At 35.2% G+C, this 144,179-nt stretch overlaps 1 protein-coding gene across 1 annotated transcript; it reads left to right on the forward strand.

Moving 5' to 3' along the window:
- The first annotated feature begins 16,722 nt into the window (after positions 1–16,722).
- On the forward strand, positions 16,723–95,742 carry EMB3131 (Pentatricopeptide repeat (PPR-like) superfamily protein). The gene is given in 3 exon segments (XM_089804900.1): positions 16,723–19,296; positions 19,298–19,580; positions 94,880–95,742. Coding segments are annotated over 2 exon segments (2,307 nt in total). The 5' UTR covers positions 16,723–17,016; the 3' UTR covers positions 19,325–19,580; positions 94,880–95,742.
- The last annotated feature ends 48,437 nt before the right edge of the window (positions 95,743–144,179 follow it).

Consider the following 144,179-nt stretch of genomic DNA (forward strand, 5'->3'; position numbering starts at 1 on the left):
GAATCTAAAACCTTATAATACGTATATAGAAAGAGAGCAGTACCAGTGAGGGAAGAAGTCTTAGGATCGTATTCAAGTCCTCTCACATATGGTAGTGCATTATGCTGACTGAGAAATTTGATAGCAATTTGACTCCATTACTAATAGTTTTTTGGGGTCAAATAAATCAAATCTACCTCTTCCATGATGGACCTATCAATTGAACTTCCAAAGAATCAAAGAACCCCCCAAAAAAAATGCTTTGGCACTTTATAAGTAGTGCATGTACAATGGTCCACTTGTCAAAACGAACAAAGTGAACTTTCTGATTTTGCTTGTACAACTACTTTTTGAGGCCCAAATCTGTCAGTAAGCATTGTAGCTCAAATGTACAACAATTCTGAAAAGTACTTAAAGCTTTATAATGCAAAAAAGCCCTAGTTCTGAGAGTGAGAATTGTAAGGAAACTCAGGTACGAAAACAACTTCCTACACTAATCTCATCAGGAAAGTATGATGCAAATCCTATTAAAATCTTCTACACTTACAGATTCAATATCATGTAAACAACAATATTGCAGCCAACCATGCATATAGAAAATAGACAGAAAAAGGAACACATAACACAAGGATTTGCCGGTGGGGAAAAACCTTTTGGTAAAACAACCCCACCCCTTCAGAACCTGCACAATGTATTATCTTCAACACAAGGTTACAATACACTTGCAATGCAAGTTCAACATAGACAACAGAAGACTCTAGTAGCTAATCGCAGTACTAGCAATACACCCTTTTCGCATCGCATCTCTTCGCAACCTTAAAAATGCTTATAACATGCGCTTCACTTTAGGGCTACTCCCAAAAGGTAAATCGTATTAAGGTTTTACCATTCTTCGAGAAAATAGGAACCTCAAAAAAAATTTCACACTATTGGGGTAGAGTGTACAGTACTCAAATATCTTAGTTGCCACATGTCTTCACCTGTCATTGAATCTTCCTAACATAGCTCTTACGTGTCATAGGAATCCGTCATAACCATTTTAGTCATGATCTCCTTACACACAATTCAAGATGTTGACACATCAACATTATTTGCAACAAATACATTTTACAAAACAAATAATAAGAATAGGAATTATACAAGGTTGAGACACCTTATTCCTAACAAGAATTTTGTCCACACAACCCTAGAATCTAACTATAGATATGGAAAGTACATGAAAAATAATGCACTTTCAAAAAAAATGGAACCTGAAATGTGACCATATGAGCGCGTACAGAGCGTTTCAAGTTGCAAAATATAGGATTATGCAAGTTCAGTCACCAAAAGATGCAATTTTTAAAAAAATCCTTGCACCAAAACTAGAAAACAACACCACCACTACAAATTTCATGAAATTTTGCTCAATTTCAAAAAAAATTGCACCTGAATTGGAGTCTAGATGTCCAAGTTATGGGCTCGCAAAGTCAGGCTACCAAATTGAAAAGTAATTTGGAGAGGAGTCTGGCAAGAAAATTGCTATCTTAAATTTGACGATCAAATGATCATCATAGTTGTTAGAAAATGTCTAGTTTTGACGGTTAGATGGCTGTCAATTTTAAATAGTGCTTTGATGATGTCAGCAAAAATGACCACCTAGGCTGACGTGGCAGTACGAACTTCTGAATAGGCCTATAGATTTACATGTGGCTGAGCTGTATGAATGACATGGCAGTCCACTATGTCATGCTAATGTGCTAGTCTGTGTGGCAGTCTTTAATGTGTGGCACGTGTCAGCTACATAACTAGCAATGGGCCAGTAGCAAAATGCCATGTGGTGGTGTATGTGGATGGTAGAGTCACTGACTGGACTGACAGTAAGCAGACGTGGAACTGTGTGGTAGCATGTTGGATGTCCACATGTGTCCCATGTGGTAGGAGTCAGTAAGCAGCCAGATGAATAGACCTATGTCGCGTGGCGTTAGGCTGTCACTGATGTGTGCAGGTCGTGGCAAAAAAAAGTTGAGTCTCTATGCCACGTGATCGATTATGGATCACACCATGTGTGCCAATACTAATGTTTTACTGGAAAACTAATGTCGATCGTTGGAGATCTCTTAACATGACACTGGGAAGTGCCAATGCATAGGCGGGGAGTCGTTTGATAAATGTCGATGCCAGTATATCCATTGCGAGCCGAAATAAACTCTATGGGCTGCCAAGAACCGTAGTGCGTTGAAAAACCTGTGATGTGGCTAGAAAGAGAAATGCATTTGTCAGAATATCAAATGCATGGGCCACATAAGGGAAAAAGGCAGGCGAGGTTTTAAGGGTTTAATCCCACATGGATCATAGGTTAAACCTCACTGCTGTTTATATGAAGTGGGCTGCGAATAATAAAATAAAGAACCTACTGGTGGGAATTTGGTTGTGCTTAATCCATAGTGGGAGGTATGTAGGCCATTGGTTGTGCTTGTACTAGTTGGAAATTACTATTTAACAGTCTGGTCTAGTTGGAATATTCCCACTTGTATGACTTCTACGAAAAAATATACCTCCAAATAGCAGAGTCAGGGTGTCACTACCTAGTTCTGCTAAACAAAATTTCTCTACTGGAATAGATGAAAATGGCAGAGAAAAATGACAGATCCGAATTAAAATTAAATTAAAAATCTACAAAATAACCATACCCGAACTGCAAATCAAGGCCTCCGGGTTTTGATATGCAAAATTTTTTTTGCCTCACTGTTAACTTTGGGCCAAGGTAGCCAAGTTTATAGTCAATCTTCACTGAATCAACGTTTCAGACACAATGGCAAGGTTAGATCTGGCTCTAGATGCTCCCAATTTCTGTAGTACTCTAAATTTGGGCTGAGGTACTGAAGAAACAATGGTCTCGAACGACTATGTGATGAGAAAATCTCCAAGAGCTTTGATACCATGTAAGAATTTTCCTTAGGGAAAAATTCGTGCAGGAACTAAGAACTCAAACACAAGCACAATTGTAGACCAAAAATAGATATGATCAATTAATCAAAGTATGTCCTAATACATTGCTTTGTTCAATATATAATGAATGCACACACTAGGAGTGCCTGTATATAAAGGCCTCTCAGTAAGCACCTAGAATGTCTTTAGAAAGAACTAAGAGATAAGATAAGCACATGCCTTATCCATCATTCTAGATGAGTGGATAAGAGTGACAAGGTTGTAGACACCATGTGCTTAATTAGTGTGCTAACTCCTGTGTTGTCAACATGACAACTCACAAGAGTATGCATACTTCTAGGTGGCTAATAAAAAATATGCATTAACCTAAGTAAACTTAAGTGTAAATAGTGAATAATTATTTACACCAAAACTATTATCAAAATTGAATGAATAAATTACAAAGAGATCAATCCTTATAAATAGAGATCAAAACCCTCACAGAGTAAAACTTAGGTTGCATGATAATAATTAATAACATAATTAATTATTATATGCCTAAAGTATAGCTTAAGTAAACCAGAGATAATAAGTGACTTAATAATTAAATCAAAATGATTTAATTAATAAGGCAATATCTTATTACTTTAACACCCCCCTAAGATAAATTTAGGGAGTGGCTAAAAACCTAGAAACTACTGCTGAAAGCAAATTTGGGTCCCGAAAACAAGGCTTGATGAGGTACCCAAGCACAACCAAATCTCTGTGAAGAGGAGAAATAGAGAAAACCACATGGAAAAAACACTACTCCAAAAAGAGATGGAAAGAATGTTCCAGAAGATAGGAACAAAAGATGATCATGAAGAACACCACTGAAGCATGAAGCTGCAAACATTGCCAAACTATTGATTTGAAGAAATTCCACTGTATAGAACATGACCAGGTAGAGAAGACTAAATTTGAAGAGTAGATCAATCAAAGATGGAAGCTATCTTCATGGCCTCCAAAAATCGAAATGAAAGAATGCCTATATGGTAAATGATCCATCTCATCGAAATGCATAGGTATCCAACCACTACAATCGCCTAGTACATAGGATCAAATACCAAATACATAGCTCACTCCATCAAACCAAGAAAGCAATAGAACCAACATAACCCCCCTATAATGTTGAGAGGTAAGACATGAACACTAAAACTAAATGCAATATCTCCTAAAAAAAGAAGAACTGAGAACATCAAGAGTGCAAAAGAAGTACAAACACCTATAATGACATGTGCCATTGACACATCATGAGGCTAATGTTGTGGAAGGAACACTCACTTGAAAAAAGAAGATGACAAATATGGCCAACATAAAAACCCCCAAGACACTTTATAATGTAGTGTGAGTACAACAAAAACACAAAGATGTGCAAGATCCTAAAATGTAATAGAATGACACTTTATCTCAGTGTGTTTGAAAAAAATACTACAAAAGGATGTCAAAAAATGTCAAAAGAGACATAATGTTGATACAATAGATAGTACAACCCATGAAGAATCATATAAAACAATAAAATCAATCCCCATACTTGAAACAACCAAGTATCCATCAGAATACAGAAAAGCAAAAAAATGAATGGGATGTGTCTGGAGCAGAATTTGGAAAATAGAATGTCTTAAAATATGTCTCTTGGAGTGCAAAATAGAACTTCTAACTTTGACAACCAAAATAAACCACCAAACAGTATAAAAAATTCAAATAAACTACACAATTATGATGGGCTTGGAATCATCTTTTTTACTCTTCTTTCATATCAAAAAATGGAGTTAGGATGAGCAAGTTATGGACAAAAAACCACATGTAGGTCAAAAAAGTGTTGGAAAAGCAAAAAATTGCCTCAGGATCTATGCCAAAATGTCTCAAAAAGTGTGTCCACCAGTACCAAAAATTACCTCAAGAAGCATATCAGTTCCTTACGAAAACTATCTTGATTTGCATGCCCCAAAATCTTTAATTTTTGTGCCAAAAATCACAAAACACCACCTCAAGAAACGTGCCAAAAATCTCAATTGCATCCCTTAATATCTCAATTTTTGTGCAAAAAAGCTCATTTTTGTGCCAAAAATCACAACATCGCGCCTCAAAAAATTTGCCAAAATTTTCAATTTTCAAAAATTTTGATTTGCACACAAAATTTTAAAAATCACCACCTCAGGAAACGTGCCAAAAATCTCAACTGTCGAACAAAAAATATCAGTTTGCATGCCAAAAAATATTAAATTTTTGACATCGAGAAATGTGCCAAAAATGAGAAAAACATTGCCTTAGGGAAACTTGTCCAATTTGGGAGCAAAATTTTTAGCCTCAAATTCCAACTATGTCCAAATTGGACAAATTTTATATGAAAATAGGGGTTTTTGGGTGCTCTAAGCTCAACAGTGAAGTTAATTTGGGCTCAAAGTGCACCGAAAAATGGTGACCCCTCGAGATTCAATACAAAAAAACTCTGAAAAATGAAACCCTTTGAGCAAAAAAGAACAGATATGAAAGCCAAGACAAATTTGTCATAAACAGAACAGGGGCATGAAGATTTGGAACTCTGATACCATATTGAAGTTGATGAAAGATCAACCCTATAGCTCCCAAGAATCACCTACATGCAAACACATATTACAAAAAGAGAGAAGCAAAAAGCTATGGAGGTTGGAATTGCCAGATCCATAGATGAGACATTCTTGATGAGCAAAAAAGAGAAATTGCTATTGTCAAAATTGAATGAATAAATTACAAAGAGATCAATCCTTATAAAAGGAGATAAAAACCCTAATAGGGTAAAACCTAGGTTGCATGATAATAATCAATAAAATAATTAATTATTATATACACAAGTGCTCATCATCGAATCACTCAATGTGATGTCGTCATAGAGTCTGTCAACATGATGTCCACCAAGGCTACTCTTATGCGTAGAAAGATAAACATCTCTCAAGGGCTTTCACCTGATACTTATGCATATCAAAGAAATATGGATTAAAGAGTAACATCTCTCAAATGATTTCACCTCATATTTCTTCATCTCATAGAAATATGGATTAAAGGGAAACATAACTCAAGGGCTTTCACCCCATATTTCTTCATCTTAGAGAAATATACATTAAAGAGCAATATAGTTGAGACTCTGAGCAAGGGAAATATTATCACACTAGAATGACAGAGAGCTTCACATAGCTTTGGTTATTACAATAAATTGTAGTTGGCTCCAATGTTTGATCAAACAAGGAGAGTTCGAAGACACACTACTTCTTGAGCTTATTGATCCTCTACAAAGGATATGACACTTCCCATTTTCCACTCAAGTTCCCTCTTAATCTTCTTGAGTCTAAAGAAATTGTCAGCTCATGCTCTCCCTTTATGTACAATTAATACTATTCTCCAGTCTTTACTTCATCATATTCTTGAGTGCACTAGCCCTTAGATAGGTTGTTGTGATGGCCTCTGGTCCAAATCTCTTCCTCTAACCACACACAAATTAGATGGCTATGAATAGATTCAAATTTTAGTGAATCTCTAACCCGATATGAAGTACGAGTCACTGCAAAGCATTTGCACACTTGAGCTGGACAATATGTTGGGCATACTTTTCCCAAATTAAAGAACATACCCAATACTTGTCACATCTAGATACAAGCCCACCGTGTGTAAAATTTTGCCTATAAATCAATGAATATTCAGTACTTTTTTGATAAGATATAACTCACATCTTCAATAATTGATACAATAATAAAAACAACACAAATGCCCAATGTGATGACTCTGTTGATTCTTTCAAGATTTCCTTAATAATGTCAACTCTAAAGTTTGAAATTATACCATTGTACATTGTCTATGTATGCATATAATTTCCAATTATCAACATTAGAAAGTCTGGTGAATAAATATTAAAAAATCAAGCCTAATAATAGAAGGCATCTACCATTAGAGCATCAAATAATATGAATAATGACAATCACATATCATCTCATAACTTCACAATGAGAATTATTGACATACAACAATTGTAATATTTTATACTTTTTTCAAATATCTTGTGGGTACTAATAAACTCACATAATTACAGATCCATCCACATACATATAATAAATATTTTTTCTCAATTTAAAATATTAACTCTTCAAGGAGTCATAGTAGTAGATTTGATAATAGGACTTATTTGCAAATTACCTCAGATTGTATAGTTCTAGAAGACTTCTTCTAAAATGAATGATTCCAAACCACAAGACTTTATTGCAACCCACTCATGCCACATAACCATCAATGATCTTGTCATGCTATAGGCTCTATGGATTGGCTGTGAATGATTTATTATTTCTCTTTCTTATTATATGTTTGCACATGTAAAAAATTAATTTGTGGAAGATCTAGTTTGCTGGTCATATCAATTTGAATGCCTTTAGTCACACTTACATACTCCAAGACTGTAGGAGTCACACTTGGCCTAGTGTCTTCATCTTGCCATTGTTAATAGACCTAAATTGTAACACCTTGCCTTGTGACCCATAAGAAGTTAACCTAAACTTTTACTAAGTTTGACGAACACTTTTTTTTAAAAAGGTAACATACACAATAGTAATAGAATAGTGTAAGCAATAACATACACTCATACATCAACAACACATAAACAAGTTACAACTCTTAAGGGTCCCATGAAGATGAATCACATTTAATTTTAATTAACACTAAATCCAATATAATATAAATCCACATCAAATAATAATATACAAGTATGATTCTATTTAAATAATATACAGTTATCTCAAATGTCACTTGGCAATAATCATAATGCACCATCATCCACTGTACAGGTCATAGGGTATGAAGGGCTGAAATAATATACATCATGAAATAGATTACATCATCTCGTAAGATCCATGAAATCAAATACAATACACTTATAGCATAACCATCCATCGTAGAAATACAAGATTAGATAAAAAGGAACATCTGCATAAACACATCCAGCAACAACATCTGACAATCGAATCTCAATGGTATAAGAAAAAGCACTGCTAGTCGACCTCATAGAACCCAAAAAGGCCCACTCCCACCATGCTGAGGAGATAAAATCACATCCCAAACAAGATAACAAACTCAAAAGTCAAAACCAACATCTAGGTTCAAGGAATCACCTAAAGGCAAACTATCTCAAAGGGTACCAAGACACAAGTATCAACTAATCCCATATGCAACACAGACATGTTGGAAATCTATTATGCAAGCGGGCAAGTGTCATCGCATGAGCCAACTCTAAGGTTACTTTAGCAACCTCTCTAGACTTTGGCCCCCAATGTCTCTATGTGGCACTAATATCCTTTCGTATAGACAAGACATACTAACAAGTTGACTCTAAGATTACCTTGGTAGTCTCTTAGGACTTTGACCCCCTAGTGACTTTTTGTAGTACCAATATCTTGTTAATTCATTTTAAACCCATTTAATGAAATGTTATCACTTATTAAATAACCTATAATGGGTTACCCGTCAACCTCTTTAGGGCCTCCACCTGCATTGCAAGCCACTTCCCAATATGACATATAGATAACCTACCCTAAGCTCAGTAAAATCAAAAAGATCTCAAAAGACCACATACCATACATCAGTTCTTAAACAAGCAACTGGCAAGCATTTAAATATCATTGGTCAAAATGCAAGCATCACTAAAACGATCATCCTAACAGGACTGATCCAAGAAAGTACACATAAACTAATCCATGTCATAATATGACATCACCAAGAACAAATCATACCAACACCTCAATCCTATATAAGTGGCTGGAAAGAAATCCAAATACAACTGATCAAAGACTCACAGGTTATATCAGAAAGGTCACACCTTACACCTTAGTTTCACACAAGAACACTGGAAAGCAATAACAATCAATAGATCAAAACATCTGATAGAGCATACAAGACACATTACCATGATTGAGTATAAAAGATTGTGATCAAAACATCATCATGACAATACAAAATAGAACTCCCAAGCCTCTCGTAAACATCCTGATTTGGTCAAAGTACTAAGTCAACCCTACACCCAACAATAAAATCACACATCATAAAAAGAGTACATACAAAAGTAACTTTTCATAATACATTAGATTTTGGAAAACACACATATTTAATTTTCACTATAGGTTTCCAAGTTTCAATTTTCATTTTCAAGGCTTGCAGTTCATAATGTTTTCAATCTCAATCAGGGTTCATTTTCCATTTCTTTAGTTGTCGGATTCACTATTGTTTCCGAGTTCACTAGAATCCCAGATAATTCAACAATTCATATAAAGTTTTTAAAAAATTGTTTCATAGTTCAATTCATATTGAAAACATAAGAGTTTAATGAACATGCACATCACAATTTTCGTCTTTCTAAAGTATGTTAATTACTAAGATTTTCGAATAAGAAAATTTCCCTAGCAATATAAATCATTTTCATATAAAATTGAATCATCGAGCACAACCCAAGTTTACTAAAGATAACCATTCATTCTCCCAATTAATTTCTTTGATTTTCAATTTACTTTAGAATTATATCTAAATAATAAAGTAATAAATCAAAATTTCAAATAATTATATTTCAAATTTTAATAATACTTATTAAAATTAATAATAATTATTATTATTATCAATTATTACCATAATAATTTTAAATTTATTAAACTTTGGAAAAAAAATTCCCAAAAAGGAAACCTGCTAAAAATAGAAACTTGCTAAAAATAAAAACTTTCCAAAATGAGAACCTACTAAAAATAGAAACTTTTAAAAAATAGAAACCAACTAAAAATAGAAACTTTCAAAAAATTTAACATACTAAAAACGTAAACTTTCCAAAAAAATAGAAACCTGCTAAAAATAGGAACTTTCCAAAATGGGAACCTAGTAAAAATAGAAACTTGCTAAAATATAAACTTTCCAAAATGGAAACTTACTAAAAATGAAAAATTTCCAAAAATGGGAAATTACTAAAAATGAAAACTTTCTAAAAATAGAAACTTACTAAAAACAAAAAATTTCCAAAAAATAAAAACTTACTAAAAATGGAAAGTGGAAACTTTCCAAACCTATCTCGAAAACACAGATTTCTTAATTGATTCAAACTATGAATTATCAAATTAATCAAACAACGGTTTCTAAATTCACCATACTCATATATAGATGATCTCAGAACAAAGATCAATTATAATATATGACAAGGGTTTCAATTTCATTAATTCGTTCATGGACGTAATCAAGAATATAAAACAATAAATTTCAATCACAAGGGTTTCAAACAAGTCTAAAAGTTCTGAAAACATATTTAACTAGACACGAATAAGACAAGAAAATTGAAGAATGGAAATCTACTGCGCAAATTAACCATGAGATTCTACCTGAAACTGATGCTAATTTGACAACACATGAAGCACACAAGAATTTCCCTTTCTTTTTGAAAACCTCCTTCTCCGAAATTGCTTCTCCAAAATATGATTCTCTAAAAATCTTCTTTCCTGAAAATTGCTCCTCCAAAACCTGTATGATTGCAAAATGAGCTCTAGATCTCTGATAAAGAGTTCTCCCTTAATTTGGGGCTCTGATTGTGCAATCACGTGATCTCTAATAAAGAGTTCTCCATTTATTTGGGGCTCTGATTGTGTAATCACGAGAGGGAACTTGTTGATCAATTATTGTTTATTTTTTAGTACCTTTTTACCTTTTCATACGCAACTCTTTTAGATATTTAATTACAAAATATCTTAATTTAAATACTTAGCTCTCTCTTTATTTAATTTATTATATTTTAATTTCATGCATATGCTTTACACAATTTAATTAAAATAAACCTTATTAAATGATTGCTTACTCTCTCTTATTAAATCACAAGACATTTTTAATATAATATTTATTAATTCAACTAATAATATTATTTAGAGTTTATTATTAAAATAAAACTTCTAAATAATAATTATTAAATTAAATAAATATAAATACGCCTAAATTAGAACTTTAATAAAATCTTTAAATTTAATCCCTTTATTTAATTAATTCATGAGACGTTTTTAATAATATATTTATTAACTTAATTAATAACATTATTTAGAAGTTTATCGATCAAAAAAATTTTATTTAGACTTCATTAATAAAATAAAACTCCTAAATAATTATCATTAAATTAAATAAATATAAATACGTAAAAAATGGAACTTTAATAAAATCTTTTAAATTTAATTATTTTATTTTATTAATTTCTCAATTAATTAAATATAATTAAATATTGAATTTTCTTTACTAAATTTCCATTAAATTATCTTTTAATTTGATTTAATTAAAATAGAAAATCATCACAGATCGACAAGACTAAATACGAAAATCCATCATAAAGCACAGAATACCAAAACAAACTCTAGGGTAAAAATCACAAATTCACATCACTTGACGAATTCAGAAAGGTGAAACTAACTCAAATACTTGTCATACTTTCTAGAACAATTGGCTTAGGTTAGGATTTGGACTCAAGAGTTATCTCTCCACTTATACCATTGAAATACTACAATAGGATACACTCATCCTGGCAATTCAGGGAAGTCAATACCTGGTACCTGCAATCTGCATAAAAATCCACACATGCACAAACACATATATTCTAAACTAAACAAGCAATGGTAGGAAGTGGTGTATCATGTAGATCCTGACTAGCAGGTGACTATGACTCCTTTCCTCGACCACATTAGAAACATCAAATATAAAGAAAACATACACGCACACCATACAGATGCAAGTATGGGCTAAGTATCCATAGAAACACATAAAAATCATTCATCTAACTAACATCATGAAATAATTGAATTCACTGTATGAACATACATCTATCATCGAACAATCATGAGATAATTGAAATAAATAAGTAGCTCATCACATAATTCAATTTGAGTATGAAATGACATCTAATCAAATCTGGTAAATAAGTATCAATAATCATAAAACAAAATCACAAAACTAACCTAAAAGAATTCAACACTACAACAGAAAAAGTCAAGTAGGGGTAGGCATTACATAGATGACCATGTTTATATCAATTTAAATTAATTTTTGCCTAGCGTTTGCATGTTTGAGTTTGATCTGCACGGGTAGGTTTTTATCAGAAATACTAGCATGCATACCTCTTGGTTGGTTATGAGTGCAAAATGGTTGCCACGTCCATGAGAAAGTACATGTTGGTTGGTGAAACACCTCATTTTACATAGAAATCAAAGTGGTGCAACCAATTAAGGAATAGTTCATTCATCATCCATGCATGTGGTTAGTTTATCATGCAAGCACATAATTCATATTTCACCATATAATTTAGCATGTGATTCTTGCCTCTAAACAAGTAGAAGTCCATAATCATTAACACAAAAAATAAGGTTAATCCATTTACAATTCTTAGGAAGGATGTATGAAATGTTCCAACTTCCTCTTCTCTCAAGAAACCTCTTAGCCCCATTTCTGCCTGCCTACATACATGTTTCATCACTATTCCACATGTGAGTAATTCCATATGGATTTGCAGTATTTTTTTTTGACGAATTTTTATAGAAAACACATATAACGACTAGTCTCATATTGACTACAGTATCTTTGTAGAGCCCTTATGTTGTTTGCAATGTCAATTTACAATGGTGGGCCTTAAATATTTATCATCAATACTTCATGTTGGTGTGAATAAGTATTTACTATTTACACTTACTTAAGTTTACTTAGGTTAATGTATTATTTCAATATTTATTTATTTGGTCACCTAGGAGTATGCGCACTCTTGTGTGTTGTCATGTTGACAACAAGGAGTTCACACCTCTTTTATGCACATGGTGTCTACAACACAAGAGTTAGCACACTAATTAAGCACATGGTGTCTGCAACATCTCCACTTGAGATACACCTTGTCATTCTTATCCTTTCATCTAGAATGATGGATAAGACATGTGCTTAGTTGTCATGCTTATCTTATCTGTTGACTCTTTCTAGAGACATTCTAGGTGCTTCATGAGAGGCCTTTATATACAGGCACTCCTAGTGTGTACATTTATCACATATAATACAGAGCAATGTATGAGGACATACTTTGATATATTTATCATACTCCTTTTTGGTCTACAGTTGTGCTTGTGTTCGAGTTCTACGATCTTGGGTGAATCTTGCCCTTAGACAAATTCTTACATGGTATTAGAGCTATACCAAATTCTTACACTTCCATAAACTAAGATCATTGAAAGGGTTGGCTCTTCTCTCATATATATAAGCAACATGTTCCCTCAAGTTCACAATTTCCATCTCATGAACCACTACAAACATCTCTTAGCACTACTCAACAATTTTCTCTTCTTCTTCAAGGGTGAGGATAGTTTGGGGACCTTTCTTGGAGGTTTCTGTGAGACCACCCAACCATTTTGATATCATGATTATTGAAATGTCCCATTTCTTTGATACTGCATGGACATGCTAGTCTCCTCAATATCATTGAGCACCCCTTGCACGTGGAATGTAGAACATAACTTCTATGGAATTGTAACTTTATGTGCTCTCACTTATATAATATCTTCACATGTCAGTGTTAGATGCCATTCATTGTTTGTTTAAACATGTTGCATATTGCTTTCATTAAGTTACTGATTTGTCACAATGAGAGGGGGGAAGATGATGCCTCTTTTATGGGTGGTCAACCTAGTTGATGCTCGTTTCTTTTGTGCAAAATCCCTCAAATGATCTAACTTCATCATCTATAGTCAATACTAATAATAAAACAATGATAAATTAAAAATTAAGTGCTATGAGAATTAAAAATAAGAATAAAGCTGTACACTTTACAACATGTCAAAATGGAATGGAATAAAAAAAGCTCTCCATTATGTAGGTTGAAGCTTGTGGATCAATTCTAGTGGTGATGCTTAAATGATAAACCAATGTGCATTTTTTGATTGTTGGATATTATAGTGTAATATGAAAGTGATGTTTCAATAAAGGAGGTACGAATTCCTAATAGTAAAAGTGTACACAAAAATATAGAATGAGAAACAAGAACAATTGTAGAAATGTGACAATTACAATAGTGCTAATTTATGGTCAAAACCTTTTGGGTCAACTAGATGAGGTGGTGTAATTGGGTTGGGTTCTTTACACATAGTTTTTTGAGTGTAGACACGATAAGGCATATAGGAAATAAAGCAATTTGAGTTTTAATAGAGACCTCGGTATAAACCCAAAATGGGATATGGTTGGAGATCATACTTTTAAGAGTTTGTTTCCATGAAAGAGTCTTTGAGCATTCTCTAAGTTGTGGACCATAGTTTTGCAAAAAATAAAATGTTTAGATAGTTGGTTGTCTATGATTCAAGAATAACCTTGAAAAAATTGGGATATGGAGTGTAAAAGGATTGGTCTATAAGATGATAATAACCCATAATCCATTCTTGTTGCTCTCCAATTCATGGATATAGGATGCCCACTACCCATTGTGTGTGGGGATTTGGTTTATGGGGTGTAGGGGAAGATTTACAAATATATGCTATGATGTCTTCATTAGCATCAATTGTAGAGTAGACTACAATAGTATTTAGAGTACTCAGTATGCGGTGAAACTTGTAGTAGTTATCCCTATCATATTCATTACTCTTGATAATTTGATACTATTGATCTTGTTTACTAGTGTCGACATTGAGTTGTGTCCATGTCATTATTTGGATTGGATCATGGTCTCCTTGTAAGTTGTCCATAATCATCAACATAATGCTTTAAATTAACAAGAAGGCACTGTAGCAAGGATAATGTAAAGAGAATAGAAAAGTGATAGTTCCTAAAATGTTGAGCAATCCAAACAAACAATGAAGATGTTGAAAAGGTAGTAAGAGTGAAAAGAATTGAAAAATGAAGTGAACATAAGGGAAATAATACAAAAAATAGTAAGTTAAATTTGCAAAGATGTAATTGTGGAATATAAATGAACAAGATACTTAGGAATGAATTGAGCAACAATGGTACTATAAAGAGAATAAAAGCTAGAGTGAAAATGAATTCAATTTCAAAAACACTAAACAAACTATGAGAATGTCAAACAACCAGTAAGGTTATAGATAATAGATCATGCACACGAAGGAAATAATACAAAAGTTTTTATTGTGGCATGTTATTACTTCTGGTACTTTCTTAGCACATTCTGAACTTGAATAGTGTTCAAAATGTTTCATTATGGAGAACATCTACATAAGTTCTACATTGTGAGGTCCACCTCTAGTAATACATGTGTAATATGTACAACCCGTGACCAATTTGATGATGGAGAACATATATCAACTATTTTGATCTATAGATTGTAGTCACCTATGATTTTTGTTTCCAATGAAAACAAATAGGTTAAGATTTAGGGAAGAGTTCACATTTTCAAACTAAAAAGCTTTTTTATTACTATTTCAATCAACCATAACAAATTAATCTATTTGAGTTGAATATGTGGAAATGAATTGAAGAACAATAAGAAAATGAAAGTGAAATGAATGTCAAGGAGTCCAAACAGACAAATAATAGTAGGTTAAGTATGCAAGATGTGAAATAAAAATGAGCAAGAAGGAAACATTAACTTGAAAATGAATTCAACAACCATGATAATAGATAAATTATAAAGGATTGAAAGTATAAAAAGTTGTAAATTAAATAAAATGAAACGCGAAGGAAGTATTATTACCATAAAAAATAGAAAGTGAAATAGACAATACGTGTATAGAAAATTGAAAATGAAATGAAAACAACACACAAAGTATGTATGTAATATTAAAAACATAACTTATTCAAAAAACTTGAATTCTTCATGCTTTGTGTCTTGTATTTGCCTCATGTTCTTCAATGGATGTTGAATAACAAGAATTGGAATAAACATTTGTTTCAAGTCTACTCGTATGAAACAAGTTTGCTATGTTGGCGTGATGTATTTAATTTGCATCCTCTTTTAAATTTGAATTTTGAATTCCTAGCTTTAGTTGCAAGAAATCATTCGATTGCTTTAAAATTAGACTTGATGGCATTTGAATGTGAATTTGTGAACTTACAATTTTTTTTATTAGCGAATGCAAGTGGTTTAATGCTAAAATGACTTCAAGGTGTGTACTGAGGTGGAATGAAGCAACATCATGGTTGGAATGATTTTACATGACTATGCCAATAGTTTTAGGATGGTCACATCTTAGTAGGCAATAGTGGTTTTATTGTTTACATTCTAACAACAATATGCAACTTCTTTTGGGTTTGCACTTGTCTACCTGATAATATTTAGTTATTACTATGGGTTAGCCTTAGTTGGCGAGCCTCATGTACATCTAACTATTTGACACGTGATCTTTTGGCTTTGGGTTTATTTAAAACCAGTTTGAGTGTGATTTTGTTGTGAATGACTCACTAGGCTGCATGTTAGAACTTGGAAGTATGTCAGACATGTTGAATTTAAGACAAGACAAGCATCTTTTTGTTTATAAATGGACACAAAATATAAAATATATGTTCACCATCAATGATACATTTTGTAGGCTATTATTTTTTGTGTGAATTTGTTTATTTTCTACTTTTTACCTATCATGTAATTGCCATCAATACAAGTTTGAGGCCCAACATCACCACTAATATATTGTGTGCACATGTTCCTACTCTTCTCCCCCAATGTTTTTTTTAAAATAATACTATTCAAAATTCATATATCATATATAATATAAATTAATAACAACAGTAAATTCATATTATATAAACCCCCTTCGTTCCTCCAACTGTGAATCCACAATAAAGAGATGATTTTTCGTTTTATCCTTCACATACTGTGTCGGAGGTACCATTAACATTCATTCATCCCACTGCCCGTGTAAAACCGCCGGCATTTTTACCTGGCAGCGAAGTGGCATTTCCGGACTCATAAGTGAGCGGCTGCGATCGATGATTCTGCTCGAGATGAACTGAGCACAGGAGCGGGTGTTTGTCATTGTAAATCAACGTCAAGAACCTTTCCTTCCGTATTTCGTTGGTTCAATGACAACACTCTGAAATACAATATTAAATGGTAACACCGTCGAACGTAATAGACGCGTTGTAGCTACGAGGATGACAAAGCACAGGAAAATCATTTGCATTTTTCGAAACCCCCTGCTGTTCTCTTCAAGAATGCAGCATCGGGTCTTCAATGGCGTCGTCATAGATCTCCTTCAGCACCATTCTCGCAGTGTGTTTTCCACACAACCTCCACAACCTTCAAATCCTAACTTTACACCGCAACACAACAAATACTACATATACCACGGGCAAAGAACACAATCGATAAAGAGGCCTACCGTTAAAGGATGCATCTTCACCCGCACGAGATCAAACCCATGGGCGCATTCAGTTCCTAGAAAACCCGAACTAAAACCCTTCCGAACAGACCTCTGGGATCCTCAAACCTTTAACCCTAAACTAAATCGCACTCCGCTAACTGGCGATGAAATAAATTTTAAAATAGGCCGGGGATTGTCCGCCATAGCTCGCTATGTATGTGAAAGCTTAAACAAACATAAAAAATGGGGGCCTGAAATTCTTGAAGATTTAAAAAAATTGCACCGGGTGACACCCAATGTGGTTACGGAGGTCTTGAAGGTGATGACAGATGCTAAACTGGCTGCCAAATTTTTTCACTGGGCACATAGACAGAAAGGGTTTAGGCACAATTTTTCTGCTTATAATGCTTTTGCTTATTGTTTGAATAGGGCTGGTCAATACAAAGCAGCAGACCAGGTCGTGGAATTGATGTACGCGCATGGAAAGCAGCCCAGTATGAAGCAGTTTGAAATAATGATCAGAATGCATGCTGATGCAGGTAGGGGTTTGAGAGTCTACTTTGTTTTTGAGAAGATGAAGAAGTTTGAGGTTAAGCCTAGCGTTTTTTTGTACAACAGAATTCTCGATGCACTGGTTAGGACAGATCATCTGGATTTGGCTCTTCGGGTTTATGAGGATTTTAAGAAGGATGGGCTAGAGCCTGAGAACATAACTTTTATGATTTTGATTAAGGGTCTTTGTAAGGAGGGTAAGTTGGACAGGGTTTTTGAATTTCTGGATGAGATGAAAAGCAAGTGTTGCAGGCCCGATGTGTTTGCGTACACTGCTATGATTCGGTCGTTGGTTGGCGTGGGGAATTTGGAGGGCGCTTGGAGAGTTTGGAAGGAAATGGCTCGGGCTTCTGTTAAGGCCGATGCTATGTCATATACAACGTTGATCACAGGACTCTGTAAGGCGAATGAGGACGAAAGGGCACTTGTTCTTTTTAGAGAAATGAAGGATAGAGGATTCCTTATTGATCGCACCGTCTATGGGTCGCTTATAGCAATGTATGCTTCAAACAAGAGGGTGGGGTTTGCTTACAATCTTTTGAAGGAGATGGTGAAATCTGGATACAAGGCTGATCTTGCGATATATGAATCACTAATTGAAGCTTTTTGCGGTGAGAAGATACTTGACAAGGCTTACAAGCTCCTGCAAATTCTGATTCAGGATGGTGTTAGCCACAATTATTCTACATTTATGCCTCTATTTTGGGCTTATGCTGAGACAAACAGCATTCATGATGTGTTCAAGTTGCTTGAGCAAATGACCCAGTTAGGTCGCCCTGTCAAGGAGGACGTTGTTAAATTCTTTGTTTTTATGGTTTGTAAAGAAGGAAAAGTAATAAAAGCAGCTGATCTGTTCGAAGAATTGAAGGAAAGAGGATATTACAGTGTCTCAATTTTTAATGTGCTAATCAATGGTTTGCACAAGGCTGGGGATGTTGTCAAGGCTCTTGCTCTTTTTGAAGAAATGGAAGAATTAAAGTGCGAGCCTGATGTGTTTACATATAATTACGTTATCCCTTGTCTAGTTGTTTCTGGAAAACTACAAGAGGCCTGTAATCTATTTGGCCATATGAAGGAGAGATCTTGGGTACCTAATGTTACAGTGTACACTTCTCTAGTCAGTAGTCTTTGCAAGGTTGGTGAGATTGATGCAGCCCTTTTGCTTGTGCGAGACTGTCTAGGATCTGTTACAAGTGGACCTCGAATCTTCAAGTATACTCTAACAATTCTCCATGCTTGTCAGTCGGGGAAGGCAGAACATGTATTAGAGGTTTTTACTGAAATGATGCAGGAATCAATTCCTCCCGAAGATGTCATATTTTGTGCAGTCATTAATGGGCTTTGTAGACACGGGAATGTAGAGGAAGTTCGCAAAGTATTCAGGAATCTCAGAAATGAAAAATACATCACAGAGTCTATTGTGGCGGAGTATGATGAGTTGATTATTGATCATTTGCAGAAGACCACTTCAAAATTACTGCGTTACAGTCTTAAATTTCACGGTTTGGAATCTTTATTAGATCACAAATAACACAGAGGGGAAGTAATCTTCATGGCAAGATGTATGGTCACTCAATGTCTTAGTGACCTGTAGGTGGTTAAAGTCAGCTCGAAGCAGAAGGGACGTTAGTTGTGCATCTCTGGTAATGCTTCTGAAGTTAGTAATATCTTCCCTTTGTGACATGGCCTGGCGGCCACAACTTTGTCTGGAACACACATTTAACAGTGGCTACAGGAAAATCATGAGAATGGAACAGGTTCAGGTTCTGATTTATTTATTCCTGGCATCTCTTTCCCATAGAGGTATAGTGTAATTATACGATGTTGTAAATTGTTACTTCTTTTATTACAAAGTAGTCTAGATTATTTTCTTAATTGTGTATCACTGCTTAGGATCTTACACGAATGGTTACTTCCAAATGTACTAAAATTAGTACATGTTTTTGAGCAAGAAAAGTTGCAATATTGCCCTACTGCAATTGTATGCCATCATCCTCTGCGTTTTAAGATATCAGGGTTTAGCCTCTATGTTTTTGCTACTTATTTAATGAAAATCTGTTGAAGTTTGAAGAAGATATCATTTTATTTTTCATTCAACATATTTAGCATTCTTGAAAATCTTCATATAAAGAGATTTTTTTTCTCTGTGTACTTCTGTTAAATAATATATTTTTTAAGATGGGAAAGCAACATCAATGAAATTAACCATGATTTCATAGAATTTCATTTTTTTGTTGACCAGAACAGTCAGTGCAAACAACGGACCAAGGTGAAGCTTTTGATAATTATATGGGGCATTTTCACCAATAAAGCTTCATAGTGATAGTATAGTATGGGTATATGCATTCCAATCATAGTTTCTGGACTAACCAGGACTGGCCGAGTCTTGGTGAGTTCAGAGTCCGAGTGACCCTGGCTGAGTCCTAGTGGTCTGAGACTTCCTCAAGGCAAAACTCCCTCAAAAGCTGGTTTTGCCCTGTCCTGCTGAGTCTTGTCATGTTTTTGATGAGTCCTGAGTATATAACCAAGATAACATACCAAGATAACATATCTGAGTCCTGTTAAGTATATAACCAAGATAACATACAGGTCTGAAAGTGCAGACCACCCTTGATCTTCTTATCCTATATAGTACATATGACTTTATTGTATCTTTCCTCTTGTGAGACGGCGACTTTCTAGAAGGCTATATACTATTAAAACTAATTTAATACACTATGTGTTAGTAATTAAATGATAACCAATCATGTAAGTTGCCGATCTATGGAAGAGGCACATTGGGCCGACTTAGGCAAGAGACATGCCCATTCAAATATAATGTTCTTTAGTCGGGTATATAGGAAGGTTAGTATTGCAGAAATATTTAATATGGTATTAGGGCCGAGTACCTTTGAGAAAAGCTTTACCGCTTAAAGGAAGATATCTGGGATTATGGACATATTAAATAAGTGGCAAATGTTGAGGACATCGTTCATTCATAGTTTTTGTATAGAGCAATCAAAATCCATGCAGACAAAAGCCATGGACATGCAAGGAGCAATGTTGAACTTAGGACCAGCCACAAATGGATCAGGGATATCATTATAGTTGAAGATGTCAGAAATGGCATAGACATTACAGTCAGAGATACTGCTCATGCACAAAAGAATAAATTGATGAAAAGTGCATCAAGAGCTGTCAAATGGCATTTTGAAGATTCATATTACAGAGCACTGCACAATGCAATAGCCTCACATTTTGCCAATTTACGGGAGAAAGATTTGGCGGCACTTAACTCGGGCAAATTGTAGGAGATAAGTCCGGATACAACTCTCAACTCCTCATATGATCATTCTACTATTGTCTGTGAGAACACTGCGAAAAGGATTTTTCTTGTGTGAAGGGTACCTTGACATGGCAGAAGAGCAACATTATGCTTATATAGAGTCCACGAGAGTTTTGGTTCCGCTGCGAAAAGCATGGCAGATGCTTGAGGTGTACATGGGAGCTAAATTATGGAGCATACTGTCATACTGTAGAGTGGCCTCCATGGAAATGAGATGTGGATTCAACCAGTTTCATGAAGACATGGAAAGTGGGATAGCGGTGGGAGTGTTTCTTCCTCATGAAATCATTGGAGAAGCACTTCAATCTATTAAATGTCTAGTGCAGAGATGCATACAAATTAAGGCAATGACTCCAGACAAATTAGAACAAATGTAGAATCGGGAATATATCACCAAAATCTATATATGAACTGAGTTCCTCGACATTCCAGACCCTTATTTTATTGCAAATATATATATATATATATATATATATATATATATATATATATATGTATGTATGTATATGTATGTATGTAACTAGCAATGAAAAGGAGGATAGAATAATCTCTGGCAGATTGGCTACGTAGAAAAATATAAGGATAATCGCTGAGCACAGACAAGAGGAATACTTCAGATATAGATCTTTAGTGATCACCGAAAAATAGTAATTAGAAGAAATTGATTAGCCACAGTTCACTATGAAAAGATATATAATTAATGCTTAAGGAAGAAGTATAGGCTGAGTTAGCGGGAAAAACTAAATCATATTGAAGAAGTATGATTATTACTTGTTCCCAAATGCTCTTAGATAACCGGTAATTGTTTGGAGACCATTCTATGGTGCAATGACCACTGACTTTGCTTCTCAAAATCCATGCGATTTGTTTTCATCCAAAAAGTATCAATAAATAAGATGAGGAAAATTAAGGTAAAAAAAAAAAAAAATCAACTTCATATTAGGTGGTCATCCTATGAAATACATGAGCTTATGATAAGCATCATCGAGTATGAAAGGATGATTGCAGAAATTTGGATGGCGAACATTGTCTGCTATGGTGACTGGAAATAATGACAATCCTAATGATTACTCTGTGAACAGAGACTTTCTTATGAGGAGCAAAATCAGTTAGCGGCCAAGATATGAGGATGCAAACCTCTATTAATTCATAAATTAATTCAAAACTGCTTAACTTCCGTATGAAGATCTGTTCCATGGGTCTTAGATGAAATGGTGAAAAGTTTTCAAAAGTAAATAGCAAAACCAACAAAACATAACCAGATTAAGAGGATGATTGAAGATAAGTGGTATGATGTACCGGGTTGATTGATGAATTCCATTCTGTGATCAGTAGTATATGGAATTGTTTGTCAGTTCCTGGTAATTGCTTACGTGTTCTTCTAGAAGGGGAGATGGCATCAAGTTAGAAAGCTTTCTTGGCACCTATCAAGACTCAGAATCAGAGAGAGTCTATTTTTTAATCATAAGATATGGAGACATTTGGAGAATTTACAACAAGTAAGCCGAATGCCGCTCCACTGAAAGGAAACTTCCATTCAGAATAAGTTTGATCCACTATAAAAGGGAACCTTGGAATAAGAACCAATGATTCTATCATCTTAGACAAACTCGATTATTTTGTTTGAGAGGGAGTTCATCATTGAAGATAACTCGTGGATAGAATCACTGATGAGATGCACATGGATAAAGATTACATCATGAGACTACAGAACATTTTACTCAAGACATTTCTAATCTTCCCTCAAGTCCAAAACGGAGTGTTAATGATTGTGGACTTAGAAAAGATGCATTCTATATAATCTTATGACTATTCAGATTATGCTTCTCTTAGAAAGGAGGGAATAAAGTGACATCATTTTGTGACACTAAGATCATGGATATTAGCATGGTATGCCTTCCTGACAAAAGGAGAAGCTAAATGATCTGCAATGGTAAATCTTGACTCAAGGGAGTAGACCATGCTTTATTGATTCCCAAATAATAAAGAATTTGTCTAGCAGAGAATCATAAGTGTCATCTTATAAGAAGGTTATATGTCAGAGAGAGTACCTAGAAGATCGAGTTGACTCCCCAGGATCTAGGTCTTACAAACTCAGACTTAGTGTACCATGTCAAGATGGTGTATACTCATAAAATACAAAAGCTTTCATCAAGGTTATGATGGAAAGATAAGTATCTATTGTACTTGAGCTCTTCTTTTACCTTATGTCTATAATATCTTTCATTTGTATTTTTTATAAGAAGAGTACATGCGTTGATTTTTTTTTCTGAAGAATGTTCTTGTAGGACAAAATTTTGGATTCAGAGGGAGTCTGGCATCTCATCAAGGCAACCTTGAATAAGGAGCTCGGAAGATTTGATATCTAGTAAGAGTTTGGAAAATCTAAAGTGAGCAACCATCTGATGGGCCTACCTTTATAAACATCGTGGTGTGGAAGCATTTCTCAGCAAACAATCTTGCAGCATCAGTTTTTAGTAATAGAAAACAATCCTCCAGTATGAATTTGTAGTAATAGCAAATGATCTTATGGTGTTTTAAATTAGTAGAGGACTACTGGCAAATCTTGAATAGATTCAAGATTGTGTTATGAAAGAGACATTTTGATGTCTATGAATCACAACTTGGATAAAGAGAGAATTTTATTATTCTCTAGACTTTATCCTTAAGTACTAGAAATTAGAAAGTAGGTATTCTTATCAAACCTCTTTGAGATTGATCATCTCAGGAAAGATTCAGGTATGATTGAATTGTTTTTATGATAATTTATATTATTGTCAGGATATTGACTGTTATGGGGCTTCACCATTTGTGTTTGTTATTTAAGAGGTGACGCTCTATAAAGACATTATAAGAGGTGACGATCTCTGAGATAATGTTCTGACTAGTAGAGAACTATTGGTAAATTTGGATGAATTTAAGATCATGTTGCGATGGGGGCATTTCTATGTCTATGAATCACAACTTTGATAAAGGAAGAATTTAATTATTCTTCGGATTTTATCCAGTGTACTAGTAGATCTTAATTTAGGATCATGTTGTGTGCCTATGAGTCACAACTTGGATAAAGGAAGAATTTAATTATTCTCCGGATTTTATCTTGTGTAAGGCATTCTAGTAATGGATTGCTGGTAGAATCTAGATCTTGGACGAAATCAAGATCATGTTGTGACAGTGATATTTTTTAAAACTCCAGACGTCACAACTTGGGTAAAGGCAGAATTTAATTATTCTCTAGTCTTTATCCTAAGTATTGCATTCTATGCAATACTGTTATCACAAGTTTGGATAATACTTCATATCATAAGCCTTATCAAACACTCTATGTTACAAGCCTAGGTGATTTGATAGTTTGTATTATGAATGATGCTTAGTGATTTGATTACAAGGTCCGGTGATAACTTATATTACTAGATTTGTAATATGATGTGTTTTTAGGTATCATTTGTCTAATGATACATCATGCTTGAAATTCAAAAAGGTATAGAGTGTATATCTATGCTTAGTCATCTCTATTGATGTTGCTAGATATGTTTCTATCACTTATCTTATCAAGTTAAGAGGGAGTGTTAATTCCTTGTAACTTTGACAAGACAAATGTTTTGATTTTCAGATCAGCTTGATTTGGATGCATGAGTTCCCTTAAGTATTGGTCACCAGAACATATTGTCCCCTCTAGACCGATCGACATTTTCCTTGTGGCTTTTATAAGCCTTCTTATTTACTAATGTGGTTAGTTAGTTACTAGCCATTAGTAACTCTCGGAAGGGCACCAATCTTGAGAAAACAATTATGTTGTTAAGTAGGCCAACCTAGAGAGAGACATGTCCATTCAATGAACATGGTAGATCTTAAACTCAGGATCATGTTGAAATATAGAAATACCAGGTTCTATGATTCACAACTTGGATAAATGAAGAAATTAATTCAATGAACATGCCCCTTGAGTTAGGTATAAGGGAGGGCTAGACCTTCTGGTAGATTTTAAACTCAGGATCATGTTGAAATATAGAAATACCAGGTTCTATGATTCACAACTTGGATAAATGAAGAAATTAAATTACTCTTCAGATTTATCCTATAAATTATCACTAGTAGCAGTGATTTGTCATATCACAGGTTTAGTAATATGACACTGTATCATGTGTTCTATGATACAACATACTAAGAAGATTCAGACAAATATAGAGTATCAATTCTTGCTTATTCATCTGTATTGATGTTGCTAGATATGATATCTCTCTGTATGATTATCAGGCTAAGAGGGAGTGTTAAGTATATAACCAAGATAACATATAGGTTTGAAAGTGCAGACCACACTTGACCTTCTTATCCTATATACTACATATGACTTTATTGTATCTTTCCTCTCGTGAGACGGCGACTTCCTAGAAGGTTATATGCTATTAAAACTAATTTAATACACTATGTTTTAGTTAGTAATTAAATGATAACCAATCATGTAAGTTGCCGATTTATGGAAGAGGCACATTGGGCCGACTTAGGCAAGAGACATGCCCATTCAAATATAATGTTCTTTAGTCGGGTATATAGGAAGGTTAGTATTGCAGAAATATTTAATAAGTTGGTTTAGACTTGCTGAATCTGGCTTGAGTCCGAGTTTTGTTTCTATAATTGCAATGTTTTGTGAGAATTTTGCTTTCCATGGCTAGTTATAATCTTTTAACTTTAAGGTTCAGCTTTGTTGAAGATTCATATCAGAAATGAAGATAAACAGCAAACACAACAAATGAACAAAAGACACAACAAATTATCCAGGTAAAACCCTCCAACATGAGTGAGAAAACCCAGCCACAAATATATCACTTATATATTAATGAAAGAGCAGAAGACTGTTTTACAATGCCCAAAACTAGGCCAAAACTGAAGCAATGATCATCACTCTTCTTCAGACCATAAATGAAATATCCATTTGATACAATCACTCAACAAAGATTATTGAACGAGAAGCTTGAGTTCTTCTACATCTAGATCACAATAAAACGAGGAATATCAATCTTTATATATATATATATATAAAATTGCCCCTACTCCTCATTGTCTTGCACTTACAAAGTGAAGACCCTTCATTGTCTTGACTCTTCAATGTCTCGTCCCTTCAAAGTGAGGATCCTTTGTTGAGTTTAATAAAAAACAGATTATTTATATATTTCAAATTTAGGAAAGAAAGATAGCTCCCAACAGTATAACATCAACACTCCCTCTTTGTTAGAGAGGTATTTTTCTTGATATCCCTATCATGGAGTCTCTCAACATGACACTCGCAATGGCTACACCCATAGATGGAAAACTTGCCTATTTTCCTTGCAACTCGGTAGGGGCAACACTTGCTGAGTTTTGGTAAAACACTCACTCGTGCAGCGAAATCAGATGTCAAATGCCCAAAAATGTCATCTTTTATACCAGTTTGCATTTGCAGCATTGTTAAGTCATTTTTGTAGCTTAGGGGCAGGAGGGTTTGTACAAATATTGTCAGGATGTTTGAGATAGGTTTCAGCTTCATAGGAGTTAAATGTAGATTCTAGATATTGAGGGTTTTCAAAAAATTTCCACACTTAGCCAAATTTCAGGATTTAGCATGCCTTCAGTAGTGTTATCCGCCACAACCTGCCCTAGCTATTTGAGGTCTGATTGAAGCTGGAACAATGATTTTTCTAATGATTCTAACTCATTTTTTTACAAATCATTTGGTTTCAATTCTATATTCTTGAGTCCTGACATACTTAGCTCAACCACTTGCTCACACCCAAGACAAGCATTACTTTCTAGTAGGCCAAAATTGCTCATGCTCAGACTATTTTGCTATGATTTATTTACTTCTAATTTTAAAGAAACTATTTACTATAATGTATTTACTTCTAGTTTTATAGAAACTAACTACATTGATGCATTTAGTTGTAATTTTATAGAAACTATATACTAGTTTGCTTCCCGCCATCAGCATTCTGCATGAGAATCTGATTTTGTACCCACTTTGCATTTATACATATCTAAACTCTGCGTGTTTCTTCTGTGTTCTCATTAATTAACTCATTGGATGCATCTTATTGATTTTATTTTTAAAATGCACTTTTAATTAAATTTAAGTTATTTTTTAGGTTCCCGAGTTTTTCTCATGTTTTTTTTTAAAAACTTGTTGAATTTTTCCCCAATTTTTTTTTCTTGGGGCTTGGCGAGTTTTTGCCGAGTGATAGTTTTCAAACTATGGCTACACCTATTTGTGAAATAGAGTTTATCATGAAATCTCTCAATATGATAACATCACAGAGTCACTGGACATGACATGTAGAATGACTACACCCATTTGTGGAAAATGTTAATGATTGTAGGTTCGATCGGATGATTCCAATCAATGAATTCAAATGTTTGAATGACCTATTGTCCTTAAACATTTGATATCTATCCTTCACTATTATTATCATGGAGCATTGTTATTATTGATAATAAAATTACTAAGTAGATGTGTATCTATATCTATACCTATATATGTATATTATGTGAGATATTTTATACATATATATTATCTATATGTATGCATATCATATATATATATGTGTATATGAGATATATGCATATTATATATATATGTGTATATGAGATATATTATACATATATATTATTTATATATATAAATTATTGTCATATATTATAGCCATGATAATACATTGAGCAAATATCATTTGTGATATATGTTAAAACAATAACTAATATGAGTTAAGATATTAACAAGAGACATGTCTCTTTATATCATATACATATACATTGAAAGAATAACTTGAAATGTACAGAAATCAATAAGTGCAAAGTAAATTTACAGCAGTCAAATATAACATATTTTAGCAACATTAAAATTCGACAATATATAAATCTGGTTAAAGTTAATATCGTATCAGAGCAGGTTCCCTACCAGGCTTGAAAAGTCTTAGAAATATTTCAGGGTCTGGTGATCATAAGGGACCATTTTGTGTGACCTGCAAAAACTTACGTGTCTTGTATTGACTCCTTGCCGTAGAAATTGCAGCCGTAAAAGCCTCTCCTCTTCGTGTTTCTTTGGTATTGAGGTTGGAAAATCTCATGAATTTTATAGTATTGTCTGAGAACTGAGACAAGATAATCCTTTCGCCATCGTTAAGAACTTCTCACTTATGCAGAATTAAATGACAATAAGATGGGAGTTTGAAGGGACTTTTTGGCCTATGGGATTTCTAGAGTTCATATTGTAGATCATGTGAGACAGTAAAGATGGTGCCGAGCAATACAAAGTGGAATTGAAGAGGCTTTTGATTAAGATTGCTGGTTTGATCTATAGACATCCAAATGAATCGACAAAGATTTAATATAGGATTATTGCTTCTCAATGAATTGGCATTGTATCAGTTTACACACCTCCACAAAGATTGTTGTTCAGGAGTTATCAAGTGCCATGACGCAGGGGATGCCTTTAATGTGTTGGCACCTTGATTCCCTCTATAACACAATACTTCCTATGTCAATTCCATCTCCCCTATATTAGGAAGTATGAAGCTCACCGCAATGGCTATAACACTTGCTAAATAAACAAATTAAGAACGGAGAACATATTTGAAGTCCAGAAGCATAATATGGTAAGCAATCATGTACCATGCCTAAACACGGGTTTCTAGTGTTGATAGCTATTGAAATGTAAAGGTTGAATATCTAATCCCAGTTAATAAACACAGAATTAAGCGTACGAAGGAACACATGTTGGTCGGCAGAAAGCCTTGACAATCATTGATGGTGATGTGTGACAAACTATAGAAGATAACTTCCCTGCCGAAGGTTATCTATCATATGAGTGAATATGTCGAATGATAATGAATAATGAAGATCAAATGTGCAAGTAGCAACAAACATGTGAAGTTTAATATTCTTCCATTTATCTAATAGTGTTACTAGAAGCATTTGTAAAATCTCGGATGTTGCCCAGTGAAGGCGAGGCAAAGTTTTCCCAGCAAAGGCCCAAATAAGCAATAGTAGGACCCATACAACAAGAAAATGAATGTCAGTTTGGCAACATATGTCAGATATGAATCAAGGTTCAATCTGTTATTGCTGACTGGAAGGTGTACATAGTCATGAGTAACATTTGTCAACTTCTATTCACTTTTTAAATTATTTAAAATGTCTCTTGTATGAATGAATTAAGAGGTAGTAATACATATCATTCAGTTTGATTGGTTAAAGAACCAAGAATTGCAACCAAATTTGGTTGAAGCAATTTACACTTATTTATGTTTTTGTATATTTGAAAGTTGTGGGAGTGAATGGGCATATCAAATGTCTGATATATACCAAAGGAATTATAGAAGATACCAATATTTTGAGACTCGATTCCTTATAAAGAAAAATGACAATTAGTGTGTCAAGTGCACTACTAAGAAGAGATTGTTTGAAAGAATCAGTATAATTTCGAAGCACTTCACAAAATGGTGGCGAGATTGAAGATAGTTGTGACCACCATAATTGTAGAAGTTCGAAGAGAATCAATCAATCTACTGGCATAATGAATCTTATTGGAAACTCTTAGTTATGTTTGGATTGCATCCATTGTCTGAATAAGATGGCATGATATATCTCATATGCTTGAGAGGACTTGGTTTGAATCCTTATTTTATGGGCCCTATTGATCCTTTGATGTTTTGAGCTATCAATTTGAAATCAAGGGTAGGCATAATTGAAGTTGGGCAATGTATTAAATATTTGCACCTTTGTCATGTATTTTGGTGTAATTGTTGCAAAAACCCTTGCAAAGTAGAAGAGCTCATTGTTTATGCGTTGTAATTATCACGACTCTACCTTTTGAAAGATTGTAGTTATATGAAAATCCTTCCTAAAGGATCATCTTTCTGGTTTGATATCCTTAGCACAAATAACTTTTGTCATTCCCTCTTGATCTACTCATGTGTGCAGTAATAAGGCTTTAGCTTTCGACAAGTCCTATCTCAACTCCTTTTTAGTTAACAAAATAAGAGATCACTAATTTGTGACTCACTCTATCTTTGGAAGAATTTATAGTGATCAAAGAGAATCCATGATTTAAATGATATAGTTGGCAAACTATATACTTTGGTGAATATAATCATATAGACAACGATCATGATTAAAGACTATTCAGTTTGCTATGAAGAAGACCACTTTGGAAGGATTTCTCATTGTTTATGAAGAGATTCAAAGGGGAGGTGTCTCTCATACAATCTGAGAGTGTGTTTGCTTCACAAATGAAAGGTTTTAGAAACCCTTGTAATGACATGTGAGAGCATAGAGGATGTACTCAAATTGTTTAAAAAATGCTCATATGGAGGTGTTTTTTGATTTGATGCATATGGATGGTCTATTGCTTTGGTGTTCATATCTCTTACATAATATTAATTGAGTAGTGTGCAACTACAATGAGTTATATTATTGAGATATGTCATGGTTGATTTTATGAGATGTAACATCCATGGATATGCCATGAACGAACATCTTCTTTGGTAGACATCATGGGACGTGATGTCAGTGCACATGCCTATAAAAGATGAGTATGGTGAATATCGTATGGTTGATATTCTTAGGCATATCCATGGATGTGAGTGCACATACCCAGAAAAGATATTCCTGATGTTACCGTAAGGTAACAATAGTGCACTGTGTTGTTTATTTGAATAGAGATCATCCTCCCTAGTTAAGAGGGAGTGTTACTAATTGTAGCTTCGGTTGGATGATTCCAATCGATGAAATCAAATGTTTGAATGTCCTATCGACCTTGAACATTTAATATTTATCCTTCATTATTATTATCATGGAGCATTATTATTATTGATAATAAAATTACCAAATATATATCTATCTATCTATATAATATATAATATGTATATTATGTTAAATTTATAACAGTGATATCATATTGGTTTGAGAGTGCAGACCGCACCTTAATCTTCTCCCCTTGCATACCATATAAAGCATTATATATTTTACACTTGGCAAAAGGACGAGCAGTGATCCTTGGGAAATATTCATGTTTGTACTAATTATAACTAAATAGTTATGTTAGTTAATATTTGTATTATCTCTATTTGGACGCTGATTTCTGTAAGTGTAGTATGGGCCAACCTAGAGAGGGTCATGTCCCTTTGAGGGACATGCCCGTTGGTCATGGTATAATAGGTGGGTGTTATTGTAGTTTGAGGACACACAAATAACATAAGTCTGCTCCTTCAAGCAATACTGCCTGTATGAATTTATTGTAGAGATAAAACAAATTCAGAACAACATTTAAATTCTGATAACTTCTCCTACATTCAGAAGAATAAGAAGATCATCTACAACAACACTAAGGGTATTATCAAAGTTTGATAATAACAAAATTTTTAGAAACTTTACATGGTATCAGAGCTCTGGTAGTTGAACCTAGGCTTTGCAAATTAATTAATCAGACTTGATATATATCTAGCATCATTCTCCTATCTTCAATGGCATACACAATTAGACCCGAGGACAAGTATGATGGGAAAGAACACTTTGATGCTTGGAAATTTAGAATCATGATGATTCTTGAAGAAAATGATGTAAAACAATTTGTTGATTTAGCATCCAAACAACCTAATGTTGAACCTTATAAAACTATCAGGAGTAAAGGAAATAGAAAAACCATTTAGATCATATTAGATGGAGTGAAAAATGATATTGTAACTATGCTAACAAAACATCAGACAACATTTGATATGATGAATGCATTACTAAATGCATATGAGGTCAACAATGCAACTAGAGTTATCGCATTAAAAAGGAAACTAAATCACATACAAATAAAGAAAGGAGAATCGATGAATTCTTTCTTCCTAAGGGCTGCCAGTCTAAGAGATGAACTTGCAAGTATAGGAACCATCATTGGTGACACGAAACTAACACTAATGGCTATAAACTGATTACCAGATTCACGGGAAACATTCGCACAAAGAGTAAGTGCCAGAGACAAACTTCTTGACTTCAATAGACTTAAAGGAGATTGCCTTCAGGAAGAATCCAGAAAACTTAAGAAAGGAGGAAAACTAAAAACAAAAGATGAAGAACTTCATATTCTTAATACTAATTCCTATAAAGGTAAAAAGAAGCATTTCAAGAAGAAAAAGGGTAATAAAAAAAATGACAAACCTAAGAAAGATCTATCCAAAATAAAATGTTTCAGATGTGAAAATTTTGGACACTACAAATCAAATTGCCCTGAGAATTCTAAACAACAAGTAAACTGTACAAACATCACTAAGGACGAAGATAATTATGATCTTGAGAATCGTGTATTGTATTTGACACTATCAAATGAAGTCTCAAATAAAGCATGGGTGATTGGTAGTTGATCTTTTCGACATATTATAGGATACAAAGAAGCACTAGACTCTATGTCAGAAAAAGTTAATGGTGAAGTCACCATCGGTGATAGTTCAACACATTCCGTCAAAGGAATTGGAAATTGCACCTTGAAACTAAAGTCAGGTAGTTCTCTACTTTTTAAAGGAGTACTCTATGTACCAAAAATAAAAAGAATCTAATCTCGGTTACGACACTTGAAGATGATGGACATAATGTTGCATTCATGGATGGTAAAGTCATAACATGGGCTAAAAACTCCTTAATTAAGAAAGCAAAATTGATTGGTTAGAGAAAAGGGTATTTGTATGAATTAGACTCAGAACCCAGTCAACCTATTCAAGCCTTAATTCATGAAGCTGTGGATATAAATGAAATATGACACAGAAGGTTAGGACATCTAAATTTCAAAACTTTATTGACTATGGAGAAGATGGTTACTGGTTTACCTAAACTGAATAAAGATCACTCAAGCATATGCAAAGGATGCGCTCTGAGTAAGGACATCAAAAGTCCATTTCATGATAACACTAGAAAAACTAACAATGTTTTGGAATTAATCCACTCAGATTTATGTGGACCTATGTCTGTTCCTTCTCTTGGAGGATTTTGGTACTATATTCTGTTCATAGATGACTTCTCTAGGAAAACTTGGATTTACTTTTTAAAATGCAAAGAATCAGAACAAATCCTAAAGAGATTTAAAGAATTTAAAATCTTAACTAAAAACTTATGATCCTAACATTTTTGTTTGGAGGCTCAAGAAAGTTCTCTATGGGCTTAAACAGGCTCCAAGGGCTTGGTTTGAAAAAATTGATAAGTATCTCACTAGCTTAGGATTCTTCAAAAATGAAGCCCATCCAAATCTATATTATAAAAGGGATAAAGATGATATGGTAATTCTTGTACTGTATGTCGATGATTTACTAATAGCAGGTGATGATCATGTCATAGATCAATGCAAGAAAGACCTAATTAGAGAATTCGAGATGAAAGACTTGGGACTCCTTCATTACTTCCTAGGACTGGAAGTATGGCAAAATTCTGACAACATTATACTTAATCAAGGGAAGTATACATTAGATATTTTGAAGAGAACTCCTTCATTACTTCCTAGGACTGGAAGTACAACAGAATTTTGACAACATTATACTTAATCAAGGGAAGTATACATTAGATATTTTGAAGAGTTTTGGAATGTGGAATTGCAAGTCTATGTCTTCTCCAATGGAGACTAATCTACATAAACTAAAAGAAGCAGTAGCTGAATCACCTTCCATATATTATACTCTCTACAAAAAGATGATTGGGTCCCTAATGTACTTGGTAAATAGAAGACCTGATATTTGCTATGCTGTGCCTTAAGTCAGTTTATGTGTGAGCCAAAGGAGATCCACCTAGTTGCAGTCAAACACATTATGAGATACTTACAAGGCACTCTTAATCTTGGGCTCAAATATGAGAAAGTTGATTTAGATTTATATGGATTCATTGACTCAGATTGGGGTGGAAGTGTTAAAGATAGAAAAAGTACTTTAGGATGCTGTTTTAGTTTAGGATCAGCTATGATATTTTGGATATGCAGAAAACAGTCTTCAGTAACACAAAGTTCCATAGAAGCTGAATACATTGCAGCAGCGATGGCCTCTCGGGAAGCAGTTTGGCTTAGAAAGTTACTTGTGGGATTATTTGGGCAAGCCATGAATCCTACGATTATTCATTGTGATAATCAAAGTTCCATCAAGCTTTCGATGAATCCAGTTTTTCATGACAGGTCTAAGCATATCAAAATTCCTTACTATTATGTAAGAGATATGGTAGACAAGAATACTGTAAAATTAGAATACATTTGCACTGCAAATCGGACAACAGATATTGGTGTACGAGCACCTAAAGTACAAGAACACGATAAGGTTAAGATTCCTTATTTGATATATTTAAATTCATTTGAGTCATTTATGTTGTATTTGGGTCAAGATGTAAAGGCTATGAAGCCATTTTGTCATAAATTGTAAATGTTGTCAATTTGCCCTAGTTGTCTTAGTAAGGTCATGAATTAGTCAACAGGTCAAAATTTGTTTGTAAACCCAAGGAAGGGTAAAAATATTGTAAATGGTGATTAATATTCCATCATGACATGTTTGTAAGGTTGGAACAAAGTTGTGAGATCAAAATTTCTAAAATGTAAAAGTTGCTTAAATGTTGCAACTTTAAAACTTTGCAAAAAACGCAACAAAGGGTTAAAGAATGTAACAAGTTGGTTGGGAAGTTCTCAACTATCAAACATCCTATAAAAGAATTGTAATGGTCATTCCAAATAAATTAATGAGAATAAGGAGAAGAAATAATCATTTTGGAGGATTTTTGGTGTTCTCAACTATTGCTATTTTGATTGATTTTTTTGGATTCATGTTGGTTCCAGGTCTTGTACGACCATGTACGGTCTGGAAACTTTGTGTAATCTGTATATTTGGATAGTGTTATGAATTATCTTTCTTCTCTCTTTTGTTTGGACTAATTTTATTTAGTTTTGAGGAAGTTATGATCATTTTGGTGAAAGTTACTGTTTTCAGATTTGAGAACTCTTGCAAACAGTCATGTTGCAGCATTTGGTATGAACACATATGGATGGTTAAAGAACTCTAAATGGATTCATTGGAAAGATATGTGAACTAGCTTTCATTTCCAATTAGTTTGAGTTGTTTTCATTCAGATTTGTGTAAGTTATGGATATTTGAGTGAATACTGGTTTTCAATGATCTCCATTGAAGGTGCAGGCAAAGATTTGATCTTATAAAAAGATTTATGAATTGGAAGAATTAATGGCTTACAGATTATGAAACTATATTTATATAGGATCAATGTGAAATTGGTTTGTTTTCATTTGGATTCATTTTTAGAAAGTTATTTGATGCCCTAGGTAGGGTTACTAGTTTTGCTCCTGATTTATGACAGAAAATATGGGTCTTTGTTCAGAGCACATAATTTGTAATTTGTTTATTGGATTGGTCTCAGCTTTGGATATGTTTTAAAATAGATAATTTGGAACAAATCCTCCAAAGGGTTTTTCAAGAAGAATTTTATAATAGAAGTTATGAATAAAGGAATCAGATATATAAATCAGGATATGTAAATGGAGAAGAGTTGATGTTTTTGTATTAAAACATGTTGTGTTTTACCTCATAAGATGCCTCTACATTATGGAATTATTGAATTGATGATGAAAGGCTCAGTAAGGATCCTATTGTTTGTTTGATTTGTAGGATGCTGTGCATCAAATTGGTACCAGAGCTTGAAGATCTTGAGTGTGTGGGTAGAGCGTCGAAGGAGGCAATCCACACCAGGACTTTCAAGATTTGGTTTTGATTTGTTGATGAGATTTTGGTTGCAAGTGCTCATCCATCTTGTTGTAAAAGGAAGATTTTATGTTGTGCTGACAGATATGGAAATTCTGTCAAGGGCCATGGGAAGGTCTAGTGGATACCAAGAGACTAGGGAGAGAGGCAAAGAGAAGGACTCTTAGGTGAGGCACATGGAGAGTTGGTTTTGGTGAGTTTGAAGTAGCATGGTAAAGGTGGATCTTTGACTGATAAGGCACCATAGAATTTGCAGCCATTAATGCTCCACTGATGGGAGTATTTGAGAAGTTGATTTTGAGGGTAGTCCTGTGTCCTTAAAGGAAGACATTATGGTGATAGAGGTATGAAGAGGAAAATAAGTTGAGTGAAGAAAAAGATGAAGATTTTTGTTCTAATTTTTTTGTAGGTTATTGGTTCCGTGTTTCCAAGAGACTTGGAAACTTTTCAAGGTTGGGAGTATGGTGCAGGAGCACCTAAAGTAAAAGAACATGATAAGGTTAAGATTCCTTATGTGATATATTTAAATCCATTTGAATCATTTATGTTGTATTTGGGTCAAGATGTAAAGGCTATGAAGCCATTTTGTCATAAATTGTAAATGTTGTCAATTTGCCCTAGTTCTAGTAACGTCATGAATTGGTCAAGAGGTCAAAATTTGTTTGTAAACCCAAGAAAGGGTAAAAAATTGTAAATGGTGATTAATATTCCATCATGACATGTTTGTAAGGTTGGAACAAAGTTGTGAGGCCAAAATTTCTAAAATGTAAAAGTTGCTTAAATGTTGCAACTTTAAAACTTTGCAAAAAATGCAAAAAAAGGGTTAAAGAATGTAACAAGTTGGTTCAAAGTTGATTGGGAAGTTCTCAACTATCAAAAATCTTATAAAAGAATTGTAATGGTCATTTCAAATAAATTAATGAGAATAAGGAGAAGAAAGAATTATTTTGGAGAATTTTTGGTGTTTTCAACTATTGCTAGTTTGATTGGTTTTTTTGGATTCATGTTGGTTTCAAGTTTTGTATGGCCATGTACAGCCTGGAAACCTTGTATAATCTATATATTTGGATAGTGGTATGAATTCAGTTTTGAGGAAGTTATGATCATTTTGGTGAAAGTTACTGTTTTTAGATTTGAGAACTCTTGCAAACAGTCATGTTGCAACATTTGGTATGGACACATGTGGATGGTTAAAGAACTCTAAATGGATTCATTGGAAAGATATGTGAACTAGCTTTCATTTCCAATTAGTTTGAGTTGTTTTCATTCAGATTTGTGTAAGTTATGGATGTTTGAGTGAAGATTGGTTTTTAAGGATCTCAATTGAAGGTGCAGGCAAAGATTTGATCTTATAAAAAGATTTATGAATTGGAAGAATTAATGGCTTACAAATTATGAAACTATATTTATATAAGATCAATATGAAATTGGTTTGGTTTCATTTTGAGAAAGTTATTTAATGCCCTAGGTAGGGTTACCGGTTTTGCTCCTGATTTATGATAGAAAATATGGGTCTTGGTTCAGAGCACATAATTTGTAATTTGTTTATTGGATTGGTCTCAGCTTTGGATATGTTTTAAAATAGATAATTTGGAACAAATCTTCCAAAGGGTTTTGAAAGAAAATGTCAGGATTGAAAGTTATGAATAATGTACTCGGGAATAGAAGTTAGACCATGGGAATAGTGAAGTATTGTAAACTAGTGTTGGAAAGAGTTTTGTTTTGCCTCATGAGATGTCTAAGAATGAAATTTATGTCATGGATTTTGAAGGGATCAACATGTATCCCACTAATTGGTTGATTTTTTTAAGATGCTCTGCATCAGATATTCTCACCAAATCTCTCTCTAGAGTGAAGATAGATCACTTCAGGAAAAGACTTGGTATGGTTGAATTGTAATTGATTTGTATTCTTTAAATTATTAATAAAATAATTTTATTGTCAGACAATTGACTGTTATGGGCTCCACCATTTGTATTCATTATTTTAGAGGTGACAATCTTTGAGGTAATGAATACTTGTATAAAAGACATAATGAGAGATGACGATCTCTTAGATAATGTATTGAACAATATAGAACTATTGTTAGATCTAGGTGAATTCAAGATCATTTGTGACATAAGCATTTCTATGCCTATGAATCACAACTTGGATAAAGGAAGAATTTATTCTTCAGACTTTATCTTGTTTTTTGGTAGATCTTAACTCAAAATCAAGTTGTGATATAGAATTACCAGTTCCTATGAGTCACAACCTGGATAAATGAAGAATTTAATCATTCTTTGGATTTTATCCTGTGTGTATTGCATTACATGCAATACTGACATCACTAGTATAAGTGATAAGTCATATCACAAGATGGTTATATGACTCAATATCATGTGTTCCATGATGCCATTTTCTTAGAAGATTTAGATAGATATAGAGTATCGATCTATGCTTATTCATCGTAATTGATAATGCTAGATATGTTATCTCTCAGTATGATTATCAAGTTAAGAGGGAGTGTTAAATTTATAACAGTGATCTCATACTGGTCTGAGAGTGTAGACCGCACCTTAATCTTCTCCCCTTGCATACCATTTAAAGCATTATATACTTTACACTTGGCAAAAGGATGGGCGGTGATCGTTGGGAAATATTCATGTTTGTACTAATTATAACTAAACAGTTATGTTAGTTAATATTTGTATTATCTCTATTTTGGATGCCGATTTCTGTAAGTGTAGTATGGGCCGACCTAGATAGGGTCATTTCCCTTTGAGGGACATGCCCTTTGGTCATGGTATAATAGGTGGGTGTTATTGTAGTTTGAGGACACACAAATAACATAAGTCTACTCCTTCAAGCAATATTGTCTATACAAATTTATTGCAGAGATAAAACAAATTCAGAACAACATTTAAATTCTGATAACTCGTCTACAGAAACACTAAGGGTATTATCAAAGTCTGATTTAATAATAGAATTTGCAGAAACTTTACATATTATATATATATATATATATATTTGTTTAGACTGCAGGAATCGGGTGCAGCACAACCCCCCCTATAAACTGCAGTGCGCCGAGTAAACTTTTTAACGTGATCGGTAGCGCTGGCGTGACACACCCACCGGTACCACAGGGATAGGGGAGACTAGAACCCGTGACCAACCCCCTGCAACAGGGAAGATTTAGCCAACCGAGCTAGGGTCCCTGCCCTGAAGAGTGCGCCGGGTAAACTTTTTAACGTGACCGATAGCACTGGTGCGACACGCCCACCGGTACCACGGGGACGAGGGAGACTAGAACCCGTGACCAACCCCCTGCAACAGGGAAGATTTAGCCAACCGAGCTAGGGCCCCCGCCCTAACTTTACATATTATATGAGGATATTATACATATATATTATTTATATATATAAACTATTATCATATATTATAATCATGATGATGCATTGAGGAAATATCATTTGTGATATATGTTAAAACAATAACTCAAATGAGTGAAGGTATTAACAAGAGACATGTCTCTTTATATCAAATACATATTCATTGAATGCGCAACTTGAAATGTACAGAAATAAATATGTGCAAAGTAAAGTTACAATAGTCAAATATAACATATTTTTGCAACATTAAAATTCGAAAATATATAAATTTGGTCAAAGTTAACAGAGGAGTTTTAGCACAAAATCTCTCAATGTGATTAACATCATGGAGTCACTCAACATTATATCCACCATGACTACTTCCATGTGTGGAAGAAACATATACACAAGTGCTCATCACGGAATCACTCAACGCAATATCGTCATGGAGTCTCTCAACATGATATCCACCAAGGCTACTCCCATGTGTGGAAAGAGCAACATCTCTCAAGGGCTTTCGCCTCATACTTATCCATCTCAGAGAAGTATGCATTGAGGAACAACATCTCTCAAAGGATTTCACCTCATATTTCTTCATCTCAGAGAATATGTGTTAAAGAATAATATAACTCAAGGGCTTTCACCCCATATTTCTTCATCTCAGAGAAATATGCATTAAAGAGCAACATAGCTGAGACTCTGAGCAAGGGCAATATTCTCACACTGCAATGACAGAGAGCTTTGCATAGCTTTGATTATTACAATAAATTATAGTTGGCTCCAATGTTTGATCAAACAAGGAGAGTTCGAAGCCACACTATTTCTCGAGCTTGCTGATCCTCTGCAAAGGACATGACACTTTCCATCTGCCACTCAAACTCCCTCTGAATCATCTTCAGTTTAAAGAAATCGTCAGCTCATGCTGTCCCTTTATGTAATTAATAGTATTCTCCAGTCTTGACTTCATTATATTCTCCAGTGCACTAGCCCTTTGATAAGTTGCTGTGATGGCCTCTGGCTCAAATCTCTTCCTCTGACCACATGTGGATAAGATGGTTACGAATAGATTCAAATGTTAGTGAATCTCTAACCTGATATGAAGCAAGAGTCACTGCAGAGTATTTGCACACCGGAAACCAATTTGCTGGACATGCTTTGCCCAATGCAAAGAAAGAACCCAAAGATTTCAATCACATCTAGATACAAGCCCACTGTGTTTAATTTCTTCCTAGAACTCATGCAAGATGAATATTCAGTACCTCTGTTGATTAGATATGACTTCCATCTTCAGCAGCTGATACAGTAATAAACACAAATGCCCAATGTGATGACTCTCTTGATTCTGCCAAGGTTTCCTTAATAATGCCGACTCTATAAGTTTGGAATTAGTATGCATATAATTTCCAATTGTCAACATTACAAAGTCTGGGCAATAAATCTTAAAACCTCAAGCCTAATAATAGAAGGCATCTACCATTAGAATAACTGGGCAACACATCAAATAGTATGGAATCATGACAATCACAGATCATCTCATTACTTCACAATGATAATTATTGACCTACGACAGCTGTAGTGTTTTATACTTCTTTCAAATATCCCGTGGGTCATAATAAACTCACATAATCACAGATCTATCCACATACATATAGTAAATAAAATATCTCAATTTAAAATATAAACTCTCCAAGCAGTAACAATATTAGATTTGATAATAGGACTTAGCTGCAAATTTGTCCAGACCATATAGTTCTAGAAGACTTCCTCTGAATTGAGTGATTCCAAACTGCAAGACTTCAGTGCAACCTGCTCATGCCACATGCCATCAACGATATTGCAATGCTGTGCTGCAGACTCTACAGACTGGCTGTGAATGATATATGATTTTTCCGTCTTAATAATATGTTTGCACATGTGCAAAATCAATTTGTGGAAGATCCAGTTTGCTGATCATATCAATTTGAATGCCTCTGGTCGCACTCATGTACTCCAAGACTGTAGGAGTCGCACTTGGCCTAGTGTCCTCGTCTTGCCATTGTGAATACACCCAGATATAATGCCCCAGGCAATGATTGTCCAAGAAATATAATGGCTTGATAAATACTTTCAATGTCCTGTACTCCTTCCTTTGTAATTGCGTAGAGAATTTTGCAGACTTCAACTGAAATTCCCTGTCAACAAGACCGTAAAATGATGCTTTTCTTCCCAGTGGCGAGTTGCAACATTAATGAATGTTTTAAGAAACTCTTGCCAATGTTGAAATTTTGAATTCTCAGATATTTATAGCGACTGTGGTAAGGTCCTCACTACAACAGGACAAGGAATAGAATCTGCTCCTATACACATTCTGAGGCTTTCATAAATTGATTCTCTGTTAATAATATCACTTGTACTTCCTTGTTCGATGTTGTGATTTCCCATCAAGTATGCACAGAACACTGGGTCTATGAAACACAATTGTCCCTATTGTCTGAAAGCCCACCGAAGTCAGTCTGTATAGCACCCAGAGTGTTTACAACAAACTTGGACTGGTGGCACCTCCATCAAAGCAAATATAACTTGAACCCTTCTGTCTGTAGTCTGTAAACTTATGTAGTCCAGCTTTACTCATTTTTTCTTCTTCTCAAACATCGACTTCCAGTGTGGCGTATAAACAAATACTAGGAAAGATTTGAAGCTCGATACTCCATATGAATGCTCAACATAACTTCAAACTTACACCCAGTCTGAAATGTTGAATTCATGGCAACAAGAAATGCTTGATATTTCGAACTCAGACTATAGAGGAAGAATCTTTCCACGGCAAATACTGCCCTTTGAAAACCCTATTCCTCCCTTCAATTATTTCATAAGAATCGATACAAATATCGCCTGATAATCTTGTTATGACCTTTGTCTGACAAAGATAATTTCCAGGGTGATAGAAATAGTGTAATCAACAGGAGAATTAAATTCAAGCTTCAACTATAGTCACTGCTTCAGATTTGATTTCTGTATTCGTATTGCAAGCTCAACATAAATGATAGAAAATAGTGAAATAGCAGTCGGTAGACTATATTGATTGGGACCCACTTGAAATATCCTTAGTTACCCAGTTCTCCTCTTGGCCCTTCAAACTAGGTGAATTTTGAACTGGTTTTTGGTCCTGGTCCTGTTTCCCTTTTGGGTTTTACTTGGGTTCAAACCCAAGCAGGTTGGTTCCTACAGGTTGAAACTAGGTCAAACCAAGGCAGACCTAGGTCGATTGAGTGCGAAGTAGGTACAGTTCCATTGGGGACATTCTATAATTTAGTGCAGAAAACAATTTTGACAGAATTTGAATAAAGATTAATAACATTACAAAACAGAACTTGCTGAAGTTTGAATATTTATTACATCAAATTAAACTAGCCCTCAAGATTTGTTCCAGTGAATTTTTTATATCCAATTGCTGATAATGACCCCTGTCTGAATAATTGGAAGCTCTGTATAATGATAAATCATATTTGAAACATTAAATAACATCTTTAATAGGTGAAGGGAGTCGCAAGTTACTTGTATAACATTTTTCAAGTAGGATGTTAATTACAATCAGACCAGCTCTTTGTACAATGAAAAAGTAATAAGCGTTGGACAACTTGGCAAGCAGTAATGTTATTAGTGCAGTTGATCCCAATAACATTGATAATGTTTGTGAACAAACTAATGCCTTTGATGAAGAAGAAGAAGACGAGGATTTATATAATCCATTAGATGATTGAAACTAAGCATAAAGTTCTAATTGTTGAAAGTCTAAACAATGATACTTGAACTCAATATTATTTTAATAGTTTTGTGTTGATAATAGATATGATGCTAAGATTACATGTTTATAGTGTTTTTGTTATTTTTATGATACTATGTAGCATTCTTATCTTAATTCATTTTTCTAGGCTGCATACATATGTATGTGTGTGTGTGTGTATAAATTTTTTACCCGTTTTGTACTAACGAACCCAAATGAACCCACACCCCTTTTCAAGATTTTTCCGTACCAGCAAACCTGTTCTTTGAACCCAAACTTGAAGCCGAACTCGAACTAGTAACTTAGGAAATATCTAAGCAATGGAAAAACCAAAGCCTTTGATGAACTAAATGTGCACTGCTTTAGTTTTTCACAATAGAATTTTCAGAAAAGGAACCATGACATTGTTATTTTCTGAACAAATATTTTCATGGCTAGAGTTTCCACTTCGCTTAAAATCCACGGCAATAATATTTAATCAAATACATAAATGTATCGAATTACTTGACTCTATTCACAGATAACAGAATCATAAATCCTTTCCTCCAAATATGATATAAAATACCTCATTCAGCAAATATTTTTATTTCCTGCAGATTCATCTTTATGAGAGACAATTCTTTTTTTTAAAAATTCAACTCAAGTGTCATTCTTATATTCATGAAACTTCACTGGCTGGTAGGAGAACCCACTTTGCTACCATGTTGAAGATTCATAGCAAAAATGAAGACAAACAGAAAACAAAATAACTGAACAAAAGACACAGCAAACTATCCTGGGAAAACCCTCCAACTTAAGGTAGAAAAACCCAGCCACAGATATGTCACTTATATATTAATGAAAGAGCAGAAGACTGCTTTACATTGCCCAAAACTAGGCCAAAACTGAAGCAATGATCATCACAAGTTGTCTCAAGGCAATTATATTTGATGCAAAACAAATCCTAGCAACCTGTAACAAAAATTAGAGTCGAAAAAATACAACTATTAGATACATACCTAAAAAAAATACACATTACACAAACAAAATAAAAAATTGTAAGATAATAATTTTTTGAAAATTAAATTACTAACTTGAGTTCAATTTCACTTACCGTTAGGAGCTCCAAATGTGAGAAATTTCTGAATATTCCTTGAGCCATGTGGTGGTTTGTGATGAACATCTGGATGTCCTCAGCATGTGCATACACCTCTTTGATCCGCCCAATTTTGTTCCCAATCTTTTGTAGCACAAGACTGAGTGAATGGACAGCACAAGGTGTCCAAAAGATATGTTGGTATCACTCTTCAACCAACAAACTAGCATCTCTACAATTCTTTGAGTAGTCTGTTATGACTTAGACAATGTTTCTAGCACCCACTTTTTCAATTTTTCAATGACAGAGATGAGAATATCAGCAATAAATGACCCATCTTTTACTTGCCCCTTACAATCCATGAATTTCTAACACATTGCGTCCTTAGGGTACACCGCGAAGACATTGATCAAGGGACGATTTCTTGCATCTTTCCACCTATCTGAAACAATTGAAACCCCTGTCTCAATCCATGAATCTTTTATGGATTTCAATTGATCATCAATCCTCTTGCCCTCTTGATCCAACAAGGTGGTCCATAGTCTCTCATAACCGGGGCCCTTATACCCTCTTAGAGCTTCATTGGCACTTTTCAACATCTTCCAATATGGAGAGTGAACAACACTAAAAGGCAACCCATGTGCAGTCAAACATCATGCCACATCAATGTCGGCAATTCCCCAACTCTGATTTTGAAATGCAGTTTCTATTGATCCCTTTCTTTTGTGCATAAGGTGTGGTTCACATTTAGTATCAGACCTAGCTGAGGTAGTATAAAAGTGGTGGTCTTCTATCACAACATTTGTAGAGGGGGGTTACATTCCCTTTCCTTTTGTTTTTACTTTTACTGCCCATGGTTGTATTTTTCCTACATTCTAACTCTTCTGATACCTTGTGCTTTGTAATATATTTTAATACTGTTGCATTTGGTATAGGTGCGTATTTTTTTCCAAGGCATTTGTTTGGCCCGCCACACAAAAATATGAACTATTCCTTTCTACATCACAACCCCAACATTTTCAATAGAATGCACCACCTCCTGGAAGGGGTCTTATAGTATCGACATTCTTCCACTAGTGACAAAGGAGACTCATAATGGAGTTGCTTTCTTTGTTTTGTATTGCCTATTGACGAGGAGGTAGATGCCATTGTAGTTCCTTTTCCTATGGCAAGAAATTGTATACATATTCGATACAAAAGTAAGAGAATAAATTATTCTAGGAAACAATTGGTAGATCTTATGGATAATGAAAGAGAAATGAACAAAATAAAGAACTTAAGCAAAAACGAAATGCAGATAGAACAAGAACTTACCTCTTCCACTCATTATAAGCTTGCAAAGGTGTAGGAATGAGGCACAAACACTTGAAGTTCCACAAATCAATATTCCAACTCCTTGCGCAACCAAACTCTTCCTCAGCCACCTATTTGCTCTTGCTCAAGACAAAATTACCTATTTGCATACCACAAATAAGAATGAGAAGTCAACATAAGCCTTTCAAATCCACTTTTTAGGGTTGTGGATGCCAAAATAGTAAAAAAATTACAAAAAAACAAGTAAAGCAGTGTCTGTGGGCCCTAGTTCTCTCCAATTCGAGTTTGGTTTGATGCTGAATGTTTGGTCAGCCTGGTTTCCATTCTCCTATTCCATGGTTAGAAATTGGTAGTTGTGGATTGAAACCTATGGGGACCCACAAAGGGACTGGGCTAGGACCACAACCCAGTTCGGACTTGGTCTGGTCTGGGGAACCAAACAGCTGAATTGGACATCCTAGTATAAATGCATATATATTCCTAATTATATCAATCTATTTAAATAAGTCATTTTAGAAGTCAAGATCAATCACATCATTCCACAATCAACCATAATAGGGTTGGAGAGGAGGCATGTTAGGGTGCCCTAAATTCACCACAATTATACCCAAGAGCAAAAAGTATCCAAACTCTACCTCTTGGCCTCAAGTGGCAGGAACTCTTGTCCATCCAGCATAAGGCGGGCTAGTTAAAAGGGGAGTATGCACCCGCTTCCTATTATTTGCTTTACACACCATTGTCCCATTGCAAATGGTGACCCTTAATTGCGTTTCAGTTGTAGATTGTAGCCGTCTTAGGGAGTCTAGGAAGCAGTAATCTTCAAGTCCTAGGGGCCCTTAGTTGAGGTCGTTTTGAGGCTGAGGTGCCTTCAATGTGTAAAGTCAGTCATAGCAGTAAAGGAGAGATTTTGGGAGAGCTGGAGGACTAAATCTGGAATGTTATATATCTTGAAGATCCAGTCTTAAACACGCTCTCATTTTCCCCTTCCAACCAAGCTTTTAAGGCTTAACATGACAAGGACCTCGCAGATTTGAATGCGGTAATGTGTAAGAGGGGTAGATCTGAAAGTTTCAGCACTTAGAAAGTTTTCTGTAAATGGCAGAAATGCCCAAGATGGGTCGAATTCCAACCCTCTTTCAGCATTAATGCCAAACATTGTCCACAATCAACCCTCATCCTTTGTTAAAATCCTTTGCAGCAAGGCAAATTGATGGAAACTTGGCAAAGTAAATTAAATAAAAACAACTTGAAAAGCTGGAATTTTTTGTGGAATTGACTGAGTTTTTGACTGAGAATTGCCCAAAATAGGTCGAAATCTGAACCTCTTTGGGCATTAATTCCCAACTTAAGCAAAATTCTGCCTGACGTTTTTGGTGAATTCCTCGGCATCAATTGAGAAATCATGAAAACTTGGTGAAATTTGAAAGAGGAGTCATCAAACAAACTAGAGTCTTAAAGAAAAATGATTCGAGTTAAATGGAGATTGTCCAAGATGGGTTAGAATATGATTCTCTTTGGGCAATTTTTGTCCAAACTTTGATGATTTCTGCCCACTATTTTAGTCCAACATGTTGATGCAACTTGGAATCATGAGGACTTAGTGAGATTATGGAGTGAAGGTGATCAGGGGGCTGAAAATTTGATGGAATTAATTAAATTTGAAAGCAAATTCCCCAACTAGTCTATGGATATGACTTCTATTGGGAATATTATTCCCATCAGCGTGTGATTTCTGTGCTAGGTTGGGAATAATTTCCCATGTCTGACCTCTTTTGGGAGAATTTCTTATCTTCATCAAATTTTTGACTTGAGGTTTTGCAAGAGCTATGAAGCATGATCAAATTAGGAAGGCGACTTGTAGTTCAAAGCAAGATGGGTGCGAGTTGATCTAATGAGAATGCCCCAAGTAGGGGGAATCCAACCCTTCTTAGGAAATTTATGCCAATTTTTTGGGAAATTCTGACCCCTTATTTGGGCCAAATTCCATTATCAAATTCACTTTCATTGCTGAAGTGAGGTGGTGTGGTGAGGTTTGTTTGCAGTTTGGACATTTTTGGTGCCAAGATTATTAGATTAATGAATGTCTTGAAAGATATTGCCCAAAACAGGGTGCTCTCATGGGCAGTTTTTTCCAAGAATTGTCCATCTCCTGCCCAGCAAGGCCAGTTGGCCTTAAAGAAGAAAATTCAAAATTTAAACAAAAATAAAATGAAACCTCCATATGCAGGTTGGCCCATTCAGGGGCGATGAATTAAATTCAAACCAAGTTTTATTTGCTACAAGAAGCCAGGTCCGCCTTTCTTATCTTCGTGCCTTTTCACATCCTAAGTCAGCTATATAAGAAGTCTCGGATCATTTCATTTTAACACTATTCACAAACAAAATTATCTCTGCTACTGCTAGCAAATGTATCCCTGTATATGCAGCGAATTCCATAATAATTAGACAGCGATTTTCCTTGATTGGCAGGGATAACTGTCTCACATTTAGGCAGCGATTCCTTTTAAAATTCCCAGCGAGTTATCCCTGAACAAGAGCAGATTCCTATTCAAAATAAGAAGTGAAAGGAGGTGAGATTTCAAATCTGCAAATGTTATGCATAAAAAAACTTAGTTAACTCCAGATTTCAACTGAATTCATACCAAGCGACAAGATTACGATTGTTTTATTTAGAAATGAATTCAGAACTGAAGGTTTGCAAAAGTGGATGAATTTACCTCCAAGATTGAGATAATCTATGATTAAATCCATTCTTATTAGGTACTGGTGTAGTTTCCCTTCATAAAAATCTAGTTTTTCATGAAAATTTAAGATTCCTTAAAAGTTGCTGCTTATCATCCTATGAGCTTAAGGCAATCTCTTTTTTTGTTTTGCAAGGTGAAGGAGTTAGAAGACAAAGTGATGGTTGAGACCTCAGGATTGTGTTATGCCCTACATACCTGTCCCTACTTTTTGTGAGCAAAAAGTTGAGTCCCCTCTTTTTGCTTTTGTCTTGTCTCTGTGGAGGCAAGCCTTTTTTTTTGTCCTCAAATTTTGGATCTCGAGTGTTTGAGTCACATGTTTGGGGCCGGTGTCTTGTAGATAGGAAGACGTGAGAGTGTCTGGTCTCGAGGGGTGTCCTTAACAACATAAATAACGGCAGTTGGCCTTTGAACCTCAGATAACCCCTTCTCCTTGTGTCTTTTGCAGCGGGAAACATTTTTGTGGTTTGAGCAATGACATGTGGCAGGTTCTTAAAAGGAGGGTAAAGTACAATCAATGCCCATTAATTAGCATGGTTACTAGGCTATTTAAGTCAGTGAAAGGACTGAAATGTTGCTTTATTCTACATTTTGTCTGCGTTGCAAGGAAAGGCCTTTTCACCACCTTGTTTGTGTGCAGTTGTTTGTTTGCAACCCCACACCAAGTCGCAGTAGTCCTGGTTTGTGTTTGGAGACGTGTTCAAGCACAAAAGTGTCATGTTCAAGTTTCAGGTTGGTGGTCACCTCTCTCTCTCTTCCTTGCAGCTCTTGATTGTTTGCTTTGCTTTCCTTTTCCTTTTCTTTGTTGGGATGGTTGGCCTTGTTTTTCGTGTTCGCTTCGTTTTTTGTTAAGTCTGGTTTGCTTGCTTGGCTTTTTCTTTTGTTTTGTTGTTTGTCGTTTTTGTAAGGGCAGGACCTTTCGGTTCCACCCTCATCTTGTGAAGCAAATAGGGGCTTTGTCTTGTGCAATGGTCCCAGTATCATGAAGATTAGGTGGTCGTTTTGACTGAAATTCACGGTACGGGTGACATTTTGCAGGAGGGAGTGTCTTTTCATTTTGCTGGTTTTCTTTTGCTTTGTTGGGTGGTGTGAGTTCGTCTTTTTGTTTTTCTGGGCATTGGCCTTGTTGGGAGGGTTGACTCACACCCTGTTTGATGACAATGTCTTGGGGTTTTTTTGAGCTTTAGTTGGTGCTTGTTTTTGCTCGTTGGTTTTGCGTGGGTTAGTGTCTCACAGGTCGAGTTTGCCTTCTCAACTTGCCTAGGAGGTCGTAGGCATGCCTTTATGGGTGCCTTGTTTTGGTGTTGTCGGTTCTTGGATCGAATTGTAGGATAAGGTATCCTCGCTCTGTTTCTACGTATGGTCTTAGCTTTGGCTAGGTGGTGGTGGCCTATTGGCGTTGCGGTAATAGTGCTGTCGTGTCTTTGGTAGCTGAAAGTGGTGTTTTCTACTGTTGGCTGCTTTCCAAAAAATGCCACCCACTCTCTGGTTGGACACCTTGCATCATTTGCAACAAATATTCTCGTATTTTGTATTGAAACGACTGTTAGATCACAAGTACGTAGCATTGATGGATCCCATGTGTCCCACGAGTTAATATTGAATAATAGTCTTGTCAATAACATTAGGACACGTAATCCACTTTGCCATAACTTTTGTCCGAAAAATGCAAATTGGGTTTTTGGCAAGTATGAAATATAAATATATTTTTGAGTGTAAAGTTACATTTTGTGCTTAATATTGATCTAATATTGTAGGTTTTCGAATTCCAAAAATCTTGCCTTCTCTTTCTGAGAAAGGTATTTTTCACACTTGCAAGGTATGGTCTTCCCAAGCACCATTCAATGCCTTCGCTAGTACATGCTTTATTTTGATTTTTGGGTTTTGGGTTTTGAGGTCTTTCCCCATATGATGATTCACTTGGTCAATGGGATGGAAGAATGCAAAGCCCTGAGTCCAAAGTAACACTGACACTTGGTAAAGGTTATTAAAATATCCTTTAAGTACTAACGTATTCTAGTCCTTGTTGGCATTCATACGATCATCCAACAAATTTGCACATGTTCGGGACATGGTCTTCATGGGAAGGATTGAGGTTGATGATGGGTTCGGAGGATCGACAATGTCCCTCAGATACCAAGATAAAGGTAGGGCTTGGCGCACTGCTGAAGCTAAAATATTCCCCTGGGGAAGAACCAATACAAACGCCAGGAGGTGGACAATGTTTGATGAAATAGGACCCTCAGATGAAGAATGGAGGACAGTTGTCCAGCGATTCCAATTCAACTAGGTTCCGAGGTCCTAAGGATAGAGAATTCAGTCGCAACTATAGGAAAAGGAATGTCCAGAAATATTAAAGCAGAATGGTGGTCACTTTATAAACAAAGGGGTGTTAAAAAACTCAGAAAATCTTGTGAGGGAGTTCGAAACATTTATCGCTTGGCCTCGAGAAGGTTTCCTTTTACACATTTTGCGCCTCTTGTGTAGTGGCGAGGATTGCCGCGCTTGAGAAACTATGTTACGAGCAAGATTTTCAGTGTTGAGGGGTCTTCTGGGTCCGAATAGATATCTGCTTAAAGGGAGATCGAGCTGCCTCGAATATCGCCACAACTCTACAAAGTAGGACATCAAATATGGGATTCTTCCTTCTCATGGTCTGATCAGGCAAGTTCACATTCTGTAGTAGAAGGTATCTAGAACACCAGACTTGGAATCGTATTTGCTAATCCACATGCTCTCTCATGGTGGAAAGTGTTAGACTTGCTAAACGATACACATGGGCAATAAATGATAACATAAAAACCTCATTTCACCTATACATTCCCTACGTGCCCACAATGCATTTAAGATTGTTAGAAGGATGAAATGCTCTCATCATCTAGTTGGCGTCCCAAGGAGATAACTGACTGATTATGACAGATGAAGCGTGTGAAAATTGCTATTGGCATTGGATTTCTCTCGGGAGTTCCCCTATTTCTTTTTCCATCTATTCCTGTCCCTTTCACATTTGTATTATATTCCGCAAGAGCTCCTACGTGTGAATAATTGTAAATGTTTGTAATTAAAGTGGTAGGTGGGCAAGTTAGTTTTAGGGCTGTCTTCCCACCCTAAAAGTTGTAAATATTTGTCTATAAGTAGGAAGAATGCCGACTTTTTTCAAGGTCGGTGAAATTGATGATTTTCTTTCTTGTTCTTTGTTTTCTTGTTCCCCTAGTTCCCTTTGAGATATTTACCTTACCATGTTCAGTGACCCAATGCTGAACCAAGCACAAGTGGAAGCTTATAATTGATACACTGCCTTATTATAAATCAATCTTCTTCTCATCCAACCTTGCCTATCCTTGCATGGCTGTGGCTCTATTTACAGGAGCTTGGGAGCAAAAAGTTGTTCTCCACTCTTTTAGGCGATGTTGGTCGAACATCGAGTGTCTAGTGACAATTGTTACTTTGCTGGTAGGACATGAAACAAAGTCCCATCAACAAAGAAACGGTGCTAGAAGGAGGGCTTGACACCTTCAAACACTTCTCTTGTGCTATATGTTAGTCCTTGTGTTGTTTGGTCATGTGTTGTGTGAAATTGGCACAAGAAAGTTTGAGTTCATCAACTTGGCCACCCTTTGGTTTTGCACTGGAGGACCCTAAATATTCTCCATTCGAATGATCGTTTGGTGAATATCTTAGCCAACAGGCTATGCGTTGACTCGACTCCTCTGCGACTCGCCTCCGACAGCTACATTCATGTGCCGTTCACACTGAGTTCGAAGAGCGTGGATCTTTGATCTAACCTAAGAAGAATAAACAAAAGAACAAAGGTCAGACCTTTGTATCTCAACCTAACACTACTTAGAGCGTGCTTGTGTCCCAACCTCCAATCGGGACAATAGCCAATCCACTCACTTTTCTTGGAGTACAATGATCATCAATGGTGCCTTTCGCGACAACGCATAACATGCCAGCTCACCCTAAGAAATTATGCCTGAAGTTTGAGCATTTGGGTCCTTGGACAACGAAAGAACACATCCAGGCATTCAAGGATGCCTTAGTTAGAAATGTTGTCAAACAAGAGGATGTGGCTTGTTGCTTGTTTCCAATGACCCTTGGTTTTAATGAACTCAATTGGTATCTAAATCTTCCCACTAACTCCATATCTGGATGGAGTGACATGGAGAAGACATTCTTGTCAGCATTCAAATCCCAAGAGGATCCCGCATTATGCCATCGCTAGTTCATTGGAATTGAGAAAGAACTAAATGAGCTGCTGCCTGCCTTCAATAATTGTTTCCAGCATGCCCTCAGATGGTGTTCAAATGAGTTTTCACTAGCACCAAACCTTGCCCTTCAAACTTATTTGAATGCATTGGACCAAGTTGTTTCAATGTTCATTATACAGACAATACTTGCACACCACCAGGATACCCTGGCATTGGAAATTTCCAGTGAACTTACACGTCAAACAATGAGGGTGTTACCTGCAAATTAGTCCTGCAAATTAGTCCGATGCTTAGTAGAGTGCAGGACCTAGTCATTTTGTACACCTAGCAGAATTCTGCTCCTTGACTAATTGGTGCCAGCTGCACGATGTCGACTCACACTCAGAGGCCACATGTGCCAATCTAGAGAAGCTAATCCAGATCTTTCACTTGGATCAACAAGCTTGGTCTGAGCAAATGCCTCTAGAACCTTCGGCGGAGCCTCATAACTGTACCTTTGTATGCAAAACTGTTCTTTTTGGAGAGGACAAAGAAGATGAGGAAGAGCATGTTCTCCAGGGGCTCTTCGATGATTCCATCTCATCTTTTAAGGCTAATGCCTTTATTAGCTCACGGGCTCCTTACAATACAAGGGGCCAGTCAATTAAAGGCCCCTTTACCACATCGATTTCACCAAAAAACAAAGTCATTCCTCTCGATCCCCACGCTACCGTGAGCCCACTCCCCTCGAGGGAGCAAACAAAACCTCACAAATCCACGATGAAAGGCACAGGATCCACAAGAGTGAAGTTTGACATGCGAAGGGTAATGGAGAATACCAACACCACCATGTCCTTGATGGACGTGTTGAGCTACCTTGAACAATAGATGGCCCTCCTACAACTACTGAAGGCCCCAGAAGCGCATCTCGCCATCACAAGGAATATAAGTTTCAATGATGCTAATGCCACCATGTCCTAGGGAAACACTGTGGACCCTCCCTTCTTGCTTAGCTTGAAAATCTACGGGAAGAATTTGCACAACTGCCTAGTCAATTCTGAAGCTTCTGGCAACGTCACGCCTTTATCTATTTGTCAGAAGTTCGAGTTGGTCCCTAGCCATCTAGAGGTGCAGTAGTCCAACTTCATAAAATTGCCGTCAAGATGGTGGGTGAGTTAAAAACCATTTACATTTAGCTCATCCAAAAACCTCGAGTGTCTAGTCTCATTGACATCCAAGTGGTGGACATACCGAAACTTACGAGATGTTATTATGTCAACATTAGTCAAGGACCCTTAACAGGTACATTTCTACGGACTTTTCCCACTTGTGGCTTCCCTGGTGTGGGGAGGCAAACCAAATAAAGGTTGATAGTGAACCCTGAATGACACAGGCTCTCACCGATTATGGTCAGGTGAGTGAAGTGGCCTATGCCTAACTTGAACCAAACCTTTATCAGATCATGGAGACTCTAACATTGGATTTCATCCCAGTCAGGACATTCCTTGATGAGGACTTGATCGTTACACAAAGGATTCAAAACCTTACTACTAGGATGAAATATGATATCATCCTTCAGTGTGACTGTGCCTCCTTATCTAGTCTCCTATCCGATGGTTGGTGTAGGATTCATTGTGAGGGGCATTCTGAATTGGAATGCCAACCTTATTTCGATCTAGCTTTTGCCTATCTTCCGGGCAACATCGAGAAAGAACGTCAAGAAGAAATTCCTACACCAAGCAGTCCACCAATGATCATATTTGAAGGGTTGATTGTCGAGCAACTCATCGTGGCGTCGCCTTTGGAGGTAACCTTGGTCCGGGTGTCCCATCTCGAAAGACTGGTCGGAATCTCCTCCACCCCAAAAGGTCTTACCCTCTATCTCGCTTCCAAAGTCCTCGCCTACAAATATTGGCCTATGGACCTTGAAGTTTGATGGATTCTTGGCCAAAACTGGGTCTGGAGCTGGAGTAGAATTAATTAACCTAGGAGGAAGGTCTTTCCTTGCTTCCTATCAATTGTAGTTTGAGTGCATACATAATGTAGCTAAATATGAAGCCATAGTTTTGGGCCTCCTATTTGCTCTACGAAAGGCAATCACTTGCCTTCGGACTTTATGCGACTTGAAGCTCATTGTTAGACAAGTTTGGAGTCAATACATGTGCCATGATAAATGATTGGTGGCCTACCACAATCAAGTTTGGAGCCTAATTGAGGATTTCGATGCTTTTGGAATCGAAGTCATTCCCCAGAAATGTAATTATGTTTTGGATGCCCTTGCTTTGTCTGTCAACACTCTTGAGCCTATGATAGGTTCTCACCTTCGCTATTTGGTCGAAATGGTATGAACCCCCTCTATCCTTGATAATATAAAGCACTTCCAGGTCTTTGAAGATGATAGACACATCCTGGCCGTTTTGGCCAACACCAGTGTATTGGAGACTAGATTGTGGAAGAGGAAGAGTGATGACGTGGGACAAGGAGAGGATGATGTGGGAGAGATCTTGGATCTCCCCACCAACACTATTCCAAAGGGAATGATAGCCCTTGAGCACATCTTAGATTCGGATCCTTGGATCAAGGATAAACTTCCCTCTTCTACGGGGGGGAATACGAAAAGGTGAACCTCGGAACAAATACTGAGGAGAAAAGTGTTTTAATCCGAATCTCTTGCACTACCAAGGAGAAGATTCTCGTTGTTCCCTGAGAATACATTTATGTCATTGCATGGTGGTATGAAGATTTGAAAACTAATGATACATTCATAATGATCCACACCATAACCCCCAAGCTGGGTGCTAAACCATTTAGGCAGAAGCAGAGATTGATAAATCCCTTGATCAAACCCTTGATTTATCAGGAGGCTCATGAAGTGCTATTTGGAAGGATAATCTTCTCGGTCCAGCATACCACATGAATAGCCAATCTAGTCTTGGTCTGGAAGAAAAGTGGGGAAATTAGATTGTGTGTGGATTTCCAAAACCTGAATAAGGCTTTGATGAAGGACAACCATCCTTTACCCTCACTAGATGAAGTGCTGCAGATCATGAGTGGCTCACAAATGATGTCCTTCTTGGATGGGTACTCAGGGTATAACAAGATCATGGTTAAATACAAGGACTGACTCAAGAGCACGTTCACCACTAAGTGGGGAATGTTTGCTTATAGACAAATGCCCTTTGGGTTGCTCAATGTCAAGCCCACATTTCAAAAGGCAATGGACATTGCCTTCAAAGGTTTGATTGACAAGTGTAAAATCATTTATATGGATGATTTGACAATTTTTACCTGGGAGAGGCATGATCATCCCGCCCACCTTCTAATGTATGCGAACAATGTTGCCAGTTCGACATCTCCTTAAACCCTAGGAAGTGCATATTCGGTGTCACTGAAGGGAAATTGATAGGACATATTGTCTTTGAGAAGGGTATTGCTATTGACCCTGAGAGAGTACAGGTTTTGTTAAACTTAAAGATGCCCGACAACAAAAAAGAAATGAAGTCTTCCTTCAGAAAGATAAATTTTGTCTGATGTTTCATTACAGGATTCACTGAGGTTGTAAAACCACTTAATGACATGATGAAAAACGACATCGAAATTGAGTGGAGACTAGAGGCAAAACAAGCCTTCACCCAAATAAAATAGGCTATAATAGAAGCTCTGGTCTTAGGAAGTCCTGACTATGATCTCTTGTTCTATAGCTATTCATTCGCCTCTGCGCACTTCGTTGCCATTGTATTAACTCAAAAGGTTGAAGGGGAAGAGACCTATCGCTTTCATGAGCTCCACCTTCAAAGATGCCAAAGTGCGATATTCTACCTTGTAAAAATAGGCATTCGCCCTTGTTCGAGAAGTAGAAAAAACCTGACATTATATTCTCAGGAGCAAGGCACATGTAATTGTGCCATATCAAGCTATCAAGTTATTGCTCATGGAAAGTGAACTTGGTGAGAGATGGGGAAAATGGATGGCTATCATCTAGGAATATGATTTAGAGATGTAACCCATGCGGTTAGTTCGTGGACAAGGACTATTGGAGGCTATGGCCTCTACAAATCAACAAATTGAATGCCACACATACACAGTGGAGTCCCTAACCAAGATCCATGGTATGCCGACCTAGTGTACCTATTGTTGAATAACTGATGCCCGAAGGGACTTCAACTCATAAATTTTGCGCGCTTCGGCGAAAGAGCACTCATTTCATGATCAGGGGCAGAGCCCTATTTTGTTGGAATTTCGAAGGATCTTAGATGCCTTGACCAAGACTAGGCCAAGAAAATAATTGACGAGTTCCATGGGAAATTTGGGACAAGGCATGGCATTGCAGATGCTACTGCCCATCAGATCCTCAAGGCTGGTTACTATTGGCCTTACTTGTTCTGAGATGTCCACCCATGTGAGAAAGTCTCACACATGTCAGACTGCTGCTTCTAGAGAGCAGAATCCCGCAATGCCACTACAACTCGTTTTCGAAGCAGGACCCTTCGCTTGGTGGGCATCTGATTTCATTGGGGAAATAAACCCTAACTCATCTTTCAGCCACCGATATGTGCTAACAGCGACAAATTGCTATACTCGGTAGTTCGAAACCATTCCATGCAAAAACAACATGACAAATGTAGTGATCCAGTTCATTCAGGAGAACATTGCCACAATATTCAGGATGCCTTTTGCTCTCATATGTGAGAACAAAGCAATGTTCGTCTCCACCCAGCTTCTGGAATGGGCTTATGACATAAACGTTACGTTGAAAACTCAAGCAATTATTACCCACAAGGTAATGGGGTAGCAGAATCAACCAATAAAAACCTCCTAGAAGTCACCAAACATCTGCTATAGAGAAATCCTTGGGAGTGGCACCAAAAGCTTAGGATTGCTCCCCGGAGCAAACTGTACTCGAATAAAGGTGGTCTCGGGGACTTCTCTGTTCTACTTGGTCTAGGGCTAGAATCCAGTTTTCCTTGTGAACCTGTAGATTCCAGTCCTGCAATTCATGCAGGAGTTTGATGAAAGGGGCAACATTGTGGAAGTTCATCTCCTCAATCTTGTCAAAGAACAAATGGATGAAGCCCTTGAGCATTTCACAAAACACTATGCAGTGGTCAAACGATGGTTTGACAAAAGAGCTGAATACACTGCCTTTCGGATTTCGAACTTAGTCCGTTGGGACAAAGTTCAAATGGCTTTGGCTTGGACCCTACCAAATCTCGGAGTCTGTGGAGCCAGTACATACCATCTTAGATCACTAATAGGAGAAGTTGTTCCGTTGCCTATCAATGGACAGGTCGTCAAACATTATTTTGAGTAAGGAGACGGGATAAGGGCGTCCACTTTCCTTTTGTTGTACCATATGTATAGTTGCTTGTAAATGTTGTTTTGGTGTACTTTGGGTTCACCTTGTAAATTCTCGTTTTCTTGTTTTCGCTTTGTTGGCCCTTGCAAGGAGTGTGGTTGGGTCTTTTTGTCTGGAATTCTGGTCTAGTTTGCTTTCGGGGATTTTGTTTCCTGCTCCTCTTGGTGGATAGGCATGCTTTGCATGACATCACTTGACTTCGTAGAAAATTTGCCTTATGAATTCTAGCACTCCTCTGTCGATCTTGCAAACTTCCTTTCGTCCTATCTTTATGAGTTGGATTCCAGGACTACAAGTTTAGAGAATGGTCAACCTTCATCGAATTTAGACAACTTCGCTCCGACCATAAGTTAAATTAATGACCAAGTTGGCAAAAAGGGAAGAGAAGAATCACGAAGAGAACCGAACAAATAGATCAATCATGCGCAAACTTGATGGAACTAAAAGCTAAGTGATGTCTTTGGAAGCGAGTGTTTCTTTTCTTTAAAACAAAAATATATGCATAAGGATGGGATAGTCAAAGAAGTACATCCGTAGTAACAAATTAAGTTTGGTGATTCCGGGGAAAGAAGTATTACCTCCCATGCCTTAGAAATATAATGCAAAATGTAACAATCACTTTTTCCCGGGTCTTAACTAACAACTAACATATTAAAGAATTACAGATATTACTTCAATTTCATAGGAAGACAATTATAACAGTCATGTTCATATGAAAGAGATTTACCGTTAAAAAAAATTAAACAAAATTTCTTAACTAAGAACTTAAGACATCATCAATGAATTTACTATAGAAATTAAAAACCACATACCCTGGAATTCAAACCAAGAAATCATTGTAGGGATGCTTCTGCAACCACCCAGGTTAGTCCACATATACCACTATAACAATATCAAATAACAACTACCATCCAATACCGCTATATTGAAATTAAATGACGATTACCGTTAAATACCACTACATAAAATTAGGGCATCACATACCACTGTATCAATTAGGGCATCGATTACCATTGAATCATTTAGGGCTTCAGATGCCACTGTATCACTTTGGACTTCAATTACCATTGGATTATTTAGGGCATCAGATACCACTATATCAATTAGGGCTTCAGATACCACTGTATCATTCTTTTCCTTCTGATTGCTTAACTATGGCAATAACATATGATTAGAAGATATGCTCATATTTATTAGTCATATAAATGGAAAACAATCCATAAATCTATCTCTCGCATCTAAGTGTAAAATAACTGTAACGATGATATAATTCAATTAATCTTACCTTCTTGCATATACATCATAAAAGTGATAATCCCTGTTTCCGACAAACAATTGAATGTATAGCTTATCTTTGTCTGTTGTACATCTGACAACATGGGGAGAGGTGAAACATTGTCAGGCGCTTAACCACCCAACCACGGACCTTAACTTATTCCTCACACAATTGTCAGGCCCTTTTATGTACTCCTCTTCACCATTTCATGGCTACATTGCCGATGAATCCCAGGTGTTGGAAAATTTATGAGCATTCTACTCTTTATATTATTATCATGGATTAAGACTGCATAATTATTGCTATTGCTATCCATAATTTTTGTGATGGTTCATACAACATTATAAGATTCCTACAGTTACCACTCGACTTCTTAATGGTGGTTCAAGATACAATGGTATTATATAAAGAACAAAAAAGGAAAACTCTGAGAAATTCACAGGAGGCCATCAACAAAGCTACATGTAATAATCTCAGTATTAATATTGGATCTCTATGCCTAGCCGGCTATAGGAGAAATTGAAAATAAAACATTGAAAAACAAAATCTGCAATGATAACTCATCTGATAAGAATTCAGAGCTTATTTGAGAATTTTGCAAATTGATTTAAAATCAGTTTCTCTCCAATTGCTTGATGACGTCTCCACGGGAAAATTACTTGTATGACAAAGTATATGAAAAGGGCTGATATAACTTGGGATATGCTTGAATCCCCTACAAATCCAAATTGGAAGTTGTTCCTCTTTGCTGCAGATGTTTCATTGCAAACTTACTCCAAGGTCTGAGTCCTCACGACATAATTCCTATGATAGTTGAGAGCATAATCTGGAAGTTGATAATGTGAACTTCGATTCATGGGATGGGTTCGAATGTTAAAGAAAAATAGAGGGACAAGGATAGCAGCAGGTATTGAAAGGATGATGGTAAAATGATGACAAGAAATGCAGTAGTATGAAGATGGTTGTTATGTACAGAAATACTTTCAAGGTTAAGTCTGAATGCAAAGGTAATCGAGCATAAATAAATGCCGGTCCTCATGCGTGGCTTAAGTTTAAGGAAGGCCGTGCCTTCTTGGCATCCACCATTTTCAAAAGATATAAAACAATTCGAATTCCAAGAATTAAATCGATTATGGAGAGAGAATAATAAAATAAAATAAGAAGTTGGAAAGAAGAATTGGAAGATTATAATTTTCAAATGTTAGAATAATATATATTTATTGGTGCCATTTCATTTTTATATAAATCGAGTGACATCATTAAATTATGCTATTATAATTTATTGGTGCCATTTCATTTTTATTATTATATGTACGTATGTAAGTATTTATTATAATAATATGATTAAGATTGCTTAAAAATCTTTTCAGGTATGTTTTATATTTTAAATTAGATTATTTTATGTTTCTCAAATTATTTAAATAAAATAGCTCATGCGGGTCCCACAAATGTATCCTGTTTTCTAGTTGCTAGGTCCTCAATCTATTTGCCTAGTGATGGTGATGCTCCTGCCTAATGCTTTTCTGATAGTGCTTCCACCCCTTCGACGTGCTTCCTACAAGGAAATTCTCTGCAGTTAAATTATATTATCATAATAAATTATTCCCTCATAAATAATCATAACGGTTAACCATCTTTTCAATTCCATGAATTTGTTATAAATGATGAACTAGCATGTTATATTTACTTGAAATTATAACGACTAACCATCTTACCATTTCGCCAGATTATAACAAATTAAATTACCAACTGACTTCATGTGAACCTCAACAACTATATTTTAAATTAGGTCAAAAAGTGGGATGTAACACAAAAGTTGGAGGAAAGAGAATCCCAATCCCTAGAATTGCACGATAACCAATAAAAGTAAAAGAGGGAGTCTTGAGCGAGCTTGGTTTCTCTATTTTCTTTGGGAGTTGAATGATATACTCCCTTCAAAGCACACCCGTACAACATGGCATGTGCAAGTTCATGGATTATGGTGAGTTAGGATGTCCGAACCTTGAATTCGTGCTTGTTAGAATTTGCTTCATAAAGATAAGGCATTGGTATGTTTCAACGGTAAGCTCTGGAGCTCTCAAATGCAAGGCATTTTGCCTAGCTGAGTCACCATCTGTTATGCTCCGCATACCCGTCACTACTTTTTGTGACCAAAGAGTTGGATCCCCTCTTTTCGCTTTTGTCTTGTCTCTCTAGAGGCAAGCCTTTGTGTTTTTGTCCTTGGATTTCGGGTCTTAGGTGCTCAAGTCCCGTGTCTAGGGGTGGTCTCGTTCGACAGGAAGACGTGAGAATCTCATGTCTCGTGCCAGGTGATGGAACCCTGATTTATAAAATCAGGACTTCCTTTTTGAGTATCACTTTTTCATTTTGCTGTTGGTCTTTGTTGATCAATTTCTGTTGGATAGGGGTTTTCATTTGCACAGGATAATGATTGAATACTACAGTTTGATCAATTAGAACCAGATATGTATTAATGTATCATTTTTTCCAAATTTATTTTGTTGTTATGGGATGTTTTATATCACTGCCAAAATACTATAAGGGACATTCTTCAACTGTATATGCAAAAAAGAAATGCAAATAAGGATACTATGTGCAAGACCCAATTGGTAGTTACAAGAAGTTTTGTGAAGTGTTCATTGTATTTATTTCCTATCCACAATATTAGAGATTTGAACTCCCAGCCTTCATAGGGCCTTTTGGGCCGGAAAATTATATTATCTATTGTGAATCCTTTCCCATAGTAAATCATATTTTCTAGTTTGTGTTTTATTGTAGGCCTGTAAGCATATGAGGAAGAAAAAATATCACAAGATCATCAAAGTAATTCTCAATCCCATGCAAATCATTGAAGAAGTCGTTATTGGACTGGACCGTTTCAAATGGCAATCCAATTTCATGGTTAAATTTGTGGAGGCTCATACTCAGTCCAGCGAATGAAATGGCAAGATGAAATTGGATGGAGTTTGTCTGTACACGCACATGGATCCTGGACACGCCAAACATGGTGTATACACGTTTGAAGGAGAAAAAGTGATGTCGAGAACAACTTTGTTATGCCCACTGCCCAACACTAAATTGGTGGTCTGAGATCCCACATCATTTATGATAATCCAATCTTGGTCTTGAGCGTAGATGAATTTTGAGTGCGTGATTGGCAAACACAGGATAGTTGGTGTCCTTATCCATGTCATGGACAAATTAGAAATTTTGGAATAAGACGCTATAGTCTTACAAAGGGAGAAACGAATGTATTGTGATTGCCATATAATACATCAGAAGGATTGCCAACTGTGGAAAAGATAAAGATGATGCAAAACTCGTGGATTGGGTTAATTGAGTGACTCCTATAATGGAAGTATTAAAGATTCGATGATGGTGACAAGACAAGCTGTCTCTATATAAAAATTGTGCCCAGAAATATGCTATCGCCAAAATCGATATACTCCACCAATCTTCATCAAGTAAATGGGTTCTGTAATTGTAGCAGATAACTACTTTACTGGTGCCTAAGATATATCAAGAAAGACAAATTATTTGAAGAACTAGAAGGTTTACATGCTCTTGTGTTGTGGGAAGGAGGAATGCTTGTTCAGACACGGATATGGATTATGTATGGTGGCAAAGTTCCTGAATTAATTGGTTAATAAACTAATTGTATATTGAGCGGCTCATGAGTTATTCATACCATATAATTAAGGTCATACACCTGGTTAGTTAATAGTTACGAAGAGGCACTTTGTCATTGTGAAAAGCTTTGTACCTCTAATCTTCTATAAGTATCATATGTAAACCAAACAAATGGGACAATTTTCATATTCATGTACAAATTTCTAAAAATTCTACATACTCAAGTTATATGCACTCATGACATATTGTTTCTTCTATTGGTGAAGATTGAATAATTGAGAAAATCTCATGGATTTGGATTACTGGATATAATTTTATGCGATTCTAGGATAAATTTGCAGTGGATGGATCATCCGTAAGGAGTATCTTTGTTGCATTTTTATTTTTGGCACAATCTATAAGCATAATAATTTATTTTAAATTCTAGAGTTGTAATATTATCAAGTTGTGTCCTTTATAATCATCTTTAAATTCTGCAAACAATTTATGTCAGATAAGTGGATGATGTCATCTATGGCATTTTAAACTCCATCATCACAGATATTGTGAAATATTCAATTGTTTTTGAATCTATGTCCAGTCTGTCTCCCTGACCTTAGGAGTTAAAGCACATTCTAGACTAGTTTAAAATTGCGTCTATATTAAATCTGTCGTGTCTTGATTACTAAATTGTTTATGGTTAAAGTGCATAGAATTTTATAAAGTTGCACGTAATAACTTATAATATTTACTCTATTTGTCCTTGAAATTCTGGCACTGGTCTTTATATTATTCATGATTCATAATCCATACACTATCAATTTTTTCACATCTTTTCTTTGAAGAATTAATATTTTCACTTGTTGCAATAATCCATAATAATTATTCTTGATTTAAAACATTCTCACATTTATATAATCCTTGCTATTTGGGAAACTTTCATTGCATTTGTGTTCGAATCGATCTGTTATAGTTATCTTAGACTTGAGTGATTTGTTTAAGATAGGTAAACCCGCCTTGGCCTTGCAGAGCCAGAAGTGCAGAAGACTCGAATCAAATTGATCAATCTTGTCAAGTTAGCCATAATCGGTTGGATATCCTAGCATCAAGTTGGCAAGGCTCGTAGGATTCTAATTTGTGGCTTTAGGAACCAACACTAGGAGTGTTCCTAAGATCGTGAATAACAACATTTGGCTTTCAAACCTCACAGAACTCCTCCTTCTGTCTTTTGCGGCAGGAAAGATTTGTGGTCTGAGGAATGATATGTGGCAGGTTCTGAAAAGGAGGGTAAAGTACAATTAATGCGCATTAATCAATGTGGTTACAGGGCTATTTAAGACAAAAAAAGGACTCATGTTGCCTTATTCTATATTTTCTCTGTGTTTTGCAAGCAAAGATCTTTTCTCCTCCTTGTTCCTGTGTGGTTGTTTGTTTGCACCCCTACACCAAGTCGCACTGGTCTTGGTTTGTGTTCGGAGATGGATGTGTTCAAGCACCAAAGCATTGTTGCATTCAAAGTTTCAGGTTGGTTGTCACCTTTCTCTCTCTCTTCTTTGCAGTTCTTGGTTGTTTGCTTTGCTTTCCTTTTCTTTTTCGTCATCAGGGTGGTTGACCTTGTTTTTTCGTGTTCACTTTATTTTTGGGACTGTTTGGTTTGCTTGCTTGGCTTTTGTTTTCGTTTCGTTGTTCGTTATTTTTGTCAAGGTGGACCCTTTCAGCTCCACCCTCATCTTGCCAAGTAATTAGGGGCTCTGTCATGTGCAATGGCCCCAATATCTTGAAGATTAGGTCGCTGTTGTGACTGAAATTCATGGTATAGGTGACATTTCGCAGGAGGGAGCATCTATTCGTTTTGCTGGTTTTCTTTTGCTTTGTTGGGTGGTGCGAGTTCTTCTTTTCGATTTTCTGGGTGTTGGCCTTGCTTGTAGGGTTGACTTGCACCATGTTCAACAACAATGTCTTGGGTTTTTTCTGAGCTTTTGCTGGTGTCCATGTTTGCTACTTGGTTCTGCGCGGGCTAGGATCCTACGGGTCGAGTTTGCCTTCTCAACTTGGCCAGGAGGTTGTAGGCATGCCTTCATGGGTGCCTTGTTTTGGTGTTGTCGGTTCTTGTGTCGAATTGTGGGATAAGTTGTCACCAGTCTGTTTCTATGTATGGTATTGGCTCGGGCTAGGTGGTGGTGGCCTGTTGGCATTGCGTCGATAGTGCTTTTGTGTCTTTGGTAGTTGAAAGGGGTGGTTTTCTACTGCTGACCGCTTGTCAAAAAACACCACCCACTCTCCGGTTGGGCACCTTACGTCATCTGCAATGAATATGCTTGTATTTCGAATGTAAACGATTGTCACATCACAAGTATGTAGGATTGATGGATCCCGTGTGTCACACAAGTTAATATTGAATAATGATCCTTATAATGACATTAGGACTGATGGAGCCCTAATTTTGAAAATTGGGGCATCCATTTAATCACCCTCCCTCAGTTTTACAGAGTTTCAACAGTATCAAAACTTCCAAAATGGTGTGTGGTTTTCTATATTTTAGGTGTTACTAAGAAGGCATCTGATATAAAAACTTGCGCGCAAGAAATGGACTGTTTCAGTGCTTTTTGTGAGATGATGTAAAGCCTGTACTTCTGATGCTGAGTATGATAAAAATCCATGCGAAGGACCCGCTGCAGCTCCAAAGGAAATAATAGAAGCTGTGGTTTCAGCTTTTCTTTCTTGTGAGACTGGTACTGATAAACTGCCACGTGAAGACATGAGTGAGTGGAGAGATCACATCCAATCTAATTAAGGATTTAAGATATGCGAATTCGAAGGTTCATCCAGAATCAATAAAATCAGTAAACAGAACTCTTGAAGAAGCAAACAAACATATCCAGCGTACTGGAACTGTGAAATTATTTGGGGCGTTAGAAGCTAGTTGGTTTGATTCAAACAAGATTTTGGTGATGACTACTCCAGTTACCATAGGGAATGTTACATCCACGATGGGTCCTCCAGTTCAGAAAAGTAACAAGGATATCTTTCAGCTTTTGAAATATTGTCACAAATAATCAAAACACTCTTGTGCAGACCATATACCATCAGGGGTGTTGATGAACTTATTGTTGAAGACTCATGAATCTAATAAATAAAGTGAATCTAATAAATAAAGTGATATAAAAATTGTACACTACATTGGCTATAGGCAGGTTGTAGACAAAAATACAATCTGTGATTGGTCCATGAAATATAGTGGTACATAAATAAATAAAAGCAGCAATTATTTAAAAGGAAACATTCTTCAAGCAATTGATAATAATAAGGAAGTATTTTCAGGAACGATAAGGAGCCTGATAAAGATATCAAATACTCAGCACACTGACTAAGTCAATCAGCCCGATGAAAGACATAGTTCCGGTAGAAGATAGAACTGTATAAGGGGAACAATTATATACATCAGCATTTGGAAGAAGTTGGAAATATTTTAGGTGGTCAAACATCAATATAACTAATTTGTGAAGTGCAATGATGAGTATGATTGACATTGGAAAGGGTCAATGCCAAATATTTATCAGAGTATCCACGTGGCTCCAGCAGATAATTAATTCCACAAGAAATTTTGTTGTGTATTACTCAAATAAGCCTGGTATGAATAAACAGGTGATGGAAACATAGGACAATCATTCCAAGTAGTTGTGCAGCAGTGATACACATAGCAATACATGAATCCTCAAGAACCCTCGTTCCTGCACAAACACTCATGGTATCTGCTGGAAACTGTTGCCCAACACAGTGAATACATACATTGACGTTATGACTGGATGTGGAAAAACTTAAGTTATGGCAACCAATACAGCAAGAAGAACAAATGCTTTAAACTTGTATGTATGCAGCAACATCAATAATTCATAAAATGAGAATGCAGAAGAAAAGATGTCGTTATTTGCCCATTCTCGTATAATCTGCTGCAACATGGATTAAATCCAATATCTAGGTATAGAGATTGTCGGATGCTGGGAAAAGCCCACCGAGTATAAGGAAGGACAAAGATGTTGGTATCTGGAAAGCTATGTCTTCTTTGACGGCATTGATATGCTGGGATCTCCTTGCCAAAAGGAGTGATGGAATCAACGAAGTGGGTGTTGCAGTTTATCAAGAACCAATTTCTAATCATTGCTATGAGCCTAGAAGGAAGAATGAACCCCCGCTGCATGCAAAAGTTGATGGTCTTTACTCGGCTTGGTATGTTGCTTCGGACAGTTGTATGCATATAGTTCCGACTAATGAGGAGTGGGGAACTAAAGAATGGCCTTGACGGTTTGAGAAGGTTCTGGGTGAACTGTTAGGAGTCTTCTTCGAAAGTAGATGAAAGACATAATTTAGCGATAAACATAATGATATTGCTTAAAATGTTTATAGTTAAACCACTAATTAAGTCATAGTAAAAGCTACAAAAATATTAAAGATTTAAAGAGGTGCACTGGTTGAGGAAATGCCTCTCCATATGCTTATAAATAAGAAATGTTCATTCGGAACAAAGAAGACACATATTCAACAAGAAGAAATATTCATATATATCTATTTGTATGGAGGAATAAGGAGTAAGAAGGATGACTTTGTAATGTAAATTTATTTATTATATTTTAATGATAAATATAAGCCTGTGCTTTTTGTTTATTTAAAACGCATGGAGATTTAAACTGCAATTGATTCGTCCATTATAATGATCTTGAAATTCTGTAAACAATTTAAATGTCAAATAAGTGGACACGGTCATTTAGCATCTTAAATGCGATCATCATAGATATAGTGAAATATGGAATTGTTCCCGTATTTGTGTTCAATTTGTATCCCTACCATAGGAGTTAAATTGCAATCTGGACTAGTTTACAATTGCGTATATATACTTGATCTATTGCATCTTGATTGTTAAATTGTTTATAGTTTAAGTGGATAGAGATTTATAAAGTTGTACATGATAATCTTCATTGTAGTTGACTCTGTTACCCAAATAAGCAAAGGCACTGGTCTTTAAAAGTCATTGAATTGTAGTTATTCAATCTATATTCGAAGTCAAAAATCCATATTATTCCTTCTTGCAAACATCAAATTAATTATTGATAGCATTATGCAAAACATTCAATCATTTCAAGCATTCAACTTTATTTTGATCGAGTACAAGGATTCTGCAACCAACAAGGACAACTTAGCTTTATAATCCATGTTGCCGAAACTTTTCTTCGGAAAACACAATTGGGGTTTCTGTTTAGTACGAAATAAAAGATATTTCTGAGTCTAAAGTTACCTTTTGTGCTTAATAAGTTAATATTGATCTAATAGTGCAGGTTTTCATATTCTAGAGATCTCACCTTACCTTTTCAACAAAGGTAGTTTTCACACTTGCAAGGTACGGTCTTCCTGGGCACCATTCTATGCCTTTGCTAGTACATGCTTTATTTCGATTTTTGGGTTTCGGATTTTTAGGTCTTTCCCCATATGATGATTCACTTGGTGAATGGGATGGGAGGATGCGAAGCCCTAAGTTCGAAGTAACAGTTATTAAAATATTCTCTAAGTACTGACATATTTCTATTCCTTGCAGGTATTCATACGATCATCCAACGAATTTGCCTATGTTTGGGACATGGCATTCTTCATGGGAAGAATTGAGGTTGATGATGGGTTCGGAGGATCAACTATAATCCTCACATATCGAGATAAAGCAAGCGCTTGGCACATTGCTGAAGTAAAAATATTGCCTCTGGGAAGAACCAATACAAATGCCAACAGGTGGATAGTGTCTCACGAAATAGGCACCCACAGATGAACGATGAAGGACAGTTGTCCAACGGTTCCAATTCAACCGAGTTCCGAGGTCCTAAGGATAGAGAAATCAGTCGCAACCTCAAGACGAGGAATGTCTAGAGAAATCAAAGCAAAAAGGCAGTTGGTTTATAAACAAAGGGGTGATTAGAAATTCAGAACATCTTGTGAGGGAGTCTTTAACGTTTATCACTTGGTCTTGGGAATGTTTCCTCTTGCACGTGTTGTACCTCTCACTTAGTGGTGAGTACCAATGTGCTTGAGAAACTACTTTTCAAGCAAGATTTTCAGCATTGAGGGATCTTCCAGGTCCAATCAGTTATCTGCTTAACGGAGATTGAGTTGCCTCCAATATCACCACAACTTTGTAAAGTAGGACATTCGATATGGGATTCCTCCTTCCCATGGTCCGATTAGGCAAGTTCACATGCCATGGTAGCTGGTATCCAAAACTTCAAACTCGGAGTCGTATTTGTTAATCCACTTGTTCTCTCATTATGGAAAGCGTCAAACTTGCTAAACGATACACTTGGTTAGTGAATGAAAACAGAAAAATCTCTTTTCACTTGCACATTTCTCATGCGCCTGCAATGCAATTAAGATTGTTAGAAGGATGAAATGCTTTCATCATCTAGTTGGCATCCCAAGGAGATAACTGACTGATTATGATGGATGAAGTGTGTGAAGATCACCGATGGGATTGAATTTCTCATAGAAGTTACCCTCTTTCTTTTTCTATCTCTTGCTGTCCCTTTCACTATTGCAAGATAACTGTATTATATTCCACATGAGCTCCTGTGTGTGAATAGTTGTAAATATCTGTAATTAAGGTTGTTATGGGATTCATTTACCTTTGAAAACAGTGATCTTTTCTGCTTTGTTATTTTTATCTTCCTTGGCTTAGATAAAGCTGGATAATTTTGATTACTTCGGTACCAGTTTCATTTGCAATACTGATTTGCATACGATTGATTGATTGAACATAGGTTTAAGTAGTCCTATCATTCAAGCGTGCATTGTTGATAATAATGGTAACAAAAGTAGACTATAGGTAGATTAAATCTATAAAACCCTTTAAGCTCTTTGCTTTCTTGTTCTTTGTTTTCTTGTTCTTGAGATATTCATCTTAACATGTTCAGTGACCCAATGCTTAACCAGGCACAAGTGGATCGTATAATTGGCAGGCTGCCTTGTTGTAAATCAGTCACCATCTCATCCAACTGTGCTTATCCCTGCATGATCATGACCCGGTTTACAAGAGCTTGGGAGTTGGAGGTTCTTCTTCTCCAAATTTTTTAGGCGATATTGGCCAAAAATCCAGTGTCCGGTGACAATTGTTACTCTACTGGGAGGACATGAAACAAAGTCCCATCAACAGATTGCAAGAAGATGCAACAGGAAGGAAGGCTCTAGCTCCAATACTCTAAATGAGAAGAGTAGTTCAAGTTCAATGCAAATTCAAGTTCGAGGTCAAGTTCAAGCATTCAACTACATGAGAATGATAAGATGAAGTTGAAATCAGATCAATATACAAACTTACAAATGCAAATTCAAGCCAAACCATAAGAAAAAAAATCAGAAATATGGAGAAAACTTGGAAAGATGAACATTTCAGGAATAGGAGTCATCTCAAATATCCTCAAGGAAGATTTGATCAAACTTAGAAATGTTGAAAGTTACTTTCTGACAATCAAGCAGGACATATGCAATTTTAATAGACATTCTCATAAGCCAAGATTGAAAGAACATGTTTTTAAATAGATCAATAGCATAGGGATGACAAGGTGGCACCTAATTAGAAAATTCTAGAATCAAGCACAGACAATCAAATTAAGCCAAGTGTCCTATTTTCCTTTTGGTTGGAAGCATCATTGTAATTTTCTTATTGGCCCATGATTTGATTTGTCACCCTCATGTAATTGGTTGTAAATTTGGCAACCCTAATTAGGATTATTGGGGATCAATCTCGACCCTTGATCTTTAATCAATATTGGCCCGTCATTGTAATTGGACATCCATACAAGGCCAGGGTCGTCTCATTTGTAAGGGATTAGAGAGGAACGAAAAGGTTAAATTCATGAGATTAGGAGGTTTGATTAGAGAGCTAGAAGTAGAAATAAGCTAGCTAAGGGAGAGACTTGATCAAATTGTTTCTATAATGCTATTTAAGTAATGGATAATTCATTGTTGATTCTTCAAGGTGGATTATTTAATATTGCTTTCAAGTGTTGCATTGTTTTCTCAATCTTTCACTTGGATTAGATTTCTTTTCATATTGAAGTAGTTTAGTTGAATGAAGTAATTATGTATGTTGCTTGCTTGGCTCGAACAAACTTGGGCCACTAGCCACTTACTGATACCAAGAGTGCCTTGTGTGGTTAGTCAATGATTGAAGGTACTCAACTTTAATTGATATTAAATCTTTAGTCTGTGTCTATTTGATGGGATTGAAGAAGAGATATTGATATGAAAACCATTTGAGTTTTCCTTAGAAGCTTGCACTAGGTGAGTGGCGTCATTGATTAAGCTACATCTAGTAGAGTCCAAATGATCCATGATTTCTTGCATTTATACTTAGAAGTAGAAGTCAAAGCAAGTTAAAGTGAAGTTGGAAGATTAAAACTATATTCTAATTGCACATTTTGAAGCCAAACCTTTAGAAGTACAAGTAGTTGATATCTATTAAATGAATAGTGTAAGTACCCTAATAAGTGATAACCATCAAATCACATCATTTCATTGAGTATTCACAATAGAAGGAACCTTGAAGTCATTTCATGATCTTACATTGCAAGCTTAGCATGAAAGACGACCTTGTATCAAGAGAATGTTGAATTTTTGGTGTTTCATTTCGAAACATTTGAGTGTTTGATTTTGCATGTTGCAGTGGACCAAAACTCACAACAACAAAAATTGGTGCCAAGAATGTCGAGGGAAGTTCATTCGTGGAATAGTCAACAAGAGTGAGCTTTCAAGTTGTATTTGAGGTGAGATGATCTCCTTCAAAGGGAAAATATCTTAAAAAAGTGAAAATGATGAAAAATATATAAAAATTCAAAATAAAATAATAATAAAAAGTAGGAAATCCAAAATGAAAAAGGTTTCTCAATATGGGCAGGTAGGTGGATGTTCTTCCAATTTTGTTTGATTTGAACAAATTATTGCATCCATGTGATTTGACTTAGCTTGCAACATTAGGACAATTTAGGATCCATAATAACACAAATCACGAGGAGATGCATTATTTGTTGTTCCTTTTGAGAGTGGACTTGACATTATGAGGAAGGAATTTTTTTCAAGAGTGTGTGAGCTTGTTATACTTGTTAGTTTAGATTCAATGTTCCTCGAGTTCAAGGAAGATAGCAATAGGAAATGAAGAAATGGATATAGAGTAAATACTTTATGCAATTTGTATAGCCTTTCACATTTGTAATTGACTCACCCATCTTGTCATGACACCATTGACTTAATCAATTTCCAAACGGGTTGGTATGGGGGAAGTATCAGCAGGGAGTGGCAAGCATTTCTTCTAGCTTTCAAGTTGGAACTAAAGAATGAAGGCGAAAGTCATCACTCGAGTGGAGAACTAAAGCATGGGGAAGAAGAGGAGTTACAACAAGGTAACGTGTTTGGGCATAGTAATTATGACAAGGGCAATTAAGTGGACGATGAATTTTCATAGATTACATCTCAATTGGAGTTTGTCAAAAGGGAAGTCCAAGAGGCAATATAATTCATCCAAAGAAAGGAAATAGTAGCTAGTGCAGAGAGGCACTTAGAAGCACCTGAGGAACTACAAGAAAGCCATCACAAATTTGAGTAAGGGGTCCTTGATGAAATTCCATCCATGTTACAAGAAGAGATTCTTGGAAGTGGATTGTGGGAAATTTCAAGCACCCTTGGAAAAAAGATAATCAAGTGGACAAGTTGAACAAGGAAAGGTAAGTTGCTATAAATGAATCTAATTATAATGGGCAATTCGATGAAGCACTTAAAGACATCGTGTCTACCATGTCCTTTTGGGGGGAGGGGGATTGAATGATCTTGTGGAGGAAATTCAAATGGACTCCTTGAAACTACATTTCAAGACAAACTAGTTGTCTCATGTGGTGAGGTTCATCATCAATTCCAAACTTCAAAGGAATTGCCACTTGAGATTGAATTGGATGAAATCATGGAGATGTTTGAAATTTTGAATATCTTCCTAGCAATTGCGAGGATGATGTGTTTGATGAGGCTTTACATGAGGAATCACAAGATGTTTTTAAAGAAATTTCTACATGGACCTCATGGGAGAAGAAGGTGAAGAAGAGTATGGATTGATGCCATAGTTAGATATTGCATTGGAACAAATTGGGGAGATATTTGAAGGAGAAATCATTAAGGAATCCTTGATTTTTTAGGATGCACTAAGCGATGTTCACAAAGATGTGTGGTTCATGTTGTACACGGATGAGCCTCTAAAAGCAGTATTCCATGGGCTTGACTTCAAGGCTGATCTCGACATGACCATCGATGAGTTCGCTGTTGATGCCAAAGGAAGAATCCATCAAAAATTGCGATTTCTTAAAGTTGTGAATAATCAATGAAAGTTTGAAGAAAGGACTACCACTTGGATCACACTAGGTTGTATCGTTCCTTTCTTTTTTTCTTGAAAATGTTGAAGGCTTTGATTTTGATTATGGTAGTTTTGGAAGGATCGTTTGTGGATTGACCATGGACCTCATGAATTGCCTCAATTATTGATCTTACATGACATATTTCCTGAATTCAAGTGTGGGGTGACCAATTTTCCTTGAAGTTCAAGGATACAAGCCCTGTTACTAGAACATTTTGAGAAACCCTGTCAGAGCAAGTTTATATACGAGTCTAGTTGATGTCATTTCTTTAGGAGTCATGTACATAGTTAGAGTTGGTTCGTCATGAACCACTTGGTTCAAGAGGGTTATATTAGGTTTCCTTTCCATTGGTTAGAGTAGTTGTAGGATTCTAAATTAATTTTCCTTGAGTCATTTGACCAGAGATCTATTTAGCGGCTTGGTCAATTGTTTAGTTAGTTTTCTTTAGAGAGTCAAATTGTAGGTCTTCCTTAGGTCATTTGATGCAAGGGGCTGTCTTCTTTTGTTGTTTGGTTTTCTTTAGTTTAGGTTTTTTCTTGGTTAGCTTAGTTGGAGGGGTTCAAATTTGTGAGAAAGGCAAGGTGTTAGATAACACATTCGGTATATTTCTTCTAGTGGATTTGTTTGGCTTATTTCCTGGGTATCATTTTTTGAGGTACCTTGAATGGAAGATTGGATTTCTAATAGCCTTCTCTTGCGGAAAGGATTTGTCCTAAATTTGGATTGGACCTTGATTGTGTTTAGTGTACTTGAATCTTTTGATTATGACATTTTATTCCCACTTAATCGTCTGTCTTCTTCGAGAGTTTTGAAAGTGAAATTGGGATTAGCGAAAATTGGACACCTGCTTCAACACCACTGTGGTTGTACACTAAGAAAGTGCACTCTTCTAAACCCTTCTATCCAAGATATCCCATGAATTGGAACACTTGAATGTCGGCTCAGAGCTCCCTATCTATGGAGTGCAAGGGGCATAAAACAAGTATGAAATGAGCACTCAAATTAGCCTTAGAGATGCAACCGTTGCTAGTAAACCATGCAATGAGAGGTTCCTTAGATAAGAACAAGAATGCAAGTGTCCAAAGGAGTTCTCAAGCATGCAATGCAAGAAATGATCCAAACTAGAAATGCACAATGCAACTATGCTAACAATATGATAATGTTCCAAGCCATGCTAATTAAACTAAGTGATATAAGCTATAAGCATGTACATAAACTAGAATGAATGAGAAACACGAAGAATGAAGAATAGAAGATAGAAGAAGAGGAGCTCCATAAGTATGAGATCTTCAATCCTGTAACATAATGTTAGTGAAAGAGTGGAGTTGTGAAGTGAGGAGAGAGCTCTCCCTTTTAAATAGAAATGTGCCATAGAGATCATGAGGCAAGATGCATGTGATCAAGGATGGAGTTTGAAAGTGGGAGTGATCCATGTACACAAGCATTTCCACCAATCGTGATGAAGAGTTGACTTTTGTCCTCCATGTGGGACAAAACTGTCCTTTCTTTTACTTTTAAATAAGGGAAATGCTTTTGTGTGTGAAACTTAGGATAAGAGTTGAGTGGGGAATTATTTACTTAAAAGGGGGACATGTTCTTTTAATTAAATATGAACTTAGGATAAAGCGGTCAAACTATAGGATAAAATCACTTAAATGGATTTTTGGAGATTTGATCAAGGATAAGCGTTAGATAAATTATGCAAAAATGCTAGAAAGGGGGCTTATAGTCTAGATGATCATTTTTGGGTGATTACATTTGCCCCTCTTTCACTAATGTGTGATCGGTCTAGGAACACATTACGTCAAAGAATGAAGAATCCAAGCTGATAGAGAGATTTGTTTGAAGAATGAAGCACAAAGAGATAGCAGATCCTGAATGCATAGTCGATTAGCAACAATATTGAACATTTGGAGAGAGAAGAGACTATATCAGTACTCAAGATAGGCAATGATATGTTGAGAAAAGAAAGTAGATAGATCAAGAGAAAATAGATAGTTGTAGCAGAAAATGATTCGCAACAATGATATAATATTTCTGCCCCCTCAGGATTAAAATCGAAATGAGATAGAGGAGATGCATAAATACGCTAGATTCAAATCAGAACAAAGAAAAGTTCATGATGATAGATAAGAGATTAAGACCAAAGAGTGATCGCCAAGTAATGAAGATATGCCCCAATTTGACTAAGTTTGACCAAGAAAGATAAAGCATAAGAATTAGGTCAAAGAAAGAAGAAAGATGAAATGAAATGAAATAGAAATGAAAGAGAAGTGGAAGAGAGTAGAAATGATGAAGAAATGAAGAAATGATGATTGCCCCAACAAGATTCAAAGATTAAGCCTTGAAAGGTCAGCCAACTACATAGAAGAAGGAAGAAATTTTGACTAGCAAGATGAACCCGAATTTGGATTTCGATCCTAAAAATGGATCTAGGATGTCGAGATTTAGAAAAGATAGGTCAAAAGCATAGATGAGATGGTAAGATAGAAAAGAAGCGAGAAATAGGAAAGAAGAGATAAGATAAGATTGAGAAGAGGCAAGAGAAGGATGAACACAGTTAGTTGACACGTCCATGAAAGATAAAGAAGAGAGCTCTCTCAACATGCAAAATGCAAAGCTAAGCTAGAATGAATCCTAGAATGCAAGCTAGTATGAAAGGTGCAATTGCAAGGGTTACATAAGTAGGTCCTAGTTTTTATCATTGAGCCTTATTAGGGACATCGGAAGATCATACAATCATCACTAGCATAAACTACGAGGATATGAATATGATGACAACTCTCATCTTTCATCTTTCATCTTTCATCTTGACAATGTTGAGCTATCCAATGCTCATGGATAGCTCAACATTGTCAAGATCAAAGATGAAAGATGGAATGGATGGATTATGGAAGAATTAGGCATGACGCCTATTTGCTAAGTTTTCATCGTGGTACTTATCCAAGGTACCACAAGAAGTGGTTTTCACCATAGGACGGATTTATTTCTCTTGACTTTTGCTACCAAGGTGCTTGTTTACCAGGTTTTCACGAAGGCACTTTTTCGTTTTCTTTTTTTGAATTATTCTTTAGATTTTTTAGAAAGAGCTCAAGCTTTTTCAATTTTGATAGTGCTACTATTGGAAGGATAAGCCATGGTAAGCCAAGACCATAGAAAGGTACGCTCAAAGATGCTGATAAGGTGATGGAAAGGAGATGATAGAGAAAAAGATATATGGAGGATATAAGTTCATACCTTGGAAGGCGAGAAGGAGGTTGGATAGTAAATACACGTAGGCTTGAAAAGATTGCATAAGGATAAGTGAGAAAGTAGGGAAGATCAACATTGACACACACCTTGAAGGGTGGTGTAATAACCAAGGAATCATGGATGAAATTGATGCAGGAGCATCTTGGGTTTCTTTGTAATCTTGCACATTAGTTCATTCAGCCTAGTTCCGATTGGGCCGACTTTGCTCACATTTAATTTTGGTATAGTTAATTATATTTGATGAGGGCCGACTTGTGGTTTCTCTATGTTCTAGAATTATCTGTAAGCCATTTTGGCAAGTATAAGTAGGGTGTTTAGGTTTAGGGTTAGGGCAGATTTTTGGGGAGAATTCAAAAGAAAAGAGATATGTGGATTTAAAAAGCTGATTTGGAGATTTGGAAGTTGTACATTTGTAATTGGCCGTAACCCAGAAGGCTTTACAGCTGGGCATGTATGCTGAATATTTGATGAATCAATAAATATATCCTTGTTCTCTCTTTCCTTGGTGTTGTTCCTCGTGTTTGCTTCTGTTGTGTTAACTCTTGCAGGGTGGTTCGGATAGCTGGGTGTGCCTTTGGCCCTAGTTATTCATCCCTTGCCTGCATCAGAAATAGCTTTAGGTTTTGATATATGAGGCGGTAGAAGAGATTTGGAAAAAGGTGGAGTGGAAGGCTTTAGAAGATTTTTAGGAAGATTTTTGGAAGAAGATGGAATAGAAGCCTTTGGAAGCTTATGAGGAAGATGTTTGGAAGAAAATGGAGTGGAAGCCTTTGGAAGCTTGAATGTCAACTTTGATTTATGTTCAAATATATGAGGCGGTAGAAGAGATTTGGAAAAAGGTGGAGTGGAAGGCTTTGGAAGATTTTTAGGAAGGATTTTTGGAAGAAGATGGAATGGAAGCCTTTGGAAGCTTATGAGGAAGATGTTTGTAAGAAAATGGAGTGGGAGCCTTTGGAAGCTTGAATGCCAACTTTGATTTATGTTCAATATTCAAGTCTTTCAAGAGAGACTTGGGAATCCATAAAGCTTTAGATTTTCCTTTGGATACTTTAGAGCACATTTCTTCAATAATGAGTTTAGGAACCCATATTTGCTTTGATTTAGTTCTTTGGTTAGTCCTTTGTGATCTCTTGAATAATTGTTCTTTTTTTGCATTCACATGTCGATTAGATAGGACATAGTGATCTTCATTTGTAAATGGATTCTTGTGTTTGTTCTTAAGTTGATCATCCAAAATTCTTCCAAAAGACTTGGGATTTGTGGATGAATAAGGATGATACAAATGGTTTATATTGATAGATGGATCGAAATTCGTCAAGGATGAGTGTCTTTGTTGATCTTGAGGTATGATAGGAGAGCTAGGGGATGAGATAGGAGCGAAAGTAGGAAATGGAGGAAAATATGGTCCCAATATGGATGGAAGGTTGGAAGGCTTTAGCTTAAATGTCTAGGGACCAAGAATAGATTTGGGAGATGTGAATGGATAGTGATTAGGATATCAACATCTTTAGAGTGAGCAATGTGACCATGGCCATCAATAGACTCATGAGGAGCTTTGATAGGAGCAACATTTTTAGTAGGAGCATTTGAAGCTTGAGCATAGTTTTAAAGTGATAGCATAAGAATATAAGTTTTCTCATGATTTTCAGTAAGCTCAAGGGAAATAGTGGAAGTGTTGTCTTCATCATACTTAGGAGGTGGGTAAGATATATGATATGAAAGAGTGACATCTTGAAGGAGATGAAAGGATTCTTGATCTTGATCTTTCTTGACATTAATAGCTTTAGCTTTTTGAGAGTCCTCTTGACATGGAGACACTTCTAAGGACAAGGGAGAATATGAGGTTTGCATGATAGACTCTTGAAGAGATAATGAAGGACTAGCTGAAGTAGGCATAGTAGGCATAACATTGCATGGAGGTTGAGGATCTTTAGCCTTAGTAGCTTGGAAAAGGTTTGCATCCAAGTGAAGGTTAATTTGAGTTTCTTTTGGAGGTAGCCCTTGAGGATGGACATAGTCAACGTAGAAAGCATTAGGTTCTTTATTTGATGGAGGTAGGTTGGAAAGCTTTGAAGTTTTAAGAGGTTCATGAGTGTTGGAACAAGTAGGGGTGTCAAGGAGACCATCACTAGATATAGGTTCATAAAAATGATCTTTCTCAAGAGAAGTATCCTCATTACATGAGTCATTAGAGGTATCAACAATCCCATCATCAATAAGATCTTGGATTTTATGTTTCATCTCAATGCAATCTAAAGTACTGTGCTCATTATGTCAATGATAAGCACAATAGATATCCAAGAATGGGTTTCCATATGGGCTAGATTTAGGCAATGAGATGAGCTCATTAGCAACAAGCATTTGCAAACTAGCATCATAAGAATCTTTCAATGGAGTGAAATTTCTCTCAAAAGTGTGCCTAGGATCTTTGAGTGTATAGCATGCATCCATGTCTTCATCATAACGGTCAAAGATAGGCATGTCATGAAAGTTTGCCATGGACTCAAAGGAAGTTTACTTGCTAGCTCTCTAAAGAGGTCTTTAGATCTAGTTGATGAAGACAATTGATGTCTTGGAGTAGAGCATGTAGACCTTGAAGAAGAGGGTGACCTTAAATAAGGTGACTTATGCACATATAGAGGACTAGAGAGAGAATTGCATGACGATTTTGTTTGGTTCTCTACCATTTTCTCAAATCTAGAGTATGTTTTTATCATGCCCTTAGTGAGACTAGGGTAAGTGGGGTCACGGGTATCTTCAAGTTTATTGTATTGAGTGTATAGGCATTGCAATTCCCTAAAGAGATCAAGAAACTCAGGATCATCTAGAGTTGGTTGAGATTTGGTAGCGCAAGGTTTAAATTGGATAGTTGTAGACAAGAAGCCAAACATGAAAGAGACTAAGATGACACAAGATATCTTGATGTCCAAGATAGAAAGGTAGACTGCTCACCTGTCGAGATAGGGAGAGAAACTTGTCAGGCAAAGTGTCCAAGCAACTTACGACATTAGCGACCCAAGTCAAGAACTAGGAAAGAAGCCTAATAGCCAAGTAGATAGAGCGAGCAAGATGACAAGTGAATAACTTCCCCAATCAAAGAGTGTAATCAAGAGATCAAGGTGACATTTTCAGCCAAAAAGGTCCTAATATGTTGAAGAAAGTGGAAAAGACCAAGAGAAGCTAGACCAAAGAGCCATTTTAAGCAAGTTCAAATAGTAGAGACATAGAAAAGCAAAGTCAAATGATGAAACTCTTCCTAGTAAGCAACACAAGCAAAAATGTTTAGACTTGGTGTTTTGACTTGGTTGACAAAGTTGATAGCATAGCAAGTTCAATTTTTGAAAGAAAGATGTGACACATGAGTAGTCTTAAAACAATCAAGCAAGGGGCAAAGCAACCTTGCATGATACAAGTATATGTGAGGTCTCAAAAGAAAGCCCTAGAACTATCGTCATGTGTATGTTCAAAAGATTTTCACGGGTCTTTTCACATGCGAAGACACATTACAAGAAAAACAACCTAAGGTCATGGTTCATTACTCAACAACTTGGCCCATGCGTGATGCTCCCTCGCCTCACACAAAGTGGTCTCCCCCAATAAATGTTGGCTTTGTCATGGTCAATAACACAACCAAAGGGACACAAATGTTGAGAGTAAAATCTTGGGGTGATCCGGGTAATCCATGAGGATCGATCTTTGCACCAAGATGTTGAGCAGCAAAAGAGGGTAGCTTCTAATCCTATGGTGTTTAGAAAGGGCTTCCATTCATAGTACTCTTGCTCCCAATACGAGACTCCTTACCTTGCGGCATGTAATGAACCTTGCAGCCACAAGATTACCTTAAGCATTCTTATCTAGTGATTTCCTCATGGTCCCAATCCCACAAGTAATCTCACTAGATGAAGACAAGCACTATGTCTACCAAGGATTTGTGTCCTTGATAGCCTTGAGTTTATAGTGGGTTGGAAGAGTTGGGTTCGCTTGTTCCCCACTTGGGTTGTTCCTCTTGATCTCTCAAGAGAAGGCCTGCTAAAGGATTCTAGACTAAACAAAATGGATCCACTTTTGGAGTTCAAGATTTCTAATTCACCTCAAAGGTGAAGAGCATACTCTCCTATTCCAATTACTTCCCCCAAACACACCAATCAATGTTCATGTACCCCTTACTCCACCTTGGATATCAAACGGGTCAAGATTTCTCATTCACCCAAAGGTGAAGAGCATACTCTCGTACCAAGTGACAAACTTTAGTAAAGTAAGTAATTATGTGCCTAGAAATGAAAAACAACTAATCTAATTCCGCACATAAAAAGAACTAAAGCACAAAAACACTTTTTGGTTTGTTTGTTTATTTGCTTTGGGCAGCCCTGTAAACGAGTGTTAGCAGCCCTTTTTGCAACTTTTATCTTTGACAAGTGTTTTTTTTTTAGCAATGAAATGACACTCTCCCTACAAAACAACCAAGGTTAGGGCGTAATAACCCAGTAAGACCTGCAACACAAATTGATTAGTTACCTCAAAAATTTAAGTTATCTTTTAACCAAGCAAAGAAAGTGCAAGTTAATCACAAATGCTCTCATTTTTACTCTTTGCTTTTGACCTAGTCAACAAGATTGGACTTGTTTGCTATGATTTTGGATTCAAAAACAAAAATGAACAAAAGAGACCCCTGCTAAAAAGCAGAGAGCTTCCAAAAATGCAAGAAATTTAACAATCTTCATTTGTGCCCTAGGGACTCATTTTGTCAAAACAGACCAGATTTTTCAAATCGAGTTATTGAGCCCTAATAAGATTTCCAAATTCAAAACACAAAGAACAAACCCCTTGTAGAATTTAAAGACCTTTCTAGAAATGTAAATTTTTCCGAAAAAAGGCTGATTTGCAACCAGAAATGACTTTTTATGAAAAACAAATAAAAAATTATAACTAATGCAAAACAACTCAAAATGATCTACAAATTGGAATGAGACATTTCGGATGCATCACCAACTTGCAAGTTTTATTTTTAATAACCGAACTCCAAGTGGTTCAGGAGATATGATCAAACCTTTAAAAATCTAGAGTTTTGGCCTTCAAACCAATTTGCACAAGGGTTAGCCTTAAAACCAAAGTGAGAACCCTACAAAACCACTTGATTAAATCCAATCTGCTGCTGTAAAAAACCAGAAATGAGAAATTAAAATAAATGGAGCTAGAAACTTGATTCAAGCCCTACGGTGGGTGCCAAAAATGTGTGTACAAAAAGTGTTACACTTCTATAAACCATTATTCTTGAGAATACCCATGAAAGAGAGCATCTCAAGAGGCAGCTTATATCTCTCTATCTATGATGTGCAAAGGTTCAAAATAATAGTATGGTGGCTCTCAAATGAACCAAGTTATGCAACCTTGCAAGGTACACCATAGAACAAGAGATTCAAAGAGTAGAGGCAATGAGTGCCAATATCCAAGAACCTAGAATGAATGTAATGCAAATGAAAGCTAAACGAGAAAAAGTAGAAAGCAAGCTAAGCTAGAAAATAAGTATTACAACCCCTATTTAGACTAGAGGTTTTAAGCTATAAGCATGGAGAGAAACTAGAATGAATGAGAAACAAGAAGAATGAAGAATAGAAGATAGAAGAAGAGGAGCTCCACAAGTATGAGATCCTCAATCTTGCAACATAACGTTAGTAAAAGAGTGGAGTTGTGAAGTGAGCAGAGAGCTCTCCCTTTTAAAGAAAAATGAACAATAGAGATCACGAGACAAGATGCATGTGATCAAGGGTGGAGTTTGAAAGTGAGAGTGATCCATGTGCACAAGCATTTCCACCAATCGTAATGAAGAGTTGACTTTTGTCCCCCATATGGGACAAAAAATAAGGGAACTGCTTTTGTGTGTGCGACTTAGGATAATAGATGAGTGGGGAATTTTATTTAATTAAAAGGAACATGTTTTTTTAATTAAATATGAACTTAGGATAAAGTGGTCAAACTATAGGATAAAATCAAATAAATGGATTTTTGGAGATTTGATCAAGGATAAGCATTAGATAAATTATGCAAAAATGCTAGAAAGGGGGCTCATAGTCTAGATGACCATTTTTGGGTGATTACAGTGGTCTTCAAAACCCTCTCCAAGCTTCACTACTTGTAAACCAAACAAAAGACTGAAAAGAAAAGAAAAGCAATATCAAAAAGAAAGGAGAAGAAAGAAAGAAAAAAGAAGAATGAAATCAAGGAAAAAGAATCAATTTGGCTTTAGGTGCACAAATACCTTCATTAGTACTACTTAATGAAAACCAATAAATGTAAAGCAATGTTTGCGGTTGACCACAACGACAACTTCATTTGAACAATGGACGCTTGGCTGTTAGTGAGGCTCTATCCAGGATATTTTTGGAGTAAGGATATCTAATTAGCTAGGCCAAATGGATCTAAGAGGTTCCTAAGTCATTGTTGAGTAGGGAATGAATCACTTGCACAAATGTGGGTAATCAAGGATGAAGACTCTTAGCTCATTTCATGGTTTCTTCCATTTTGAGCGCATTTCCTAGTTATTTGATAGGTGAAAGTGGAGTTGATCAAAGGTTCTTGGGTCCAACATGTTTTGTCCTTGAAATGTTTAGAAACATTTTTTTAGGGGGGTGCTAGATGTTGTGTGGTTTACACACCATCACCCTAATGGAGCCTCAAATTTGTGTCTCCATTTGTGAAACAATGTTGAGGTTTTCTGTCATTGGTAATTTTTGCAAGATATAAAAATTAGAAGTACCAATGGATAGAGCAATTTTGAAGTAAATATATGAAAACCTTGTGGACAGATCTATAAAGAGATTATAATCACTGTTGTATCATGGCTGATGTTATGGTTATAACTGATTATATAAGCAGATTTATAGTGCTAGAGGATTGAAGTAGATCTATGCAAACAACTACAGCAGGGAGATATTTTTTTAACTATTTCATCATTATGCTAGATTTAATGAGGGATGAGTATTCAATTTATGAAGGATGCTCCTACTACACATGTAGCTACTTAGATTCTGTTATTACTCAGAATATGTGTTGAACCTTGAAGACAGGACATTTCTAAAACTTGGATAAGCCTTGGTAAAGCATGTGAAGTCTGGAAGTGACTAATGTATTTTCTGGTATATTTATGAGAAAGACACCAGACTATTTGTTCTGCTTGGCATTGATTGGGTATCAGACCATGCATAATTTGCATTTGTTGTATGAAGCCATGTACGAGATGAAGCATTTAAAATACATGGAACAAATGTTAGATCCTTGTTTGTGAATTAGATAGCATTCACAAGTAAGTTGTGCATGAGAGATATATTTCTAGAATTGGAAGGTGTTAATACTTCTTTCACTTTGGAATTCTCCAAGGGATAATTGCAGGGATTTTCTTCATGGCTACAATAGAGGCAAAAGCATGAATGAACAGAGTTAATTCTGAGAGATCCCAGTTAGATATTGTGAGCATCAACAGTAATGGATTCTGGAATGCATATAAGGCACCAGTCATAAACAGGAGTCACCAAGCACACAATATGTTGGGGTGTGGAGAGTAAATACGCACCTTATCAGACGCTACAGCTATCTACAAAAGTACAAAGAGATATTACAGATTCTGATATCTGAAACAAATGTCAAGATAAGAGAGCATGATTCTCGGATATGGGAGTATGGTCTTCCAAGAGATTCTTGGGCGCCCATCACTGAACCACAGGAGTATTTTTATTTTATTTTAATGTCAATCATTGTTGAATAATTTACTTTGCATTTGCTGCAGGTTGAAGCATCACCGTGGAAGCAAAGAGCACACGCGAGAAGAGAAGGAACCACGCTAATGCACAAAGACGTGTCTAGACATATGCGTGTGGCAACATAAATATATTCTAGACAGAGTCTGAATGATGTCTGAGGAATATGTGGGAGAAAGAAAAATCAAATAAATGGTTGGAAAAGCCCATACGGACTAGGAGATTGGATGCTGTGGAGTATGGTATGAGCATTTCTTGAAGGCAGAATGATTGGACCAGCGTGTATTGATCCATATAACTGATGAAGGAATTCGAAGATGATATGTTACCTATGTTATTTGAAAGCATGCCCGTGTTTATATTGTTGCTCCAAAAACATAAGGATGACTACCAAATATTAGATTTTTTTCCTTAAAGTAACACCAAGTTATATTGCAAGTAATTCGAATGCCCACGATACATAACAAATGGTCAGTTATTTGTTATGAAGGGTCACAGTGTTATAAGGAAAGTCTCACACCCTTTCATCATTTATAAATATGAGATGAAAATGTGAAGTAAGACACTTGATATACATATACAATTCCTAAAATTTTACAACTTTGATATATTATTTTCTCATTGGTGGAGATAATGAATTTTTGAACTAAGCTCATGGATTGTGGATTATTGAATATATTCATATGTGATTCTGAGTCAAATTGTATTGGATGGATCATCAATAAGGAGTGTCTCTAGTACAATTTTATTTCCGGCATGATTAGTAAAATTATTTTATTTTATTTTATTTGCATGAAGCTTTAGAGTTAAAATATTATATAGTTTCGTCCTTTATAATTATTATTTTAATTTTATAAATAATTTATATGATAGATAAGTGGACATGATCCATTGTAGCATTTTAAGATTGAGCATCATAGATATTGAGAAATATTTAATTGTTCTCGAATCCATGTCTTGTTTGTCTCCCTACCAAAGGAGTTAAAATACATTCTAGACTATTTTAAAATTGCGTCTGTATATTTGATCTGTCGCGTCTTGATTACTAAATTATTTATAATTGATGTGTGTAAATTTTTATAAAGTTGTATGTTTTAAACTTATAATATTGACTCTATCGCCCTTCGACACTGGTCTTTATATTTTTCATAATTCGCAATCCATATGTTGGCAATTATTTTACATCTTCTCTTTGAAGAATTAATATATTCATTTGTTGCATTAATCTATACTTATTTTGAAAACATTCATACATTCATTTATTATTCTCGATTCATAAATTGCAAGTTTGAGGTTTTCTATAATACTTGCCATTTAGGAAACTTTCAGTGCATTCGCATTCTAATCAATCTGCTATAAGTGTCTTGGATTCAAGTGTTTTGTTCAAGATTAGGTACACCCGCCTTGGTTTTGTAGAGCCAGACGTGCAGGGAACTCAAACTACACTATTCAGTTCCGCCAAGTTGGCCATGACTGGTTGGATATCCCAGCATCAAGTTGGCAAGACTCGTAGGATTCCAATTTGCGGTTTTGGGAACCAACACGCCCGATTGCAAATGGGGACCCTTCATTTTGTTTCAGTTGTTGATCGTAGTCGTCTTAGGGAGTTTAGATAGTAGCAATCTTCAAGTCCTAGGGCCCTTAGTCAAGGTTGTTTTGAGGTGAAGGTACACCCACCTTGGATTTGCAGAGCCAAAAGTGTAGGGAACTCGAACTACACTGTTTAGTTCCGTCAAGTTGGCCATAACCAGTTGGATATCTCGGCATCGAGTTGGCAAGACTCGTAGGATTCCAATCTGTAGTTTTGGGAACCAACACGCCTGATTGCAAATGGGGACCCTTCATTTTGATTCAGTTGTTGATTGTAGTCGTCTTAGGGAGTCTAGATAGTAGCAATCTTCAAGTCCTAGGGCCCTTAGTCGAGGTTGTTTTGAGGTGGAGGTGCCTTGAATGTGGGGAGTTGGTCATAGTGGAAAAGGAGAGTTTTTGGGAGAGCTGAAGGACTAAGTTTGGAATGGTATTTATCTTGAAGATCCAATCCTAAACAAACTCCATCTTCCCCCATCCAACCAAGCTTTTAAAGTTTTAAGGCTTAACTTGATAAGGACCTTGCAAATTTGAATATAGAAATGTGAAAAGGGGCAGTTCTGAAAGCTTCAGCACTTCAATGTTTTTTCTGTAAATGACTGAAATGCCTAAGATGGGAAGGATCCTGACCCTCTTTGGGCACTAATGCCTAAATACTGCACTCGCCTTTTGGAAAAATCCTTTGGGTATCAAGCAAATTGATGGCAACTTGGCAAAGTATTGATAAAACAACTTGAAAAGCTGGAATTTTTGGTCGAAGTGGCTGAGTCTTCGACTAAGAATTGCCCAAGATGGGTTGGAATCTGACCGTCTTTTGGCATTAATGCCCAACTTGAGTGAAATTTCGCCCCACCTTTTTGGCAAATTCCTTGGCATCAATCAAACATCATGGAAAATTTGGTTAGATTTGAAAGTGGAGTCTTTGAACAAACTAGAGTCTTAAAGAAAAAGGATTGAGTTTGATGGAGATTGCCCAAGATAGGGGTCTGACCCTCTTTGGGCATATTTACCCAACCTTCGATAATTTCCACCCCCTCTTCTAGACCAATTTTTTTATGTCAACTTCAAATCTTGAGGGCTTAGTGAGATTATGGAGTGAAGGTGATGCGGGGGGATTGCTGAAAGTTCAATGGAAGTAATTAAGTTTTGGAAGCAAATTTCCCAACTAGTGTAGGGGTCCGATTTTTTTTCCCATCAGCTTGTGATTTCTGCCCTAGCTTGGGGATGATTTTCCATCTGCTAGTGGATCCCAATTTCTTTTGGGAAAATATACCATATTTATCAAACTTCTGAGTTGAGGTTTTGCAGGATATTTGAATCATGATCAAAATAGGAGGCTAGGTGTAGTTCAAAGTAATATGGGAGCAAGTTGATTTAATGAGAATGCCCGAGAAAGGCCAGTATCTGACCCTCGGGAAATTTATGCCCAAGAATCAGGAAATTCCGATCCCTTAATTGGGCCAAATTCCATTATTGAATTCATTTTCATTGCAAAAGTGAGGTGGGGTGGGGAGTTTGTTTGCTGTTTGAACATTTTTGGTTCCAAGATTGATGAATGAGTTTAGAGATACTGGCTATAAGAGAGGGCAGAATCCACCCTCTCCCAGGCATTTTTTCTCTCAAGAACTGCCCATCTCCACCCAGCAATTAAGCATCGACCATTCGGCCTTAAAGAAGAAAATTCAAAATTTAAACAAATGAAAAACAAAACCCGATATGCAGGTTGGCTCATTCAGGGGTAATGAATTAAGTTCAAACCAAGTCTTACTGGCTAAAAGAAGCCAGGTCGGCCTTGCTTATTAGTGTGCCTCTTGACATCCTAAGTCAGCTATATAAGAAGGCTCAAATCATTTCATTTTAACACCATTCAATTGTAAAATTATCTCTGCTACTGCTAGCGAACTGTATCTCTATATATGCAGAAAATTCAAATAACCAGACAGCAATTTTTCTTGATTGGCCGCGATAACAATTCCACATATAGGCAGCAAATTCCTTTTAGAATTGCAAGTCATTTATCCCTGAACAAGAGCAGATTCTTATTCAGAGGTAAATGGGGACAAGAAATTTAAAATTTGGGCATGTTATTCATTAAAAAGCTTTATCTTCCAGATTTTAAGGGAATTCATACCAAGTGACAAGATTAGGATTGGTTTATCAATGAATTTGGAACCGAAGGTTTGCAAAAGTAGATGAATTTAGCTCCAAGTTCGAGATGATCTGTGATTAAATCCTTCCTTATTAGGCACTTGTATAGTTTCGCTTAATGAAAATCTAGTTCCTTTCGTGAAAACTTAAGATTTCTTACAAGTTGTTGCTTATCATCCCATGAGCTTGAGACAGTTTCTTTTCTTGTTTTGCAAGCTGGAGGAGTCAGAAGACAAAGGGATGCTTGAGACCTTAGGATTGCAAGAAGATGCTACAGGTAGGAAGGCTCTAGCTCCAAGACTCTAAATGAGACGAGGAGTTCAAGTCTATTGCAAGTTCGAATTCAAGTTCGAGAGTTCAATTAGATGAAAACAACAACATCAAGTTCAAATCAGATCAAAATATGAGTTTACAAGTGCAAATTCAATCCAAACCATAAGAAAAACTTCAACAAGGATGGATGAAATTCAAAAAGATGAACGATTCAGGAATAGGAGTCATCTCAATTACCATCAATGAAGAGTTTTTCAAAATTAGAAATGTTGAAAGCTACTTTCTAACAATTGAACAGGAAAAAAATTGCAATTTTAACAAACATTTTCACATGCTAAGATTCAAAGAACATGTTCTTAAATAGATCAACGTGATAGGGATAACGAGGTGGTATCTAACTGTCTTATCCAATCATAAATTCCAAATTTAAGTGCAAGCAATCACATTATGCCAAGTGTACTTTTTTTCTTATTGGTTGGAAACATCATTGTAATTTTCTTATTGGCCCTTGATTTCGTGCCCTCATGTAATTGGTTGTAAATTTGGAAACCCTAATTAGGGTTTGTGGGGATCAATCTTGACCCTTCATTCTAATTGGAAATCTATAAAAGGTCAAGGCCTTCTTATTATTAAGGGTTTAGAGAGGAATTAAAAGGTTAGATTCATTAGATTAGGAGGTTGGATTAGAGAGCTATACATAGAAGTAGGCTAGCTAAGAGAGACTTGACCAAATTGTTTTTATGATGCTATCAAAGTATTGGATAATTCATTGTTGGGTCCTCATGGTAGATTACTTAATATCGTTTTGAAGTGTTGCATGGTTTCATCAATCTTTCACTTAGAATATATTTCTTTTCATGCTGAAGTGGTTTAGTTGAATGAAGTAATTGTGGATGTTGCATTCTTGACTCGAACAACTCTAGGCCACTAGCCTCTTGATGGTAAAAGTGCCTTGTGTGGTCAGCCGATAGTTGAATGCACTCAACTTCAATTGTTATTAAATCTTGAGTTTTCATCCATTTGAGTTTTCCTTATAAGATTGCACTAGGTGGGTTGAGATGTTGATTAAGCTACATCTAGTAGAGTCCAATTCAACCACGATTCCTTGCATTCATAGTTAGAAGCTTAGATACCGATTCTCTGCTCCAGCAGCTGGATGCTGAAGCGCAGGTGTTTGGGTGTGGGGAGGCTTTTGGGTTATGCTCGGATGTCCCTAGGAATTACACATTCCGGGCCTGTGGATGCTTGGGGTGCTTGTAGTGCCTCCCAAAGCATCCACAAGCCTGGAATGTGGTTCTTGGGTGCATTTGGACTCAAGATTAGTTTGGCTTACTCTTCTTTGAGAACAATATAGATCATTTGGCTGTCTGATAGTGTATGAGGCCTTTAACATAAAGATCTCATGCCTTCAATTTATTGTTTGATGAGATAATTATCTATTTGGTATGTTATGCCAGTGCATTGGTGTTGTGGTTTCCGTTTGATCCAAAAACTTGGCTACTGATTTAAATCTCACTTCTAGATTACTTCTTTTTTCTAGAATTAGTAATGTCTATTGAAATCTTTTCTAGTCTAATCAATGTTGATGCTTGTGTCATGCTTCTCATTGAAATTTTATATAGGTGATTATGTTTTCTACCAACATTGGCAATTGTTGCCTCTCTAAAATATTGTGCTATTCTTGGTGGGATATCAACATTGGATATAGTGTTGATATCTCTCTCAAGTTGTATTCACCATACATTGTTTATAGAAGGCTTTCTTTGCGCGCACACACATAGATGCTTCCAAATGCATCTAAAATCTGAAAAAAAAATCGCACATCCACACATCCGCTTCTCGCATCTGCATCAACATCAACATCAACATCAACATCAACATCGACAACTTAGGTTAGAAGTAGAAGCAAGTTTAAGTTGAAGTTGAAGTGAAGCTGGAAGATCAAAACTACGTTTTCATTGCACTTTGTGAAGAAGTGGAAGCAATTGATATCCATTGAATGAATAGTGCAAGTCCCATAAGTGATTACCAACAAATCACATCATTTCACTGAGTGAGTATCCACAATAGAAGGAACCTTGAAGTCATTTAATGATCTTACATTGCAAGCTTAGCATTAGAGATGACCTTATATCAAGGGAGGATTGAATGTTTGGTGTTTCATTTTGAAACTTTGAGTGTTGGATTCTGCATGTTGTAGTATAACATAACTCACATCAACACTTCCCTAATCAGATATCCACAATAAGGTATCCTGAATTCACTTCAACTAAGCCTTGAGAGTGTGGAGTATCCAAACTCAACATTTTGGCCTCAAGTGGCATAAGCTCTTATCCATGGTTGGAAAAATTGCCAAGGGCTGGAATAAAAATCAGCCAATTTTTGACAAGGACTCGGAAAAAAACTTAGGAACTTAAAAATTTGCTTAAATTTAATTAGAAATGTATTTTTTGCAAAATTCAAAGATAAGATGCAACCAATGAGTCAATAAATGAGAACATGAAAGCCACAAGTTTAGTTTAGATATATTTAAACACAAAGTGGGTACAAAATCACATTCTCGTGAAGAATGATGGTAGGAAGAAAAATAGTAAATAATTTATGTAAAAGTAAAAGTAGTTACATTATTACAATTCAATCTTCCTCTTCCTAGCTCTAGTAAAAACTAAGAGTAGAACTGGAGGGTCTAGTCCTAGAAGTCTGCATTGGGCATGAGTGTGCCTTCTCAGCCTATATGTCCGACTCAGTCTGTGGCTTGTCCTCCATCTTGGATGTAGCTGCCTCAAATCCGCTTCAAATTGATAGAAATCAGTTTACAAGTGTTTGGAATACAAGTTTTTGGAAGACTATTTTCTCGTCACAGCAAGATACAAGCAAAGAAATGAGAAATGAAATTAATTTTGTTAATGTTTTATAGCTTCAGTTAGATAAAAGATATAGTGTTAACCTAAAGGACATCTCCTTGATTAAATGTTATCACAGATATAACAATATTGATCTATGAAATATATATTAATATATATAGATTGCATAGATACATATATTAACTATTGGTTTCATGCTGATAGGTTGTATTTAATGAGATGTGCCCCTTGGTAAAGGTTATGCTCATATCCCCCTAAAAATATATTTATAGGAGTAAGAACCCGCCTTTGAAACACACATGATATGAAAGTGCTATTACAAAGTGGGGTTCTAAGTGTAAGCTTTTAGTTCGTACAAAAATCTAAATTTATAAATCTAATCAAACTTTAACATGGTATTAGAGCCGGTCTAAGAGATGATACAGATTAGATTTAGTTAATCGATGCACTCAAACATTATTAAACCCTACTTATCAAAATGATAAGCGGAATGAGGATTGAAGATAGACTCGAAGGTGCTTCAAATTTTGAAGCATGGAAATTGCGTATAATGATGATACTAAGAAAACAAAAGTTAACAACGATTGTGGAAAATCCTCCGAAAAATAAGAAGACTAATGAATGGGAAACTGACAACACCAAAGCAATGGAATTATTAATAGATGGAGTAAAAGATCATCTACTACCTATTATCACAAAATTAGACTCTGCATATGATATGTTCAAAGCTCTAGAAGACATGTTTGAGATCAACAACACTAGCATGATTCTCACTTTGTAAAATCAACTCAATAATATAAAAATGAAGAAAGGAGAGTCCATCACATCATACTTAATGAGGATAATAGAGTTTAGAAACTAACTATTAACAATTGGTCACAACTATGATAGCAAAGAGTTAATTATGGTATCTTTAAATGGGCTGCCTTTTTCATTGGAAAACATTAGACAAGGAATAGGTGCTCGTCCTGAACCCCCGAAATTCGATCGACTAAAAGCTGATTGCATTCAAGAAGAGTGTAATCGAAAAACTAGAGGAATTGACACAGAGTCCACAAATGAAGACATTTAGGCTCACCACAAACTTAAAAAGGAAAAAGGGAAAGAATGATAAATAACCATTCAAGAAACAAAAAGATCTTTCTCATGTACAATGTTTTAGATGCGACAAATATGGTCACACTGCAGCAAGATGTCTTTGACAGAATCAAACATTAGGCTTCTTTCGCTGAAATCAGAAATTCAAACTTGGATTCAGAGAATCTTGCATTCTAAAAGAACCTCAAAGATTTTGTAAAATTCTAGATTAAGAGGGAGTTCTTTATTATCTGCACCAAGCCTCTAGCAAAATAAAATTGGATCACTTCCGAAGTAAACTTGGTATGCTGAAATTAATGAGAAGAGTCTCAGGATATTTATTGTACTATTGAATTACTTATTAATAAAAGTTATTTCGTATGGGCCCTATGTACATCATGAGGAAGTGGCGACTTCCAAATGATTATCACTCGTATTTGTAGGAGTTATTGAAAGGTGGCGATCTTGCAATAACTTAATTTTCTATTATGATGGATGTCTTATGATGTCTATGCAGATCATGATAGATTATGGTGAATGTTTATATGGTACGCATTATGAGAATGTGTGTGCACATACCTGATAAACATTTTTGAGTACTTGGTGAATGTTATGCAAATTGATGTTTAGGAGGCCATTACTCATAGTACTTGGTGAATATCTTGCAAACTTGACATTCAGGAGCCCATTACTCAAAGGCACCTAGTGAATGTCAAATGAGTTGACATTCAAATATCAAATGAGTTGATATTCAAAGTCAAATGAGTTGACTTTAAAATGTCAAATGAGTTGGCATTCAATAAATTGGGAAGTCAAATGAGTTGACATTCTAGAAACCATTTTGACATTAAGGTCATATGTTATTCATATTGTGTATGAATTGTGTTCATCCTCCCTAGCTATGAGGGAGTGTTAATGTTTTATAGTGTCAGTCGGATAAAAGATATAGTGTTAACCTAAAGGACATCTCCTTGATTAAATGTTATCATAGATATAACAATATAGATCTATGAAATATATATTAATATATAGATTGCATAGATACATATATTAACTATTGGTTTCATGCTGATAGGTTGTATTTAATGAGATGTGCCCCTTGGTAAAGGTTATGTTCATATCCCCCTTCAAATATATTTATAGGAGTAAGAACCTGCCTTTGAAACACAAATAATATCGAAGTGCTATTACAAAGTGGGGTTCTAAGTGTAAGGTTTTAGTTCATACAAAAATCTAAATTTATAAATCTAATCAAACTTTAACAAATTTGGGCCCTTTTTTGTCCTTTAGGTTTTGTTATAAAACTATAACCGAGTCTTCAACAAAAACTCATTGAGTTTTTGGCAAAAAACTTGGAAAGTACTCGGCGAGCTTTTGTGAAAAATTTGCTGTTTTTACAATTCTGAGAGGAATCTGCCAGTAGTACATCTATGCTCTTATCTATCCAGTATGAGGTAGGCTACTTAAAAGGGGAATACACTCTTGTCCCTATTGGGGTTCTCTCTAATCCTTGCATGGTAGTTTATAGGATATTTCAATAAACAATTGATTAGTAACTATCACTATAATAAAGGATATATATATAGGTCACAAATGCAATCACAAAATATTGATCGATATATGTTTATCATTATCTTGCATAGCATAGATGAATAAGATAGCTATTGTCTGCAATATATATTATAGTTTCTTATCTGATTGATCTATATGCTTTATTGCCGAGGTCTTATAAGCTGATTTGCATTTAATGAGTACTGATTGCTTTTATTGATTGATTCATGTTTAAATGATAAAAATAGACTGAGTTGATTGCTTGTCTGTTTGCTTGATTCCCAATTGATATTTGATGGATAATTGAATAACTTTCATCAATTTGACGATTTGATATATTAGCAAATGATCATTGAATGGATGTGGAATTCATAGAGTGATGAGTGAAGATTTAGTGAGTGCTGATTTGATCTATTGGTGAGTGATAACAGATAAGTGATTTCTTGAATGCTTGGATTGATCTCTCCTTAATTCTTTACTCGTGAAAGGGTCATCAACTTTCATTTGAATTGAATAAGCATTTGTCATTGTTGCCTTTGAGAATAATATATTTTTTGCCAATTTGATCTACTATGGATCCTCCTCAAATGAAGCCTTCTCCCCTTTATATCTTCCAATGTGAGGGGGAAGTCACACCTCTTCATCATGTTTACTTTTGCAAGAGTCACATCCTTTCACAATTGCCACCCTTTGAAAGAGCACAACGCTTCATCATTTCTGTCCTTTGGAAGAGTCGCAACTTTTCACAATTACCACCCTTTGAATAACACAACCCTTAATAACTTTCGCCTTTTGAAGGAGTCACTTCCTTATTTTCTTCTCCACTGATTCTTTCTTGATTCACACTTTCCTCATTTTCCTACTTTTTTCCTCCCTTTCCAATCAAGTTCCCTTCTCCCTTTTATAGCTCATTTTCAAGGGAGTCGACTTGTTATTTCATGCATTTGACCATTCATCAAACTCGACTAGATTTTAAGTATGTAATGTTTAGATTTTATGTTTTTAGAACTTTAATTAAAATTTTACCTTTATTATTTCATATTAAAATTTTATCATTGTTGTTATTTATTAAATTCTATTTCAAAAATGGGACATTACAAGATTTGTGGTGGAATTTTGGGCCATCTCTCTTTATGTTTTTTATTTCATTCAAATTTGTGGTTAAGGTTTGCTGTCATGTTAAGCATTGTCCTAATACTTGTCTGGAATACTCCCAAATGAAATACTGTTTTTATTACATCATTTATATCTTAATCTCATTGTTTTTTCAGATTTTGATGATATTCACAGGAATTCAGATTTATATCACAATCTCAATTTTTTAAGCTTTTGATGATATTCACAGGAATTCAGAAACCTTGAAAGAGAGCTTTTCAGGGTAATTTGGAATATGCTCTTAGTCTGAGACATTGTTTTGGTTTTACTGCAGGTCCAGATTGTGCATAAAGGAGGTAAGCTGGTTTTGGGTTACATTGTTTTGAGATTGATTTCAAATTGCAAACGATTGTCAGGTTTAGTACAAATCAGAAATAGATGGTTTGGTAATATGGTAGACCATGGAATCCATCACAGTCCATGCCATCTTCAATTGCTGGCATAATTGCACCAGTTTGCATGATCAGCAACACACTTTAGAGCACCAGATAACTTGAAGAATGGCATTTTTGGTCTTTCAAATTATCTAAAGCCATTCTCTTGAACTTGCAATAAACGAACAGCTTGTTATCTGACCATGATTAGAGTAACAGCTCAAGGATGTGAAGAATGGAAATTATGATCTGTCAAATTATCTAAGATCAATCTTCTGAACTCATAATAGAGAAATTATTTGGTTTGTGATCAGTTGACCATGATTAGAGCAACAGAACAAGGATATGAAAAGGCTTCTGCCAGTATTTTCTTTATCATTTTAAAAGTCATCATGAGAGCTGAGATAAGAACATCTCAACAAATGTTTTATGTTGCTGACACAGTAACTGATTATATTCTTCCCAGACTTATAGCTAAATTATCCCCTTATTTTGGTCTTTGTGAGTTTAATCCACCACAAATGAAACAATTTTTCAATGTTGTATTGGCAAAATTCCATGTATTGTCAGTGATGTGCATAGAAACCAAAGTTCACACTGTTGAATATGGATGCTCAAATTGAATTCAAGATCAAGAAAAACATTTTCATTAGCATAGGTACCGAATGACATTTCAGGCAGCAGTTCTCGCCACTAGCATCTTCTTGTAAACATGTACATACTTAATGCTTCAAAAAGTATATGAATCGTTATGTGACAATAATGATCATGTCTTGGAAGTTCTAACGTAAAATGCTAACAAGTTCGTTCTTCTTTTCTTTGAAAATATGCCAGGAACAGAACCTTGTAGTTGTACTTTGGAAAAGATGACTTAAAGATGAGAAGAAATACCTTAGAAAGTGAAGAAAGTTGCATGATAGTCACCAATGAATGGATAAGATGCAACGTTCAATAGAATAACACAGCAAACTTAAATAACTACAAACAAAAAAAGTTAAAAACTGTTAGAACTACCTTACCTTTATCTACCTATATAAATTTGTTCAGTTCTATGAATGTTTTGTGGAGAGTCTGCAGCTATAAGCAAAACTATAGCTTTGGTTACAACCGCATATTCCAACACAAAAAGAGTTAATTATGCTACACAAGATCAATTATTCCAAAAAGACCGAGGATAACATGAATGAAATATAATTAAAATAATCATTTATATATTATGCTTCTGGGCAAGCTTTCTTTGCGTGGGGGAGAAGTGTTGGTTGTGGTGGGTTTTATCTATTTGGTTATTGGATGGCACTTACATTTTAAGGTCTTATAGGGTGATTAGAATATACAATTTCAGTAATCTTATAATAATAAGTTTTCTTACTAAGGAATTGACAGGTTAGCGCTTAATCCAAAGCTTAGCTCTTTGCAGGATGATTCTCCCTATAGCCTCTCGGAGTGATGTGCAATGGACTCGTCACCATATTATTTTATGAACTTTTTGGCCCTTAGATCAATATAATGAATGAAATTTGGCACTATGACCCATTCCTCAAAATTTATAGGCTCTATCGAGAGGACAAATATTGCAATCACTTTAGTAGACCATTAGTATTAGAGCACAGATTGGATCTATCAGCGCATTGAATGTCATTGTTTATTTTGTAAAGTACTTGTCTGTTACACAAACATTAATAATTAAAACACAGTTAGGTGAAAGTGCGAGGATCCAAGAGTGTTCCAATAGTTGTGCACCTAATCCGCAATTAGTAATTTTAGAAGAGCCAATAAATGATAACTAAGCCCATTGCGAAGTTTCACATGTACCAATAGCTGATAATTTTTTAGCTTCTTGGCTCATAATTGGCCCATTTATGATTTGTGCACTACTACTAGGATATTTGTCTATGAGTACTGAAAATTTTGAGTTCACTATTATCGGGCCACCTTTCAGTAGGTATGGGTGACACTTCGAAATAATCACTTTTGGCCCTTCCATGCTTGACAAGATCTATATGGGGCTTTGTTAACACTCATAAGCCAAAAATCATTTTTTAAGTAGCTAAGTTTAGGCTCTACAAGTGTGCAAAGTTAGCTATAACTATTGTTGGTATACTTCCCCTATATTTTGTTTTTTTATGTATATAATTATTAAATGCAGAAACTCTTGTTAGGAGGTTTTTTATGTCTACAGAAACAAGAGCTCTTTGACATTGACATCGACAATTTCTACGCACTACTTGATTGCATATTTGGGCAAAAAATACATGTACATGTGGATGCATATATTTTGTATGTATTCATTTAATGGTACACCTATACATATGCATGTAATTCAGTACAAGTACACCTATGTGTGTTTATTTGTGCATGCATATATGTGCATTTGTAGGCATATGGGGACTCCAAACACACCCATCTTAGATGTGTGTATTTTAGTTCATATATATACATATGCATGTATATATTCATACAGTACATGCACATAAACATGCATGCATACATGTGTTGGTATCTATGTGGATATGTACATGTATAAATATTTGTCTATATATGTACATACATACATACTATGAATCCAAGCCAGAGCAAATTCCCCTTTACTTTTAGGGCTCACTCAATTCAAAGATTGTGGTTGTGCTTAGGGGTTCATCTTGTGCATTTTGATAGGTTAGAGGTGCAAGGTGTAAGACGGATTAGTGATGGATCATAGAAAACTTTTATGGAGCATCTAAGGGAAATCCAAAAACTTCTATTGTTGGATATGTGGTGAGGTATTGTAACGGTAAAACAATTTTGCCCTAGATTCCAAAATGTTTGCAAAAGGAATGATTAATGATGTTGAGTCTAGGTTGCACTATTGGGTGTAGAGCTTGATATTAAATTTCATGTTGAACAACTCCATCTTGAATGAGACACACGTGATTGTCAATGCAATTGCATATGGAAAAGCTCAAGTATGGAGGTTAGGTAAAGTGATCAATATTATATGACACAAGTTGACATTAAAAAAAAGAAAAAGAGTGTCCCATATGTTCATGGAAGGTAACATATTAGTAGATTGCCTATCTAAAATGATGATGTTTTTTGTGGATAAACTTGGTTGATATTTTGGCATAATTGATAAAAAGTAGAAATGATGATATGACAAGGTGGAATACTATTGGGGCGATCAATGTTTATTCTACATGAACTAATGTATTACAGGTAAATGATTGCAATATAATTATGGAGGGAATGTGGTTTTTCCTTTGACGAGAGTGTTGTGGTGCTTGTCCATAGAAGGGTTTCTTTGCCCCCATAGCATGGTTGAAGGGTGCATGATGTACACAACAATATGTAGGCTGATACAATAAATGGCATTTTGGGGTTCTAATTCAAAGGAGAGACTCAAGATTGTGTTTCCTTCTAGTGACCCTTTCTTCTTGATTCTAGTGAGGGCTCTGCTAGGGATTGAGTTCATAGCCTTAAAATTTAGAGATTGCACCAACACGAACATCTCGTCCCTATTTAGTACATAGGGTTGGAATATGGGTTGAGGGTTGAGGTGAGTAGGGTGGTTGAGTTTTGAGTACACCATGAATGGAGGGTTGTGCTTGATAAATTGTAGGCATTGGCAGATCTTGGTCATTGATTTGTCATTGTAGGAGAAGATTGGATTGCCATGCCAGGTTTCTCTTTCCATGCCCACCCCTTCCTACTAGAGAGAGCTTTGGATAATAGAATTTGAGGGAGGGAAGATGCATAGAAATTGTGGGGTTACATTGTGAATTTTGTCCATAATTGGGAGTTGGTAATTGGTGTAGGTATTTGAACAGAGCATGTGGACAACAATTTACTCTAATTCCTTGGATCAAAATGGAGAATTAAAGGACTTATGGAGGCCATGATGCTCATCAATGTAGATTTGGTGGTGGCAAGAGTTGCAAATGAGGTTGATGGAGCTAAAGAGGGGTTGTTTATCACCTTAGTTTTGGTTTGATCAACTGACTGTATATAGGTTTATTAGGTTTCTCTATTTTTTGATCGATAATTGTATATGATAAGAATAGTGGATACACCAAAAAAAGTGGGGTGTTTTTTAATGGAAAGGTAGATGCACTATATACTGCACTAGTTAGGGGTTGATCAATTTTAATAGGCTTGATTTTGGTTATAATGTGCGAGATTGTAGTTTATACAAACCACCATGACACATCTAGTAGATGGGTTTGATACTATTTTCCTTTATGTTGCTAAAACATTTAATATCATTAATAATAATTTACTGACCAAAAAAGTTGTCTTATAAATAGTGATGTTTAATATTAAGAATGTTTACAATATTATCAATGATAGATTGAGCCTAAGGATATATTTCACCACAATTTCATGTCTTATTTTTGTGCAAAATTTTCAAATATTATAAAAATAATTCTTATCACATTGTAATGTTAAGAACCCTTCCTTAGATATTAAGAGAAGATGGTAAAATGGGCAAAGTGATGGTTATAATATCCTTTTAAATTCTATTGTCAAACATTATTTAATGGTTTAGATATTTAAAAAGAGAGAAAAAAGTATATGGTTTTATAAAGAATATTTTAGTAGTGTAAGGGTTGTTGTCCATGTCGTGTTGTGAATGAGCCGTGAGTAGACTTCCTATGAGGTTGGGTTGTGAGCGGTAACTTGAGCTGTAAGCAGAGCCTCGCATCTACAGTCGTTGATTTGGGCAAAGTCGTGGTGAGCAGAACCTGAGCAGAGTCTCTGCCATGTGTAGTGGTCCTCGAGTGCCAGGTCTGTGAGTTGAGCACTCGGTCTTTTGCCCCTTTTCCATGAGCCGCTGCTTACTCCCAACTCGAGTCAGTGTTACTTGTCAACTGTTTGACTAAATACCGTGATGCAGTGCCGTTGCAACCTTGGTGTGAATCGTGAATGATGGTTATAACATTCATTGTTATACCGATTCCGTAGGTTTGTTCCCGTTGCCCTAGCCATCATTGTAGAGTCGTTACTTATCTTTGCAATGCTCTACAATTTTGGGATCTTTTTCGTTGGTCTTCTTCATTGGTGTCTCTTATTGTTAAGGTGAGTCTGCCCATCCGTTGCCATACCCTAGCTGTATGTCATTGGTCCCTAACTTGGAGGAGCAGAGAACCATTGGTGTGCTGGTGTCTATGAGTTGTTTGCAGTTTGTTTGCAAACTGTTTGACAAATTGCTAGTTGAAAGTTGTGTAACAACATCCAGTGGAGGGCACATTTCCTAGACGAGTGCAAGTTTATCCGTATGCTATGGATCCCCAGTCCGACCTAGTCACATTCCAACAAATAGTTGCTCGCTTGACAAAAATGGAGACTGATCACAAGGCCCTGCAAGACGTAGCTCTTTCATCATCCTCACTCTCTCTTAGTTTCGACGATAGGTTGATTAAGGTTGAAGCTGAGAGTCAATCTCTCCGGTGTACTGTGCAATCCCTACGTGAGACACTTCAAGATACAATATCTGATTTGAAGAGTCAACTTGACTGTCATATGCAAAAGACCTTGGATGTACCTAAAACACTAAGTACAACTAATATGGATATTGCTCAACTCAAACTTCGAATGATCAATTTGCAATTGTCTAATATCGACCGAGGAAGAAACATTCTGAACTCGACAACAAACAATCCTACTTGAAAATCGAAATAGAACAATAGTTGAAATTATGGGCATCTATTTATAACAACCCCATCTCCACTCCCACTTCTCTCCTTGGAGTGGAGAAGCTGGTCCAAACTAAGATAGCAGATGAAAGGGTCAGGCGCACCCGTGAGCTCAACTTGCAAGTCCATGGTCTCATTCTTCCTTCTTCATCTTCTTTTTTAGAGCCTTTTGTGGCCGGTTACTCTTTCCTTAAGGACCAATTTGATATCATTGACATCACACTAGACTGTGCCTAGGTTGGGCATCATAGCAACCTCTTTATCCGGTTCCTCTCATTTGCTGACCACCTTTAGGTTCTTAGGGCAAAGAGGAAGCTTTTCCCTCTCTCTGCCAAGATTTATCTTGATGAGGATCTTACTAGATCACAAGTGACAGAACTTAAGCAGGCTCAGGTTCTTGTTATGGCTGCTCGACAGGAGGGTAAGTGGGCAGTGATTAGAAACCTCAAGGCGGTGATTCCAGACACTTTTCCTACAGGTTGGGAGTCGAGGTCAGCCTCTAAAGCTAATTGATGTGCACAATCTGTATAGCTTCGCCACACACACATATCCTCACTCCCTCGCTCTGTCTCTCTCTTCTTCGTCTGTTGCTTGATTTTGTTTTTATTCTTTCTCGAATACTGTTTGGTGTTCTTTTATCGACACCATTTGGTGTTTCGTCTAGTGCTATCTTATTGGTTGTAAGCTTCCAGTCCCACAGACCCACGTTCTGGTCTCTCATCGGACATTAATATATTTATCTTATTAGTATTAATAAGGTCCAATTTTGCCAATTTTTATGGGGAAAACAAATATCTTAGTGACATCTATTTTGAGAAGGATAAATAGGGATAATTATATGCAAATGAAGATCATGCATTTTGGATTTCATGAATGTCATTTTTTAATAATCTATAATCAGTGTTTTAGCAAAGATGTTTTTGAAAATTAAAGCAACCTAACAAGGGGGTTGACCCTTACACAGTTGCAACTAGGTGTCAACAAGAAAGGAAAGAACAAGCCATCAATGGTTGAATAACAACAAAACAAATGGTGTCAAAGATGAAAAACGAATACACTTAGCACAAAACCTAGAAGCCTTCCATAAGGGTGGGAAGGTCACACACACCGCAAGAGGAGAAGATCACAAGTTAGAAGAATAATTCTTTCTACATTGTTGAACAATAATCCTAGTGATGTTATTCTTCAGATACCCAATGTTTGGGCAGTTGTTAACAAGACGAACAAAGTGTTGAAAGAATTGTATAATGACAATAGATGCCTGGAGCTAAGTAGGAGAAGTGGCAAAAGGTGAGGAATGTTCCCACGTGACCAGAGGGGGCCACATCAGTAGTTGTACAATCATCACCCAAATTTGCGACAGAAGCAAGATTTAGATTAACAATAGGAGCAAACCCATATTTCTAGTAGGAGTATCAACTAGATTAATAGCAGTAACTTTCTTCTCAACACAGGCTTGTAAGGAATCATCAGAGGTAGAATCAAAAGCTTAGACAATCAAATGAATTTTATTTTCATTCTTCCACCAATTATAAACAACTTTACAATTTAAAAGAGAACAATTTGTAGCCATATGCCAAGTAGAGAAGCATCATCGACATTGGAAGGGAAGTCCCTCATAATCTACTACTTGAGTCCATGAACTTTCGCTAACCATAAACACAACTCCCTCAAAAGCGGTGTGGAGATATCCATTTCAACCAAAATGCAAGTGAAAGCAAAGTGTCCCATTGTTGCCATAGATTCACCCATCTTCAAGAAACAACCAAAAGAGTTTGCAATGGCCTCAAAGGAAGACATTTCTCAAAAATGTTGAGGAAGATTAATAAGATGAACCCACGTTGAGCACATATTGAGTGGTTTAGTAAGTGAGTTGGAGGAGACTGTCCAATGTTTGACAAAAACAAAGTGATTTTCCCAAAACGATAAGTTTCTCAACACCAAATCACAATTTTTAGAAGACAAAAATATAGCAATAAAATGCCAATTTGCGCAAGGGAAAATCTCATATTACCAGATATAAAAGATCACCAAAGATTACTTACCTAGCAGTGCAAATTTGGAAGAGATGGTTGAAGATTAGGAAATCTAAAAACCAACGCATGATGTTGGTAGAAATCCACATTATTCACCACATCCTAGCCACAAATCACCATAAGGGAGGCTTGACACATACAATAGGTCAAGTTTCCACCTTTAGAGGAATAATAGCAACACAAGCATAACTTTGCTCACTAACAAAAACAAATTTTGGGGGGAGACCCCATCTTTATTAGAGGTTTAAATCCCCCACCTCCAGTGCTGAAAACAACAATATCTTCCACCAACCCAAGTTGAGAAACACAAAATGGTGCCTTCTGTAGCCCACCAAGGACTGGAGGAGTAGAAGAAGAAAATTTGTTACATATGGAACCTTATAAGTTTTTAATTAGAGCCGAGGGTTTTGCAAACTGGCTTTTATATGAGGAAGAATTATAAAGATGAATTTTACAAAATTTATGGACAATTAATATGTAATGTGTAGAGGTATTATGTTATGCTTGTTAGGTCTTACTGTATGCAAAATTATGTGCAAATGCGTAAAAATAAAAATAAAACTAATTAAATCTAATCTAAATATGCATACCTAATGAAGACTATAGATGAAAGAGAATACAACTATGATTTTTACCTCTACTTACCAAATGCAGCTTGTTTCCATTGTCCTACTACCTTTGAGTTTCTTGATTAGTGACCTCTCAGATTATGATCTCCTCCCTTCAAGATGCTTCAATGCGTTGGAGATTATAATGATCTCAATACAATACTTAAATGGAAACTCCTAGAATACTCTAAAATTAAGATGAAAAGTTGGATGCAACATGATCAAGATGGTGATGTGAAGTTGTGATGCTAATATGAAATTTCTATCTAATGACTGTCTCTTAAAAATGTTAGAGGGCTTGTAATTATTAAAATGCTCCAAATTCCAATAAACCCAAAATGGGAGATTTGAGGTTCCTTTTATAGATTTCTGCGAGACCTTAGCCTAGGTGGCATCGTCCAATGATTGTGAATGAAAGTTGGACAAGTGGAGGGTTTTTAATATTGACTTAATAGAAAAGAGGCAGTGGTTGGAATGTGAGAGGAAGAATAGGGGTTAGGTTCCTCACACCTTGACACAAAGGAGTTTGATGTGGAATGAGAAGCCATGTGTAATATGTCTCACAAAGACCATTGAGAGAAGACTGGTGAGACTCTTTCTCATTGAGAACTCTTGGTACAAGTGTCCCATGAGTCACTCTTGACTAAGTGAGGTGGGTTGACCATCTACTAAGTTGTAGGGGATGTGTCAAGGACTTTGTCACAAGGAGGAAAGTGTCCCTAGGAGTAAGTCATGTGAGGGCAAGTGTCCTTTTGACACATTCTTTTGAGGATACATAATCCTCTTTGACCCCTTAGGAATAAGACTTATGTGTGATAACCAATATTCTTAGTTAATAATTTATTTAAATTAATTACTAGTGCAAGTGTGATGTGCCATGTGACTTGGACAAGGAATGTGGAATAAGAGACCTAATCCCACCATGAGTGTGTAATTAAGTGATTAACTGAATCACTTAATAGGACTAATTTAGAAGACTTAGGATAGTGTGACATAACCTAGGTGAGTTAACCTAATAAATTAGATAATTTCTTATGGCTAATAAAGGAATGGTATAGAATTAAATATTAAAATATTTAATTAATTGACTTGTTAATTTTTTAAGTATATACACTTTGCCCTTTTTGAAATAATGTGATTGAAAAATTGTTTCAAAGACACTATTACCCTTTTGCCCTTGCCCCAACACTTTGGACGAGCATACAACTTGGACGGGTTAGATGCCCCCTTAAGAGATTGATCAACCAACATGTAGATTATTATTATTTCAAAATATGGAAGATAGTTGATCAAGCTCACGATATGATGATGTTGGAGAAAATGCGAAATAGTTAAAATGCAACTTAGTATGGGTCAATGGATTATACCTTCTAGAAAGTAGGGTATCATAGGCTATAAGTATGGAGGAAAGGAGTAAATGGGTCAGTGATTGGAGATTTGAGAGAGGAGCAACAAGTGAAGATGTCGTTCCTCATTATAGACCACCGATTTGAGTGCATCAGATGATATCTAAGACCAATCGATTATGGTGAGTTGATAGGTAATTGAACCCACTTAGTGATTTTTGTAAATTTATCATGAATTTTGATATAGATATGATAGATTTTGATAGCATTTTTGGGTAGGTTGAAAATTGTTTTGACTTTTTGAACTACGCAAACAAATGTGTAGTTACGACACATGTATGCACAATAAGATTCAACATTTGCACAAGGTACAAATACATTTTGGTGGCATAGACAGTTATAAAACTACACTTGCATGAAATATATTTGCACATTTTTTGTTCTTGCCCATGTGTTCAAGGATCATGGACATGCATGAAAAATCTCAACGCATCCATTAAATCAACGTGTAAGTTGAGGGTTTATGCACATTTGTGAAATTGTCCCATGCATCTATGCTAATTGATCAGGGGTTTAGTTTATGGCACAATAATTTAGGGATGTTGCACATTTGTGCAAATTTAATGATTTTGATGGGAAAATCGTAAATCTTGTTGATATAGGTTGATTAATAAGATAAATTTTATGATTAGACTATTTTGTGTTACAAACCAAGTTGACTAGATTAGGCAACATTGTCACAAAGTATTTTAGGTACCCAATTAGTTGGAGACAAATGGCACATTTGTCTGATTAACATGTGATAATATTAGTTATAGGAGAAAATAGTAAGATCATAAGTCTACTGTTTTGATCACACGTCTCCCTAATTGATTGTTCATGCTTCTGGATGATGTAGGAGATTATCACTAATATTCTGATGTCGAGGGAGAGATTTCCCATAGCATAGTCCTTGAGGCCAACTCTAACAAAGAGTGATTGATTGTTGATTGCAAGATTTGGGTTGTACCCCATCCTATATTTTCCTGAGACCAAGGGAAATATTAGTCTGATGACAATGTTTGTGGAGAAGTGACACTCCAAGACTAGCATGTGCCTTCCATCTCCCTACCAGGGAGATGGCCGTTACATTGGAGGATGTATATCAAAATCTTTGTCTACCTATCATTGGAGTGCTTGTTCATTATGATCAACATATTGTGACCTCCTTTGTCTACCTATATGAACTTCTTCACTACAAATATAAATCCTTAGGTAATATCATTTCATTTTAGCATTTCAATTATAATTATCCCTTTGTCCTACTAAGGGTAACTACTATTTCCCATCATCACTATTCTTGTGGAGGTGAGAACACATACACACAGTTTGACTTAAGGAAGCGCCAATATCGTTGAGTAATGTTCCCTTTTCAAGCGTGTAAATACAAATATGACAATTTGAAGCTACAAAATTGCATAGATCAGATTGAGGTTGATAGTCTTAGACTTTGAATTGACGAAATCCTCATGACTATGCCAATTGCATACCTAGCTAACACTTTTAACACTGCTAAATTTGAGGCTGATTTTCAATGGTAAAATATCATAATTGTGACAGATATTAGTCGTAGGATTGACAAATGGAAGCGTACTATACAGTATGCCGCTTGTGCAAGAGAAAATCAGGGTGTCATATTTTCGTCACAATTGCGATAGAAAATTCTGTCACATATCACACTATAGATAGCCATATGACACGACATATTTGTTGCAACATAGTGGTCTGTCGATACTGTGACAAACATGTGCGACAACTATCTGATGGAAATGCTATACATGCGTCAGATAACTCTTGCACTCTTGCGACGCCTCATTGTCAGAAAAAGAGTTGTTGTATTGCTATCCAACATTGATCTGTGACAGTTGTCCGATGGATATGTTGTATCTGCGATAGATGCTGTGACGAGGTGTTAGAAAATGAGTTGTATTGTGCTTCCCATGTCTTGTCGTCGCAATTGCGACAACCTATGTGTGGTCTTTGATAGGGCTATCGCCTTCAAGACACCAAACTTGCCTGCGACATAGATAGCTCTCTTTCGTTACTCTCGGATCGTCCTTGCAATGGGCAGAATTCGACAGTCACAAGAGTACTCATGTGCTCTCTTCCGTAAGTTCAAAATTGCAACCACATTGCGGGAGGATCGAAGACTAACGAAAAAGACTTATCTATGTCGTAGTGAAGCTTGGCGTCTCGAACGTGACCTTCAAGAAGGCAACGACCCTATTAAAGACCATAATGCCCCCTCGTTGTTCTCCAACCTTCATTGATGAGCCATGCCATGTTAATAGAAAGATAATCATTACAAAGTGCAAAACAATATCAAAGATAATTGGAATCACAACAAAATAAAATGGCTTAGAATGAATAATACCAACCAAAAGATGTCCTTTGTAATTTTTTGTGCCTGCAATAATCAGTTGCAAGTGTTTAGGTACATCTGAGACCCTAAATAAGGAATAATCTTATTGAGCTTCACTTTGTTTTGAGAATACTTTTGTATTCTCTACTAAACAGGGCCAACCATGTGATACTCTGATCCAAATGTCTAGATCTTCCAATAAGAGGACTCTCTTTTATTGCCATCTTTGTATCTTAGTGTCTTACTTTTCACAAGGATTTTTTCATCCTCTATAGAAAAAATGGGAACTACCATGCATGATGAGTTTTCATTGACTTACTTGGGTCTTTCATTTGGTAAAGATCAAGATATCTTAGGCTTCTTTCAAACTTAGCATTACACAATCCTAATACACTCTTGATTTGTTCTCAATGTTGCACATGGCTGATTGAGGCCCTGCTTCAACTATCTTTCTTTCAAGATTCAAGCTTAGTCACAATGTTCATCACCATTGAATGACCATTTGTATCTATCGCTTTTTGACAACCCTATTTACCTAACTCATACATGGGCCAAAAATTTCATATTCAATTACCTTTTGAGTCCACACTTGAATCACAATATTCTTCACCATTGCTTGATCCTACTTTGATTTGATAACTTGTTGGCAACCTCGCCTACTTAACTCACATGACTTATGCAAACGGCTACAACATTTATACATGATCAAGTTATTCAAGTTTGCATATAAAAACTGTTACAATACATGTCAACACATCATCTAAAAGTATGCCAATAATAATCAGACATAGATCTTCAATCTCAAAGTCAGTTATCTTCCCTCTTAAATAACCTTCCACAACTCCGACTCAAATTTTTTGGGCCAAAACAATAAAACATGTGATATATCCTGCCCATTCTTTTCATGTTATTCTATCTCACACCAATAGTCACAAGTATGCACAATTGATTGAGCATCATGCGAACACTTAACTATTCCAATGATCAAGTTATTCATTACATACACTCTTGCAACTTGTATACTCATTGACTTCAAGACATCATGTATTTTTACATCTTTTCTTTATTTGTAGTCTAAATACAAATCAAAGAATAAATTCAATCATCTTAACATCAAGAGAACTACAATACTTTAGTGACTAATATAGTTCTGATAAGCTTGATCTCTTTTTGGCATGACCAATTGATAAAAATTTCAAAAAGTGATAAAAATCGCAGTCGATATTCATGATCAGTCAATTTGCAAATTAACTTTTTGTTTCTAATATATGAACACTTGAAAACAATTTCAGAATTTCCTAGAGAAAGCACATTGTAAGGGTAATCCACTCTATGATGGGCCTCACACCATTCTTTAGCAAATATCCAATGCTTCTTTTTGAATTGATATTTTAGCATAGTTAAGCATCTATAATATTGTAAATATTGATCTTCTTAAGCACTCCCATAGGTAATATGTGGAGGAGCCATGTCATGTTTTACAAGTCTTTGTATAAAAAACTCTATAGAAATCAAGAGAAGCTAAAAACTAGGAACAATATATGTAGGATGGTTGACAAGAGGCTCATTTTTAGTGTAAAGAAAGGTCATTTTCTACATCAAGCCCATTGGATCTCTCAACATTTGTTATCTTAGGATTTTTCTTATCATTTATGTGCATTAGAGTCCAATGTGATATTGGTGGAAGGAACGATGAAGCTCCATAAGGTATCCATAAAATATATGTTATCTCACATGACTTATGCAAACGATTAATCTCACATTCCACTGACCTTACATTTCACATTCCACTAGCTCTTGGTTTATGCAAGCACCTCATGACAACAATTGAAGACAACCAAGTAGATTTTCCCCTAGGTATAGGGTACTTAAGATTATAGATTTATTGCACAAGTATGATATTGACTTGGTTGGATATGCTGATGTGAATTAGGTGAGTGAATCTCATGATCACTAATCTACTTCAACATACCACATGTCACTTTGTTCAAGTCCTATATGTTGGTCACCCAAAGAGCAAAATGCTATTGCTTTATCTTTGACTTTTTCCTAGGCCATGAGTGCCACCACTAAGACCAAGCACTAGGGGCTTCTAAATGCCATTACTAAGGAAATTTGGTTTCAACATCTTGTCACCAAGTTTGAGCATTCAATTTCAAACAAGCATCTATCATATTCAATGACAATCAAATTGCAGACCATTAATAGATCAAGTTATGCAGCATATTTGAGAGCTTTTATTCATTAATGAGTTGTTGATATCCAATATGACCAAACTACTAAGTATGAATCTAGCATCTTGACTAAACTCTTTAGATAAAACAGGCTTTTCCATTTACAAGTTCATTGAACGCTGACACGTTGAATCAAATTCTTGACGAGTTGCTTGATCTACAAATTGGACCAGCTACCCTCTATTCAAATATATGTAATAATTATCAATCAAAAACCTCAAATTGATATAAAATATGCTCAACAACCCTCCTTGTGGCTGCAGTTAAAGCAACATTTAAACACCTTGTGGAAGTTAGAGGACACAAAACTTGTTAAAGGTATAAGCCAATAGAGAAAATCGCAAAAATGTTTTGGACCAATTGGTGTGTTTTTCCAAAATACTATTATCTTGATAAGTTAAAGAGATTGCATTAAGAAAAATTCATTTGGGATGATACCTATCATGAAAATAGAAGATCCTCACACTAAATAGAGCTCTACCTTCTTATGATTTCACTTAGGCTTTCATTTGAAATCACCTAGTTTTGATTATAAGCCATGATGAGGCTCTCCTTGTTGTTCTCCAACCTTCATTGATGACCCTTGTCAAGTTAATACATACATAATCATTACAAAGTGCCAAAAAAACTCCAAGACTATATGAATAAACCAACCAAAAGATGTCATTTGTAATATTTATGTGCCTGCAATAATCAGTGGCAAGTGTTTAGGTACATTTGAGACCCTAGATAAGGAACAACCTTATTTAGCTTCACTTTGTTTCGAGAATACTTTAGTATTCTCTACTAAAAAGTGCCAATCACGTGAAGGTGGAAAATCATATCCCCATCTAAAATCAATCTAAGTTCCCCTTTAACATCTAACGTCATTCATTCATTCTTTCATCCATTAAAAAATGTAACATTCATTAATTATGACATTATAACATTCATTAACGCACAATGATCATGAACATTCATTAACACATTATATAATTCATGAACATTCATTAGCACATAATTAAGTCTATTGAGACATAAATATCAGTCATTATCAATTAAGTTGCACATTAAATAACAATCATTTTTTGTTCTTCTTTGGCCCTTTTTTAGAATTGTGCCTGTAATCTCAAAGAGGAACATCCATGCCATCAAATTCTTGACCCCCCTCAACAGTTCTTTCACACTCTACTCGTAATCTATGTTGTGCATGCCTAGTCCTTTGCTCATGATGCAAAGGGGGGTCCTTTGCAATAACAAATAAAAGGGTTAAATTAATAACAATTTATTATGATTGTTACAAGTATTTGAGTACTTTAAAGACCATAATTGTGGTGCTCTTTACCGGATCCAACCGCATCATCTTGACTAGTGCCCTCAACCTCAACTTACTCATCATGAACAACGACATCTATGTCCTCTGTAGGTGTAATACACAATGTTACATTAATCCAAACATGACCCAAAACAATTAAATTTGTATTATTTCACCAAATTCAATTTAAGATATTTACTTGTATTAATATCAACAACTCCAACAACTTGTATTAATATCAACAATTTCACCTTGACTACTGTGATGCACATCCGAACTAGCAACTTCACCGTGTTCAAGTGGTCTACCAAGATTGCCACCAGGCTATATTCCAATGTCACGCGCATTGTTATCATTGTTTTCTATACTCAATATATTTTGAAATTAAACATCAAATACAATTATTGTTAAAGTATTCAATTTCAAATATTGCGATGGATCCATTAGTAGAATCTTGCGCACTCATTTCAACATGTAACCTTTGAGCCATGACTCCATAGCCATGTTTGTAGGCTAATTTCTTGTCCTCTTATGAGAGTTTTCTTTTGAACTCTGTACCCTGCATTTTTGTTTGGTATCATGAAATTTTGTTACATTGTTTCATCAAAACTGAATTGATTGCAATTTATAAATAGTTGCATATTATGTTTCATTTACTAATACTTACTACTCATGCAACAAGTTTTGAATAACCACCAGAGCCAAACTTCTATTGCTTGTGTTTTTGTTTTCTTGCATTTGTTGCCTTTAATGTGTTAGGCAATCTATGCAAAGTTTGAAATATGTTAGATCATATAAATACAAAGAGTAATTAGTACATATATAATTACATTCTTAACAATATCACATACCTTCTTTCATTGGGTGGTAGTTCACATCTATGGTGGTGTCTATCAAATCTCTCCACCCCATCCAACTTACAATTGTCCCACTCTAAAACATGAATGCAGTTGGGGTGGTGGGGGGTTGCTCATAGTTAGGGTTCTTTTCTAATGTAGACTTGTAGTAGTCTCTAATATACCTCAAGATTTTCCTTGCTTTAATAAGGAGGCTAATTCTCTGAAATGCACGAGGGCCAAAATAGTTTATCATACTCTCAATAAGAGCCTCCTTTTACTCTAGAGTTTGGTCATGCCACCTTTTAAGAATAAAAAAATTGTTAGATTCATATATAAATGGATCAACAGAAAACTATTTTAGCAATGATATGAAATAAAAAAATCAGAAAGAATGTTCCTCCCTTTAGGTATGGTGGGCCTGAATATACGCAACACTTGTCATTAATTTTTTTTATAGAAAACATTATTCCCTGCAAAATAATCATGGGATCAATAGTTACTTCCCTGCTTTCTCAGGTAGCCTAATTACGAGTATAATAATGTTGTAAGAAAGGACCAATCTTTAAAGTACTTGGAACCTGGGAAACTCTCAAGGGAAGTCCATCATGATCACTCGCGAGCACGACACAATTCTCCACCATTCTTGTACATTTAATACCAGTAGCTCCAGAAAATTCATCCTCATTTTGTGTGGCATCTCTTGCTGCATAAAATGAATCCAAGATTACAAAATACCCCAAAGAAAGAATATTTCATGTGAAATATACACATGAAAAATGAGAGAGAAAAAAAGGTATCTACATACTCATAGGTGGTGCAGTAGCATCTATGGCCATGTTGCATATTGCCGATATTGTTGTCAGCAATATATCTAGCATTCTATTTCTCATTGCAAGCGACGTCAAATATAGAGGATCATTAATAGGTGCTGGAAAAAAAGTTTTTTGTAGCCTAAAAAAGCATGGACAAGAATATTAGCACGTAAAAAACATATATTTTGAGAAAAACACAAGTGGAGGATAGAACATGTCATTTACTTGAACCACCTGAAGCACCCTCATCAGGGAAATGAGGTACATCACTAGTCAGAAAAACCTATAAAAACAACACTTCAATATTTTAGTTAATGACATAAATAAAAGAGTATAAAATATAAATCATTATTGATCTCTTATGGACGCAAGTCATGTACTATTTATAAAACCCACAATATTTCATGATGCTTTTGGCCTTTCATCAATGTATATAGCTACTCTTTTACTTTGTGGATTTTGTTTCTATTGTATATAATTTGCTGAGAGTGCATGCCTACACATACTTTTTTTATATCTGACAATACGCATCCACCTACTATAATCGTAACAAGATCTGATATACTCCATCAATTCAACAACTTTTTCGTAAGAGACCTTGATGCCATCCATGGAAAACATGCCCAAACCATGCAATGACGATGGTGCAATGCTATATATCCTCTCTCCAACACAAAAATGAGTGTTTATTGGAGGAAGTTCCTTGGTGACCCACTGTCTCTATAGATTAAAAGGCACCTTGGAGTTTCCTTTGCTCTCATCGTCATAAGAAAATGAGCTTCCTTGAGTATGGAAATATTTCATGCATTTATTGATTCATTATTTGATCTTTTGGCCTCTAGTTGATCTCCTTAATGTAGACATACTACATGTCTCACTTTCTTGTTTTGTTCTTAGACTTCCCTCGCTCAATGAAGACAAATTTAACAAATACCTCTTTGTCGGTACCTGCACTCAATGAAATGAGAGAGATAGCTAGGAATGAGAGAGATGTTTTCCAAATGATAAAATACATTAATATGATCTATACGGTGTATTGAGTTATATCTAATGATCCATGAGACTATGTGAGATGCTCGTGAAAGGGGTTCAGGTTCCTAACATTCATTAACACATAAGATTTATTAACCACATAAGTATATAAATATTTCCCTCATTAGATAAAAGTATAAAGATGTGTCATATCTCCCTACGAGTTGTACTGATAAATTATGAGTTGTGACTGGTGAATTTGACTATTGAAACCATCTATATATGAGTGTGGATATGCGAATGGTATAATAACATGGTACAAATTGTACTTGCTGAATCTGACTATTAGGTCCTTTGTTTGGTGGCTTTGATTATGTGTTTTGGACAATAAAGATGCAAACCTTTCTGTTGACTCTAGGTGTTGATGTGGGGTTATGTTGATTATGTGACTTTGAGAGTTGTAAATTACAAGATAAATATTAAGAATTTGCTAACAAAATTAATGTGTTTTCATCTCAATAGTTGTAGCGAACCAATGAGCTAACATACCTTAAGAAAAGTACAACAACTCCCAATCCAAATAAATAAGAGTTGTCATACAAACAATAAACATTGCAACATTCAATATTAAATCAATTCAAAGGACAATGTTAACTATTAAACATGTTTTTTAACATTTTGCTAATACACGTTAGAGGGTCAAAAATTGGGGCATATAAAATGTTAAAAACCTCAAAAGGTTTCAATTAAGGCAGGAGGTGTGCTAAGTAGTGAGACAACTCCTTCTCCATTGAGAAAGATCACTGCAGAGACATAGATCACAAGTGCACATCAAGAGACAAAATATACATTCAATCTTGAATCCCAAATGAATGAATGAATTGATGTATTAATAACTTAGATAACACAATTTTAAGATGATCATATGAAATGATATGGACATGCCATGAGTAGAAAGAACCTATAATTACTTGATTCACATGAAGATAACCTTGTAGGAAAGGTTTCAGTGAAAGCAACAGGTGCACTATACCAAGTGATGATTAACCAAGGTAAAATACCTATAATACACCAACATCATAGAAATTCCACAAAATAAGAAATTAGAAGTTGCATAAATGCTCGACCACTACTTGATATGGAAACATAGTACTATTGTAGCATCTTAAGGAGAAGAATATAAAGGATAACCATATTTAACACTAAGTACATATTATTTATGAAACTATGTACAAGTAATCTAATCCAAAGAGAGCATAACTCTTTGAGGCAAGGAAAAGATAGTTGAAAAAAAAGATACCTTGCAACAAGTGCAAAGACATCCTTTGTAAAAGGAGGGGAGGAATATTAAAAGACAGAATGAACATTTTCTTATCTGCAATTGGTAACAAATAAGAGTTGCACATAGAAAAAAAATTGATTCTAGAATCTTCTACATTTGTATTTGGAGTCATTTGATGTGTATGATATCATGTTGTATTTAAGCATATATTTTGAAATAGTTTGTGTGGTGGAATTGCCTTGACTCTTCATGTATGCAATAGTGAATCATTAGGTAGTATATAATTTGTGTAGTTTGTTTTTAACGAATTACAAGTTGGAATCCTTTATATGCTATTGTTATGTCATAGTTAGCAGTGACAATCCAAACTAAAATATTTTACTTTTGTTACTATTTGCTTCTTATCTTGGGTCATGATTATGTATATTTTGTGAATGGAAAGACCTTGTTTAGGAATTGGTAAATTCCAAAGTCAAAGGTATGCTATACAAGTATTTTGGTCTCATTGCCAATTAGTACACTCCATGTTTCAACAACTAATATATCATCTTAGAAGTTAGTTCTTGTCAAGTTGTATCCCAAAGTGAAACTAATGTAAGTCAAAATCCTTTTATTGGGAGGTCAAAAATGATTATAAATCTATCAAGTTATCTCATGTTTTGAAAGAGGATCTTGAAGAGATCAATTTAGGTATAGTTCACTCCAATTGGAAGGTTTATATATGAAGTAAGATTTCTCCTCAAGTGAGAAATACACACATTTCTTTGTTGAGAAAATATGAACATGTATTAGTCCTTCTTTGGCCAAATTAATTTTATGAGAGGGTTTATCTCTAACTTGAGATTGTGAATCTCATTTCTAAAATGTTTAAGAAGGTATCCACATTAGATTGGGTTGATGATATCCTTGATGCTTTCCTTTCTATTAAGAAATTCATTAAAGAGTCTCTTTTACTCTAATCACTTGACTTTTGTGAACCATTTAAGATGTTCTCATTTTCCCTCTTTCTATACTATTGTTTTTTTTATGCTTAAGAAACATGAGGAAGACCCATGAACAACCTATTGCATTCTTTAGCAAATCTTTAGAGGCTATGGAGCTGAAATATGAAATGATTGAGAAGAAATCTCATGCTTCGGTCAAGATTAAAACAATTCAAATCTTACCTAGTGGGAGCTAAGGTAGTTGCTTATATCCTTCCGTCAACTCTAGAGATATACTCACTCAAATTGAAGATACAAGACACACATGTTGGATGCAGATCAATAGATTCCAAGAATTAAATATAAATATCCATATTGCTAAGGTCGCAAAGAGTCACATATTAGTTGAATTGATAGTAAAAAAAATTTGTAAGCCTCTCAGATGCAACACATCATTTATGTAGTTTTTAGCACACTTCATGTTGTACTAACATCTTATATCCCTTTAAAAAATCAATGGATAACAATTAGAGGAATTTGAAGTTGTTGGGTGCAAGATATGTGTTTACTGATGGTGATTTATTTTATAAGAGCGAATATTGTGTCCTTTAAAAAAAAATGTTGAGTGTCTCTACCGAGTACTCCGAAATAATCCATTTCATACCTTCATCTATAGACAATGTCTTTCTAGTTTCTGTCTACTCAAATGCCCATTTCATTTCATACGATTATCTATACACAATGTCTTTCTAGTTTCTTTATACTCACACACCCATTTCATTTCATACGATCATCATCTAAAATATGTAGATTTTTATATATTTTTTGATTTATCAAGATAATTGATATTTGATGAGAAATAACTAGTTTTGATGACTACAAAAACGTAGATCAGAAGGGCACAAGAGGTGAAATCACAATTAAAAAACCCCACTCCACAATCAATGTAAAAACCACCAAATCACAAGGGAACCACAAGGTAACGACAAGAGATTCAATGAAGATAATAATAAAACCTTCCATTACCTTGTCGATCACTTGCCTTGTCGCCCCAGTTTGTCTTCCTATAATCGCTGCTCTTAAGCACTAATGAAATTGTTCGCGCGGGACGAATGAAATATTGCTCTTTTAAAAAAACAACCCAATGCCGTCGCAATATCAATGCCCTCGTTGCAATATCGACGACGTCAGGGATATTTCAAATTTTTTTAACAAAATTTACATTGAAATGCCATTGCCGTCGCAAATTGGCCTCTAATGTTGTAGTCTAAAGGGACAAATCTTCAAAGTCTAGTAATTTGAAATATTGAGCTCTCTGTGATTGGAGACACCTTTAGAGTAGGGTGTCAATCTACATAGTTTAGCATATTCTTATCCAAAATGTTGTCATGATTTCTTTTTTGTCTCCAAATTATATATTTGTACTTCTATATTGGCTTCTAGTTTTGTATCTTTCTATTTATACTAAACTTCATTATTTTCTTATCACTTTACCTAGAACTTACGTAATCATATCCTATCAAATAAAATGAAAATGAGAATAATTAGTCAAAGTTTGTATCACTCCTCGAGGACCAAAGTTTAACCTTGTTGGTTGTTCCTTGAATAAAATGAGTCAAACTAGATATTGGGAATGGATAAATTTTTAGATTGCTAAGACCCCATTTCTGCTGCGTGCGTGCGTGCATTCGTGCGTACATGCTCGCTCGTTATAAATTAGGTTCTTGCATGAACTATGCTACAATACCAATATCATTTTAAGGTGGGATATAGTTCGATAAAATAGGCTTCTAGTTTGTTTACATGTACTATACAATTGGATTTTTTTCAAGGAAGACAATAAAGTCTAAAATCAATCTCAATAGGTGTAATGGAATTTTCACATTCCAATATATTGGATTTTGAGACTAAATGCTTGATTGGGGATTTTGAAAAATTAACATTCCTAGGAAATAATTTAAGTTGAGTTTTTGCTTGTATTTGTGTATAAAGTATGCAAGAATCACCAATGATGAGCAAACAATCTTTACATACTCTAATGATTGTTATGATTATTTCTAAATTTAGAAGATGGATCCTAATCATATTTACGATTGGAATACACTATTCAATGAACTTGCTCTAGCTTATAATGTGATTTAAAAAAGTTTAAATGTGTACTTTTCTTTATTCTTTATATGTTTGTAGAAAACATTGATGTATGCATGTATGTAGTCTTGTAAATTGCCTCCAAAAAACAATGTCTACATCCATTTCATGAATTTCCCATCCATTCTTGGTAGATAGTGTGATTATTAAATAGATGATAGTTATTTTTTAACCAAAGTGTAAAATTCTCATCATAATATGTCCCATCATTGGGAAAAGCCTTTAGCCAATAATTTGGCTTTATATATTATGATTTCATCTCTAGGGTCATACTTAATTTTATAAAGCTAACAACAATAAACAATGTTATGATTGGAGTGTGAGGCAACAAGTTCCCAGATTTTTTTATAGAACCAAAGTATTGTATTCCATTTCACATGACACTTTTTAGTTTCACTTTGTATTTACTTCTTCAAACAAAGGTTTTTGGTCTAGTTTCATCTAGTGCTATTAAATTAGGTATATTGACTTCTAGCCATTTTTAGAGGAAAAAAATTCCTATATTTGAATCCTAAATCAACAATTGAATGTATTTAGATCATTTGGAAGGTAAATTAGGAAAGTGTTAGAGGATAATCACTCTTTTCTTCTTCTTCAAAATATTTAGTAATATTATTGATATATTTAAACAAAGGATATTCTATAATGCAAACATTTCCACTCAAAACAATATTTCATTTAGAAAGATCATAAAATTAAAACCCATACATATTCTTCATGCCTAACAAAAACAAATTATGTTGAAATAATTACAGTTTTTTAGAAAGTTGATCCTTGAAGACTTCAATTTTTTTAAAAATTCGCGAGGGTTTTTTATCTTATATTTAATGGCTTTCTGTGCCATATCATTCTAATTATTCATTGACTTGTATTTATATCTCATCACTTAAAATTATAACTTGATTGTGTTATGCTTGTTTACCCACAATAGCCTTATGCTAGTCAAATAGGACTCTAGATCTTCATTTATAAGATTCTTTTTGACAACACATTAGTGATTTCTAGGTTCTCATAGTGATTGTGTGTGTGTGTGTGTGTGTGTGTGTGTGAGAGAGAGAGAGAGAGAGAGAGAGAGAGAGAGAGAGAGAGAGAGAGAGAGAGAGAGAGAGAGAGAGAGAGAGAGAGAGAGAGAGAGAGAGAGAGATTCTCTATTTGCCTATAATATGAACTTCTTCACTACTATTATAAGTCCTTAGGTAATATCATTTTAATCTAGCATTTCAATTACAATTATCTCCTTTTCCTACTAAGGGTAAGCACTCTTTCACATCATCACTATTCTTGTGAGAACACTTACACAAGGTTTTACTTAAGAAAGCTCCTATATAGTAGAGTAATTTATCCTTTTCAAGTGTGTAGATAAAAATAGGACAATTTGAAGGTACAAAATTGTCTAGATCAGATTGAGGTTGATGGTCTCAGACTTCGAATTGATGAAATCCTCATGACTATGCCAATTTGCATAGCTAAATGACACTTTTTGGAGACACCTATACTAGGGTGTCAATTTACATAGATTAGAAAATTCTTCTCTAGAATGTTCTCACGAGTTCTTCTTTGTCTCCAAATTATATATTTGTACTTCTACATTCGCGTCTAGTTCTATATCTTTCTATTTATAATGAATTTCATTAGTTTCTTATCACTTAGTTATTTCTCAAATAAAATGAATCAAACTATATATGAGGAATGAATAAGTTCTTAGATTACTAAGATCCCATTTCCAATACATTTTAGCATGAATCCCAAGTTTAAACACATATCTAGAAGCATATCTTTAATCCAAGAAGTCCCCAACATCCATATATGTGCATTTTTAGCATGAGAATAGTAAAAGCCAAAGTTAATAGATCTCTGAGTATGAATAAAAATAATCTTCCATCATGTTATACATAAGGTTCTTTCATGAACTATGATGCAATACTAGTATCATGAAAAATTTAGGGTGGAATATAGTTAGATAAATTAGGCTTTTAGTTTGTTTACATGTAGAGTAGAATTGGATTTTTTCGAGGAATAGAATTATCAATAGGTGTAATGAAATTTTTGTATTCCAATATATGGATTTTGAGACTACAGACTAGATTGGTGTATGTACACACACACACACACACACACACACACACACACACACACACACATATACATACATACACACATACGTTTGTACGTAGATATTCTTGTGAATCACATTCAAAAAACAAAATTTCCACCCATTTGGTGAATTTTGCATCCATTCTTGGAAGGCCGTGTAATAATAAAGTAGATGCTAGTTATTTTGGAGCAAAAGAGTAAATTTCTCATCATAATATGTCCCATCATTGGGAAAAGTATTTAGCCAACAATTTGGCTTTATATTTTATAATTTAATCTCAAAGGTCATACTTAATTTATAAATCTAACAACAATAAATAGTGTTACAATTGGAGTGTACTGCAACAAGTTCCAAAATTTTATTTTTAATGAATGCATTGTACTCCATTTTGCATGTCATTTTTTGGTTTTACTTTGTATCTACTCCTTCAAACAAAGGTTTGTGGTTCAATTAAGTCGAGTGTTATTAAATTAGGTATATTGACTTCTAGTCATTTTTAGAAGAAAAAACTTTCCATATTTGAATCCTAAATCAATAATCATATTTAGGTCTTTTAGAGGGAAGATTAGGATATGTGTTTGAGGATAATCACTCTTTTCATTCTTCAAAATATTTAGTAATATTATTGATATATTGAAACAAAGGATATTCTATAATGCAAACATTTCCACTCAAAATAAGATATCATTTAGATAGATCATAAATTAAAACCCATTCATATTTCTCATGCCCAACAAAAATGAATTGTGTTGAAATAGTTATATTTTTTTAGAAAGTTGATCCTTGAAGACTTCAAATTTTTCTAATTCACAAGGGTGTTTTTTTCTTAAATTTAATGACTTTCTATGTCATACCATTTTAATTTTTTGTTGACTTGTATTTATAACACATCACTTAAAATTATAACTTGAATGTGTTATGCTTGTCTACCCACAATAAAATAATTACAATTCAACTCAACTCAACTATTCTTCCTTTATACATTTTTTTTTGATAACATGGTGGTGATTTTTAGGTTCTTCTAGTGATTGCATTTTCACTATTTTAGAAAACAATGTTTGTTTGTTCCTGCATGTACGTGCATGAGAGAGAGAGAGAGAGAGTCCAATTTGGCAGAATGCGCTAGCTCTATTGGGCCACATCTTCATCAACATTTGTTGGTAGATGTAAAATTCTTATTAGATTAGGGGAGAATGTGAAACATATATGAAGATATGTACGATTCATTCATAAATGGAGATGGAAAAATCCATCATGAACAATCAAGTGAGATGACACGTTGCCTTCTATCTAACATGAGTGTAGTGCTCTCAGAACCAAGAGCTTTAATGACTATAAGACTTTGGTAGAATGAAGGATTTAAGAGAATGAATGCATCTTCAATGCAAAAATAATGAAACTAATCTAGATGATTTGTAAAAATGAGTATAAATATAGCTAATAGAAATTTAATCTAAATGTATGCAACTAAAACCTAGAAATTGGAAAAATGAAACTATATTAAAGGGTATGTAAATATTGATGAGAAAAAACAATGAGAGTTCTAGCACAAATTCTATAAAGTTTCAATACTCAAATTTTTCACATATCAAATGAGAGGTCAAGATTGAATTCAAGTTGAGTTCAAATAGGAAGCTTCCATTCAAGAAGGTGTCTTTTAGAGTTTTTAGGAGTTAACTATTCAATTGAGAATAAGTTAACTAGTTTGTTTCCCCGTTTGATTCAAGTTAACTGATTGTTTCTAATTTCAAACTCAAGAGATGATTTTGGAGATATTATTTGAATATTATCTCATTATTAAATATTATGCTCAATTATTTAATATTTAAATTTAAAAAAATGGTAATTTGAGGTATTTAATTCAAATAATTTAATAAATTCCATTTCCATGTGCAATTGACCAAAAAGGGATTAATTTAATTAATGTCGTAGAACTTTAAATGAAAATTAATTAATCAAAGGGGTTTAGATTTTAATTTTAATTTGATATTTGGGAATTCATAGATGTTTTAAGATCAGTGCAAATTATTGGTTTTATGCAATCAATGTTCAAATCGAGTAGAGACAATTAGGACTAGAAATGCCTAATGAGTTAGGACTTTGTTGATTGATTTTGTAGATTAGGGACAAATTGGTTAAGGAGACCCATTTTAGGGTATCACATTTTCCCCTCTTTGAATTGATGTGCGAGAAACACATTGATTTAAAGAATACCTTGATTTTGAAGCATAGGATGAGAACAAAGATTGGCTTCGAGTTTGATGATACAAAAGCCAATTAATGAGATAGAATTGATTCTGGACTTGGTTGGAAAAAATTCAATCCTCATGAATTCAGTGGATATGGATAACAAGAAACTGAACACCTGTCCCTTGAAATGGGATTAGGAGTATCTCCAAAAAAAGCTTAATCCTTAGAAATCCAGATAGAACGCCTAGGCACCTAGTCGTAAAAGAAGAACCATCCCCAGAATGAGGCTTGATTATTAGAAGTCTAGATAGAACACCTAGATATTTGTCCATAAAAGAAAAAGTATCCATAGAACAAGGCTTGATTCATAGAAGTCTAGATGGAACACCTAGATATTTATATGGAAAAGTAGAACCATCTCTAGAATGAGGCTTGATTCTTAGAAGTCCAAATAGAACACCTAGATATATGTCTCTAAAAGCATAACCATCCCCAAATCAAGACTTGATTCTTAGAAGTCTAGATAGAACAGCTAGATATATGTCCATTAAAAGATGGCAAGAACTATCATAAAAATGTAGATAAGACAATGTCAGATTGATATGGATTACAAAAATCTGACATGCCCCTAGAGATTTGAGATAGTTGTGAATAGATCGTGGGATACCCAGTTTGATATGAGATATGGGGAACTGAATATGCCCCTTGTGATGAGATATCCCTAGCAACGAGGATTTTATGTCTTGATTAGATTGATTTGAAACAAGATTTGATTGATGTAAAATGTGTTCACTGTGCCCCTTGGGAATGAAATCAAAAGATGATACACAAGAAAGGTTATGCAAAGCAATTCTATTGAAGTACAAGATGCAATCAAGAATTCAGAATAGTGATTAATAGATCAGAATATATGTTGAACAATTTGCAAAAGAATTTTAGTGTGTTTTCCAAGATTTTAGGCCTTGTTTGACCAAGTTTGACCTTTGTTGACTTTTATTGAAAATTTTGAGAAAATGTTGAGTTGATGTTTTTTTGAGTAATCTTCTCCTCACTTTCCATATGCAATCAATAGAGTAATTGAAACCATGATGAAATGTAATCCTGAAATGAGATACAACCCTAAGATGAATGCAATCCTAAAATGAGATACAAACCTTAGATGAATGCAATCCTAGGACTTAGTCATTGAATTTATGGTATTATTTTCATCACTGAGTGTTTTCAATAAGACTACAAGAAATCATACAACCCTCACTAGAAATATGATCATGATAATACAAATATGACATCTTTTAGATTATTGTTAGAAGCATATGTAAGCATTAAGGCACAAGTAGCCAGAATGACAACAACATCCTTTTATGTTGATTTAGAAAGAAAACATAACCATCAAGGCATAAATTCTAGGATGACCATAATGTTTCTTGCATAAAAGCACACTATATATGTGAGAGATTCAAATAGATAGTATGCAGTCAGTTTGCAAACATCTAAAGATCTCCATTGGTGCATGCATGATAAGAAAATGATTAAATACTTAGAAGCTTAATCTAAGATTAAATTAACAAGGATGGAATATTACAACCATAATAACTAATCTATGTTGTTTAATCTAACATGAAAAGATGAAATATGCTAAATGATCCAAAAAAGCGAGAATTCTCAAAAGAAATGTATGAATTCATATAAGTAAAATGATAAAAAGATAGGCTAACATGAAAGATTGAACCAAAAAGGATGAATACTACATCCATGATAATTAATCTATGCTATTTAATCTAACTTGAAATGTTGAAATATTCTAAATGACCCAAAAAGAGAGAAAGCTCAAAAGAAAAGCATGAATGCATGCAAGTAAAATGAACAAAGCTAAGCTAACATGTATGCTTAAACTAACAAAATATGTAAGATTTTAGCCATTCTAGTTATTTTAAATTCTGTAATTTAACATGCAAAGATCAAATTTCTAAATGATAAAAAAGATCTAAACGTAAATTTGTGAAAGACTTAATTTTATTCAAGATGGAAGATTAGATAGAAGATATAAGTTTTATTCAACATCGGTGAAACTCCATCTAAGAAATTAAGAAAGAAGATAAAAGATTTATTTCATTCTTCAGAAGTGATATTTCACCTACAAAAGATCAAAACTTGCAAAACAATACATGGACATGCAATTATTTAAAAATAAATAAATAAATCTTGAGGCTTGGAAGGCCCTAGGGTGGGCACTAGAAACGTATGTGTTGAATGTGTTCTTATATTGTAGCAACACACTTCAACATAGTCCTTATATGAATGATTCATTCATAAATGGATATGAAGAAATACATCATGAACAATCAAGCAAGATGACTCGTTGCCTTCTATCTAACAAGAGTATGGTGCCCTCAAAACCAAGAGCTTCCATGACTATAAGACTCTTGTAGAAAGAAGGATTTAAGAGAATGCATGCATCTATATTTTTGTATTTTTAATGCAATAAGAATGAAACTACTCTAGATGATATGAAAATATGAGTATTAATGTAGATAATAGAAATTTAATCAAAATGTATGCAAATAAAATCTAGAAATGAAACTTTATTAAAGGCTATGCAAATAATGATGAGAAAAAGCAATGAGATTTCTAGCACAAATTATGTAGAGTCTCAATACTTCAATTTTCCACATATCAAATGAGAGGTAGAAAGCCTCCTTTTATAGAAACCTATATAAATTGACAATTAAGATTGAATCTAATGAGCAATCAAGATATAATTGAAGGTGAGTTCAAATAGGAAGTTCCCATTCAAGAGGGAGCTTTTGAGAGGTTTTAAGGAGTGAGAACTAGTTAACTAGTTTGTTCCCCCTTTTGATTCAAGTTAACTGGTTATTTCTAATTTTAAACTTAAGAGATGAATTTGGAGATATTATTTGAATATTATCTCATTATTAAATATTAGGCTTGATTATTGAGTATTTAAATTCAAATAATTGGTAATTTGAGGTATTTAATTCAAATAATTTAATAAATTCCATTTCCATGTGCAATTGACCAAAAGGGGAATAATCTAATTAATCTGTTAGAAAATTTAATTTAATTAATTAATTGAAGGGGTTTAGATGCCAATTTTAATTTGACATTTGGGAATTCATTGATTTTTTGAGATTATTGCAAATTATTGGTTTTATGTAATTGATGTTCAAATCAAGTAGAGGAAATTAGGACTAGAAATGCCTAATGAGTTAGGACTTTGTCGATTGATTTTGTAGATTAGGGACAAATCGGTTTAGGAGACCAATTTTAGGCTATTATAGTTGGCACTTAGATATGATATTTATGTGTTGTATTCATGATAGGGTTCATCATTGATGTCAACATATATTCTTAAGTGCATAACATACAGAAATTGTATAAATCGTAGAGGATTATGAGGTCAACAAAGTTGGCACATAGTAGGTTAAGCTATGTAAGGCTAGGATTATGTTTACATATGACTATAGATGGTATGTATATGTGTTGGAATTCTTTAGAATAACTGGAGGCGGGGGGAGATCAGTTATCCAAGTTCCAAATGCACAAATAAAACTTTTCAATGCTTAGTAGACCCATATCTATAAAACCTTATCCTGTATGCACCCATTAGATCATACAATACATAAACTTTGTAGGTTAATTTCCTAGGTCAAAACAACTTTGCAGAAATGTAAACATGAAACATAATAGATTCAATAACACATTTAACACAAGAATTTTATGTGAAAATCCAATTTGGGAAAAAGCACCAGTAACATGCTACTAATTCTCACTTTTATGAAGTGATGTCCTGTGAAAGGTCAACCCTGTTAAAGGTTACAATACACACTGTTAAATGTGACCTGGTTAAAGGATTTCAATCACCCTATTAGGAGTGAGCCTTGTTAGAGGACTTTATACCATTCTATTAGAATGTCACCCAGTTAAAGGATTTACAAATTATTGTTAGGTCAACCTTAATCCAAAGGATTTACCCTAAACTAATACAATGATTAGAGAGTAACAATAATGCTTGATTTGATAACAAATTACAACTCACTTGCAGATTATAGATCTCTATCTTAGTCCTCCATTCTGCTTGGCATTCACACACTTCAACTCCAATAACTTGTTCACCCTTCAAGCATTGATACTCTTAAGCCTTCTTGCTTTGCATGCCAATTGTATTGGGCCACTGAATGAAGCAATGCCCTAGACTCCTTGTCTTCCTTAGGTTCTTGCACATAACAACCTTTGCTTCTAACCAATTATCTCTATAAATAGAGAATTAAGATCTTTTTTTGCTCAACCAAAATCTTCCATTTTAGGACTAGGTAAGAATCTACTTAGGTTCTTGACCAACTATCTCTATAAATAGAGAATTAAGATCTTTTGTTGTTGAACCACAATCTTCCACTTTTCCATTTGGTTCCTCTAGAAACTTCCTCTATAATCTTCCTCGAATTCACTTCAAAACAATTTACCTTGAATTCTATGCCACTAACTCATCATAGTTATCTTCCACACACTTCACATAGTTCAAGAAAACAAAATAGTCATCTTAGATTCATCAAATCTTTGATTTAACACTATTTGTTGTCACTCGAGAACTATACTGTTATGTCACTTGGATAACACTAGTTCACTTGAAAAACACTAAAGTTTACTGATGCTCAACACCAACTAAAATTTACTTGGCATGCACTAACAATCACTCGAATTGCACTATTTTTCATCTTTTCTTGACATCTCTTGATTTTCAATCGACTTCCACTGATTTTTGCTTAGCTTGCACTGACTGCTCGACAAGGCTTGGCAGACACTTTTCTTACTTGATCTTCTTCTAGTCTTAGCTTGAGTAATTTTTCATTTCAAACTTTAAGTAGATAAGAAAGACACTATAGTATCAATATCTTACTTGGTCTTAGTGCTTCTTTTACGTACCAAATAACTCAACCTTTCTCTAGGTGCTATTGTTATCTCCTCTTTTTAAATTCTCTTCATCTATCAACTAAATGATAGCTTTTAGACCAAAAAGCAATTGCCTCACCAACATATAGCAGGTTTGACATCATTAAAAAAATAATGATTATTCCATTACAGGTTCTTCACTTCAAAATAATCTTATATCAACAATATTTTCTCTTATGTTTCTATTGAGTAATTAATGAGTTATAGTTCACTTGGTGAAGACTGGTAGTAGACTAGTGTGCAAAAAGTATAACGTAAATAGTTGCTAGTAGATTGGTTGTATCTTATTAGTGAGGTAGAATTAAGGTGAGAAGTCTTGTATCGTGGATGAAGACATATTTGTGATGATATGTTTGTGATAGCAAATCTTAAAGATCAATTTGGAGAGGTTGCAAAAGTAAAATGTGTGATATATTTTATTGGCAATTAATTAAATTGAAGTAACATGTTGATTCTTATTGAAGGTCAAGTTAATTTTATTGTTACATGTGGAAACCTTATTATAATAGTTTTAGTGATTTTTTAGAATGTGTTTATGCCTTAGTGAGGTCCAATGTAAGAAATTGTACATTGGGAAAGTTTTAACAAGTCAACCTAATTAGTTATTTGGATAAGATTAAGAGGAAAGATGTTTTCCTTGGATGTAATGGTGAATAATATCACAAGTAATACTGTGGATATGGTTAGAGGATGTGAGTTTTATCAGAGAAGAGAAGATATAGAGTTGGTTGATGGTTTTGAGCTTTAAAGGAATTGTATTGGAAATTGAGTTGCAGTATTGGTCAATTCATTACATTGAATTTTTTATCCTAAAGACCTACTCTTTGTTGTTGAATGAAGAAATTTGGACACTAGGTTTAATTACCTTCCTATCATCCTTTTATAGGGTTTGAAGCTTCTAACAAGGGTTCAAGGTCTCCTAACAATGATATATCATTTCATAAGGATTATTATAGTGATTATAATGTTTTTGGCTCCTAAATTGGTCATATCCTTTCATAAGAAACTATTATATTAGTACACTATCTTGTGGGTTCCATCCCTAGTGGGGTTTTCCCTCTAATCAAGGGTTTCCCTAGTTAACAAATCATTGTGTCACAATGTATGGTCGATCTCTTGTTATGCTTCATTCTTTTGGTTATTGAAGTTGGATATAATAAGTTGGATTTAAGTTTAATTTGGTCACAATTGATTCAAATCCCCCCTCTCTTAGATGTGTGTGTGGACTTTACTTTCTAACAATTAGTATAAAATTGTCAAGTCCTCTTTGATAAGGAATCTTAGTAGGTTGAGGAGATCAATGGGATTTAGGAAAGAACATCCAAGATTTGATGGAAACAACTATGACAATGGAAGGATGTGATGAAAAATCATTTGATCTGATGGGGATTGACTGTTGGGTTGATTAAAAAGATTTAAATTGTTGTAAAGAAGGAAATAAATCTACCCACATGCACATATGATGAAAATATGATCTTTATGTACAATATGTGCACATGAGAAACATTAATTTTTGAACTTCCAGAATTATAATTTGTTAAGGTAAAATGTCTTGATATTTCTCATGAAAATTACATTAGATTAGAAAGACTTTAAGAAGGTGATGCATGCACAAATAAGGTGTAGTGCCTACCCCTAGACCACATTTTTCTATCATTGTCGAACTCTTATAGAGCTAGTTTTATGTTGATGGTTAGCAACATTGTTTTGAGACTATCAGATATTGTGCTATGGATTCAGTTGATATGTGATGATTATTTTCAGTGTTTGCAGTTATTAATGATGATTAGTAAGATAGTTTATTATCATATGTGTTTTCTTATGGATACTTACCCCATACTTGCATGTGTATGGTGTGTGTGTTTGTTCTTATGTATGTCGTGTCTGATGTGGTTAAGAAAGGGAGTCGTAGTCACCTGCTAGTCAGGACTACACGATGCACCACTTCCTGCCATTGCCTATTTAGTTTAGTATATATTGTGCTTGTACATGCATATTTTTTATGCAAGTTACAGGTACTGGGTATCGACTTCCTTGAATTGCCAAGATGAGTGTACCCTATCACATCATCTCAATGATAAGAGAGGGGAGATAAATTCTCAAGTCCAAATCCCAATCCTTTTAAGCCATTTGTTCTAATTGAAAATTAGGACAAGTATCTGAGTTGAGTACCCTCTGAATACGTTGGATAACATAATTCGTGATATTAACCCTTGGTTTGATTTTGTATGTATTTTGGCTATGATGGGTTTTTCGTATTTTATTTTATGAGTCTTTGATGTATTTTCTATTAATTAAGCCTAATTAAAGATTTAATTAATGGTTTAATTTAATGAAAAATTATGATATTTTAATATTTATTTTATTTAGTTAATTGAGAAATTAATTAAATAAAATAATTAAATTTGAAGATAAAAGTTATAAGTTTAAATTTGGAATGTGACAATATTTATTTTAATAATAATATATTTGGAGTTCATTTTTAAATAAATGACTAAATAATATTATTATTAAAGCTAATAAATATTTTAGCAATTAAGTTTTGAAAATGAAATTTAAAAGTGGAAAATATATTAAAATTATTAAAAGATTAAAGGTTGCATGATGTGTGCACATGATTAAAATATAAATATAATAAGATAAGAATAAGTGGAATTATTAAAGTTAGTGCATAAGATTTAATAATAAATAAATTAAATTGGAAAGAGTAAATTAAATATTATATTATTTAATGTGCATTATTTTAATGTTTGCTCACATAGGAGTTTGCAAATTTCTGAGAGTTGTCATGTAGACAACACAAGAGTTTGCACTCTGAGTATGCACTAGTTGTCTACACTTAGGAGTTAGCATTTTATTTGAGCACATGGTGTCTACAACCTTATGACTCATCTAGAAGGTTGGAGAAGACTCATGCTTGGTTGTCATGCTTATCTTCTAATTGTTTCTAGACACATTCTAGATGCATCTTAGAGGCCTTTAAATAGAGGCTCTCCTAGTGTGTTTGGACAAGCTTCAAAGCTTACATGCATTTGAGAAGCTCATATGCTTCTACATGCTCATATGTTTCTACATGCTTCTATGCTTCTTCAAGCACTTTTAGTCACGTGGAAATTTCGGTTGGCTTGGATCTTGGAGGAATTGTGTATGAGAAGAAGGAAGGGACTTTCTATGGACTTCTGAGGCATGGCAAATTAGCATCAGTGTCTAGGTGCACTCGTGATAATCACATATTCTATTTGCACTCTTTCTCTTCCTGTCTTCATCGTGTCTGTTATATGTGTATGAAACTTCTCTATGATTGAATCTATAATTTGAAATTAGAATCTAGATATGTATATATTTGGTTGCAAAAGAAATCAATAGAGAACTCATTAGAAAACCCTAACTTCAATTTAAGAAAAAAATAAGATCTAAATCGGGTTTGGGTTCGAATTTATATTGTGAAATTAGATAGACAAGATTTAAAATAAAAATAAAAATTCTAAGTTAAAAATTTGAATGGTTAGATGTAATCTTTCTATCAAATTATATTTTTCAGATGCGTACGGACAAACCTATTAGATGGATGAATGGGTAAATTTAGAGAACAATTACCTTTTAGGAGAAATTCTTGATTCATCACAAGCTGCCCTGTCGCTGCCCCTTGGATAGACTCAAACTCAGTCATTCATAACTTTTTATCGTGATCAAATTTATTCGATCGCTCTGATCAAAATTGGAACAACTTGGCCCTCTCCAACATATTTCAATTTCAACCCGATCCAACAGTTCATTAGGGAGATATGACCCTCGTACTAAGACTGTTTTATTCAAGGACAAATATTTTTCCATTTCCCATAACCAAGAGTTCTTTATAGTTAAACTTCACAAAAATAATATATCAAAGCATGGAATGAATTAAAGATATTATTGCAATCTTCCCTTAGTAGAATCTTATTTTTATGCATTAGATTTATATGATTTATTAACTAATATAATTTAATTAAGATTAGTTAATAGTAGAAGAAGTATAATTAATCTATTTATCAACCAACATAGGAGGTATTTAGTTGAGATATTAATATTGGGGATTTATTATAATTTTTTATTAGTAAAATAATAATTTGAACATTGATGGAATGATACATAGTTGACTCTTAATGAACGAAACTATTATCAACTGATAATCATGTAGTTATTGACATAGCTACTAGTTAATTTAATTGTATAATTAATTAGATTTAATTGATAATAGAGTTTTAATTATTTTATCAAGGGAATATTAATATTCATTGAAAGAATGACAAATGTCGTCATTATAGATTTATTAATAAGATTCTCAATATAGCTTGTTATTAAATATTAACAAGTTATTATTATTGAACTATGAATATGAATATTTGTGTACTAGATTATAGTTGACTTTTAACTTACAAAATTATAGTTAGTTATTAGTCAACTGATATTAATTGGAACGTTGCCATGGATATGTAATTATTAATTAAATTAATTAGATTTAATTAATAATTAAGTTATGTAATAAAGTTTTAATTGATATGCTAATATCGATTCCTCTAGCAAAGTTGTGAAGTATGTATATCGAAGTTGACAAGTCGTACTCTCATGACTTGAATAATGACCTTAGATATTTTAATAGTGAGACTTAGTAATATTTAATTGAGAACTATTAGAATGTTAATAATTCATGGATTGTGCACCTATGAGAATTGATTCACTTAATTGATCATTTTAATAAAATTATAATCTTCTTATTCGAAGATTGATAATTGGCTCTCTTATAATGTAGCGAATAATGATCCTTGAAAAGTTGAAGAGTTAATCAATTAGAATATGGATCATAGTTTAATAAAGAGAACAATTTAATTTAAGGTTAATGATGATCAGATTAATGAGTAAAGTATTTACCCTTAAGTTATTCTTAGAATGTAATTTTAAATAATGGAAGAATAATGCTATCGGGGGAACAAACGGGTTGACTTGTAGGTCAAATGATTAAACTTAGATACTTGAAGTATACTTGCAAACATAAACTGAAACTCTACACTTGAACTCAGCTATGTGATTATAGTAAACCAAAACATGTGTTTGCATTGTGTTTTCTCTATGCTTCTTGTTTTGGGTTTTTGGGCTGACTAGTGTTCACCAGCCTTAGGTTGTTACCAGAGGCTTGGAGGTTATGAGATGTGATGGCATGTTGATCTTATTTGGTCTCGATCATTCTAAACCCAACCATGGTTATGTGATGGAATGCTCTATGAGATATTTGTATTTACAGATTGTTATTGCTTATCAATCTTCTTGAGTGAAGCTGAGTTATATGTATCTGAGACACTTGACTTAACCATTTTTGAGTCATCGATCAGTTATCCTTGGGTTACTTTTCAGTCGCCATGATGGGACTAAAATGTTGATTTATTTTTTGATGATGTCATGTTGTGACATGTTTTGACTCAACCATTTTGGAGCCTTCGATCAGTATGATTTTGAGATATTCTTGGTTGCTTATTGAGAACCAATGGATTTTGTGATTTATTTTGAAATATATTTTGGTCATTGAGAACCAATGATTATTATGATTATCAGTGATGCCTTCAGTTGCCAATAAAGAACTGTTGTGGTCATGATTTTCTATGGATGCTTTTCAGATGCTCATGGAGATTTGATGATTCTTATTATGGATATTTGATGCTTTTATCATGGATATTTGATGATTCTTATTGTGGATTATCTTTTGGTATTTCTTTCCAGTTGCTTGTATAGGACTGGGGTGATTTTATGATTCCATGAGCTTAGGGTAGGTTATCTACTTGTAGTGTTAGGAAGTGGCTTGCAATGGAGGCCGGGGCCCTAAGTGGCTGCCAGGATAACTCATTGTAAGTTTGGTTAATAAGTGATAACATTTACACAGTAAATGGGGATTAAATGAACCTAAAAAGATAATTGTTGATGTTCTCGCCCATGCCTCGAGTGCTTGTACAGACTAGGATGGGAGTAGAGAGAACGCATGGTTGCGACCTTGCATTCCGTAGTATGCCTCATCAGTATGAGAGGATACTAGTGGCCGCATGAGGATTAGTATGGACCCATGGAGTTTAGCTAACTGCCAAGGTAACTTGTACATGATATATGCGATGACACTTTCCTGCTTGCAGAGTAGGTTTCCTACATGTCATTGTGTGCCTCTGGGAATTAGATGTCAGTTTTGTGTGATGGAACCTTTGAGTTAGTGTATTTTTAGGATTCTTGGACTTAGAGAGTATCTTTGCTATGTGATTTTTGGATAGCCTGTTTGAGATCAGCATGGTGGGAGTGGACCACTTAGGTACCACGCGGTCGGGTGGTAGTGTTTTTTCACTCTTATCATTTGAGATTCATTGAGACATCGTGGCTGATGTGTCCTTCATGATGGTGGATATGTATCCTTTCATTGATGATTAGCATATGTTAGATGATGTTATCTTATGCTTATATATGCATGTTAGATTACTTTCTGCATATGATGTAGTATATGTTAGGAGTGACATTCCTACTATGTTAATACCAATGATCTCTTCGGTGATTTAGAATGTTACGCACAGAGGGATGGCTAGGGCCTACGATGGTCTAATGATGCTATTTATGGTTGGGAGGAACCGTGCACTTAGTTAGTTATGTTTTGTGATATATGGTTATCTTTCATGATGGATGTTTATTCTTTCAAGCTTTTCATACCTTGTGACATGTATAGTGGATGATTGAGCAATCTAAAATGTAATTATAAAAAAGGACACTTGTAATATTGTTTAAGAACATTGGATGTAACATTGCTAAGGATGTGATGTTAGATGAATAGTTAGTTTAGATGTAATTCAACGTTAAGGGATCTTTAAAGAATGTATATGTTATGTATCTTATGTTTACTTTAATTTGATTTGTTGCTATTGCTTCCGTTACTATGTATAAGTTGTGAATGGTTTATATTTCATGTTTAAAAAAAAATTGTTTGGAAAACTTAGTGAAATTTAGATTAATTCTCTGGATCCCTTGGCGGGGCATTACATAAGGGTAGGTTAGAAAATTGGATAAGCTTGAATGTGCCAAAGTGCAAGAAGATGAATTTGTTAGGTCATATGTGTAGGACTAGAAAACAGGTGTAAAAACATAGCATACTATGAGCAACAAAAAAATCAAATACATCTACTAATCTATTCTAAGCTACCATGAAAACCATTGAAAATAAGGAGATTGAAAAACACAAAACCACCTCTTCAACTATAATTCCCATGTCCTTCTTTCTTCTCCATTGTTGATATAGATCCAATTGCCTATAGTGCACACACAATTCAAATAAAAAAAAGGCTAATGAAAAAATCATGTGATGAATGCTATTGAGAATACTAGAAGTGTGGTTTGGGTGTGATGGGTTATTAAGAGAATATGGTTGTTAAGGTGAAAATGAGTGCAAGCTGACTCAATTTATAGTCAAAATGCAAGAGGTTAGACATGAATGAGGAGATGGACATTTGTCAATTTGAGTGTGCAACTTGGCACAATATTCCTTGGAATATATATGAAAAATATGCCACATATAGGATTCTATGACACATACAATTCAACATGGTTAAAAGAGGAAGATAATCTATGACAAGCTTATGAGACCTCAAAGCCACTTGTAGACAAGAATCTATGCCAAATGTGGTTTATTATAGTCATTCATAAGGAATAATAAATGTAAAATATGACATATATTTGCCAAGTGTAGAAAGAGGATCTATGAAACATTATGGCCATGTGTCAAGACTAGGTGGAATATTTTGAATTAAAAATTCATATTTCCACACAAATGGAAATTAGTAAATTAGAAATAGAAAAATATGACTTAGGAAATTGAGAATTCTCCTAATTTGTAAAGATGGACCAATAAATTAATAAATATTAATTAATTGAGAATGTTAATTAGTAAGAATAATTAGTAAAGTGGGATGAAAAATGATTTGAAATGATGTAGGAATAGATTAAATTAGTAAATGATTGGCCAATTTGATGAAATAAATGTAGGATTATCCTTCCGATGAAGTGCGATGATTATGCAAGATGACTAGGATGATAGTGGGTAGATCAAAGTCATGATCAAATTGATTGAGTGTTTAGGATTCATAGCATATCAAGGACATATGACATGGATTAAGGACATGTGACATTTAGTGGACATTGTAAGTGTCACAAGATTGAAGTTGATTGATAAGATTGATCATAACAACATCAACAAACATTGTCAATGTTATTAGATTGATTGAATAATGCCACGATCTAACACTAAGGGACTCAAAAATGTTGATAATTGGATTATAAAGATGACAGATTGACCTAGCATCAAGGGACATGATGACACTAAGGTCAAATTTGATAGGTTTGATAGATTGAAAAGGCATTAAGGGACATGAAAATGCCTAGGGTTGAATAAATGATGATTAATTAGAGATATTTGACATGTCTCATATTGATTAGGGTTGATTTGGGATGGCTTTGGGTTGATTACAAATGACTTTGGCTTGATTAGAAAGGATTTCAATGATATTAGGGTGGATTGAATGAGATTTTGATGATGTTAAAATGATTTAGAGTCAGTTCTATATAGTTTAGATAAAACAAGAACTGATTCTAAAATGATCTAAAGTTGATTTAAAAGGGGGGTGCGAATGATAAAGGATATTGTCGAAATATGCTTGATTGATAATCAAGTTGGCCAAAATATTGGAATTAGTAAAATGAGAAAATGGGATGTGTTAGTATGAAAATGTGATTAAATAGTAGACATGAACAATTTTTGAGCGTCTACATTTTGCCCCTCTTTGATACAATGTGTTTTAGAGCATTATGTCAAAGAACAACTAATGAGAAATCAACAAAACAATTCCCTAGTAGGGTGGTATATATGTGTGCCCCCTCAAGAAATTGACCGAAAAATGCATATGATAGGTCAATTTTTCAATAATGATGAGAAGAATCGATAGCATTTGACAGATTGAGAATCAGAGCTCAAACACAAATATGAGGATTTTTTTGGTGTATCCGAGTTGTTGGTGAACAGTTTTTCCCTTATGTTATCTATTGTCTTTATAAGCCAGAAAAAACCAACTCACAAAAAATGAGTTCTTTAATTTAAAGAACTCTCTATGTTCAAATGCACAACTCCCTTCTTAAAAAAGTAATCATTATAACCTTTTATTACAATATTGAAAGTACTTTCTCTTACAAAAGAACTTATGGAAAATAAAACATCCCTCCATAAACATGAAAGAACATTGTAGATGTAAAGATGATAATCTCATAAGCAATGCCACACGAAATTCATTAGTGAGTTTCTCAAGTTCGTGATCAACTTATTGAACAACTAGAAAGGAAGGTAGGCATTACTTTAGTAATTTGATGAAAAATACATCATTATGGTAAAACTGAATTTTACACAAAAAAAAATCTAACCAATGTAACCATATGACCACATAAAGAAATGATGAGAGAATAAATACATGATTAATCACTATTTTTCATTAACTCTTGATAGTAATCTTAAAAGACATATATCAATAGTATAAAAAATATCTATCTATCAAAAAAAATTTCAGAGAGTCAACCTTCAAAGATTGCATAAAATAAAATATATATCCACATAGGGCCTCCAAATTAGTTTTAAAACTAACTCCTTAGGGAGTGATCAAATATCTAATTACAATAGAGTATTTTTGAAACTCCTGGTAAAGAAAAAAAAAGAAACTATTGGCTTGTAACCCCTAGACTAATAACTAATTACTAGCTATATTGCTAGCTTCAACATTCAACTTCTGGTTCATGGGGATACCACTGCCTACTTCCTTTTAAGCTTTGTGTACCACTAGAAAATTGATCAACTCTTTTTGCCGAGGAAATCCAAGCTGTTCAAGGCACAATTTCCACATCACCGTGATCTGGGTGACATGTTCCAATCTTTTATCTTGTGCCTCCAAATGGTCGGTGCAGATGATCATCACTGAATCAACTCTGGCAACTATGGTCAAGTCTTTAATAGAGACCTCCTTTTCTTGCTTCAACGCTTCTATCCTTGAAAATAAAGCTGATTCTACTTCCTTTGATATTTTCCCTTCTTGACTTATATTGTCCATAATCTTGACACCAATGCACTTGATGTCGCTAGCTAGGATCTATTTTAAACAATTCATCTCTTTTTGCAACTCTACACACTCTTCTAAGCCTTGCTCAATTATAATATCCCTCCACTCCAGATTGGCTCTGGCTATAAATAGAAAATTTGCATTAACACTCACCCCTGGTTTTCCAGCTAAAAATTCTCCACTCCATATTCTTGGACTTTAGAAATATTAATGATATAATCATCCCACTTCACTTTCTCCAGTTCCCATGCATTCATCTCTATTTCTAAAGACATCATCATCTTTTCTACTCTTGCATTAGTGTTAGTGAAGTGAGAAAAATAACCAACTCCTGGGGCATTTAATGCACCTAACCATTCATCATAGGCATGAGTAGTTCACCTATCTCTCTTGACTTGTTTGATGAAGCTTTGATTGGTGAGAGAAGTAACATCTATAATAGATATCACATTATGTAATTCTCAAATATCTAGACTCTGTAGTGCATGAATATACACTGACATCTTACACAAAGACTGTTTAAGTTCCTATTTGTCCCTTTGGTCTTTCCAAATGCGATGTGAAATCCTTCTGTTACCAGTGGTCCATAATTTCATGTATGCTACTCTAGATTTTGGGACAAGGATAGTCTTCTTCATTGTATAATCTTGTGGCATCACATCATCCAAATTCTTATCAACTATTGGCCTCATAACATAACCTACCTAATACCTTGTTTCTTCATCAATGTCTAGCATAGCTTCAATCTTGGGCCTCTTAAATTTAGAAGTCTTTCCCAAGAACTTTCTTACCATGTCCTCCATTGGAAGGGTCGTAAAGAATATTCTCTTATTTTTGCTTACTAATAGGTCAAACCAGTTAGGAATAGGAGAATTATCCTTAGGGGGAGAAGTTTGAAAAATAGGTGATGGGGACACAACCAAAGACCAGAATGAACACACAGGAAAAGGGGAATATTATTATCAATGAAAAATGCCCTATGGGCTTACAATAGTATGATTCTGGAGAAAGAAATCCTCCACATAGTACCTTCTCTCTAACTCAACTAAGAATTGCCTTTACAATGCCATAAATGTTTTTAAATAGACTCCAATTTGTTTAGGGTTAGGAATACATTATAGAATATGCTAGTTGGCATTCACCGCCAAAATAGAAGGTTCCAAAAGTCATGTTAGAAGTCAGTGTAAAATTAGAAGAATCCAGAAATAGTAGTCCAACTTCTAGGAGGCATAACTTTTGAATCAGGACTTTGATTGACAAACCATTTATATTTCCAAAAAGCTCTCAAAGTGCTCTATAGCCCTATGGACTAGATTTTCTCATCCCCCATTTTTTGGCCCTATATGAGGCCATTGAGTGCCCCAAATTTGACTTTGGAGCACTCTTAGGAGGTCTCTAGGAAACTTAAAACTATAATAACTTTCTAACCGTAAAGTCTTTTGACTTGATTCTTTTTCTGGAGAGCTTTAAATTAAAAGTATAATCATCCCTCAAAATTACACCCTCCAACTCATCATAGTTTTTGCTTTATTACAAAATAACCCATTTTTTGCACTTACAAGTATCCTAAGGTACTTAAACTAATAGTGGAACTGTGAGAGTTGGAACCTTTATTTTACCCGAATGGGCATCCAAAAATAAAAACATATTAAACATAAACTATCTCTAAGCATATTTTTGGGTGATACAGGAACCACCAGATGCTCCTGCATCAGACACCTAGGGTAGATTGAAAAGTGACCCTGTCACTTTATGGTAGAGGAAAACCCAAATGGGCAACCTCTGCTACTGATAACCAAGTTGAGTCCTCTATTGGTTGTCCTTTCTATTTCACTAGGTACTCTTCATACTACCTAGTTCTGGTACTCCTGCCCACACGACTATCCGAAATCTCTTCTATCTCCTCCTTCTTAGAAGTAGGATTTGGACATGGCTCCAACATCAACCCCTTATCTGCACCATCATCATGATATTCTATTAAGTCTACAATGTTGAAGATAGGAGAAATGTGAATCCCATTTGGAAACTCCACCTCATATACATTTCCCGAGTCATGCAATTTTACAGGGGCCAAATTTCTTCATCTTCAGCTTGTTGTAAGTAGCCATTGGAAACTATTCCTTTCATAAGTGTACCATAACCAGATCCCCTACTTGGAACTTCTTATGTCTCCTCCTTTGATCTGCCCTAGCTTTATACTATTGATTCATCTTGGTGATGTGTGCATAGACCTCCTCATGTAGGCTCTTGATATGTTCAGCAAATTCTTCTCCCTTGGCACTTGTCCTCTCCCCTTGCTCCATTTTCCTTAATTCTAGTGTAGTCCTTAGGCTACTTCCATACACAATTTGGAATGGTGATCTACCAGTACTCCTATTTACAAAATTATTGTAAGAAAATTCTGCTTGTGGCATAATCAAATCCCATCCCTTGGGCTTATCTCCCACTAAACATCTCAACAAATTTCCTAGACTTCTATTTACCACTTTGGTCTGTCCATTAGATTGCAGATGATGTGTAGATCTGAACCTCAATTCTATCCTCAACTTCTTCCATAAATTCCTCTAGAAATACCTCGCAAATTTAGTATCTTTGTCAGATACAATACTCTTTGGGAGGCCATGTAGTCTCACCACCTCTCTGAAAAACAAATCTGCAATATGTATAGCATCATGAGTCTTGTGGCATGGGATGAAATGTGTCATCTTGGAGAACCTATCAACCACCAAAAATATCGAGTCATTACCCCTTTGTGTCCTTGACAATCCAAGAACAAAATCCATACTTATGTCCTCCCAAGGCTTTCATGGAATAGGCAATGGCTGATAAAGTCCAGTATTGTGACTAAATCCTTTGGTTGCTTGACATACTTGACAACTCTGCACAAATTTCTTCACATCTTGTGACATTTTAGGCCAAAAATAATGTTCTCTAAGAATGGCAATGGTCTTATCTCAACCAAAGTGTCCTACCATTCCCCCATTGTGTTTCTCTTTGATTAAGTTTTCCCTCATAGAACTCCTTGGAATGCATAATTGACTGCCCTTGAACAACATACCATCTTGAATCAAGTAATCTAGCCACCTGGTTTTGTCTATAGTAACAGGTTCTTTACAAGCCTTCCATGCTTCAGCAAAATTAGGATCCTCTGAGTACAGATTATTGAGTTCATCAAACACAACCACTTCAACCTGCATTACTGTAAGCAACAACTATCTTCTACTCAATGCATCTGCAACCCTATTAGACCTTCCACTTCTATGTTTCAACACAAATGTATAGCTCTGCATGAACTCTACCCACTTCATATGTCTTTGGTTTAATTTACCTTGGCTATTTAGGTACTACAATGCTTGGTGAGTAGTATACAAGAAAAATTCTTTTGGCAATAAATAATGCCTCCATTTCTTTAAGGCTTGAACGATTGCATAAAACTCCTAATCATAAACATAATACTTCTTTGCATCATTCAATTTTCCACTAAAATATGCAATAGGCTTACCTTCTTGGCTCAATACAGCCCCAATAGCACTACCACTAGCATCACAATCTACTTGGAACACTTTACTGAAATCAGGAAGTGCCAACACAGGTTGTTTTGTCACCTTCTTCTTCAACAATTCAAAACTCCTTGTAGCTGTTGTGGTCCACTTGAACTCTTTCCTATCCCCCCTTATTGTTTCAGTCAACTGTGCACATATGCCACTGAAATTCTTAATGAACTTCTTGTAAAAACTAACCAAGCCATGAAATAATCTCACCTTAGTAGCAGACCTTGGAGTAGGCCATTCCAAGATGGCCTTTACCTTCTTTGGATCCATTTTGAGACCTTCAGATGATACAACAAAGCCCAAGTAGACTAAGTCTTTTTTTACAAAGCTAATTTCTTCAAATTAATCAACATTTTCTCTTCCCTCAACCTTTCAAGGACACTACAAATGTGAAATAAATGTTCATCTAAAGTCTTATTGAAAATTAAAATATCATCCAAATAGACAATAAAAAATTTTTGCAAGAATTTATTTAGTACCTCATTCATAAACCGCATGAAGGTGCTTGGCACATTGGTCAGTCCAAAGGGCATGACCAACCACTCATATAGACCCTCCTTGGTCTTGAATGCAGCCTTCCGCTCATTTCCCTCTTGTATCCATATCTGGTGATAGCCACTCTTGAGATATATCTTTGTGAAGTACTGAGCTCCACTCAAGCAGTCCATAAGATCATCCATTCTTGGCAAAGGAAATCGATACTTGATGGTTATTCTATTTATAGCTCGAGAGTCTGTGCACATTCTCCACTCTCCACCCTTCTTTGGTGCCAGTACTATAGGTATTGCATATGGACTCAGGCTCTATTGAATCAAACCCTTCCTCAATAGCTCCTAAACTTGTCTGTTTAGCTCCTCAATTTTAGTAGGAGTCATCTTATGAGCAACCTTATTAGGAAAACTAGCTCCAAGGATTAAATCTATCTGATGACTGATCTACCTTACTGGTGGCAACCCTTTTGGAACATTATCAGAGATGACATCTCCATACTCACTTAATAGGCCTAAAACTTCAGCTAGAATTTTACTACCACCTTCCTTATCTCTTCTAGGAATCAAAGCATAACACATATGCTGATGTTTCATACCATCCAAAAAATTTCTTCCATCAACAAGACATATCCTAACACTACTACATACCTTTTCACCTTCCTTTATCAAGGGTTTTAGTTTGTGGCGAACTCCATCCTTTGTCAGAGAGTATGTATTTGCATGACCATCATGTACAACATGTCTATCAAATTGCCATGGTCTTCCCAACAATAAATGACAGACATCCATTGGAATAATGTTACAAAGAACTTCATCATGGTAACTCCCAATCTTGAACTTCACCAAGCATTGTTCATTGACCAAGACCTTATGATCATCCTTCACCCAAGCAATTTGATAGGGTTGGGGGTGTTTCTCCCTCTTGAGCTTTAGCTTAGAGACCATCTCCTTAGACACTAAGTTGTTAGTGCTACCACCATCAACAATCACATCACAACACTTATCCTCGCACTTGCACTTGGTATGAAACAAACTCCTCCTTTGTCCAGGTTCAGTCTCACCACTTAGTAAGACCCTTCCATTTACAAGAACCTCTCCTCTTTTTGAATCCTCAAAATGTGATGACTTTGCATCCTCATCCACATGAGCAACCATTTCTTGACCATCAGCTCTCCTATTTATCCTTCCTTATTGTTGAGGGCATTCAAATGCACGATGACCTTCTTCATTGCAATGAAAATAGGTACCACAGAAGCCTCCTCTTCCTGAACCTTGTCCACGTCCTCTGACTCTTCCTCTCTAATCTCTAAAGTTTTGATCATGGGAGTGGTTGAAACCCTTGTTCCTCTGGTTCCTGCTAGTACCCACATCTTCATTTTTCTTTTGGGTCTCATTTCAACCTCCGAATGACCTACCACCACCCCTTCTTCCTTAACTGCACCCTCTTTGCCTTCTGTAAACCTTTTGTTTAGCTTCTCTTCAACTCACAAGGAAAATTGGTATGCCTCTTCAATGCTAGTCATTCTAACTAGACTTAACTCCTCTTGAATGCTAGGTCGTAACCCACTGAGGTAATGGACAACCTTCTCCTTATTAACTTCTACATGTCCTACCCTAATAAGTAGTTGATAAAATTCCTCTGTATATTCCTGGATAGATTTTCCTACTTGCTTTAACCCTTGCATTTTCTTGAACAAATCAAGATCGTAATCAACAGGAATGAACTATTTTTTTAGTTTGTCCACCATGTGATCTCACCTTGTGATTTTCTCCTTTCCTCTTCTATTCCTTTCTAGCTAAATCTCTTGCCACTAGATTTTGGCATGGCCTTTCATTTTGGCCTTAGCAAACTTAACCCTCTCTGGGTCCCTGATATACTCATACTCAAAATACTCCTCTAGTTCACTGATCCAATCGATCAATTCATCCGGGTTTAGAGTTCCCAAAAACATACCTACATCAATATTAGGTCTTTTTTCAAGCTTAGAAATGGCCCTAAAAAGCCTGTCCTCTACCTAATTTAGGACTTCCTCTTCACCTTCCCCTTCCTATCCAATATTTTTTTCCTCACTTTCGTTGCCTACGGCAACATTCAGTCCTCTGTGGATCTCTTCTTAAAATGCTTGAACTTGTCTCTGGAGGCCTCTAACCTCAGCAGTAACAACTCTGATCCTTCCACCATGTTCTCTTCATGGAGGCATCTTCTTGTCTCAAACCCACAACCACACAATCCTGGTGCAAACTGCCTCACAATCAACGCTTTGTCTACACACTCAAGAAAACCTGCTTTGATACCACTTGATGGGGACACAACCAAATAACATAATAAACACACAGGAAAAGGGAAATAATATTATCAATGAAAAATTTCCTATGGGCTTACAATAGTATGATTTTGGAGAAAGAAATCCTCCACATAGTACCTTCTCTCTAACTCCACTAAGAACTGCCTTTACAATGCTAGAAATGTTCTTAAATAAACCCCAATTTGTTTAGGGTTAGGAATACATTCTAGAATACACCAATTTCCATTCATCACCAAAATAGAAGATTCCAAAAGTCACGTTAGAATTTGGTGTAAAATTAGAAGAATCCAAAAATGGTAGTCCAACTTCCACGAGGCATAACTTTTGAACCGGGATTTTGATTGATGAACTATTTACATTTTTGGAAAGCTCTCAAAGCACTCTACAGCCCTATGGACTTGCTTCACTTGTCCCCCATTTATCGGCCCTGTACGAGGCCATTTAGTGCCCCAAATTTGACTTTGAAGCACTCTTAGGAGGTCTCTAGGAAACTTAAAATTGCAATAACTTTCTAACCGTAAAGTTTTTTGACCTGATTCTTTTTTTGGAGCACTTTAAATTACAAGAATAATCATCCCTCCAAATTAAACCCTCTAAATCATCATAACTTTGGCTCTATTACAAAATAACCCATTTTTTGCATTTACACGTATCCCAAGGTACTTAAAAAGTCTAACCCAAAAAACTAATAGTGGAACTATGAGAGTTGGAACCTTTATTTGACCCAAATGGGTATCCAAAAATAAAAACACATCAAATAGAAACTATCTCTGAGCATATTTTTGGGTGATACAGGATTGCCCTTACACCACTGGATACACCTGCATCAACAGGGGATACATAATAACCATTGAACTCAAAGTATTGGCTCCTTCTACAACTTT

Source organism: Cupressus sempervirens, chromosome 10, assembly GCF_028749045.1.
Source record: "Cupressus sempervirens isolate cs-2001-9-10 chromosome 10, ASM2874904v1, whole genome shotgun sequence".
Taxonomy (NCBI): Eukaryota; Viridiplantae; Streptophyta; class Pinopsida; order Cupressales; family Cupressaceae; genus Cupressus; species Cupressus sempervirens.